This window comes from Archocentrus centrarchus, chromosome 14 (assembly GCF_007364275.1).
Source record: "Archocentrus centrarchus isolate MPI-CPG fArcCen1 chromosome 14, fArcCen1, whole genome shotgun sequence".
In the NCBI taxonomy this organism is placed as follows: domain Eukaryota; kingdom Metazoa; phylum Chordata; class Actinopteri; order Cichliformes; family Cichlidae; genus Archocentrus; species Archocentrus centrarchus.
Genome location: NC_044359.1, coordinates 24,348,051 through 24,492,229, shown reverse-complemented (window position 1 = coordinate 24,492,229; position 144,179 = coordinate 24,348,051). Strand labels below are relative to the sequence as shown.

General features: G+C 41.3%; 2 protein-coding genes across 7 annotated transcripts in view; both read right to left on the bottom strand.

Moving 5' to 3' along the window:
- arfip2b (ADP-ribosylation factor interacting protein 2b) overlaps window positions 1-6,590 on the bottom strand; it is a 13,323-nt gene extending 6,733 nt beyond the window's left edge. For all 6 annotated transcript variants that reach the window (XM_030746003.1, XM_030746004.1, XM_030746006.1 and 3 more), the window contains exons 1-2: window positions 6,313-6,590; window positions 3,056-3,166 (exon numbers count right to left, since the gene is read on the bottom strand). In XM_030746003.1, coding sequence (XP_030601863.1) covers window positions 3,056-3,154 — 99 coding nt within the window. In that variant the 5' untranslated portion in view covers window positions 3,155-3,166; window positions 6,313-6,590. The remainder of the gene's footprint in view (window positions 1-3,055; window positions 3,167-6,312) is intronic.
- A 35,002-nt stretch (window positions 6,591-41,592) lies between these two features.
- Window positions 41,593-127,225, bottom strand: dchs1b (dachsous cadherin-related 1b). Its single transcript, XM_030746793.1, has 29 exons — window positions 126,908-127,225; window positions 111,363-112,207; window positions 111,085-111,282; window positions 109,608-110,381; window positions 65,359-65,547; window positions 62,384-62,615; window positions 62,058-62,294; window positions 60,208-61,266; window positions 59,801-59,988; window positions 59,499-59,595; window positions 59,237-59,394; window positions 56,330-56,770; window positions 55,750-56,045; window positions 55,546-55,661; window positions 52,039-52,278; window positions 50,897-51,022; window positions 50,572-50,781; window positions 49,829-50,085; window positions 49,471-49,677; window positions 48,951-49,347; window positions 48,706-48,819; window positions 48,356-48,567; window positions 48,071-48,222; window positions 47,588-47,718; window positions 47,145-47,431; window positions 46,525-46,666; window positions 46,245-46,416; window positions 45,753-46,162; window positions 41,593-45,649 (listed from the first exon to the last, which is right to left on the bottom strand). The coding sequence occupies exons 2-29, from the start codon at window positions 112,188-112,190 to the stop codon at window positions 43,593-43,595; spliced, it is 9,927 nt and encodes a 3,308-aa protein (XP_030602653.1). The 5' UTR covers window positions 112,191-112,207; window positions 126,908-127,225; the 3' UTR covers window positions 41,593-43,592.
- Between the last annotated feature and the right edge of the window lie 16,954 nt (window positions 127,226-144,179).

The window sequence follows — 144,179 nt, the reverse complement described above, 5'->3', positions numbered from 1 at the left end:
AAAAGAAACAAACAGAAAAGGAAAGGAGACAAAAAAGAAAAAATCCATGACTGAATTATGAAACAAGATAGGAGGATGCAAACGAAATCTCAGAAAAACCACTGTAATGTCCACAGACGGCAGTGATGCAGGATGGAGAGCAGTGATGACTGATATCACAGCTTGTCAGGGTGCATCATTAGACCAGATTATGTTAACATTTTTAGTCTACTTGGCGAACATGTTTTGCTTTCAGTCTCCACTGTGGTACCATAGCTTTGCTGACTGTCACTGTGTGGAAAAAGAAAATACAGATTCTAATACAATAAAGCATACGTAAACCTATTCAATCAAGACATGGACATTAAAAGTGACAACATTAAGAAGGGTGAGGGGAGGAAAAAAAAAATCAAAAGAAGACTGAGTGCAGACACAAAAACAATCCACAAGAAAAGAAGCAAAATTTTGGTGCCCCAACTCCACATTTCACAACTTTGACAAGCAGGAAAAAAAAAAATCTTTATTTGGGCACTTGGTTTTGTTTTAGATAACATGTCACCTTCAATCCAAATGGAGTTTAATATAGCAACAATGCCAGTTCCAGGGTATCACACAGAGCTTGGCCAATTGGTTTAGCCAATTAACCTGCACTAATAGTTAATAAAGCCTTCCATAAACAGAACAGCGGTCAGTGGCTGCACAGGCTCAAGTCAAGTTAATGTAAAGTTTCCTCAGAACTTCTGCTTTACCTCTGACCCAAACTACAAAAAGACATCATCTAGGTAAAGGACACCTCCACATAAAAGCTCCACATAGCTACTTGAATATGTACACAACTTCCTATGTTCTATAAAACTGAACTAATTTGACTTGACAGGTAAATTCAACGGTTTTCTGCCTTTTTCCTGTTCCAAACAACATTTTTATTGGTTTAAAAAAATTCATACCAAGACCATTTAAAATGCCCATTTGCAAAAATGGACATTTTACCTACACAGATACTGAACTATGAGCAGAAAAAAAACAAAACACCATTTTGAATAAGAGGACAAAGCTTATTTTAGCTACAGTATGTTTTATTCAGTCACCTTATCTCTTTTTTCCAGATCTGCCTTGTGTTGTGACAGCTGTTTAATGTGGGAGAACGCTGACGCACACACTGATCCCTCCCTGAACGCTTTGTTTGCACAGCTTCAAACCACTTAGAAAGAAACTACTACAAGTCAAGCTATGCCATAAAAGATATAACTTTACAATTACACATGGGGACACTTATAGATTTATTTGCACAAATATTCACCTCTGAGAAACTGTGGATAACAATAAAAGCATCTTAAAATGCTGTACTCTAATAGACACCAGTGAGCTTTTGCCAAAGATGCTGCTGGCAGTCAATCGTGTCTCCATCAAGCTGCCAGTCACCATCCCTTTTCTGTCGTGCACACGATGTTACAACATCTGACGCCGGACCTGCTTTTCCTCTACCTGCCGTCCTCATCCCTGCGCGTGTGGGAGAACACAGACTTCTGCAGCTTTAAATCAAGTGCTGCACAGCAGATATCAATCTGATATCACAATGCTTCCACCCAAGGACAAAGCACTGCCACTTTCAGATTAATTGCAGAGTTGCTATGGCAACTGGTTAATATCCTGAACTAAACAGCGCAGCTGAACACTTTGCATACATAAACATATTAAACTGAGGTAGCCACACCAAATGGTGGAATACACACAACACAGTGTAAGCTCTCTGAGAGGGAAGGGTGTTTTTTTTTTGTTTTTTTTAAACTACGTGCGTGCTGAGCTACACACAGTTTGGTGAGCAAACACTCTAATGCAGTTACCTGCCAGTGCTTCCGGCAGGATCTCCAGTCTGTTTACCCAGAAAGGTGTGCCTTGAGATGGAAGAAAGCTAACAACCTGTTCTGAACTTCTCTGAGACTCCACTGCTATTTTATTTAATCCAGATCTAAGACAGAGAAAATGATGGTGCTCAGTCCTTCCTCTGGAGCACACGGCCTTTTACCTTCAAGTGTTAATTCATTCATTCTGCAGCAGTTCCCACCTGGACGCCATACATTGAACATGAGCTCAATATATGGTGTTACAGTAAATTAAATGCACCAGAGATGTGTGTATAACCCTTTACATGTTAGTGGGAACAACTGTTCTTAAACAGACAGCTGGACTCCCAACACCTGATTTCCCAGCGGGACTTATGTCCACAGTTCTTGGTAAGCAAGCTACACAACACAAGGATTTGTAGCATTGTATGGCAGGCAAACATCAACGCTGCGCAGAAAACTATCTTCATTTAAGTTTACAGTAAGATCTCTAATCCTGCTTCCGAGTGAACATTCGGTACATTAGGCCAAAGTGAGGGAAAAGTAAACAGTAGGTCATCAGCGCCATACAGTCTTTAAGACTCACATTATTTAAACTGCACTGTACATATAACCTGTACTTATTCACACTCTGCTCTGAATGGCATGAAAGGAACAAGCATACCTGGCTAATCTTGCGGTAGCTGAAAATAATACCCACAACTATTTTTATTATACCGAGCAAACACATTAACAAACCTAAAGTAACCAACAGTATCTAGGCTTCATTTTCTCTGTGTGCTTTATTGTGAAAGAGCACACAGAGAAAATGTCTTCGGGGTCAGCGCTCCATCACTGACTGACACATCAATGCCCCCCCCCCTCCAATTCCAATTCCTTCGGATAAAAACTAACACACTAAATCATCTGGGCGCCTGACAAAGCACAGGAAAGTCACTGTAACCTTGAAATAAAAGCACGAGCTGTTTACAAATAAAGGCAACCAACCAAACACCCCCCCCCTCCTCACACACAATTAATGCATTCTTGACATGCAAAAAAACAAAATAAATAAATGTGTATCATGTGTACTCTACTTGCAGCCATTTGATTTGAAAATGCAAATCATGTTTTGCTGCCAAAAAAAAGGAGTGTGTGTGTGTGTGTGTGTGTGTGTGGGGGGGGGGGGGGGGGGGGGGGGGTCTTAATATGTTGCACGCTGGAGACTGAGGTGATGAGGTAGCCAGACCTACCTGTTCAAGGCTGTCGTCTTCCGGTAGTGTCCCTGTGTCACCGTTACTGTTGATAGGAATCTCCATTGTGGCAGCTTTACTCATAATGCTGTCTGTCATAATGCACTGTGTCTGTGATGGGGGGGGGGAGAGAGAGAGAGAGAGAGAGAGAGCACGACAAAGTATGTAAACTAAAAAACACTGTGTGCAAATAAAGTAAAAAAAACAGCAGAGATAGAAAAACTGTGTGGTGTAAATGCTGCTTTGAAGGGAAGAGACCAAAGAGCTTAGTCTAAACAGCCCAGCCATTAAGCAGATGGGATTATAATTACCACAAACAAGCGAGGAGGTGGTTTTCAAAGAGCAAGGCTACCGCCAAGGATAAAAACGATACACCTATGAAAGCCTCCCACCCCACCCCTACACACACACACAGACACACGGACAAGAGCCGTCACTACAGTGAGCTGCTTCGGTTAAGTGGCCTCTCTACTCTAAAGCACAATTACACGACTCTATGTTACCAGCATCCACTCCCTAAAAACCCAGAGTGGAGAGAAACAGGCAAATATTTACATCAAAACGGTCTAGTCATTGAAATAGGTCAAACTGATTTGTCCTGCCACACATTCATGTAAAAATACAAAGGCATTTGCAAAAAGTGCTGAGCACGCAGTAACATAGCCATTATTTTTGACAGTAATGAATTCAGAGTTTAATAAATTCACTAATGAGTGGCCTGTGTGCACGCATGGCTGAGCCATAGATTGCAAAACTAAGGTCAATTTTAATACCTATAAATATGAGAGATCCTTATGAGCAATTTTTGACACTAACTTTTCCCGACATAACATGTTGGAGCTGTACTGGAAAATGCCAATGTCCAAATCGCTCAAGCAGGCCATTCAGTTGTCTTTAACCTGCCAGTTCCCCAGTAAAAAGCCTAATAGGCTAATCCGACTGAGCCCACATGAGAACAGAGCAGGTGATTGTCCAAAGAAGACAGCGAGTGAGATGGTGTTACGTGTCCAACCTCAGGCATGTAATACCCAGGCCCCTCCCCTAAGCAAATCCAAGTGAAGCATTTCCAGTAGTGAGAAAGCACCTGATGCTGAGAATCTCTTGCTGTGTGCTACATGTGTGCAACTTTAAACAAAGCCCAGACCTAATTCTCCTAACACTGTCTGAAGTTTATGCGTGAAATCAGCAATGGATTTCATATTGCTGAGTAGTGCATGAGGACGGGGCTTTTGCAGACCTACACTATACGGACAAAAGTATTGGACCACACAGTCTCTTAATCTTTGATTTCAGGTGTTTTTGGTCCTGGTGCCTCAGGTGTATAAAATCAAGCACTTAGCCATGCAGTCTGCCTTCACAAACAATAGTGAAAGACTGAGTCATTCTAAAGAGTTTACTGAATTCAAGTCAGTTTCTGAAATGACCACAATCAACTGAAAGTGGTGTTATTGCGAAGTGGAAGCAACTCAGCCGTGAAGTGGTAAACCACGTAAAGCTACAGAGCTGGGTGGCTGAGTTCTGAGGAGCAAAGCACCAAAAGTCTGCTGACTCAAACCTCCTCTGACATTAACATCAGCACAAAAACTGTGCATGAGGAACTTCGTAGCATGGGTTTCCATGGCCAAGATGCCCTTTTAAGTGTAATATGAAGGCAGCCTAGCACTTTTGTCCTTATTGAAAAAGTATTTTTGGAAGAATTTTTTTAAATCTCCGATTTTACACTGGTGACTCAAACGATAAAACAGTTGCTTTGATGCTGAAAAGATTGTGAAGCCTACGTCCCAGTCCCTGATCTACTGTTTCCAATTCCGCTAAAATATATTGTTCTTATTAGGGCAGAGTTTGATGTGACTATCTTAAGAGCAGAACAGAGTGTGTGCACGACTTTGGAGCAGCTCAATCCCTGACTTTAGGGAACTAAAGTAACTTTGAAGAGAGTCTGGCAGATGACAACTGAATGCACTGTGATGATGGAGAGCTTTACTGTCTGTCTCTGATTGGTGAACAGGTCATAAGTGACTAATCTAAAACAGTGTCCTTAAATAAGTAATATTTCATTTTCATGGATTGATAAATGATTAAATGATGACAAAAATGGTTAATAGACAATGACTACTTTATGCTACGCATCTATATAACTCAGCGTGTAACAAAATGGTCTGTGGTAAATATGCATTATTTTGATAAACTGAACAGTGCTTGCTAGACCTGCTACCAACTGGTTGACTGTAACTTCAACTCAACTACTGTATGCTGTAAATGTCACAGTTGTTTAAAGGCAGGTAGTACAGGTACTCCATGTTTACATTTGTTATAGCCTCTCCTAAGTAGGCTTTTCCAGTTATGAATGCACACTCGGCCATGCCCAAGTAATTCCTGTGGCATGACATCTTTGTTGACTTAATGCATTAGATGTAGAAGAAACAACATCCAAGCCAATAAAACCAGCTTATTGCAGGTGTCCCTGGAGTGGAAAACAAAATTGTTAAACATTTTCCTCATATCAATTTGTTATATTGATCCAAACTGACTTAACCTCCAGCGTCATATGCTGAATAAATGCTTATGAGACACACAGCAAAGCTAGAGTCTTCAATAACTGCCACATAGGCAGGCTAAATCCATGTCAAACCGGACATTATCTCAAATATTATTAGGAACTTGCAGCTTCGAAAATAACACACAGAGTACCAGAGAAGAACACTATTAATAAACACTAACGTAAAATAACTTCAGTAAGTTAACGGCTCACTTCACGGATGCAGCTGGCCAAAAATCATTTGCAAATTTAAGCGATCATAGTGAATATTTTTCTTTTAAGTACTAAAAATGTGAAGGCAAATAATGGAGAAGACTCAAACCCGAACACCACGGCTTAATACAAGCCTAACAGGTGCATCAGCACAGGTGTGCAGTTTTCTCCCTCGGGCAGGTAACGCTACATTCAGGTCGCTGATAAGTTCGGGCGAACAACGTGGATGCTTACGCGAATTGTAAATATAACATGTCGTAACCGGTGTATTTGAAGAAAATCTGCGTAACTAAGGCAGAAATGCATTTTCATGTCCAAAGCAGGCCCGCTTCCAGTTCACATACTGTATGCAGCTGTTAGGAAGAAACTGGGAAAATGGTAAACAAATCAGTGAGCTCATCAGGCAAAGAAAGCTGGTTCAGAGCTGCAGAAAAAAATAAATAAATAAAAATCGCATAACACAGATAAAAAGGTCATGTGGCAGTTTTCAGACAGCCTGACTTACGGTCTGCTTGGTCCCGTCGTAATAACGGAGCTGTTCGGAAAGCTAACGCGCAAGCTAGTAACAGGCTAGCGGCGGTGCATCCCAGTTCATGCGCGGCTCGGAGGAGGCTGCTGTGTCCGTGCCCGGTCCTCGAGGAACAACAGAATACTCTTCTTTAATGATATTTCAGTGACATTGCATGGAAAAGTCTTGTTCTGACTGCTCTGGTCTTTGGACTTTTCGTAAACAATTCTGTATCTTCTGTTTAATGAAGCCGGGGGGGGGGAAGCTTTACGGAACTGACGACACCGTGGATTTCATTTCGCAGACGCACTCCGACTCAAAGATCGCCTATAGATGAACAAGCGTGTCACTCGTCACGAATGGTGCTTTCCCGGCTTATTAGTGATAGTGTTACTTATGCTACGTTTAAAAAAAATGTGTATTTCTAAATGCGTGTATAAATACCTACTTGTTTATGTCAAAACTCAATTTATACACTAAATGATTTGCCTTCACATATATAATTCATGCATTGACAAATAAATAAATATGGCATGACTTAGTCAATAAAAATGTTACAAGTGAAAACGCAAAGGGCCTCTAATGATTACAAAGTATTATAATTAATTACTGATTATGTCTAAGTATTCGTTTAAACGGAATTGATGACTGATGATTTAAAGAAAAAATAATACACCACTCGCTGATCACAGCTCTGAATTGTACAGGGAAATTTGAACCAAGAGAGAGCTCCTACTTTTTTCTGCGCCTTCGATGTAACCCATCTTTGGGAGCATCTTGACAGGGTGTACGTGAACGTGTCAGAAAACTCTTGGTTGCTGAACACTGAACTCAGGTAGGTGTTTGTTCAAGGAGCTCGTAGGTGTTTGTTCTTTTAACTGCCCTGAGAAATGCTCAGGACCTCTGTGAATGTAAAAACGAGCTCTTTTAGTCTAAGAAACTCTGCCCCGATGTGGCTGCAACTGTAAACTCATTTTAGGTTGTATGAACGGGTCACCATGATATGAAGCTTTAAATTCTTATATGAAGCATAGATATGAATGTGAACGCTCCTTCAGACCCACACCCATACATCTATCTAACAAATACACACAAAGATTGGTATTACCATCTCTGAAGGGATGGGCTTAAGTGATATGATAGGGTCTTTTCTCTTTCCAGAGATTGAAAATTATAACAAAATATGATTTAAATATATGCAGTGAATTTTAGTGGCTCGTTTGGCATGAGTGTATTGTTCATCTTGATAGTTTTACTTTACATAAACTAAGCCTGAAGTAAAACACGGTGGAGGCTCTGAAGTATACATCAAGAATGTTTTGATGTACAGTAATGTGGAAAAATCTTTGTATTTTGTATTTTGCTTCCAAGGAGCCAGACTTTCTTGGATTTTTAAGTGGCACTGAGCAACAGTTCTCCAGGTTTTCTGAGGGTATTTCAAAGTTTTTCTTTGGACATTGGCTGCTTTTTACTCATTGCCAGTCCAGTCCTTGTAAATGTGCATTTTCAGAATATTTTGCTAAGCCACTTAGCATTGACTTATGAATCATCCAAGCATAAAAAGGCACTGAACTCAAGGGATGAACCAGTATTGTGTCTACAAATAAAAAACTGCAAAGAACCGATTCTAAATTGTATTTTTAGGCACTTTACTAGAAGCCTGGCCCAAAACACATCACTTGTTCCTATTTCTTTAGACGAATCTGTAAAAATACCAAAGATAACACAGTTTGTCAGACATAAAATAGTATTTTTGCACCATAAAGGTGTTTCCCAAAGAACTATTAACTGAAAACTTGGCATATTTCAGTAGTGTGTCGCTTAAAACAGTTGAGGAAACTGGAGAATTGGGAGTAGAAAAGAAGAAGTGCCTGGCCTAAAAAAAAAAAACTATCTTTAGCATATGAACAGTATCGGAGAGTCATACCTTTAAGAAATAGGAAAAATCTTGAGTGAGAAAAGACCTGACACGAGACCTGAGACATGGATCTGACCTTTAAGTTGATCCGTCTGCTGTTTGCTGAAGTCTCATCAGAAATGGTCTCAGTGGAGGGTGGCTGATAAGAAGGGTAACAGGGAGAAAAGGCTGAGGTAAATTACACAAGAAGTGGACTGAAAATCAGTTGCAACAAGTCTTATGACGTGATGGATCATAACTTGAAAAATTTGGTTCAAATTGTCATCAATATGTATGAAGGAAGTCAGAAAATATGTACAATAATGAGTGTCTACAGCCATCTGTAAAACAAGGCGGAGGCTCTGTCATGGTTTGGGGCTGCATTTCAGCCAGTGGTGTTGGGGATCTTGTCAAAATTGATAAAAATATGAATGCAGAAAAGTACCATCAGGTTTTTAGCTACCATGCAATACCATTGCAATGGCATATGATTGGCAGCTGCTTCATTTTTAAGCATGACACTGCCAATGCAGTAAAAGCATACCTGGATAGAAAAACGCACAATGGAACACTAGTAAAGAATGACAAGAAAACTGCCTAAGAGAGTTCAGGCTGTGTCGAAGAATAAAGGTGGTCACACCAAGTCTTGACTTTCGAGCTTGTTAGAATTGTTCAGGCTTTGCCTTGTATACAGTATTATGTGTACATTTCTCCAAGTTTTCAGTAAATGGCTGCACCTAGTTCCCATTTTCCTAGGAAAAATATACAGAAATGAGGGGTGGTTCAAGACTTTTGCACAGTCCTGTACTAAATTGTGAAATGAATAAAGCTATAGTCTCTGGAGCTTGAAAAAGGCGACTGGACTTCTTTTTGTTTCTTGAAGACGTTTCACCTCTCATCCGAAAGGCTTCTTCAGTTCTCAACCAAATGGTGGAGAGACCCAGGTATTTAAACCCCTGTGGGCGTAGTCCCCTGGAGGTGGTTATGACCCTCTATTGATCATGTGCTTGAACACATGTGCCCAGGTGTGAAGGGGGCGTGGGTCATATTTAATCAGTGGTTTCAGTTGAAACCAACTTAGGACTCCGCTCCATTGTTTCCTGTGGCCTATTGAGGTCACTGGAACAAAGGTGTGAATGGGGGTTGAGACGTCTGGGAAGGGAGCTCAGGACAGCACTGTAAGCGGGGGAAAGTTGGTGACGTAATCCACCTCCTCTGTTCAATGATGGTTGTTCACAGTGGACATAGATGGCTTCTTTCACTCCTCTTTCAAACCATCTGTTTTCCCTGTCCAAAATGTGGACATTGGCATCCTCAAAAGAGTGCCCTTTTTCCTTCAGATGCAGATGTACTGCTGAATCTTGTCCTGTCGAAGTGGCTCTTCTATGTTGTGCCATTCGTTTGTGAAGAGGCTGTTTGGTTTCACCAATGTAGAGGTCCGAGCACTCTTCACTGCACTGAACAGCATACACTACATCGCTGATCTTGTGTTTGGCGGGTTTGTCCTTGGGATGAACCAGTTTTTGTCTTAGGGTGTGACTTGGTTTGAAGTATACTGAGATGTCATGCTTGGAGAAAATTCTTCTGAGTTTCTCTGACAAGCCTGACACATATGGGATGACAATGTTGTTCCTCTTGTCCTTCCCATTCTCTGTAGTTTGTGTTTGGCCTTCATTCCTGTGCATCTTAGCTGATTTGATGAAGGCCCAGTTGGGGTAACCGCATGTTTTGAGGGCTTTCTTAATGTGTGTGTGTTCCTTATGCTTCCCTTCTGCCTTAGAGGGAACACTTTCCGCACGGTGTTGTAGGGTCCTGATCACCCCAAGTTTGTGTTCCAGAGGGTGGTGGGAGTCAAAGAGGAGATACTGGTCTGTGTGTGTGGGCTTCCGGTAAACTTCAATGTTGAGGCTTCCATCTTCCTCGATAAGCACCGCACAGTCCAGGAATGGTAACTTGTTATCTCTGGTGTCCTCCCTGGTAAAACGTATGTATTTATCCACTGAGTTAATGTGACGAGTGAAGGCTTCTACTTCTTGGGTTTTGATTTTGACCCAGGTGTCATCTACATATCTGTACCAGTGGCTAGGTGCCGTCCCTTTGAAAGAACCAAGAGCTTTACTTTCCACTTCCTCCATGTAAAGGTTGGCTACAATGGGAGACACGCTCCAGAGACTACTATGACCTGGATAACTGAGAATCTACACAGACGAATAAAGCTATAGTTTTTCCCACTCACAGATGGACAGTTAGTTCTTCAAAAAAGATTAAAGAATCATGTGAATGCCCTGCCATACACAGGATGCATTTCATTAGAGACTCAGCCAGCTTTATGGGGATGTGCAGAAACACACTTTAGCAGATCATTACTACTGTGACATTATATCATAGTAGTAATATTTAAAGAAGGCACGGGGGAACATGCAATCTCTGCACAGAAAGATTCAAACCCAGGATCTTCTTGCTGTAAGGCAGCAGTGCTAACCGCTGCACCGCTGTGTCACCCTTGTCAGGACATTTGGCACAGGATCCCAGCTGTGCTGGAAATGGGTTAGCTGCAGTTTTTCCTCATTGGTCTTTAATTTTACGTATCTTTAGTGAGTTTGGGGGCATTGAATTGCCATCTCATCTGTGTTGTAGGCTTCCTAATGTTGGTTGTCACTTCCAAACTTCAGGCTCTGTGTGAAGCTACAATTCTGCCCTCTGTGGGTGTGTTTTAGTATGTGATCTTATGAGAAAAAAAACATGCTGTGGGCCACTGCTGTCCTGTGTTTTCCTATTTTATTACTACTACATACTGGGGACTCATCCCAGAGAATGGTGCATTAACAATTGTTTCACAGAAGAAGACTAGTAGTAACAAAGTGCTCCAGTGATGCATGTGTGCCTTTGAGCATATTAATAGTCAGCCCACTCTACTCCCTCACAGGAACCTGCAGACCATCAGTGTATGATTGAGCCTCTTGTTGAAACTCGATGGCAGAAAGAAGTAAATGTGAGAGCGCGACGCAGACGTAGCATATTCTTGATGTGAATATACAGTACGCGTAGGTTATGAATGAAAGCCCCGTGATTAGTGATGGGCTGAGGAGGTTCAAACAGCCTCTGCAGTCATTCACAGTGTGAGGGAAGAGCCGGGAAGTGAAAGGAAAGGGAAAAAGTGAGTGTTTTATTAATGAACAGAAGGGAAGTTGAAAGAAGTGCGGAGCCAAAAGAAACTCTTGCAGGAGTTTTGGACGGGGGTGTGAAATATCATATTGGAACATTTTGCTAATGCAAGCGTGCTTGAATACAGTAAGAGTTTTTTTCAGCTGTTTGTGTGGGATTTTCTTTTCTTTCTTTCTTTCTATTTTTTTTTTAAGTCTTGTTTGTTTTTTAGGTGCCAGCCTCTGTCACTGCCTGCGCCACTGGACACGTGGCAGCTAGTCCTCTTCTCTTTTTTTATAAAAAACTTTAAAGCAATGAAAGTGTTTTACAGCTTGCAGACATGTTAACAGCATAATCACATACACCATAATTAGCTACAGCTGCTGCTACTGCAAATATGCGTGCACAGTACTGTCCACCCTGATTATAGCCTGCAGCTGTCATGGTCCCAACTGTGATTGGCCGGTTACCATCAGTTTCTTATAGTTTTGATAGTGTTTTGCTTGTATTATGGAGTGAATCTCGATTTATTTCACTGAGACAGTTTAACGCGGAGGATCCAAAATAAATGATAAATTTAGAGATGGTTGATAATATCTGAGGGGCAGTCGAGTATGAAAAAGTGTTTTATTTGATGCACGAAAGAAAAAAATTCTCTGCATACTAATACATACTCACGGCCATTTTATTAGTTACGCTTTACTAGTGCCAGGTTGGACCTCCTTTTGCTTTCAGAACAGTTCTTTTCTTCATGGCACAGAGTCAACCAGGCACATCAGAACATGTGTCTACTGTGGTGATAAAGGGATGGAGATGTTCACCAGCAATACTCAGGTAGGCTGAGTATTAAATGATCCTCAGTGGGTACTAATGGGACAAAGTGTGGATGGATCCTTGCGTTCATGTTATTTATGCCAGATTTTATCCCTGCCATCTGAATAAATCTGACTCAAAAGACCAGGCAACATTTTTCCAGTCTGCTCTTGTCTAATTTTGGTGACCCCGTACAAACTGTAGCCACAGTTTCCTGCACCTCTGTGATCTTCTGCTGCTTTTTATTCACCCAGGCTTACACCTAATAGGTGCTAATGATTTGCTTTGTTTTGCTGCTTTCACTGCCTTAAAGCGTTGACTTCTATGCTAAGCACACTGAATTTACATGTAATGAAATGTGCTATACAAAGCACATTTAGCCCATCTTCTTCAAGGTTCAACATGTTGAGCATTCAGAGATCTTCATCTGCATACCTTGCTTGTAACACATCTGGGAAAACACTGGAGATAGCGTGAGCATTGGTAGGGTGTATGACCACTCTTTCCTGCTATTGGAAATGAAGAATCAGCCCTGTGAAACACAAAGGTAAGAACGTATTTTTTTTTCTGTTGTAGAAAGTGACAGAGAAAGTTTTGATCTCTTGGTTAGTCAGCAACCACATGTGAGTGTGAGTCTGGCTGCAGAGCGACTATTTACTGGAATCAGGAGATGTTTTTTCCTTACTCAGTCATTATTGTGCAGACTCACCTGTTGAGTCACATACAGATTCACGCAAACTTAAAGTCTATCGCAGACACGACTTTTTCCTCTCACGCTGGACATAAAAACTAAGAAATCAGCACATTTGACATTTCTGACTTGTGAGAAGTTTTGAAATCTGTCATAAATACTCCACACGTTTATTATGCTGAATATCATCACTTCCTTGGCAAAATACTGAATATGTTTTAGTTCATTCAATACCTGATGTGGCCTCATGGTGGCACCAAATCGCAAACTTAACCAAGTTTTATGTTTCCACAGTGCCGCATCAGCCGCAACATTAAAACATCTGACCCATTAAATGTAGATTATTGATAATCTCATCAACACTGAATGTTCTTGGCTCGGGGGCAAACCATCCAATCCACTGACCTGCTTAATATCAAGCAGGTTTTAATCTTCCTGTAAAACCTCTGCAAGCTAACAAGATGCCTTTGCTGTCAAGACGCTCTTTAAAAGCTCCTCAAGTCTTCTTTGATATCGTCTCTTTTAAGAGATATGATGAGGCCACATGATAATAACCACGGCAGCTTTTATGTTAATTTAATGATCTAAAACCTGCTTGAAATCATCTGCTGACTCCATGTAGTCTCCTCTGCTTATTGCAAACAGGACCCGTAATGAACATGCCAGTCAGCACCAAGCCCTGAGCAAATGACACTGACTTATTTTCTTTGAGACCACAGAAGCCTTGATTGCTTTGTTCATCAGCTAATGAGAAATGCTGCTAATAGACTGATGTTCTCTTTGAAGTGTTTACATTGTAGATAGACACCCCACCCTCTTTTCAAACAGAGTGTTTGACCTCACAGGGATTGTTTTACACTCAAGCTGAGTGCACACCATTAAAAGATACTTGATTAATGCGTTTCCTGTGAAGCAGCCGCACAGACTCACAGCTGTCCATTTCTTGTACCCTTTTCAAGATCAGATGACTTTAATATTTTGATTAATCCCAAAGCTAGGCGGGATAGTTCAATCTTCAATTACAATGTCTTACTCAAAATAAATAAAGAAATTACAAAAAATAAATAAGAAGAAATGTTTGTTTGTTCTGAAACTAGGTAACCAAAAACTTTAGTTTCTGTACTCTGTATGCAATAGGCTCCATAGCAGTGACTGAGCCATTCAAGGGTCAGTTGAATAGGAATTATCCAGCAGTTGGCTGAGGCCTTTCTGTGTGGAGTTTGCATGCTCTCCTTTGCGTCTGTGTGGGTTCTCTCCAGATACTTCCTCCTACCACCTGATTCTAAATTGGCCATAGGTGTGAATGTGAGCGTGAATGGTTGCCTGCCTTTATGTGTTAGCCCTGCAGCAGACTGATGACCTGTCCAGGGTGTAAAATTTGCACAAGGGAGAAAGTCAGCAGAGAAAGAAGACACTTCTATTTAGACCCAACCCACAACTGGATGCCCTCAGTCTGTCATTGGAGCCCTCACCTAGAACACACAGAGCAAACTTAGCAGACACAGAATAGCATGTAATACTAGGCATAAATTTAGGATACCTATACCAAATGGTTATTTTTGAGCCTTCAGCTATTAATGAAGAAAAACACAATACTTAGATTTTCAAGCATTTGACCCCTACTTAAATTATTCTGTGGGTAACTTTCATTAATTGCCTGGCACAAACAACTGTTACCCCACAGCAGTAACAGCAGTCCAGACTCTTCTTTTTTTATTTCAACTTTAATATTTTACATTAGAACCTCGACTGGCAGTCTGATAATGCTTCTTCCAGCACTGCGTTCTACTTTTTGCTAAGTATTGCTTTAGATGCATGTGTAACACAGTATTAAAGCACTCTCCCACTGAAGAATTAGTAATTCCTTGTGAGGCTTTTGCAATGTTGGAAGCATTCAGCATCCCTCTGTATGCCAGAGATGTTATTAATGCTTCCTAAGTTTATTTAGCTTTTGAAATCAGCTACCTGCACTTGGCAGAACACACCATAGCCTGTTAAAAACCACACAAATATAAAATGTACACTCGCATAGTAGACACAGATGTGGTCAAATGAGAAACCTGTGGCCAGAAGTATTTGCCTTAGTTGCCAAGACTGGTGTTTTACAGCTGTATTTGTTCCCGAAGCTGCAGGTTTATAGTGCGCTCCACGCTACATCTAAACAGTGCCAGAGTAAAAAGGGGGCTAGCACATACCCCCTTCACCTCAACCATGCCACACACACAGGAGTAAGAGGCCTGCCCACACACACTTAGCACGAAACAGCCCACATCAAAGCAAACGCACTAATCCAGCCAGGAAGCTGTGGATCCATACATCTCATCATGAAAGGGGAGAAAAATGCAAATTACATAAAATAAAGAGCAATCTTCAAAATGTTTACACCAGCTGTTTTTAATCATTTTTTCATGTCTTTTCTTAAACTTTATTTATGCAAGTTTTAGGGTATTTTTCTTTAAAATGATTTGTCCAGTGGTACCCGAATTAGTGAGCACATGCCAGAATCACCTCCACAGACCTTTGAAATACAGGATGTCAAATTCAAAGCGTGAATACATTTCACCTCATGATAAATAAAATGTCATTTTTTCGTGTGCTATATGCAAGAAGACTAGTAAATGAAAAAAAAAAATATGAAAAACTCAGCAGAGGGTGATTGACCGTCTTCAAAAATTGGTTTAGTGTTTAGGGAGGTTGGAAGACCTCCAACCTATTGTATATTCTCAGGAGTTATTTATCTGTATGCCTTCTTCCCTGTTTTTTTTTTTTCTCTCTTTTGCCAGTCTGCCCCAAAAAGCCCCCAAACTAACCCCAGTTAGTTTAGGGGCTTTTTGAGTCCATTAGGACTGCAGTTAGTTCGGTTCACAGAGGAGAGCTGAGCAGCCACCTGGTGGGGCTGTGGGAGAGGGGAAATGGACTGTAATCAAACAAGCTGCCACAGAAAGACCAAGCATTCATGGTTTTAAGAAGCAGTCATATCCACCCAACCACTGAACAATGAAAAGAATAACACTTTTTATTTTAAACCCCACAGACATTCCACGCTGTTGTCTTCCAAAATGTGTTTTTAATGTCGGTGCTCTTTTATGAAGCTACAATAAAATTTTAGAATGACTTTTCCTCTCTCATTTGTGACATAAAGTGATAGGACCATATGAATTCAAGGGGATGAATGAGTTAAATGTGGCTTTGGGGCTACAGAAATTGTATGTCATCGTATGCAAAGCCAGGATGAGCTAAAACTGCTACACAGTTAATTTCTATGAATTATACACTTCTGTACACAGTTCCAACCAGCCTATTTCTGATGCAGTGCCTTCACAGTCAGACACTGGTTAGTCTTTTTAAATCTTTGCTCTGAGTTGCTTGCTGACATACATCATTTAAGCCTTACACTATAAGAACTATTAGAAAGACTGCACTGTGCATTGACTCCAGTCAGGCTTGGTATGGATCTTTCCATTGCACTGGTCAGCTGTTTAAAAAAAAAACAGATGAAGGAGGAGAGGCAGAAAATAGGACAGATGAGCAATGGGAAAGATAAGATTTTTAATACTTGGGTATGAGAACCTGAAATCCTGGGTAAATCTTATTCTGCAGGATTTGCCTGTCTTGTAGGTTTTAAATACCTCACCAACACTCAAAGCAGCTCTCACTGTAAATCCCAAAGTTGAATAACTAAATGGTAGAAATCTTTATTTGGCAAATGCAAAACCTAAATTCAGCATTATACACTGTGCAAGTAGTTAAAAGATGCACCTGTCAGCCACGACAATAAATCCATCCGTCTGATATTGTCTGATACGTAGCAGGGCGCTTTGTCCCACTGAAGGAGGCTGCTGACATCAGGGACTGCCCTTGTCATAAAGGGCTGTGCTTGCTATGCTTGGTATTTAGGTGGGTTGTACATTTTAAAGTAACATCTACATAAATCACAGGACCCAGAGTTTGCAAGCAGAGCACTGCATTATACTGTAAGTAACTGATCAATGCTGTTCTTTTCGTCAGTCATTGCCTGTAATGTTTTGGCTGATCCGTGTCTGCTCATTCACTGAGAGCACATTTAATGTCAAATCCAAATTTGTGTCAAGCAGTGTGCCCGAGATGCCAAGACATATTATTCCATTGCCTCATTTTTATGAGGCAATGGAATAATATGAACCTCAATGGACCATTCAGATAATAAATCTGATTATAATATCCAAATTTATGTCAAACAACCCACTGACAAGCCCGATGTGATTGCAAGCTTTAAAACTATTAACAAGCCAGAGATGCAGCTGCACAGATACGCATACGCATAAATAAAGACGAGGAATTCTACTTTTCTTCGGACAGACAGAATGAACCACATAATATGTGCAGCTAAATCTTCAAAAATTTATTAGCTCTTTAGAAAAGCCGCACCGAAAAAAACAAAAAAAAAAACAAGAAACCACAGAACAGATGACTCTGTAATGTGTAAGACCCTGTCTCTTGCGCCAGAATATAACATCTTACCCTCGCCTCACCTCCTCCACCCTGTTGCACCCCTCAGCCGTAACATAAGTGTAGTAATCCAGATGTGCAAGACAGGGAGGTGCAGAAAGAGTCAATCCAGCCCCCCCCCCCGAGAGATTCCCAGGTCTGTTTGGTCCTCATGTGCCAGGCTCTGCTGACAAACCTGGCAGACAGACCACTATCACTGGTCATGCTCAGTGGCAGCTAGTGTGAATGATTTAGAGGCTGATTCTGTTTTTGTTTTGTTTTTCTGCTATAATATATAACATATCTTGCGCCATGCCACATTCACCTGGAAACTCCCTTGGCAGGAGAGCTTACTATATCAGACTGAGCTGTGATATTAAACAGTAAAAATACGCAGTCAGCATATATTCAGTTTACATGCATTAAAATCACTTGCAGTTATAAAAGTAGCTGCATCAAACTAAACAGTCCTTGCACTCAGTCTGCTTGCATGAAACATTGTTCCAGACTGTGATGACGAGAAGATATTATCAACAAATATTTCTAAGGGCCAAGTACTGATTTTGTTTTGAGGTTTTATTAAACCTGAAAAATATATTCTCCTTAACTTCTGATGAGTGCATTAAAATGTAAACTGGTTCCGTGGGGCTAATAATATGGAGTAGATCCCAGTTTAATGTCAACAAAATGGAAATTCCATTGTAATGTTTACTTTAATGATGGTATTATTCCATGTGTGCTGGGGCATATCTGTTGAGAGTTTGTGCAATCAGTCACGGGACAGAATTGGTCCATTCCTCCTGGGCCACTCCCCCCTCCAAAAAGCACACAGAGAAAGATAGAGGCTTCCAGTCCTTTTAAGCCATTAAGAAGGTGAGTAAACATCCCCTCGAAACCCTTTAAAATGACAAAACCATCTTCCCCACTGCAAAAAAAAAAAAAAAAAGAAAGAAAAAAGAAGGGGGGGGGGCAAATAATCACACTCCTGGGCTCACCTTGTTTTCTTAATCCTTTGTCTATTCCTATTCTTCCTCCTATCATCAGAGTCTCAGAGATGGAAGGAAGCAAAAGCCAGTTGCTGACTGACTGATTGTTTCATTGAATGAAAAGAGATGAACTGACACAGGATGTTGTGTGTTTCAGCAAATCAACACTGAACCTACTGTGAACCTTCCAGTCACTATGGAAGGCACACGAGCTCAGCTGGAAATAAATTCCTCAAGGGGGTTAATTTATAGAGCTTTACAAGGATCTTGCTTTGCAGGAGGGAGCAGCCACCCAAATAGCCACTTCCTAAGCTTGTCTCCTTTGAGTAGGACAGCTCATCAAAATGAACTTACCCTTCAAATCTATTGAAATACGAGGCCAGCAAAGGGTCAGACTGAAAAACCAGCCCCTGCATTCCAGAGTACCTGCACATCCGAAATTCTCTCTGTATCAATAGTTATGTGAAAAATAAAGTTTTCACAGTACTCTTGATGATTTGGGATTCTTTTGCAGCCACAGCACCTGGGCACCTTACCATCAGTGAGTTGACCGTGACCTCCTCTGTATGCAAACGTATTCTTGAGTCAAATGTGAGCCATCTGTCCAACAGCTAAAGCTTGTTTTATGCTTGATGGGTAGCATGAAGGCAGTCACAGACTGCCCATCTGCCTACAGAGTGTTTGTTGTTGATGGAGGCAATGTCAAAACAAGACTGTGGGCTGCCCCTGTTTGTGTTGTTGTTGGTCCATCAGCCAGCTGCGGAGAAGAGCAAAGTTATCATATACAAAGTGCTGAAGTCAAACTGAGCATTGAAAGCAGTAAATGGGCTGGTTCTTATATAGCACTTTTCTACTCTACCTGAGCACTCAAAGCACTTTATACAACATGCCTCATTCACCCAGACCCTTTTTTCCTACACCTATATGCTTTCTGTCTAGCATTCACACTCCAACTTCAGGTTCAGTATCTTGCCCAAGGATACTTTGGCATGCAGACTGGAGCAGCCAGGAATTGAACCTGTTTAGTAGATGACCTGCTCTACCTTCTGAGCTACAGCCACCTCAAAAAACTGTTTACTGCAGTCACTGTCTGTACGTTTCATACTGTGTTTTTTGATCTTCAATGTTTTTTGGGTTTTTTTTTTCTGTTTTTCCCATTCCTGGTGAACTCTGCTGTCACTCAAACCAATCAGCATTTAGCCGACACATACGTCATCTGCATCTAGCAATGTAACAATGGGATTTTGGAGGGCTGCATGGGAGCACATTTCCAGTGGATGAAAACTCTCTCCACTCACCATCCAAATAGAAACACATACATGGACGGACACATCTGTGGTACCACAAAGTACCACAGATGTGTTGCTTAAAACTTGGGTCATGCAGCAGTACAGTGACCCAAAGCACACCAGGAAGTCTACAACAGAATGGCTGAAAAAGAAAAGAATCAAGGTGTTAGAACGCCCCAGTCAAAGTCCAGACCTCAACCCAATTAAAATGCTGCAGTAGGACCTTCAGAGAGCTGTGCATTTACAAATACCCACAAACTGAACAATGTTGTATAGAGGAGTGGGCCAAAATTCCTCCACAATGATGTGAGAGACTGATAAAGTCATACAGAAACCCATTACTTCAAGTTATTTCTGCTAAAGGTGGTTCTGGAAGCTATTGAATCATGGGGTGTGCTTAGTTTTTCACAGGACTGCACAGAGTGCTGTGAAAACTTTATTTTTCACATGATATCTAAGTAAGATCCTGGCCCTCACTTTTACATGAATTTCAGCATTAGCGCCAGGTTTAAGTGAATGAGGTTTTGCACAGTTGGCTAAAGTGAGTATTATGGTTCAGACAAGAGGCTCTTCCCACCTTTTTTTTTTTTTGTAGATTTTACACTTCTGAGATTTTTTTTTCTGTTCTTGTATTCACTCCATACCTACTCCACATTTTGTGTCTGAGCTCCAAATAACAGTTTACAGGATCCAGAAACACTTCTAGTGAGTGAGAAATTGTGCTTTTTTTTTTTTTAATTTACAGTCAGATGAACAGTGAAAATATAGCCCAGTGTCTGTTTGAGAAAGTGAGGCAAAATTGCAAATAGCAAATTAGAAGTTCATTTTTTATTTATGCAATGAAAGGTGTTATTTGGATTGTTTGGATATGAGAAATGCCAGCATCCAGCTCTGCATGGACACTGTCAGAAATTAGGTTAATGGCAAAAAGAGTACAATCGCAATATGTGGTCATTAAAAAGAAAACAACAAAACAAACACATCACAAAGATACTCAACGGCATATTTCATTGTATTAAATCTCAACACTTGTCTTAATTGTGTCAGGAAAACTATCCTCACTTTCCAAAAATATCCTTACTCTAAAAAAAACCTACAACATATAAAATCTCTCTCACTCTCACTCACACACACACCGAGGGCTGCATTTTGAGATGCTAGATCAGAGACGTGTTGTTGTCCTTATACGGTCATGGTCTAATTTTTCCTCACGGTGCTGCTGGCTGGACTAAACCTTGGTGTGTTTAGAGAATATAAAAACCTGTAAACCTGGGATAGCACTTGCAGGACTCAAGCAAGACTGAAGGGATGTTTTTATAGCCACTATGATGATTGCAAACCAGTGTTGATCTGTTTTTAAACTCATGGTGAGAGCCAACTTATGTCATAAATTTTAGTTGTTTTCGGTCCGTTTATCACAGATACCCATAATTAGAAAACCTCTCTTTGTGGTTTTATGATTTTTGGTCGCAGCTGCCGAATCTCAGCCCATCCAACCATTCTCTTCTACCTGCCACAGAGGTTTCACTGCGACCTGAATGGTGCTTGTTTATGTTCCACTTTATGGCGAGCGGTAAGCGAGTGCATTGGTTTTTACGTTCCCAGCAATTTCTGCCTTCTGAACATTCGCCGGATCAGCTGTAGAGATTAAACCAATCAAAACTTGGAGTAAAAGTAAAGCGATCCCCGCATTCTCTTACAAGTCCTGATCATCCTAAGGGGGGGGGGGGGTTCAAGAAAGCAGTGTTAACTTTATTCTGGGTGAGTGCAGCTTATAACACTGCCCATCATGGCTTCTCAAAGCCTTTCATTGTGGCTTACTGTTAAAGCTGCTCATGTTAACCCCACAATTGCTTCTGATAGCACTAAGACATACACCCTTTACGGTTGAGAAATATGCAGCACAGTGTTTATTGTGCTCCCCAGTCATCTCCACCTCACATAAGAGTACATGCAGCATATCTAGGGTAAGACAGAAAAGGGTTTTACCATTGTATATCTCTCTGTGGAAGCTTAGGAACCAGTTAAATACCGTTGGCCGCCTGAAGCTCAGCTAGGTTTAGACTGCCAGTTTAGAGAGTTTTTTTTTTTTTTTATCCTGAATTATAACTTAGATGTAGAAAGTAAACTTTATTATCTTCTTCTCAAAAAAAAAAAACAAAAAAAACGCACCTCTCTCTCACTTCCTCTACTTTCAAAAAGAGGCTGAAAGGCAAAAAAGGGAACATTTTGGATGTCCTATTCATGTGGAAAAGTATCAGATAAAAGCTTGCTGACTGCAAACTGCTGCGTTTCTTAGTCAATTCAACGACATATAATCCCTTCCACTAGTTCTTTTATGACATCATCCATCAGGTGATATTCGTTATCGTGCCTGTAAGCACTTTTTTTAGTGACAGAGAAGATTTGCAACGCATTGAAATCAGCCAGTGCAAATTTTTCTTTCCCATCTGACTCGATGTCATAAATTGTAAAAACAGCTCGTGGTTTGAGCCTTGTGAGTCACACCTGCCAAAGAATTTCCTCCCAAAATAGATACACATGTTTCCTCAGAGTCCTTTTTTTTTGTTGTTGTTGCCGCAAATGCACGTCGGGATGGGCAGATTTGTTTTCAGCTTACACTTGTGTCCACACGTGTGCGCACACACACACACACCCATACCACACACCAGAGGCATACTCTGAAGCTTTACTACAACCCTGATTTCCTGCCAAGTTTTTTTTTTTTTTTTTTTTTACTCGTTCTCAAAAGTGTTTTGCTGCAAATGTGTTTTGCTGTTAGTCATTAGATGCAGAATTGGATATGTCCAATGACGTGAGACCAGCAACTGTTTACACAAATAAAGTCACATAGCAACAAAACAAAATATGACACAAAAGGCAGCGTTATGTCAGCTAATATGAGTGTTTTTTCTCATTAAATGAACAGGCTGTAGATGGTTACAAAATCAACAACAGGTTGTTATTTTCTCATATGCTTGCTGAAAGACCTGGGTTCAAATATTTCTGCGGTAGCACATCTGACTTCACGCTCAAAACAACATTATGCAGAGAAGCCGCAGCATATGTGATGGGAAAAGTCAGGTGTGTGAGGCCTTTTCAGTCTCACTGCGCACCCCCCCCACCCCCCCTTTAAAGGTGATTATTGCTTGTCTGCCCCTTTTACATGAATTAGTTCCAAGAGGCGTCGGGTTACCGTTTTAATTTGTTTTCTTTTCTCTCATAGTCAATCATCCTTGAAGCCTTTCTCAGCGGTCTCAAGCACTTTGAATTTTGACCTTTGACCTCAAATCATGCAGATCATGTTCTTTGGGGGGGCTGGGCCAAGACTCGAGCTGAAAAATAAAACACGAAAGGACACCGCCTCAGTGAGCAAGTAGAACAAAAATAATTCAGCAAAGCATAAATATTTCGCCTTCTTCTTATCTCGCAATTACAGACTCATATTCATCATTTGTGACCTCATCTTACATGTCTTGATGTTTTGCAAAGGGGGATTTACTTGTCTTTTCCATTTGACTTAGTTGGCCAGAGCCGGGCTCACCGCAGCCAACTGAAAATCCTGCAGAGAAATCACCCTCCCTCACAGGGGGCTAACATACAAACGAGTAAATCAATAGATGAATAAATTGCCCTCTTCACCAGAAGAGGACCCAGAGGAAAAATAGAGGCAAGGCGAATAGAAGGGCAAAAGCACATCTTTTAAAAGAAAACTGGCCCTGAAGCATAGAAGACTAGTTTTGCTTTAATGAGGAGTCTTTCTTCTGAATATAAATAAGCAATAAGCAGAGAGAAAGAAGGGGATACCAATGAGAAAGTGAAGCATCACCTAAGATAAAAAGGTATCTGTACTTCATGACTTATTTATGTGCCCTGTGTGGCTGGTTAGAGTCCCATGGGAAGAATTACAGAGGTAGGAGACAGTGCACTCAGCCTCTTGGTATCACCAGGAGGTCACATTTGACCTCGCCAGTAGGCAAAAGGGTCTCTGAGGAGAGTTTGCCCTGCCTCGACTGTTCTACCCAGTCTGACTGAGGATCATCATCAGTAAGCAGAATCACCTCCCTCTGATTATATTTTATTCTAACCTTCTCAGCAGATGTTCAAAACTGTGCATCTCTCCATTTTAGGAATTATTTGTGTTGATGAATAAGTCTTTGCTCATTAACCAGCAGCTCAAATCACTCTTTTTATTGTGTTGTTTAAAACCCGAGACATAAAGGGCAGAAGTTTGTTAAGACAAACAAAAGCAGGGACTCCAGGGGCCGTAGCACATGCCTCTGTCGGTTTGACAGTCCAAACCATACCATGCAGACAGAAGCAGAGGAAGGCAGCATGCTGAAATAACATTAACTCTGAATACAGACACTTAAAAGCTGATCCAAATGGCTTTTGGTCTGCCTCCAGCAGCACTAGGTATTTTCTTTACTCACTGAGAATTTAATCACACTCAGAGTTGTGTTGACTCAGTTGGGTCACCTTGGTTTAGAGTGGTAACCATTCATTATGGCAGGACCCTTTGAGCACCCAACAATTCTTTGTTGCTGAATTGAGTTGGAACGTTTAATGCTGCTGTGCTACTCTGTGGCTTTTTGAACTGCTGGGAAGAGCACAAAGTACAAAACAAATATGCCTTTGAAAAATGTTTTCTTGTCCTCAGAGACAAGCCTTTTTAATGATGCAATCCCAGACTAAAGTGAAGAGCATTATACTTAATCAATTTATGATCTTCAAGGCACATAAATGAAAAGGATGGTAAATCATGCATTAGACTCATAAAAATTTCTTTTCTTTTTCAGTATGACTCAGACATCACAAACAAAAAAAGTATTCATTTATTCTTTTGACGTTTTCTTTTAGTGCTGTCTTTCTTATATTCATTTTTATCAATTACTCGGTAGGAGGAGAGACCTACCTCTGCCGCTGATGTTTTTAATAAGCAGGATGCCCATTCTTTAAATACAGATACCGATGGTAGCAATTAGGACACTTTTTACAGTGCGCCTTCCACGGTGCTCAAAGGCTTGTTACAGGAATTAAGATAAAACTGAGAGAACAACACAAAAGAACATGAATCACACAGTAAATGAAGTTCTGAAAAAGGTGAGATCTGAGTCATGATCTTAAACATAGATCGTGTTAGTGTCTGATGTGTTTATGGACAGAGGGAGGGTGCATCTATGGAGACTGCTCTGTCATCCAAATGTGCTAAAATATGATTTTTGTGCTGATTTAAGGTTATATGTAAAGCCAACTCCTGTGGTGTACTGGCAACACATTTGTTCCATCTGATAGAAGCACAGCTGAAATAAATATTTACAGTATAATTACACATTTCCATACCGCCTGTAGATTTAGCCAAAATAACTGCAAGAGGCATCTGCCATAAGGTCATTTGATACAGGCCAGTAACAACAAGAAGGCAGGCACCACATATGAGATGAAGAAGGTAAAGAAATCCAAGTGTTGCGTTTGAGATGGATCAGACCTGGCCTTTACCAGGAACATTTTAACTCATAGCACCAAGGGACAGTTTTATTCACAAGCAGAGAGAAGAGGAGTAAGAGTAACCTGCTCACATTCGAGTCAGCTCTCTAAAGCTCACACAAAGTAACAATAAAGCCAATCTGTCTTAGGGGTAGTAGATACAGGGAAAAGACTGGGACAGAAAGAAGGATGGATAGAAAGAGAAGGGCAATAAAAGTGTTCAGGAGGGATCTTTATTTAGTTTAGAGTCAGACTCTAAAGTGAAAGCAGATGGGACTTCAGTCTGGAATAGTTTCCACTTGAAGTCTTGGACTCTTGTTGTTCTGCTCGTTGTTTCTGACCTCATTCCAGTTTTCTTCAACCTGTGCTCTGGGCCTTCAACAAGAGGTTTTGAACCACAGATAGAAACACATATGCAAATTGAGCCTGCGCTTACAAGGATGTAGGTATGCATGTTTGTACACAGACGTTTGAGAACTGGCTTTAATGAGCGCACAGGCATGCATGAAACACATGCCTCACACTGAGTCAGGCTGTGTTGGGGTCAGCTGAGTGGTACTGAAGAGACCCTCCACAATGACAGGGTGAGAGTGAGCGAAACCCCCAAAAACAATAACTGTGAGATGTCTTGCTGAGCACTGCAGCTAAACAATGCTGAGTGAGGTTCATCACAGGTCAGCCGACAGTGTTGTTGAAGGCGCACAATACCTAACAGTAAGAGCTTACAATAGCGAGGCTGTTTATTTTGTCTTCTTCACAATAATGTTTGCAACATGTAACTGTAATGTGACCCTGAGAGGCAAATAACCAGCCATATTATTTATCCTCATATAAATACTCCATCTGCATTACTGTATACAAAGAGTGTGAACTGATTGCACTGTGCATCCTCCATGTGACACACAAGACAAACTGCCACCCAACAAGCCTGAGGTTGAAGAGTGTGTGACTGTTTAAAGTTTTGACTTGACTGTGAAAAGATGTGAACACACCTATGCATTTATATTTGACGCACACAGTAAGGTTGCATTGTGCTCTCCTAACATGCATGGGCTGCCATGAGCGATGGTCACTGTGTGAAACACATTTACTGTATGTGTTTTGTATAGCCAGGTGCACAGCGAGCACACATAAACGAGATCGTGATTAAGCTGTTTTCATCCCATCATCTCTAGCTGTACTCTCTGGAGAGTCTCTGCCTTGGTCACCTTCTCCATCACTTAGTGTTGTGCTTTTGCATGTTTTATTTTTAGCTGGTGATTAATGGCACCATTCCCTTTTGCGAACAATCTCCCACACACCCATTATTCAGTGAAACACAAGAGCATCCACACTGAAGTAATTCTTCCGTTGTGTTGTGTTGTAGGAGTCGCACTGAAGGACTGCTTTCACACACATTTCAGTTTGCAAGGCTGTCCAGGTTGACTGTAGTTTCGGCATCATCCTAAGGTGTGAGTGTTTGACAGCTGTCTGGAGGATCATAAAGTCCTCCAGTTGTTTCTAATCTGCGTCAAGGTCCAGAATTTAAAACTATACTGGAATTTAATTCCCGCTGTAGCTGTCCTCTGCAACCTTCGTCCATCTGACATACAAACAAGCTTCAAAGCTCATTGCAGGCCACAGAGTGTGCATGCTAACCTTGTGTAAGACTGTATTATTATAACACCCACAGTATCAAAGGCTATGAAGCTCCAGACTGTCTGTGGTTGCAACACCGTTACAATGGCCGACTTTGAACCTCTCTCACTGTGGAATACAGATCCACAACCAAACACTGTCCAAAACCTCTAAGTGTATGCCAGGCTTAAGGCATTTGAAGTAAATGTTCAGTTAGAAGGACACAGAACATTCACTGTAACTGATGTTGAAATCTTCAAAGTGGTCTGAAGAACAACAAATAGTAATAAGTCATGTCATGTAAGTTATTCCCTCAGCTACCTAGTAGCCTGTAATTCTTCTGTGCAATCTATGTAGTCTATGCAATCCACACCCAACACTGGGTTGTTCCAGCTATGCTCTATCAGTGGCACTTGATTAACATGCTGGAATCACCTGATGGTAAACCACAGCTGCTGATTTATATCCACACTTTCTGCAGATGTGTAAAAGAATTCATTTTAAACAGAGAATTCTTCGTGCCAAAAAATGTTTTACTCTGTTTGGCTTGTGTAATGAAATGGAATTCTCACCTCATCCATCTTATTCTAACACACGGTCTCTCGGGCTCTTTTTCTCCCCCCGCTCCTTCATTCATGGCTTGCTGGTCTTGACATCTTACTGTTTCTCCGAGTGACATGCCACGCTGCCAGGAATTCAGTTCATCTGAACTATGTACAACCACAAACCGTATCCTTTACAACCTGGAAGACTCACGCAGCGGGGGCTGGGAGAGACGTGAGAAGGACGGGGATGGAGGTTGCTGCATTAAGAGGGAGTGAACCAGCCAAAGCTAAACTTGTCAAAATTACCTTCTGTGATTCTTCTAAAACCTGAGAGGCAAGAGTGGTTTTTCTTTTGGTCTACAGATAGGAACTCGGTGCTGGTGTTTCTGTACTGTGAGACAGAGAAAGCTGGACAGAGGAGCAGGGGACACTTTCATTTTCCTTCCTGCAAACTATCCTCCCGCCTCCTACTTCATTAAAGACTAAGGTTTCAAATCTGTGCCCTTTAAACTAAGCAGCATAATCAGCTCTTTTTCTTCTAAAACCTATATTTTCACAATTTTGTGGAAACTTTTTTTTTTAAAGGATTATAATAATAAATCAACAACCTGGGAAAACCTTTAAATAAAAGACTGGGTGGGTCTTATAGGAAAAGAAATGAATAGTTTTTTTCTTTCTCAAGAGCAAGAATTAAGTTTGTCTACCGAGTATATTTAAGTATTGTTCCAATTTTCCCCATCTCTGCATGACCTACAATATGGTTTCATTTGGTATAAAATGGACCTCTGTGCTCTGTGTATACACTCCCCTGGCACTGAATCATGTCTGCGCTTTACTATGAATGTTTTAGCCAAGCCCACATCCAGATCTGTTTCTTTCCAGGGAAAAGACTTACTGTGCAGCCATCCTTCACACTGACACAGCTGGAATAGAAACCTTGAAACACCAAGTGGTGCCATGTTTCATTGTGCTAAGCTTTAAAAATAAAAAATGGCTGAGAAGGACCAAGCTGTGTCCAGTAATTTCACCAAATCAGGAGTAGATAACGGATCAAAACATCACCAGCAGCACAGTGACTTGCAAAAAAATTTTTCTTCTTGCTTGAGTTTTTTTTTTTTTTCCTCCTTCCCTGCCGCCAGCCCCTGCCAGCACTTGTTTTTCCTTAATCAGCAAGTGTTTAAGTCTGTGTTTTTCCACAGGAGATATAATTCAAAATGACAGTGCACTGTGTGATAGAAAAGGGCTTTGGAAAGGTGCAATACCCCAGTGTATCTATCTAAATCTCTATAACTATCATAGTTTAGGGAGGAGGGAGGTAAAGGGAGTTAACAGAAGAGGACACAGTAGAGGAGGTGACAGTGATGAGAGTGAACTCTTATGCCGAGGTTATGGGGGGAGTCTACTTACTGGACATGACAGGAAACATGGGAGCCATGGGGGACACTTCGAAGATATCCGCAGCGCCCCTGTAAATCTTCATCGCTCACAGCTCGCTCTGCCTGATATCTCTATTATGCAGTCGGCTGCTGTCGTCGTTTAAGAAGCCAAACCAATTCTTCCAAAGTCCAGCCATTCATTAAAAGAGAACATTCAGTGCAACTCATTCTATCTGCAGCTACACCACCCACTATGAAAGAAATAATCCATTTGGGTCTTTTGACCTTTAAAGCACACAAATGACTTCAGTATAAGCGTCCCACGGAAAAAAAAAAAAAAAAAAAAAAAGGTTTAACCCTGTAATAAATCCATGAAAATAATCCAGGTTTTTATTAGTCAGAAAACAGGATTTTTGGAAGTAGCCAAACCTTGTAAATTTATATGATTTCACATCTCTGCAGTACCACAGCTCTTCTCGCTTTCTAATTCCTTTCCGTGCAAGAGAGAAGAAATGTGGTTTCATTACTCATTTGGGCCAAAACAGATTGTCCTTGTTTTCCTGATTTTCTCCACAGAAACAAAGACTCCCTGGGAGCAATGTAGCGCCCATGCACACCAGGTTGTAATCAGACACAGGAGCCACAGTGTCCTGAGTCAGCTACTACTACTACTGACAGCTGTGATGACTCAGGCTTTTCAAAGAAATACTTAGATGTCATTTCCAGTAATGATTTATTATATATTGGGCATACTGGATTACTCAGTTTCCCTGCTGAGTTTTTAAAGTTGGAGCAACATTTCATCTTCATCAGATTTACCTGAATTAAGATTGCAATGACAGAAACTGTGTTATATAAACTGCAGGAAAGAAAGAAGGGAATCAAAATTTAAAAAGCACAATGCACAGTGCTCATGGTATACTGCTAGGTACTATTTACTATGCTAAAATAGTATGTGATTATTTAGCACAGATTCAGTCTGACCAACAGTGTCAGCTAAGGGCAAAAGACAATCTCTAGGGAGAATTTTTAAATACTTATTTTATAACACTAAAATCAAGGGGAACCCGTCCTGGCTGCCGTATTTAACAGAAAAGTTAAGGAGGAAAAATGGTTTCATTTTGCAAAAGGGACAGAACACACAGTCTAAGGCCAGCTGTGCTGCAGGTCCGACAAAACCTTCTGCCCGCAAGGGTTGTGTTCAAGCCCCCTGTCCCTGCGCTGTGTTCAAGCCCCCTGTCCCTGCGCTGTGTTCAAGCCCCTGTCCCTGCGCTGCATTGTGTCCTTGGGCAATACACTTAAACCACATTGCCTAACGGTAGCGCCTGTCTCTGGCTGCATGACCGCAGGTGCTCGTCTCTGGATGGGTGATCTGGAACGATCATTTTGTTGTGTGCACAATGATAGTGAGTTGAATCTAACATCTGTGGGTCACCCTAGCCTCAGCAAACCAACTCTGCATTCATGCTGCAGCCAACAGTAGACCCTGGTCTTTGTGATTTTACATTGACGAATACTATTCTGAACGTGTTCCACAGTTTGTGGATGTAGCTTTTTTTCTTTTTTCTTTTTTTGGAGATTGGTGAACCTCTGCCCATCTTTACTTCTCTCTAAGGTGCTCTTTTTATACTCAATCTTTTATTGACCTGTTGCCATTTAACCTAATATTAACCTCCTGAGACCCTGTGTCCACATATGGGGACATTACATTTTGGCTTTGCTGCACCTTATACTTCATTCTGCTCAATAGTGTTTTATACTTTAAGTCATGTTGTTTTTGTTGTTTTATGCTATAAAATAATCCCATTGCCCACATCTGAGGACATTTTTTTCCCAAAAAAGTATGTAACAACCATGTAACAAAATACAACTTCCTGTTCAAATATCTAGGAAAAATTAAAAATCCATCGCAAACAGAAGCTCAGGTCTCAGGAGCAGCACAGGACAACAAACTGGCACAAATATTCCACCATTCAATGCTGTTGAACACATCACTAGTGACAAAGGCAGAGGTGATCTAACAAGAACAGTATGTTGAACAAAAGTACACATATTCAGCTGATACTTGTATGTTGTCATGCCAGCTATCCCCACTTGTCACATCATTCTCTCTCTGAACTCTAAACTCAGTCATTTTGCAAAGGAACATGATGCTACTGTACATGTGTCTGTCATAATAAGTCCCGCTTGACTTGTAGTCAATTTATTTAAGTGCAAATGGTGTGGCTATAAGCCCTGCTGCTTAGCAATACTTTCTCCGTTCGACTTAATCTAAACAAAGTGTTGAGCAAGGTTTTCTGTGCCTAGAGTACTTAAGTGGTCCAGTGCTTTAAGCTGAAATGACAGGCAGTTGGCTTGTCTCAGTGATAAGTCTGATCCCCGTCTCTTCTTGGCCAAAAACCTCCATACAACTGATCTCCCCCTTCCTATATTTCTCCTTAATTCTCTGTTTTACTTCTCCACTTTGGACTGAATCCTCTAAAATGACGTCTTGCATTAAGTGAGGACAGAAAGATACGACAGATCTTCTCATTCATCCACAGAAAGTTTGCTGAGGTTCTCACTTATTTTGTTACATATACACGTTTCTGTTACAAGCACAGGAAGGATTTTTTTTTTTGTTCTTGTGGTAATATTTCATGTTTATACATAGATATTTTCTATTGATATTTTAGAAATTATTTTGTTTTGGAGAAAACAAAATACAATCACAAGTAACCCGTGTTCTGTGCATAGAAACTAAACAATAGTCTGGCTGTTTGTTTTTCATTGTACAAACATCACACCCCATACTGGCACTGAGTGGTGCCAATAAACATAAAAATGCTGCTGCAGGATATCTGCATATATATGCCATTAACAGAAGGCATGTTTTGAAGGAAAACAGGACATTTTGCTCTCACAGACAGACTAACTCACTTTTAAACTGAAAATAATTCAGATCATTATAAACAGCCCAAGTGTCAGTGAAGCCACGGCCCTGTGGCTGCTCACAGCGGTTCACTCTGTGAAGGATTAGCAAGTTTTTAAAAAAGAAAAATGTAAATAACAGTACACCATGCAACGATTTATTGACTTTTCATTATTTTCTGCCTAATTCACAATACAGTGTGTTATGATGGTTATTTATTACACTAATTAAATGTAAGTACAGGCTGAACTGCCGGCTCTGGTGATCTACCTTTTCACTGCTTCTATCTAATTTTAGTCATAAAGTTCCACTCTGATCAGTCTCCTAGAGAGTGTCTGCTGATGGGTGCGCGCCTGCCAAGCTGAAAATTTACATGCTCAGACGGACAGATGTTGTTTACAAATGCCAAGGAATAAATTTAAAATAATTAGAGGAGAGCCATAATAGAACAGAAGTTGCCACAAAAGAATTGTGAAGGCCAGTTCACTCACTTGAAACTAATTATTTAAGGCTTAAGTCTCTGAATAATTTTGTGTGAAATAATAGTCATGGGAAATTAGAAAGAAAAGGGAATTCATTCAAACGGGAACTTGCAGAGAACTCTGTGACTCTGGCAACAAAAAAAACAAAACAACACAAAAAGAACTTCTGCAATTGTTTGCGCTGCATATGGCCAAAATGCAAAAGAGTAAATGGCTGCAGTGAGATCTGCTGTCCCTACTGATTGGCTCTGCTCTAATTGAATCTATTATGAAGATTTATATGCATGAGATTTAGCTCAAGAGTTAGTATCTAGAGTTCCTAAAAAAGAAAAAAAAAAGCCTAAAAATAAAGCTAACTGTTATGGATTTTATTGGAAAAGTTTGAAGAGGATAATGCCTGACATTTCGTAGAAAGAAAGGGATCACTGACTTATACCTCCTTACAAAGTTTGGGATATCACAGAGCAGAATAAATATCAGGTGTTCACGTGATTTGCAAAGCTGCTGGGAACTGAACTGACAACTGTGATGTTTTAAAATGCTGAACATATTCAGTGCAGCAGTATAGATTGAATTTTTCCATCTAAGAAAAAGCTTGACCTGCAGTCTATCAATCTGTCAATCATAAATCAGCATAATAGCTTGTAATATGAAACATATTTTTGCTTCAACCACAATCACAGTCTTTCCCTTTTAAGGGTCTGCGCAGGCCCTTTTTTATTTGCGATACCAGAGAGAAGTGGTTTTGTTGTCCTCTTGCTTTCCCTCACTGCCTATGGTGTTGGTTTAACCTTCCTGATTGAGGGCCAAGAGTGTTTTCTTAAGTTCTGTATCTCTGTCAGACCTTTGGCTCACATCTTGCGCACAAAAAAGAAGGCAGAAAATAAATGAGGCTGTGAGAGAGAACAAGAAAGGAAGAAGGTAGTTTGGCAGTGGAATAGATAGAGGAGAAGTAGATGGAGCCTGCCACATGACTACAGACTGAATACAAGAAAAAAAAATGATGTAATTTTATATTGTTATATTTCTTGCACAGTATCTTAGCATTTCCTAGGACTGCACTCTTCTGGACAGAGATCTCCTATTTGCCACTCACCTATTTGGGGGTCACTGGCGTTTTTACCTTCCATATCCTTTCTCAGCCCTTGGTACTTGTCAAGCTTCTCGTATTCCTTCTTTTGCTACTTGTTGCTGTTCATCTTACATCCAAGCATGTCAAGGATCACTGATGCCACAGTATAGGGTTGTTTCTGGGGCTTGGTACCCAATCTCAGAGTGTGGGGATGATTATGTGTCTCTCCTGACCTGACGACCTGGCTCCCCTTTGTTGTAGCATTTGTGTTGCAACTCGTCAAGCTCTAGTTGTGAGAGCGGTTGCTTCTTCTTGATGTTGCAACACTGAGCTACTAGTGTTTTGATCTATGGCTAGATGTTGGTTTTCGAAGAATCCATAGGCCCCACATGCTCTTCATCTCTTTCACTGGGATTACATGTGTAGTAGCATTCCAACAGTTCACTATTCTCATTTCTTGTCCACTTGTGCTGTATCCTTGTTCCAGTAGCCCACATATCATCATTATGTCCTGGTTCCTCAACACCTGACGCAGACCTTGTTAATTCAGGCAACATCTGAGCCGATATGGCTTCTGTTATTGCTCTCTCTCTCATCTTAGTTAGGCTTGGTTAGCATGGGAGGGGGTGTCTAGCCTGGGACCCTTACTGTATGTATGTCCTTGCTGGGATTCAAACCCCAACCTATTGTTTCAAATACAGTATTGTTGCCACTATGTCTGTATGTGTGTGTAAACTCTACTCAAATGTGGATACAGAATAAGCTGCTGCTGATATTCTGAAAGCCATAATGGGCTGACAGGCCTGTTAGCAGAAGAGTTAATACCAGTACCAGCTCTCCTGCTACAGTTAGGTGCTTTGGAAATATGCGGTCAGGGAGAGACTGAAGAGACAAGGTAGAGCGAGGTACGAAGCCCATTAGGACTTGCGAGGGAATAATCCAGGCAATCACTCAACGAACCTCCCTCCCTTTTCCTCCATGCTTTCCAACTGGAACCCATCCACATTACCTTTGAACCCAGTCTTAGTAACTGTGGCCGTTAATTCATGCAAATAAAGAACTACTATCCAAAAATGCACTCCACCCTATAATGTCTTGGCCAGTGACACAAAACCCTACCCATGTTTGAGTGTCCCATTCTTGCTCAGAGCATGAGATCATGAATAAATGCACTTTATTCTTCATAATCAGTAAAAGCAGACTGTTAGCTCCAGTAAAGTGTCAAAGGATGAGTATATTTGAGGTTCTGCTGTCTGGTGAGTGCCTTATTCAACTAACATCACACCTATAGTGGGAAAACCCCAGCAAAACTGGTAAACTTTAAGTCATAATACTACAGGTCAAGAAGATTAATAAAAGCATGGTTATCATAGTCAAACAGTGGATTCAAACCCAGGACCTTCTTGCTGTGAGACAACAGAGCTCTGGTGAAGCTGTAGAAGTACAGATTCTTGTGTTAAAAAGTACACAGGTAAAAGCTGAAGTGCTCAACTTCTTTACTCAAGTAAAAGTGAAAAAGTACTCTGAAATGTAAGAAATTAAAAGTAGCTCAATGATGGATGTTTCTACCAGCAAGTTTTGTGTAAAGCTAACTGAACCTGCTATATTAATATAATAAAATGGTATAAACTGAGAATACAAACATTATTCCAACCTAAATTCTAATGAATTTACTCAGTTTGAATCTGTTATCTACATTGTAGAGGGTGACTCTGCCTCCACACATAAGCATAGCTTTACTGTAAATACAGTACAGCAAACTAACATACTGCACTAAACTGCAGTATTTTCATGCAATCTTTGAATAACACAAAGTTGGTATACTTCAGTTTGTTCAAAGTACGTTTCACAATATGATAAAAACATAACTTCACATCCTGTGTAGGCTTTAAATTGATAGTTTATCTTATGTTGACCTGTACAGGGTGTACCCCACCTCTCGCCCTATGACAGCTGGGATAGGCTCCAATGCCACACCCTAAACAGGATAAGCGAAGAGAATGGATGGCTCTTAAGTCTCTGAGCAGTCCTTACCTTTAAATCTAACCTCTCTGCTTCCTCTTTCTTCCATTTTTCTCCATCTCTGAGTGAACCTCTCTCTCACTCTGGGAAATACAGCAGCTGGACCTTTAGCTATCAGACACACTGTATGACAAACTGCGCACAGTTTGTGTGTTTGCTGATATTTATTGAGCTGATAGAAATGTTGCATTTGAAATTACCTGCCACGACATGTTACTCCATTTGTGCTCACTCCTCTTCTGTAGCCCTAGCTAGAAGTACTGCGACCACAACTTATGGACATCTGCACTAGTGGTGTGTGATACTGCAAGATTTGGTATCGATCCGATACCAAGTAAATACAGGGCCAGTATAGCCGATACTGACACCAATACCATACTGACACCAATACCGATACTCTTTAATAATTATGAAGAATTTTCATGAAGTTTAAGTGTTTTGTGATTTTTTTTTCTTAGAATCATTAATTAGTTAAAACCCAGGATAGAATTGGGCAGAGTTTATAGGTAAATAGAAAATACTTTATGGCTTCTCTTCATTGGCTCCCTGTTAAATCTAGAATAGAATTTAAAATCCTTCTCCTCATACACAAGGTTTTGAATAATCAGGCCCCATCTTATCTTAAAGACCTTATATCACCCCAATGGAGCACTTTGCTCCCAGACTGCTGGCTTATTTGTGGTTCCTAGGATACTTAAGACTAGAATGGGAGGCAGAGCCTTCAGCTTTCAGGCCCCTCTTCTGTGCTCCTAGCTCCCAGCTTGGTTTCGGGAGACAGACACCCTCTTTTTAAGATTAGGCTTAAAACTTTCCTTTTTGATTAAGCTTATAGTTAGGGCTGGATCAGGTGACCCTGAACCATCCCTTAGTTATGGTGTAATAGGCCTAGGCTGCTGGGGGGTTCTGATAATGTACGGTTTCTTTTTCACCTTTTTTACTCTGTTTACACTTCACTCTGTATTTAATCATTATTAATCTCTGTCTCTCTCTTCCACAGCTTGTCTTTTGTTCTGTCTCTCTCCCCTCAGCCCCAACCGGTCACAGCAGATGACTGCCCCTCCCTGAGCCTGGTTCTGCTGGAGGTTTCTTCCTGTTAAAAGGGAGTTTTTCCTTCCCACTGTCGCCAATTGCTTGCTCATAGGGGGTCGTTGTAATGTCTGGATTTCTTTTTCTTAAATGAAGTGTACAAAATGATCACTCAAGAACAACTTAAAACTTTTTTTTTCAGGTAGAGTTTTCAGAAACTATAATACAAAAATGTAATAAAAATATTTCTTCATTCACTAATTTTCTGGATTTTTTCTTAAACAAACAAGCTGTACAAAATTATCACTCCACAACATTATAAAACCTTTAAGGCAATTTTTTCCCAAGTAAAATATGTTACTGGAGATCCACGTCTGATTGCTCTGAAGGAGGCTGAGAAACTTTGTGAAAGGAGTCCAATGTGAGTCAGTGAGTCAGTAGAACCTCAGTAGAACCTCAGCACCTTACTTCTGTCCTATGACAGCGATACTGAGGTGAGTTAAGAATATCCTAAACTTCTCTTTCAGTAAGCCTAAAATTAGCTGGCATAATATTAGCTGATAACCAGCTACTGTTGTTTAGCTAGCTTGTTGTCAACTGTCTGGGTCGCATGTTGCATGCCTAATCTGCCGGTCTCTAGCTATATACATAAAACACAATTAGACGACGCAGCCATCTTGACCACTGTATTCAAGACGGCGGGGCAACACTGGTTAGCATTTTTGTATGTATTTTAAATTCATTAATTTTAAGTTTATAAGAATGCATCAGTTTGTTGGAAGATGTAATTGCACAGTAATCTATGTGTATTTATGGATACAATATTCTTTTTTCTATTACATACCCTCAAAAAATGACTGACTGTACCTTTAGTAATACAATACTACTATTTTACTCTTTACAAATAAAATTTTAGACATTAGAGAAAAAATTATTCAAAACCATCTCAAAGACTTATCTTCATGTTCAGCTGCTTTCAGCACTGCTGGTATTTGTTTAGACTCTCTCGCTCCAGTTGAGCTTTCGGAGTTAACTTCAATAGTTACTTCCTCTAAACCAGCAACATGTTTATTAGATGCCATTCATACTAGGCTGTTCAAAGAAGTCTTTCCAATTATTATTGTAGGGTCTTTACCCACAATAAAAAGCACTTTGAGGCGATTGTTTGTTGTGATTTGTTGCTATATAAATAAAATTGAATTAAATTGAATTGACTCTTCCTCTTTTAAAGGGAATCTCGGTGTCTGAAACCTTTACTACCAAAAAAAACATCTTTGCTCAAGTAAAGCAGGGTCTTGATTGCTACAGTTATGATGGCTTATGCTGTCATGTGACAGACATGGTCAATGTGATCACTTCATGACAGCATTTTAGTGTCTCACAGAAAAAAAAAGACATGCAAATGCATTCAATACAAGTGTAGTGGAATTAAAATTGGTGGTAAATGTGTTGTATCTCAGTAGAAACAAATGCTGCAAAGTGGTTTTGTTTTTCTTTGAGAATGATAATCTTGGCTTAAATGTCTATCCTCCCATAAGTGAGATCTATTCTTGCCATGATTCTTGGTTAAAAAAAAATGTGTGAAAGTGCAACAGTGTTTCTGGAACCTGTGAACACACAAATGATTTTTTGTATGCTTGCACATTATGCAAGAAAATAACATAATGTTAGGTTGTACAGCATCGCCACATAAATTTAACCAACATTTGTAAAGATTTCCTGGAACAGTTTGGCATAGTTCATATATCACGTCTTGCTCAAAGTGGTTTTAGTCTTTTGAAAGCCAACAGATTGAATTACTGACCATAAAGGAAATGTTTGGAGCCTCACCAGAATGTTTGACACCTGCACACTTTCACAAGGAAACATTCAGTTGAGGAGTTGGGGTGAAATTAGCTTTTTTTTTTTTCCAGAACCACATTGCATTTTTCAAACTTTAATACTTTGCAGACTGATTGCGCTACACTGCAATCTAGAGAAGAGTTTATTTTTTCAGCATTTAAAATTGATTATTGCTGCCATTTTAACAATGTACAAACAGCGTGCATTAAACACTCACTCAAAAATGTATTTAGAAAGGCTCAAACTGAACCCAACTCTCTGTGGAATCATTCCCCTCAATTTCTCGCTAATTAACAGAGTAGCAGAGTTCAATCACTGGCTTGTTATTTTGGCTCTGGAGCACAAACTTAAATTCATTTTTTTATGACCAAACAGGTATTGTGAGTTTTTCCTCAACACTCTCCCTCGTCATGTCCACAGTGCCCTCTCCTCCCCTCTACCTCACCCTCCTTTTTTCCTGCAGTGTGAAGTGTGAGTGACACTAGTGAGGGAGTCTTGTAACACAAGGTCAGCACAAATGAGAACCAGGCTCATACTGACTCAGCTGGCTCATTTCTTCTGTCATTTTTCCTCTGCTTGACACCACAGAAAAAAAAAAGTTGAAACTCACTATAAATAGCAATTTGGAGGCCAGGAGCCAAATAGCCTCAGCGACTGTTTTTCCTCCATCCCATTGGTCTTGAAAGTGGCACGACATAAATAGGAGGCAGAAATGAACTATGAATAGGCAACAGAAATGAGGTAAATGTTGGTCATTTTGCAGCTCACGTTTTGCACTCAAAGTTTCGAGAATTCTGCAACTCTTTGTGGCTAATGAAAACCAGGCGAATCACAGCAACTGCTCACAAACAGGGCTGTTTTTCAAAAGCTGGTATTTGGAAGCTGATCACATGACAATGTGCAAAGAGATGAGAAACTGGAAGACGAACGTCACAACCTCTCAACACACGTGTGTGTAGAATGCATATACACACGGCTCCGTCACAGCAATAAGTGATGAACAGCATGAAACTGGATCTTGGAACCAAAGGAGCTCCTGTGAGTCTGCAAGTCACGAAATGCAGGGATGTACGTGTTCGTGGAAATTTCTTCAGGTCTGCCTGACCTTGGAGTAAAAGCTGATTTAGCCAACTTCAACAAGTCCACTTTGTAGTTCTGGGACTCTGTTCAAAGAGATTTCTGGTTAGATTGGACAGAATCAATTGAGTTACTCTTATAAATCCTTACATGGGACGATCAAATTGTTGACTCCAGTGATGTAAAATGGAAAATGATGAGCTAATATTATTCTGAATGCAGCTCTTTCAGTTCTAAAAGTTTTACAAAGATTTAAAAAAAAAAAAAAAAAGGCCAATTCACTGAGGAGGAGGAGAAGCTGGAATATGGTGACTTTAAGTTCCCAGTTTGGATCAAGCAGCAATAACCTTTCCCATAATGCTCTTCTTAAATAAATACCGGAGGTGTGAAGTTTGCTTCTTTCAAACCCCACGATTACATTTTATATTCTGTAAATTTGCGCTGCTAAATTGGCCGAGCAGAAATAATAAAATATTTGGCATTAAAAAGCACAACATTACTCTTTCAGACCCATGGAAGAAATCACACCTATACAAATGTTTTCACATCCCGTCTCTTCTCACTGGACTTCATGTGAAAAATCGGTGCTGTGCCCCTTAAAATATTTGATCACCAAATATTTGGGATGACTAATATAATAGGAAAATACAGTAGTTCATTTACCAAAAGGTTTTCTTAACTTGCACTCATTTCTGAGCACAGGGCAAAATCAATAACTTCTTTCTCCTTTAGGCTTTTTTTTTTGTGTTTGTTTGTTTTTTACATGATATAAAATACACTATATTGCTACAGTACACTTGAGCAACAGATGCCTCATTTTGGTCTTAATTTTCGTGAATATGGCCTTACAGGATTTGAAATCTTTCTTTGGCGAATCACAGTTACTGTAAATCCCTGCAGGAACTCGAGCTTAGTTAAAAGTTGCAATAAACATTGTTACTTTCAGAGCTCTTATTTCCGTCCTTCGCTTTTGCTCTCTTTCCCTCTGCACTGACCTACATTCAAGAGTACTGCACCAACTGATTAAGTACATTTATATACAGGATACAGTACTTCATGCTTAACAGCAGCGTGCATATCTTACTTTGAGGTAGGTGTACATTTAGGTACATGTACTGATTCATCATTCAATGAAACTGAACTGATCAAAGTGAAAACAAAAGAGCACCTGGATTTTAACTACAGCGTGGGCCAACTCTGATATGATGTTTACAGGCTTAATTCCCAGAGAGCGCAGCTGCGTATTACCCAGACCCACTGGAAGGAAAACAAAGTCTTTAACAGTGTGTGCTTTCTTGGAATGTAATGACTGGAGAGAATAAGATTTATCAAAGTGCCTGTTTGCCAAAGCTTCCAAACACTTGGGATGGCTTTTCTGGCAATTACAATTCTTTTTCAAAAGCGGTCCAAATTTTGCTAAAACTTTTAAGCTTAAACCATTTAGTTAGTGTCATCTTTCACATGTTGAATCTCAGAAGAATGTTTTAGGCAAGATTATCTTTATAGACCATTTATAATGTAACAACTCACAGTGTGTCCAGCGTTCGGATGAATATATGTTTTGAGGGGCTTTAAATCAATTTGAAGAGCAAAATGTTAAGGAGGAAGTGAAGTGGCTGTCAATGATAATTTTGTGCATCTTTTATTTTCACAAGCTAGTATTTCAGTTTTGAAACTTCAGTTCATTTCTTGGGCTAAAGGGGTTTAAAACATCTTTAAAAGCTGAATGTTATTACTTACGCCACTAGAATAGATTATAACAATATTTTATGACACAATAGCACTGTACATGGATTTCAAATTAGGCTTACATGTTGTCTTCCACACAGATTTCTCCCAGACTTTGCAGCTGAAAAACCGGCCAAGTATGTGCCTGTAGGAGCTGGATCTGAGCCAGTATCAGCTGAGGGCAGATTGTTTTGGGCCATGCGTGTCACTGTGTAGTAGCCTCTAAGTACATGTGTGCTTGTGATTATTTGAAGTTGTGTGGGGGGTTAGTGGAGGAGTCTTGGGAGAGCAGGCTGTACACACAGCTGTGTGTGTGGAAGTGAACATGCACGCTGGGACAGCAAGCCCTTTCCTTTTTCAGGCTAGACTATAGTTTCATTTGCAAAGTAGCCAGATGAGTTGTCTGCATATCATCAAATGAATGCATGCATCCATGAGTAACTGTCCCTGTGATATGTACAGCTGATCATCAGCTGAATGATTAGCTGTTTGTGCAATTCATCATCACCTCTCTCTAGAAGTCTTGCATTTCTCTCTTACACCACACGAGCTTCTGTCTCTGGCTCTTTCTCTTGAGCCCTGTCATAATCCATGTCTAGCTCCTTCTGTACATAACAATAACAAAGAAATGTTGCGAGGCTGTGTGTGATGACCAAATGAGGGAGAAATCCCTAGCAGCTATCCAAACATGTCTATGCTTCATATGAAATAAACATTTTGCAATTATTCATTTATATCAGTTGCTTCTCAGTTCTCCTCTTGCAGTCTTGAATTCTGAAAAAACATGAAGTATGACTCCAATTTGTCAAAAGAGATCAGTAGGAATTTATTATTTGCTTCAAAAAGAAATACAGCTCCTTTTATTATTTTTTTTCTTTCTTTCATTGCTCCACTGATCAGTCACAGGCAGTCTTCTCAAACTGAACTCCAAAGTGAGGTTCTCAGCAAAGAAATGTTTCTGAGACAGAGCGTGTAGTGCTGGAGCCCGGGCTCATGGCATGAGTAACTTTTAGCTGGACCAGTGCCAGCTTTGCATGATGGAGATTTGCGAGGCTGAACACAAAACAGAGGTAGAAACCTTTTCTTGAAAACAACAGGTCATCCAATTATTGCAATTAAAACGCTAAAAACAAGCCAGGATGATGAATACGCATAAAAGACTGGAAAAGAAAAACACCGTTAAAGCCTTTTGACTGTTGCGGCATTTAAATTTTGAGATTGCTATAACTGAGTGTGAACCATGTGGAAAATAAAAGAAAGTAGGTGTTAAACAGTTAAACACGTGGAACCTGAAAACACCTCATCACGTCTCCGACAACCTTGATGTATAAATCACAGATATAAAACACAGCACTGGTGGCTAAATCCTCGTACATTCACGCATTCAGCCTTTTGGTTGCCACTCGTCTGGCTCACGTGCTACATTTCTCCAGGTTACAGTATGCCACTTGAGAATCTCAGCCTGGTCATTGTTGTTTTCATTGTACTGAGATGAGCGACTTCACAGTAAAATGCATTCAGGTGAATGACTGATGTAACTGAGTTTAGGAAGCACTTTCTTTAAAAGACACAGAGGTGAACAGCAAACTGAGTTGTCCCTGAATAACAAAGGGAATCTTTTGTTGTGGCGTGCGTACATGCACGCCGCAACGGAGTGCTGAACAGCTGGCAGAGTGGAAAGTCAGACAGATCACAGATTTTTCTCATTGGAGTTAATGTATTTGATTTGGGATGATCAGCAATTTGACAAAAAAAAAAATACATCGTAAGGTAACAACACAGCATAAAGTGAGCTGTGCGTGGTTTCCTAATGTCAACTTGTGGCAGAAAGTCCTCTTTTCTTATAAATAATGCTGAAAACACAAAGGCCTCCCTTCACTCAAATCTGAACAATCACAAGTCTCTATAAACCTAGAAGACACTTACAGTACATAATGTAGCCCGCATACATACAAATACACATGTATCCAAATACTCAAAAACAATAACCTCTTCATATGAAATAATGGATCTGAAATCATAAATTTATATAAAAATATAAAATAAAGGTTAAATCAAAACAAGTGTCATCTGAAAAGGTGAGAAAAATAATAATCTCAATTGTTCTTTCACTATGTGATGCACTGGCAAAACGGTGAATCGGTGTCTCTGTGAACACACACACTGTTTCGCTGTCCATGTGTCCACAGATGTGTCCAGAGGCCATTTTCAAAGCAGCCACTAGATGGGTTTTAATACTGGAGTGTAAAAAAACAAAAAAAAAAAAAGTCCACAGACACAAAGAGAGGGACGAGGTCCTTAGCTCTCTGGCCAGCCAGCGAGGTAACATGAAAACTACACATTTATCTATCTACACACTAAGGGATCTCTGACTGCAGGGCATGGTAAGTGCACATTTTCCATGAATAGGCCGTTTGGCTCTTAACCCTGATCAGTTCGTGGAGACCTGCGTCACTGTTTGAAGTGGAAGGATGAGCTGTGACTGTCAAACACCATCACATGTTCCTCTTCCTGAAAAGCTGCCGACACAGCAGCAATTATTCTACTAGGAGACGCCAAGTATTTTTTTTGTGGGTGCGTTTGTTGCCCACCAAATGTCTCTAGCTCAGAATTTGGGAAACCTTGATTTTTATGATAAAAAGACAATTGTTTTTGAGAATGACAGTACAGCTGACGCCATCACTGCTTTGTTTTCTTTTGATCCGTGCAAAAGAACATCCAAAAGGAAGGTCAGTCATGCTTCGTTCAGGCCGTCTGTCTTAAAGTTTCTTCTTAAATAGTAATATCATGTTTCAGATGTTTCAATTATATTCTCATCTCATGATCGGGACTCTGGTCCAGTGAGGGCTCCCTGGTGCTGATCATGGATGCTGAGGGCCCTTGGTTAACTCCAAATGGAGAAACAGCTGGCGATCGAGCAGCCAAAGGGGACAGAGATGGGGAGAAGCTTGGTGACATTGCTGCTGATGAAATAGATCCCTCATGACTGATGGGGGACCTGCGGAGTGAAGCCAAGTGGGGGAAAGTCCGCCCAATTACAGGGACTTTGGGAGGAACCGACATGGCCCCTGGGTGGGCTACTGATGTGATGAGAGGAGGAGGGTCAATTCTAGGTTTGGGATCCATTTTGGGCTTGGGCTGGAAGGGCTGGCGGGGGTTCTGACTCTGTTGAGCAGTTTCATCTTTCAGCCTGGCAATCTCTGTGAAGACATTAGCAAGAGGCTGGAACTGAGGGCACCAGTTGAGTAGATAATCCCAGTTATAGCTTCCACGAAGCTCCTCATCACTGGCAACAATAGCTGTGAGGGAACCGTCTACGGAAGGTTTACCATCCTCGGGAAAGGCATAATCCTTCGGGAGGGAAATATTGAGACCACGCCCCACTCCCAGGTAACCACCTCCCTCATCCCTATAGACTGGGAGCTGTCCAGATAGCAAGGTCCCACTGAGGCTGCCTCCTAGTTTCTTTCCTTTGAACCAGGTGCTGCCCTCCAAAGCTGCAGGCTCGCAGGAAATATCAGAAAGCTGGTCAGCATCCTGCTGGATTCCAGAGTCTGGTCCTCTGGCAGAGATGTGCTCCTGCATGGATGAGGTGATGGAGGCGACGCGGGGATACTCATTTATCATTCTGATCTCATCATCCTCTGCTGCTTCAGCTGATCCTCTACCACTAGAGTGAGAAGGATCCAAAGACCCCCCTCTAGTGTAGGGACCACCACCAGCACCACCTTGGTCACCAGCATAGCCTGGCAAGGCCTGGTGGTAGATCCTTTCTCCCCCTGGCCCAGGGCTGCAATCATCCAGTTTTTGTAAGGCAGTTCCTGAGGCAACAGTTCTGTTTCCTGTATCCTGGCCTTTCTTTCTCCTGCGTGATTTCACCAGGAACACAACCACTGCCATGACCACAAGCAATATGATAAAACCAAGAGATGCAGCAATTATGCTAATTACCAGGATGTTGACATCGGCGGCCAGGCCAAAGTTGGTGTTTGTTACATCAATGGAGACCTGGGCTGTAGTAGTGCGAGATGTGTCTAGAGGACTGTGAGCTTGCACATCTAAAGTCATAACTCTGGTGTCCCGTTTAGACCGACCCGACCCACTGCTGCTGCTGCTGCTGCTGCTGCCTGAACTGTCCAGCTTGAGAAAGATCACCCCTGTGGTTTTGTTTACATCAAAATATGGAGAGCTGGCAGTAAGAGAATAGAGAACGATACCATCCACCCCTTCATCCTCATCACTGGCTTGCACCTGGCCAATGCTTTGGCCTTTCTTGGCTCCCTCTGGTACTTCAAAGGAAAAATCTAAGGAAGTGAAGAGCGGGTCATACTCATCCTCACCCGTGACAAATACCTGTACGGTCACAGTGGCTGAGTGGTTCCCTGAATCCACTGCCACGGCTACAAAATTGAAGGTGTTGACCTTCTCAAAGTCAAATGGAGTTTTGCTTCTGATTTCTCCTGAATTCTGATCCACAGCAAAGCTGTCTTTTCCTGCCCCAGACCGCTCCAACATGTAATACTTCAGCAGGCCAAAAACCCCTGTATCATGGTCTATTGCATGCAGAACAGTCACAGCTGAGTTGGCCGGCTGGTTTTCTCTGATACTGGCTGTCAGGACATCCACGGGGAAGAACGGATGATTATCGTTTACATCTTTGACTTCAACAATAACTGGAGCTAGGGCGAAGTGACCCTGTCCATCCGTGGCTTGAACAATGACAACATGTGTGGGCTGGTGCTCACGATCAAGTGGCCGCTGAAGCTTTAAGGCTCCACTCCACTGGTCCACAGTAAATAAGTTCACCTCATTCCCAGAGCTGATAGAATACTGGATTTCAGCATTAGGAGTTGAGTCTGGGTCTGTTAAAAAACAACAACAAAAGAGTTCAACTATATAACTGAGAGACCAAACAAGACAGGGAGAGACATTTAGAGGTGACTGGATAAAAGAAGGCATGCCCACCTGTAGCAGACAGTCGTATGATCTCAGTCCCAGCGGTAGCTCCCTCACTCAGTGACACGGTATATTCTGCTCTGGTGAACGCTGGAGGGTTATCGTTCACGTCACCAATCGTTATCACTGCAGCAACACTGGAACTCCTTTGTGGCACACCACGGTCGGACACTACCACGGTGAGGTTGTAGAGTGACTTCATTTCAAAGTCGACTCCCTCAGCCAACAGCAGAGTCCCAACTGTCTGAAAGCCCCGTCCCTCCAGGAAGCGTACGCTGCTTTCGATCTGGAATGCATTTCCTTCATTCCCGCTAGCAATAGCAAAGTCGAAGCCGCAATTTTCTCGAGAGAGGTCGCTGTCAAAGGCTTCAAAAGTCAGAACCGTCGACCCTGGGATACTGTCTTCAGAAACCGTAGCCCTGCAAACCAAACATCATTATGTAACGACAGCTGTTCAGGTTACACCAGAATACATCCAGATTCTAATGAGCACAGACTGACCTGTACTCGGACTGGTGGAACACAGGAGCATTGTCATTGACGTCAGATATTTGAACTTGGACTGTCGTAAGAGAGGAGAGCGATGGCGAGCCTCCATCGCGAGCTTCAATAACGATGCTGACTGACGGGCGTTCGGGGTCAAACTCAACTCTGTGATTGATGAACAGGGTTCCTGAATACAGAAGGAAATGAGATGGACTTACTCATTCTACTGAAAATGTTACTAGAAATTGGTGCAGGGAGCTAAAACACAGCAGGAAGTCGACAAGCTTATCATTACCATTGCTTGGGTCAATGTAGAAACCCTCCTTGGTTGATGACATCACTTTGTAGGTTATCCTGCCATTCTCTCCAGAGTCTCTGTCAGTCGCTGTTACTGTGATAACTGCACTTCCGGGTGGCGTGTGCTCAGGAAGACTAATCTGAGAGAAAAAAAGACACTGATTATAACATCTCGATACAGGAAACAAACAACCCGGCTTTGGATGATATAACTCCAGACTCTTGGTGTGGAGGATAACCGGCACCACCCTCACAGAGGGGAAAAATGCTTTTTATAATATAGTTCCTTTTTCCTGTGTGTGTTGTATATTGAGGTCATTTCCTAAGACATAGTACATTTTTATAGGCTCATCTCCACAGTGGTTCCCCAGTTAATATTAGGCACTTAAATTTTACTGCACCCCCTTTGTGCAAGTTAGAAATGTACATGTGTGTATTTTACATTGTGTGTTCACAAGTGCAAGCAATGTAGTCTACTAGAAATAAACTGTTTCTGAAAATAATTTACTTTTTGCTTTCAGACCTTATAACTCTAGATATAAGAATGAATGTCAAGCAACTGTGCCTGCAGGAATTATTAGGAAAACACAAAAAAATGTAATAAAAATAGTGGCATACCTGATAGAGATCATGGGTGAATGCTGGTGCATTGTCATTAATATCTTCCACCAGTATCGTAATGTTAGCCTCAGTTTGGTGCTGGCTGTCAGTGGCTCTGACAGTCAGGGTGTACCACGTCTTCTCCTCAAAGTCTAGAGGGGCCGTGAGTGACACGCCTCCACTATAGCGGTGAATCCCAAACTTGCCTAATGCTGTTGGGTCTAGCTGTAAGGAGTAGGAGAGAGCAGGACTGGAGTCGACATCGTTACCCGTCACGAGAGTGATCTCTGTGCCTATCAGTGTGTCTGACAGAGGAAGAAAGCAAAAATAAACTTATTAGTTGCATTCAAACACTATATATTGCACAGCCATGATGCACAACTATACATCATCATGTAGAGCACTGGCTGCAAAGTGCATAATCAGAAACCCAACAATACCTTTAAACTAAACAAACTTACTTTCTGGGATGCGGATTTCCTGGTGGATGGGAATAGTGGGACTGTTGTCATTCTGGTCAACAATAATCACCGTCAGTGTGGCTGAACCTGCCAGTCGTGGACTTCCTCTATCAGTTGCTGTAACTACCAGCCTGTGGGTGAGCAGAGAAAGAGTTAAGCCAAACCATCCTCTCTTTTTATTTGAATTTTAAAGTTGTGATCATTCAAAAAGAACCGAAAATTATGTTTCAGATTTGTTACATTTTGGTTATAAAAGCAATGAGTGAGTCAAAGTTGAAAATGCAGCTTTGATGCATAGTGCATGTAGACCGTTTCCTCACCAACTAAAATATACTCCACGATGCACTAAGTCTATTTCTTTTCTTCTATATTATATATTGTGTGTACCCATTATGGATTTTTTTTCTTTAAGTGATTGTGCACTCATTGTGCATAATATGCACAATGAATGGTTCTTTATTTAACCCCAAATACTGTTCTTACTTGGTCTGAGTAAAGATCTCACGGTCCATGATGGCTGCTGTGGTAATGCTTCCTGTCACAGGGTCAATCTTGAACAGGCCGCTCATGCTTGATGACTGGATGGAGTAGGTCACCTGTCCATTTTGGCCCTGATCCACATCCTCAGCAACCACCTGGAAAAAGAGGAGGGAAAGGGAAACAAAGAGGAGGAAATTTATTTCTACCCTTTGCAGAACTCCAGTAGACAGAATATCTGTATACCTGTATCTGTATTATTTAGCTTTTTCTTTTTACATTTGTGAGCACCTGTATGATTGGCATTTCATATCCTTGTGCTTCTTTCATGTAGGCGACATAATTCTGCAGCTGGAAGCGAGGAAGGTTGTCATTGACATCCTGCAGATTCAAGTTAAAAGCCATGAAGGATGTGGAGGACACAGTTTCAGCTTTCACCACAAGACGGAGTCTTGGGGCGTCTTCAAAGTCTAGTTCCTTGGATCTCTGCACCCTTATTTCACCTGCAGAACATAAAGATATAGGAAGATGTGATTGAAAAATGAAGACCACAATATCCTCATAGTAATTAACCATCTTGATTTACACTGCATTTGACACATGGTATTACTTTAAGAAACACTTTCAAGTGTGAGTGTTACCTGTCGAAGAGCTGATACTGAAGGTCTGCTTTCTGTTCCCACTGAACAGGCTGTAGCTGATACCATTACGAGAGCCATCTGGGTATTGAGCTTGAGCCTGAGCCACAGTGGTACCTGAATTTTTTAAGTGCAGTAGAGAAAAAAGTCCTTACTTGTGAAAGCAGATTTTTTTTAAAAATGATACAGTGAAATAAAAAACTGATACACTACTTGCTATTCCTAATAATACTATAATACTACCCAACCTTTTGCTGCATTCTCCTGTATGCTGACGTCTCTAGCATTCCTGGTAAAGCGAATTCCGCTGTATTCCACCTCCTTCACATAAATTATCACAACACCCTGTGTAGACTGAGCTGGGCTGCCTTGGTCCATGGCCTCCACTATCAGGGTCCTTTGTGCTTGGGTGAGATCTGCCAGTGGCTCAGTGGCCTGTATCTCACCAGTTAGGGAGTTGATACTGAAGCCCTTCACTGGCGTGGCGAAACGGTAGAACACAGAACCATTTGCTCCAAAGTCCTTGTCCTCTGCCTTCATAGTGGCTAAAACCCGCTGGGATCGTCTGGTGGACACTTCAATGATCAACGGATCTTGGATGAAGAAGGGGATGTTGTCGTTGACATCTAGGACAGTGACTGTCACCTGTAAGGCAGAGGTCATTTCATTGACATGACGATAAGTATGAAAAAATAATGAAAACTCTCTTAAATCAGATCCTAGACCAAAAATTCAATGAACACCTTTAAAAACTAACCCCTCATTTACCTGAGCAGATGTGTTCCTGGGTGCAGCAGGTGAAAGGTCAACAGCAAAAACCTGGAAGCTGTATGATGCCAATTTTTCCCGATCCAGAGGGGCTGATGTGGTGATACGACCACTGTTCTCATCTATAGTGAATGCACCGTGTGCCTCTCGACTGAGGAAATACAGAACCTTCCCATTTAGGTCATCATCAGCATCTGCAGCTGAAACCTGGATACATGCAAATAAATAAATGAATTTATATATATATATATATATATATATATATATATATATATATATATATATATATATATATATATATATATTTTTTTTTTTTTTTTTTTTTTTTTTTTTTAATATATATTTCATTTCAGCCTACCTCCAGAACTTTGGATCCCTCTGCAACATCCTCTGACACTTCCACCGAGTAGCTACTTCTGCTAAAGACGGGGTTGTTGTCATTGACGTCAAGCACTTTGACTTCCACTGTAACAGTAGCACTGAGAGCAGGGCTGCCTCGGTCCGTGGCCACCACCTCCAGAGTGTACTTTGTACGTGTCTCCCGGTCAAGCTCGCGAGACGTAGACAGGGCTCCTGTGCTGGCGTGGAGTTGAAAATCTCCATCAGGGTCCCCAGCTAGAGGAAGTGGATTAAAAAAAAGCAAAATTGAATTCAATGGTGAAAGATGGTGAGGAATAGAGGCATCTGTGCCAGCTCTGCACTTAGGTCAAATTTCTTGCTCTAGAGAGGCAGAACAGTGCTGTTGATAAGACTATATCAAGAGCAAACATTTGGCAACTCTCTGCAGGTTTTATTGGAGAAAGGGGAGAACGAGGCCTCGTAAAACACAATAGGTTACATTAGTTCAAAATGTATATACAGCCCATCTATTCTAGTTAACATTAAACTCTCATCCCTGTTAGTACAATATCAGCAGAAATCAGTCCAGGTGTCGATTTTAGTTACATATAAAAATCTCTAAATTTAAACTTGGCCACAACAAAAATGACAAAAATGTAATGTTTCTCCCAGTAAACAGTAATTACAGCAATTGTGGTGGCCTAAATCACTCTTTAAAATCTAATAAAATACTTGGGTTAAACACACAATGCTGTTTCTCACCACCAATTCTGTAGGCCAGCTCTCCACCAGGACCCGAGTCAGGGTCTGTGGCCTTGAGGATGCAAAGCTCTACAGGGGCCTGGTTCTCTGGCACTTCAAGTCCATACCACGACTTCGCAAAGGCTGGAGCATTGTCATTCACATCCTGCACCTCCACTCGGACTACAGCCTTGGCAAAGTTAGGAGGCAGTCCTCCATCCCTGGCATACACTGGTAAGGATTAAGGAGGTGAAGGGTTAGATCCTTTACAAATTTTTAAAATAATTGTGTGTGTGTTTAAGCATATAACATATAGAGTTACCTAGAAGAATGTATATTCTAATACCTGTGAGCGTGTAGTGATCCTGCAGCTCGGTGTCCAGTTCCTTTGTGGTGGTGATGGCTCCTGTCACAGGGTTGATAATGAAGCCTTCCTCTGACACACCTCCATATGTTATTTGTCCATTAGAACCTTGAAAATAACAGGACACGAATATAAAATAAAGGCACACAATGAACTTGGCTACATTAAATGTAATGAGGCTGTAATTTCAAGGAATTACAGCTGCAAGTGTCGGCGCAGTAAACATGTAAGGTTCTGGATAAAGACTGTAACCACACATTTTCATTAGCATCTGCATGTGATTGATTTAAAAAGATTTGGTTTCTCAAAACCATTTTTTGTGTGCGGTTTAGTTCTGTGGTTTCTGGGGCTGATCAACTCTTCCTTCTTACTCATTAAACCAGTTCTGAAACTTGGAAGCTTTTCCTCCTTCAATTTATGCTTTTGTAGCTTGACTTTCTTGGCATTATCATTTTGGCCAAAAATAACAACTGTGTTAATTTGTATAATTTTTCTCTTCCCAGACTAAAAGAGAAGATGTTTATTAGTGATGGTCGAAAAGACTCATTTTTGGGACATGTTTCATTTGATTTTACCTTAACTCCCTACAACATATAAAGCAATTTGCTCATCTCAAAGTTTAGGAGAGTTAAAATCAATACCAGCCCGCTTTTTGCAGCTGCCATTGCGACATGTCGCCAAATTTCACTGACATTCCTACTAGTCTCCACATCACCGCTGCTCTCTTCCTGTGTCTCTACCCCATTCAAATAGTTTCTCTTTTCACTTGCTGGTGAAACAGCAGTTAAAACTGTGTTAAGCGCTGAGATAAATGTCACCCATCAGTCACGTGACTGAGGTGCGGTTAGCCTATTTGAATCTCTTGCACACCAACTTGCTCACTTCTTCTGCTCTGGGGCGTCTCAACTTCCAGCTCTCAGCTCAGCAGTTATGACTGAGATTAAGCTGATTCTCTCCTTCACTGATTCACCAACTCAGTGACTCCTTTGGCTGTCTCTTCAACTCTCTTCATTTGTCAAACAAAACATCTCTCCACACATCCTCCCTGCCCTGTTCCTGCTCATTTCTGCTCAATGACTGCGCTTATTCTAAACTGCAAATTGTAATGAAACATTTAAACCGACCTTGGTCCCGGTCAGTGGCTGTTACTGTCAACACTGTGGTTCCTGGTCCTTGGTTTTCCATCACCTGTGCCTCAAACTCTGCTCGCAGGAACACTGGCGTTTCATCATTCACGTCAATCACCTGCACACACAGCACCTGAGAGGTGGAAAGCTGAGGTATTCCATGATCTTCTGCTACAATTGTTAGATTGAAGACTTCTTGCGCTTCCCGATCTAGGGCTTTGAGGATGGAGAGAGAGCCTATGAGAGAAAAAAAAGAAGAATCAGAGAGCAGTGCATTACAACTTTCTAAAACTTTCCCAAGAATACTTAAATTGAAACCACTCTGACACAGATTTTTTTTTTTTTTTTTTGGTCTTTTACTGTGTATCTTGCTGTTTTTGTGCCTAAGTGTGTGTTTGGATTATTTTTGCAAACGTGCAATTTTCTGTACCTGTGATTTTCTGTACCTTGCACGCCTGGAGGAATGGTAAAAGCAAAAACCTTTAAAACTTTGCTTTATGAGAGTTTCCACTGAAAGCCCAGAAAGTACAGCTACTTCATACCAGCTATTCAATTCTGGCACTTTGAACATGCATTGAAACGTGCATCCATGTATTATCACTTAACGGGTATGATTACTGTAAACATTGTGAAACAGACACACAGGTAAACACACACTTCTGTTTGAGCTAACCCAAATCAACCAATGGCCTTGGCTTACTGTACGTTACTGTGCTTTTTTTGTGCAACACTACCATATCTGTTTCCATTTAAATCTGCAAGCCATTAACTGATATGTGTATATGGGTCATTTATGTAAATCATGCCAGTTCATATAGGGTCTGTGAATCAGACACTGACTGTTACTGTCTTACCAACATGTCACAGCCCTGTCATCACCCCAGCCGAAGTAAGAGGCTACATAAAGTGTGTGTGTGTGTGTGTGTGTGTGTGTGTGTGTGTGTGTGTGTGTGTGTGTGTGTGTGTGTGTGTGTGTGTGTGTGTATATACTGTTCACAGAAGTCTACAAGTTTAGCTGGCATGCAGGGCCTGAGCGATGTGCGTAATTTATAAATTTCACAGCATGCCAAACATACATTTTGTGTTGAATATTTTGTGAGGCTGAGGCTCTGATGTTTCTGTGAGGTCTTGCTAGCTGCCCATTTTAGCTAAAAGAAAACAGATGCACACCATCTAGTGAACTATTGCATTACCCTCTTGAGCCAGCTTTGTTTTACTGATGGAGTATCAACCATATGATAAAGGTGGTGTTAGCCTTTATCATCAAATGCCATAGTAAATCACAAGAAAATGTGCATTATGGAAAACGCACTCAAGATACGGTACTGTGCAAAAGTCTTGAGCCATCCCTCTTTTTTTTTTTTTTTGTTAGGAAAATGGGGAATAGGTGCAGGGATTTCATGAAACGTGCATGCATGAAATACAGGATATAAAGCAAAAATTGTTAATACAACTCTAACAAGCTTGATATGACCACCTTTACTCTTCAACAAAGCCTGAATCACAGTGGCCCTGAGAGATCAAACTTAAGAAAACACCAGCAAACAGACAAACACTGCAAAAGCACACAAAACACAGTGGAAGTTGAATAAAACACAAAGGAAGCAGAACAAAAGCTCATAAAGCACAATGGAAGTGATTTAGGGGAGACATTAACGTGACGGAACAGCTGCAAAAACCGAAATATGCAAACGACCGCACCGAAAGACACTGAAAGAAGCAGAGATTTCCTCAGTGTTGTGAGGCAGAGAAAGATGCAGTTAATGTGTGCTCTAATCGCATGAAAATACTGCAGATATATGTTTGCTGTTAGTTGTTTACAGAAGCTGTTCCATCACGTTATTGTCTCCCCTAAATCACTTGGTGGTGTGTTTGGAATGATTGTTATTTGACAAAATCTCCAACACAATTGGCTGAAATGCAGCCCCAAACCATGACAGAGCCTCCACCCTGTTTTTAAGATGGCTGCAGACACTCACTGTCACCCACTGGCCTTCAGTAGATGGACCAACTGAAGGGCCAGTAGCCTCTCTCAGGTCCTGTGTCAGGATTTTGACATATTGTTTTCTATTTCCTAAAGATATGACTTTCAGATACTGTTCACTTAATGTTGATAGTTTTTAGGCCTGCCACTTAGGTCATCATCCAGTTTCCACATTTTTTTTTTAAGAAGTCCCTGCACAGCAGGAGAAATGCCAGATTTTTGGCTAATAGCTTTTTGGGAATCACCTTGTTGGTGCAGCAATGTTACGCCTGTCAAATTGTGTTATCTTTGGAATTCTTTTTTGGAGAGTCAACAAAAGAAACAACAAAGAACAAATGATGTGTTTTTGGGATACAATTTAGAATCAGTTCTTCACTAAGTTGTCCTTTATGTGTAGACATAACACTGGTTTATCATTGACTTACAATCTTTTTTGTGGCTTAACCAAAAAAAAAAACTTTCCTCTGAAAACAGTCAGGTACAATTAACTGGACTGAAAACGAGTGGGGAAATAAAGCAGCCACACATGAACTTTGAAAGCCCTTCAGAAAGCCTGGAGAACTATTGCTCAAGACCACTTTAAAAACTTCCAGGAAAGTCTGGCTCCTTGGAAGCATAATATCAAGAAATGAGAGGTGGCTCAAGACTTTTGCCCAGTACTGTATAATGAAAATTAAATCCATGCTGAGTAAATGATACCCAGGATTTGAGCATATTACTTAAATGACGCCCTAAGCAATGAGACAGAGAACCGTATAAAGTGTAGTTCATAAAAGTAAAGTAAAATAAAAAAGCTGGAAGAGCAGATATTTAATTTATAAGCAATAATAAATCTATTGATAACCACCATATTAGCCAGGTCGTTTTCCTATATGTCTTCACAATACACACTAATGTGCTATTACAGCTATTAATAACCAAAAGCTTAACACCACACACCCTGAGAAACAAACCAGAAGTGAAATCACTCCCTGTTAAGGAGCCAGACACTTGACAGTAATGGCGTAAAGACTTTCTTCCATCTGGAGGCTACATTAAGTGTCTCTGTCATAGTTGTTAATCTCATCCCAGAAAGAGCTCAGCACGCCTACACCACCACGCTCCAACAATGAAGAGATCACATATGAACAGAAAATATCAAGTGCGATCCACATCTCTAGCCCAAATAAAGAATGGTTCCCATGAACAAATCCATCAAGAAAAGGACACCAAGTATGATTCAAATAAAATATTACACAGCAGCACTTCAGCGTCTCATTATGATCTTTTGGAAAGTTTTGTTCATCCAAGCAGCCTCCATCAATTATTAAACCCCAAAGAAAAAGGCCACATCTTAGTCCTGCTGTGTTAAATCACTTAAACCAGGATTATAAACACAAGAAACTATGTGGTGTATATAACTCAAGTTACTCTTTGATAGAGTGTACACTGGATATTTAAAGAAAAGTCCATCTATTGAGATATAAATTTGACATTACAATATTTTCAAGTGGTATGTCCCACCCTCAGAAGAAGCTCACCAGTGTCAGGGTTCAGACTGAAGCGTCCAGCACTGTTGCCTGCCTGGATTCTGTATGATACTCTGCCATTTTCTCCTTCATCTAAATCTCGAGCCATCACGTACAAAATCACAAACCTGTCAACGAAGCCACAAACAAAAAGTCCTTACCGAAATGCATTCAAAGATTCCAAAAGAAGGGTAACAACAGTGGCGTGGCACTCACCCTACAGGCTGATCCTCCATGACGCTGACAGCAGATGGAGAGCTGAAGACGGGAGCGTTGTCGTTTTCGTCTGTCACGAACACTCGGGCGGTGACCGAACTCCAGCGTCTCTGAGAGATATCCACTGCCTGGTCTGTGGCTCGCACCACAAGGTAAAGGGAGGATGTGGACTCATGATCTAACTTCTGCCCCAGGGTGAGGACTCCGCTGGAGGGGTCGAGGATCAGGAAGTCAGGGGTTTCAGGCCAGAAGTGCTCGATGGAATAGCGCAGCTCACTGTTGGGCCCGCTGCCATCCTATAAAAAAAAAGGAAAACAGATAAATTAGACAGGGAGTGGCTATATTCTTCTTCTTCTTTTCTTCTTCTGCAGGAAATGTATCTACAACAATATTGATAATGAACTGATATAGTTGTGAACTGAATATCTCAGATGATGTCACCTTTGTTAGGCTCTGGGAAAAACAGATCAATTTACTGATATTTTAGGATGAAATAATAATCCAAAAAAAATTATAATTATAATGCTGAAAATAACAACAGTAACGTGTTTTAATGAAAACCCCATACACCCGTTCCCACCTGATCCACAGCTTGGAAGGTATATATGGAAGTCCCTGGCTCGATGTTCTCATGGATCACAATGGTAATGGGGTCTTCTGTGAACTGGGGTGCATGGTCATTGCTGTCCTGCACGTTGATATCTAGTTTCACCAGGTGGCTGCTGGGAAATGCCTGAGAGAAGTCAGACACCTCGATGTCCAGTGTGTATCTCGAGCCCTTCTCATAGTCCAGCTCCCGGACCACGTACACATCCCCCTTTAAATGGTCCACCATAAAGGTCCCATCCCGGTCTGTCCCACCCACAACCAGGTAGGTCACCTGGCTTTCCAGTACAGCAGAATCATGCTGGTCAGGTGAACGGACTGAACCAATGACAGAGCCTGGAACTGCCCCTTCGACTGTGTTCAGGGTCATAGAGAGGACGTTGGGCTTGGGGCTGGACCTGGAGGAGCTGAGAACCTGAAGAAAAGGAAACTAGCGTCAAACAGACCAATTTTCTGAGTATTTGTTGTAAAGTCCTTCCAATAATAACTGTGATTAAGATCGCAGTTACAATGTTATTCGTCCATGGATTTGCCCCAAAACAGAGTGAAACAACCCTTTTTCGGTAACAGGAGGAAAGCATCAAGGCATTTGCTTCACTTTATACGTATATTAAAGCATCTGATTTCTTTTGATATTCTGCAGACAATGCATCTATATGGCGCTCACCCCAACCCATCCCTAAGCATAGCCTTGGGCTCTAGTCTGTTTCTGTTTTGTTGTTAATACTATAATAACCTTCACAGGCACTCTCACTGTGCGTGAAGGCATTATGTGTAATCCTTCCAGTAAATATCTTGACACTGCAGCATTCTGGCTTCAACTTGAGAGTCAGGCTTTGTGACCTGTGACAAAATAATGAAGGGTGTGATAGCAGGGAAAACTGTAAGTGTTCCAGTTCAAATAATTCAGAGCAATAAGCAACCTCCACATATGCTACAGTCTGGTCTAATGGGAAACAAATACGAGCCAGAGGGGCTTTGACACTGTGAACCGCCTCAGGGTTCAACGCTGTTCTGGGACAGATCAAAGAGCTCTAAGGAAATATAAGCAAGTTTTCTGGTTCCATCATCAAGTAGTACACACGCAGACACACCTACACATACTTTTGTTTTTGTTCTCAATATCTGTAGCAATCTATTTCTGGGGCCTTTACTATTACTAAAACTAAAAGAGGAGGGGCGTGATGTGGTTAGGATCAAGCCTCTCATCACAAATATTTGCAGTTGAAGCAGCCTGCAAACAACACGTCATCGAGGCCCATTTGTTACTACCTGATTTCTCAGGTGTTTCAACACCTGCTCACTCACACCTCGACCCACATGACCTTCATAACCCACACAATGACATGGTGGGGCAGTGTCTCACAAAGGATTCACACCTTGGTTCATGTGATGTGACCCTTAATTACTAACATGATTGGGGCAGATGGGGTAACAACTCTCTCTCTGGACCTACTCCATGGGAACAGCTCCAGTGGGGTTAAATACCTGGGACTCTCCATCAGTTTTTAGAGCTGAGGAATCCTCTCAGATGAGAGGTGAAATGTCCCTGATCCAACACACCTGAGTCAAATGGCTGAATTACCTCCTCAGTATGCAGACAAGTTCTCCAGAGTCCTGCTAATGACTTCTATATTTGACTCAGGGACACATCTAAAACCTGCAGGACACCGGACCTCGAGGCCTGGATTTGAGGATCCCTGACCTAGGACTACCTGACCAATTTTGACCATTTTTTATTCAAGAAAGCAGAAAATAAAATGATGTTGCAGTTTATCCTCTGTGCTTCACTGTATTGCGGGAGCAAACAATAACTGATTGCACTGAACTTGTAATTTTGTGTTCTGGGCTCAAGCTCCAAATGGGTGACTACAGCTGGTGAAAGCCTGTTTTTTAAGCAATTTGTTCAAATGCATTTCCTCAAATCACATAATTTAATGAGCTGGCAGCACTAACAAATGTGCTGCACTGCACTACTTATACTTTTTCGCCTCATTTGCCTTTTCTCTTTGCGAGCTAACTATCATGTGTACTGTAGTACACGTGGTGTACAACGGTATCCGTCTGATTTTACGCACAGCTAAGTGAAACGTTATCTCAAAATCATTAACTGGAAACGTTACCTCATGCAAGTGTTTGAATGTGTCATTACAGTGAGCGTGTCTCTCTGCGTGCATGTATCACTGCCTGCTACTGTACAGCGGTGTATTCCCTTTCTCTCCATGTGATTTGATGCAGCTGGCTTTCATCAAATCTCATCTGGGAGCATTTGATTCCAAGGTGCCTGTTTCCCCTCTGTCTAATCTCAGAGCCGCACAAACAGCGCACAGGCGAAATCTAAGGCAAGCGCTCCCACTGTAATTAGCATCCTTTTCCTTTCCGAAATCACATCACACAAAAACACTGAACTCCAACCTTTTTTTTTTTCCCACCGCTGTTAAATTCCTGATATTGTATGTTGATATGGAGGACTGACCCTGCTGCAGAAAGTTCAGAGCATTAGCTCAGTCCACAGCTCAGTGTTTCTCACCACGGGTTTTGGTTACCTCTCTAACCTTTTGAATCAGGAAACACCCACTAGATTGGATAGAGCTCTTTGTTTATAAAGGCACACGTTCAGTTTCTCTCTCTTTCTCATATTTACGTCTTTTTCAAATTCCTTTGACAGTCAAACTGCTCACTGTTTTCCTCAGATTGAGGAAATTACAGCTTGTGTTACAGAAAAAAATGCAGAAGGACTGAAGTGAAGTGCAGATGTTTAGGCTCGGTCACCAGACTTTGTGTCCAGTCACTAGGTGCCACAGAATGTTTTGGAAATTCAGCACATATGAAAGTGTGAGGCGGCTGGATGAGGATATGAAAATGGACAGATTGTGTTTACTTGTATCCGTAGCTGGCAGGTGGAGCTGAGGGTTGGTGTGCCGTGGTCAGCAGCAGTCACAGTGAAGGCATACTCGGCTCGCTCTGCCGATCTCAGAGGGGAAGCGGTTCTAAGCTCACCAGTGGTTGGATTGATGGAGAAACGCTCTGCTCTGGAGCCTGACGTAAATGAAACAAACATTATCAGTGTATGGTTATGTGAATGCTATGGCAGGTGGAAAAATCTGTAAATTTGTGGCTCAAAGATGAATTATGAGGCTCACCTGATAAAGAGTAGTATATGGTGCCATTCTCTCCCTCGTCTGGATCTTTAGCTGCCACTGTCCCTATGACTGTTCCAGATGAAAGCCCCTCAGTCACCTACAATGAAGTATTGTTACTCACTGGGAATGAAGACACTTAAACGTTTTACTGCTGTCTCATGAAATCCTCACTTTTAGTATAGCTTGGTAGGATAGCACCTCTCTATGGGCTAATATCACACCCCACTAATAAAACTCCAGTGTGCACAGAGGAAAATTATATTCATGGCTATATAATATATCTAACCTCCCTTCCTTCTCACCTGAAGTACCAGCTCCCTGTCGGGCCTGGCATTTATGAAATTGGGGGCGTGGTCATTTTCGTCCAGCACAGTGATATGAGCGGTCCCAGTGGCACTGCGAGGGGGCGTACCCCCATCCTGCACGACCACAATAAGCTGATAGCTGGACTGTTGCTCTCTGTCCAGGGCAACGCGAGTACTAATCTCACCTAAAGCAAAAAGGAACACAAGGGAAGCTGGTGAGTAATTACCAAGTAATTTAATTTAATTGAGCACGAGCAAATCATCAATTCCTCGAGGGAAATTATGCTGGTATTATCAGTGCTTATGAAGTAACTACATTTCATGCCGTGCAGCACAGTTAAAATAAGCTGCTCTGCATTTACCATTACTCCTACTTGTGTTATGGTTATAATGTTTATCATTACCTGTTTGTGAGTTGATCTGAAAATGCCTGTCTGCGTGCAGCAGCCTGTAGGTGAGTCGAGCATTTAATCCTGCATCTCTGTCTGTTGCGGACACCCTGCCAAAGCCTGTTCCTGCAAGGACGTTTTCTCTGACAGCCAGAAACACCCTTTCCTGGCTCAGTCGTGGGGAGTTGTCATTCTCATCTGTCACTGTTACCCTGACAGTTGCACTGCCAGTTCTCCCTGCACCTCCTGGCCCCGAGGTGGCAAGAACAGTCAACAGGAACATGTCTTTGACTTCCCGGTCTAAAGAGCTCCGAACAAACAACCAACCACTATCTGGCATGATGCCAAAACCGGCAGCATCACCATCAGGCCTGAGGCGGTAGGAAATAGAGGAGGAAGATGAGGAGGAGGAGCTTCCCCCATTTCCAGAAGCCTCCCTGTTGAGCGCTCGAACCTGAAGGAAACGTGTGTTTAGTGGTGTGTTTTCCCGTAGCTCCACGCGGTAGGTGAGGGTATCAAAGTTTGGGCCTTGTGCGTCTTGTGCTTGGATGTGGACCACAAGTGTGAAGGTGGAGCTAAGCTGAGGTGCTCCACCATCCTTGGCAACCACCTGCAGGTCATAGCGAGGGACACTTTCATATGACAGACTGCCAATCAGACGTACCTCCCCACTGCCCCTGTCAACACCAAATGTCCTCTGGCCACTGCTGCCTGCAGCCCCAGCAGAGACGAGATCGAAGCTGAGCTGACCATTATGACCGGAGTCTTTGTCGGTGGCCTGAATACGGTAGATAACCGTCCCCATTTTGGTGATCTCAGGTAAAAGGAGGGACTCTGATGAGGAGGGGAGGAAGGTAGGGGCATTGTCATTGATGTCTGCAATAGTTATGTGTACCCGGCTGGTTCCATATGCGGGAGGAGAGCCAGATCGTGCCTGGATCTCTAGGTCAAGACTGGGGCAGGTCTCATGGTCCAGAGGAAGGGCTGTGCGAATGGTACCAGAGGCACTGTCCACTGTAAAGTGACCATCAGGGTCTCCAGATGAAATAGTGTAGAAAATATCCCTAGAGGCACCTGATAGAAGACAGAAGGAAAACCAGACCATGGGATTGGTGCAAAAAAAAGTAAGGAAATAGTGATAAAATCATGGCACAATTTCCATGAGGAAAACATCTTCAAAATGCTTGATTTTCAAATTAAAATAAACTGAAACAGAAAACAACTTAGAGGTTGAAATATTCTGTATTTACCAAAAAATAATAACATGAAAACCAAGAAGCCCAACACATAAAAACCCGAACATGTAAAAAAAGAAATCAGACAGCAGATCCATAGACAGCTTTAGGAGACACCGATGTGGTGTGTTTACTCAGCTGAAATCTAATCCAAGTGTCAATAAATGGCTGGATTAACTCAAAGTGCATGAGGGTCCCGATACACTGAGAGCCTTGTATACTACCGCAACCATCTGTCCACTACACCACTGATATTTTGACTCAAAATTACATCCCGATCTAAATCCATCATTAACAGTGAGAGAAACTATGAGTAGGAGTAGGGCTGCACGAAAATAAAGCCTGTGCCGTGTGATGGATGTGATTTCTTAATGGAGTGTATATGGTTGTTGCTTGGTTATTTCTACAACTACTGGAGTGAGCGATAAGGCATTGTGCACTCGCCAGCCCATTAGTGCATTTCTGTCCTGGTACTTGTCAGAAAGATGGAAAAGGTTAAGTTAGAAGTAAGAACTGGTTCTCTCTGGTGAGGTATCTAAGTTTTAAAAGCAAGCCTGAAATGACCAAAGTTAGAACAGACACACGGATACAATAAAGAGCACATTAGCGTGAGAGTACAAAGGCCCTCACCTGTCTTGGTAGAAGCACGGACCGCTCCCACTGCCGTCCCCCTGAGAACATCCTCCAACACAGTAAAGAAATACTGCGCCTGCTCAAACACCGGAGATGCCACTGCGCCTCCCACCACGCTCACGTTCACTCTGGCATTTACCGGTGCTGTAAGACCGCCGCCATCCTCGGCCGATATGACCATGGAGATAACCGTGTTGGCTTTGCCATGGAGTGAGCGAGAAAGAGAGATCACACCTGCAATGGGGGGAAAAAAAGGATATGGCATAAAGTCATAGCAAACATACACAATTGTGTCCCCTATGCCATAGTAGCCCACTACACACCTGTGTCCTTGTTAAGGGTAAAGAAAGAGGAGCCTCCTCCAGGTACAGTGCGGTATGTTACTCTCCCATTTTCTCCTACATCAGGGTCATTGGCTGTTACCTTGACAACAGATGTTCCTGGGGCACTGTGGGTACTGAGACTGACTGTGTACAGGACTGGATAGAAGGTGGGACGGTTGTCATTGATGTCCACCACCGAGACTCTCACACGGGCTACTGAGCTTAGACCACCCTGTAAAGGAAATATTAAAAAAATTGTTTGATGTAGGCCTAGTTTATTTGAATACAGAAAAACCTAAACTATCAACAGGCTAAACCTTTTTAAATGAGGAGGCACGGGGAAGAAACTTTCCAAAAAAATTAAAGGATACTGGTAGACTGGATCAGCCGGAGCAATGCTGTATTGTAGTGTGTATTCTGCTTTTTCAAACTCCTTTGCTGCTACCAACAGACCAAAGCTCAAAATGTTCACAATTAACATTGGAAAAAAACAAACACAGTGATGGCGTAACTTTGAGACTATTTTCTGGTCTTTCATATTTCAAAACACTCCTTTCAGGAAGTGCTGAAACCGACTGTGGTTTCAGTTAAGCGTTTGTTGAAAGTTATTTAGTCTATCAGCAGCAAAGCACTTAATGAAACCATTAAAAATGCAACTAAAAATTCACAGTAGAATAGTTTCCCTACAGCTGATCCAATCTAGCAACAAACCCTTCAAAACATTAATCCACACACCAGTTGGTGATGTCACAGTGGCTACATCCATGTTTTATATGGAGTCTATAGCAGAAACCACGACTCTTATGATGTAATAGAGCTTTGCTATTGACAGTTAAATGGATGCTAAACTATAAGCACAGCTGTTTAAGTTGAACCACATCTGACATCCATTCCAGAACAGTATATCAAAGAAAACCAAATTCACTTTGTGCATTATCTCCTTGTGAAAAGTGACAATGCAGGACTTTTAAGTTATTAAACTGTAAGAACAGTTTTATGTCCATAACCATTATATGCATTAGTCAACGAGTAAAGAGTCTGCACTCAAGACCATTAAAAACAGCGGTAGCTGAGACAAAGGGAGCACACACCAGCTGGATAGAGCTGGAAATGTGCAGGTAACACGACACAGCTCCTGTGACTAATAATAATATATTTACAACAATTGCTTCATTTTTATTACTTCATGTAAGCCAGCAATACACAAGAGACTGAATGCTTTATTGCATCTTATTTAAAGTTTCCATTCCTATTTAAGTTCATCCTTTGGAATAACTGATAGTTTACCCTTGTCCCTCTCTGCTTTTCCTCCGATTGTTTTGCCCAGCTGCTGAGGAACATGTTAGTGTCTTCATTTAATATGTCCTGTCATTTTGATCAGCTTTATTCAAGTGCCGCTCTAGTCTTCACCATTACAGTTTGATCAGAAGGAATATTTCATATACAGTAGGCAACGTGTTTTGTGATGAAGCAACATCAATTAGCTGAAATATCCCTCATCCAGCTACAGAACTAATGCTGTGGCTTTAGTTTAAGTCTAAGCCGTAGACGTTTTGATCTCCTTCAGAAGTTTATTTCAGTTACAAATAATTGAGTTTTGACTGCAAAAATATGCAAAGCATTAGGGAATATTTCAACATTTATTTTGTATTTACTTTGATTTAAAAAGTCAGCTAAAATGCCCTGTATATAATTGTTGCTGGTTAACTTAGCTCAGAACATAGAAAGCTCAATTTACCTTCTCTGAGCTCAGTAATTAACACATTAGATGTCACAAAGTTTTTCTCACACAGTAATTCTCACGTCAGGACCGTCATTCTCACCTCTCTTAATGCAGTTCTCAAAACACAGACTTCTTTTTTTTTCAGCTGCTTCCCTTAGGGGTCACCACAGCAGATGCCTCCATCTCACCCTATCCTTAGCATCCTCCTCTGTCACACCCTCCTTCACTACATCCATGATTCTTCTCTTGATCTTCCTCTTTTCCTCCTGGCTGGCAGCTCTTTATTCAACTCCCTTTTTCCCAGTATATCCACTATGCCTCCTCTGCACATGTCCAAACCGTCTCAGTCTTGCCTCCCTAACTTTGTTTCCAAACCATTCAACCTGAGCTGTCCCTCTCATATACTCATTTCTGAGTGTCACCCTATCCAAACCATACAACACTGCAGGTCTCACTGCTGTCTAGTAAATTTTATATTTTGTTGACAATAATCTTGATAATGTATGCATCAGAAAACAGACAAAGAAAATATAACATAGCACCAACAACTGTATAGTACAATAAAGTCACAATACATATACACCAGTCAAGCATAACATTATGACCACCTGCCTAATATTGTATTAGTATAAAGCGCTTTGAGCGCTCAAAGTAGAGTAGAAAACATAAGAGCCGGTCCATTTAGTCCCCACAGACTTTTCAGAAATCTGAGAAAATCCATATTTGTGTCTTTCCTTGAAATTTGCTGGCAAAAACTGAAAAGGTTATTCACCCGTCCTTTCGTGGACAACCACCAAAGATCGTTTAACCTTAGAACGTAGGTATTGTTGTAAAATGTGCATGCACAACCAACCTATGAGGCCATTTTTTAAAGGAGGACAGCCTCAGAAAGGGTAATGTAGGCTGTTTTGAAAACTGCATTAAAGGTGCTGAGAAAGACATTCCTCATGTGAGAACTGCATTAAAGCAAGTGAGAAAAACTGTAGTATATCCAAATACAAGAATTACATACTGTAGTTTTACAGGATGGTGCTATTTTCCTATATTATCAGTCTTTATGCTGAGCTAAGTTGGTAGTCAGTTGCTGGTGCTTTGTGCTTTGCAGTTATCATACAGAAGGGCTTCAATCCTGTCTCCTAACTCTTTGTAAGAAATTAAGCATATTTCCCAAATATCAGTCTAATGCTTTGAGGAGTATTGTGGTAAAATATATCATTTACAGAGATTACAACAACTATCTGTAGTTACTTACTCCATCGGTTGCTGTGACAGTGAGGTCAAACTTGTCCAGTCCCTCATCCCTGTCCAGAGCTGTGCTGGTGCAAAGCTGGCCAGTCTCCTTGTCTATGGTAAACTGGGTTGGTAATATGCTTCCAGAGCTTGAACCCAGGGTGTAGCTTATAGCACCAAAAGAGCCACGGTCCTCATCTGTGGCCGACACCTGAGGGAAAAAAGACATGAGGTAAGACAGATGCACACTGGTGCCAACTAGCCAGAGACACATAAGCATCGTCCCATCATCACATCCAGCAGGTCACACAATCTGTATGAAATAAATCATACATGTGTCATGATTATTATATATGAGCTAAGGGCCTTTATGTTATCACAATAATGTCCCATAACAGAGTCACCTCACAGGCCCACAGATCTGCTCTTGTCCAAATATCACACACCATAGCAATACTTATGATTTCCAGACTACTATAAAAACGAGCATCTGTGAGAGCAATCCTTTTTTATATACCACAGATATGTGGTATGTAAAAAAAAAAAAAGAGATCTCCCCAATGGTGTGTTTGAAAAGCTGGCAAAAGAAACCATGGATATAGAGGGTGAAAAGTGAGAAGAGCAAGAAGAGTATGTGGATGTTTATGGAGACCAGCAAGGCACTAATGGATGGCAAAAGGTCAAGTGGCAAATGGCTTTCATATCACATTTAACTATTATTAACACACACACACACACACACACACACACACACACACACACACACACACACACACACACACACACACACACACACATACACACAATGACCGGGGAGCCACTTAAATACGCACTTCAGAATTTGATCCATACTAAATTTCTTTCTTCTGCAAATGACTGTCCTGACCCAACCTCAGACCCACTTGGTCTTATTTACTTAACATCCTTTTTCTACCAGACAAACTGAAAATCACCCACCACATAAATATACATTAAGTTGTATGTGCTGACAAATTCTGTTAAAACATTTATAATACCGCAAAGATTTCCTTGCAAAACACAAAAAGGAAACGGCCCGTGTCCTCTGGGGTGCTGCCTCTGACTGAAGTTTTGCACGGCTCCATAACTTTGTTTGGTGGCATTTATGGTGCTTGTTAAAAGTAACATTCCTGCTCAGATGTCCGAGCCTTGAAGGCGGGCCAGGATCCAGGAGGCCTCGTGACATCACTCCCTCTAAGTAATACAATCACTTCTCTTACAGTAAATCAACAACAGTAACATACAACATCTGAAATCTTTGCTTTGGGTTTTGATGTAAATATAGTTACATTTTTTTGTCCAAAAAAGGATGCTTGTCTAAATGACAGTAGCATAAAAACTCAGTTTTTATTGTCAGATTTAGAGAATGTCATAATATGAGATTTAAGTTAGAAATGTTTATATTTTTTTAAAAAAAGAAAAGAAATATGCGGTAATTTTTAAAGAAAACATTTGGGAAGTCACAGCCCAAACAAACACCTAACAGATCAAACAGGACTCAGTGTAACCAGCAGATGATCCTGTTCTAGTCATTATTTACAGGTGAGGACAAATTGTAAAAAGCTAAAAGAAAAGGCTAAATCATGGTCAGATGACAGGTGATGATTTCAATATGTAATTATGGCAGACGCGATCCTTCCTTTGCTCTCCACACAGATGCAAGCAAATCCAGAAGTCAGACTACACGACGACTACAAGCAGAAAATAAAAATATTATCACACGTGATCAATACAATTTTGTTTTCTTATTCCTATTTAGCATTTTCTAGTAACATAATTATGTATTTTAACATACAGTATATACAGTCTCCTGTATACATATTGGAGTCCTCTATACTGTAAATCTTCAGGTGAGCACACCTCAGTGTTGTTCCTCCAAGCTGGCTTCTCAAAAGTAATTCAAAACTGAAAAAGATGGAACTAAACGACATATTCCTCATGTCTGTGCTTGTTGTTTAATGATTTTGTCACACATCTGAATCCTGCATTTGGACTGGCTCTGGCCCGGAACCCCACAGAGGACAGGACCACCATAGCAGACATCCGGCTCGTCTTCTTTCCGTCCCACCAACACATGTCTTCATCATTACACTTACCTATTAGCTACAGATGAACAGAAACACTACCACCTTGACTCATACTGTTGCTCCTATAGGAAATTAAAACATGGTAATTTTAGTAGAGCTCCTTTACGGTTTTTCCTTGCTGCATTACCGTGGCTAGACAGTTGTGGTTTTGAGAGGCCATGCTGCACCTCTTTCTCTGGACAGTGTTTACACCTGGGGGATTTAGATCATTGCTGGGACTTCCTATAGAGTACAGTGTTGAGACTAATGCTATCTTCGGGATCTTGGTTCATGTCTGAATGTTCATCATATCTTCCTGGCTGTCTATGATGATGGATTAGCCACCTGTGGGCTCGATAACTGGACCATTGTACACATGCTTACATATATGATGACCCCATCCTTTTCACTAAATATAATTAAAGGGATTTGAACACCCATGACCGCCCACTCGGATATAGGGTGACGGCATCGTCACCTCTATTTTTACTCCAAAAGGTATGCATCCATAAAAACAAGGCAGAGGGTGTTCCACAACGCAACAGAGGTGTAATTAAATTTGCTAGGATTAAATGAAATCCAAGCGTTACAATATTGAAAGCACTTGTGTTTTTTGTTTTTTAAGACTTGGACTGGAAAAGACCTTGTGCACAGGGAGGCTGGGAACACGAAGAAGAGCAGGATATTGACTCTCCACACACTAAAATTTTAAAACCCAAGCAGTATGGTATGGATTCTTCACGCTGGAAAAATATGCGAGACAAATACAAGGTTGTAGGAGAAAATAGCTCAAAAGCTCACTTTCATGTAAACCGTGGGAGCCATAAAACAAAGACGAGATGATGTGTGCTTTTATGCTGTTACAAACTGTATACAGTACTGTGGCTGTGTTGTTCAAATGCCAAAGCAAAGGAGTTAAAAAAAAATGCAGAGCTAAAACTTCAAGGCTGGAGTACATGAGAATATTGTTAAAGCACCACATTTTGAGATGTGTAGCATAAAATCAACAGGAGCAGGGTCATCTCTATCATCAGTCATTTTTCCTGTGTCAATCCATCTGACAGCATGGCACCAGCATTTAGTTTAGACTACACAGGCCGGCAGGATGGATGACATAAAATATTAAAAATTCCCTCTCCAATTTGTTGCTGTAACCTACAGCTCTTATCTCAACTTGCAAAAAGTAGCACGGTTTTAAAGCCAAAATGGTAATCTTGTAAACACGCATACTCGACATGTCTTCATAAATCAAGGGGTCTGGTGGGCCAGACATGGGCGTCCGCCAGGGAGGAATCGCTCCAGCAAGGGAGCCTGCTCTGAGCTCCATGAACAGGCATGCCTCGGCTATGTTTAACTATTCCTTATTGTACGTCCTGGAGGTAAACACACACGTACAAGATAACACAAAAACAGACATCAGCCCGTACCTTTCGACATCTCAGTCTCTCCGTGGGTTTGTGTATATTTACAGGCAGGGTGGTCAAGAACTCCTGATTTGTAAATGGAAAGTCCAGATTTGTTTCCTTTTTTGTGTGACGCTCTACAGCCAGACACTCAATTAAGAAACAAATATATGCTATGGTGCTCTATATTATATTACAGGACAATAATAGCAGTTTTGAAAGTTCATTTTTTTTATTTTTTGGAGCAAAGAGAAACTAATGGCTGCCTGGAAGGTGGTAAATGCCTGAACTGTGGTTCACTTTGGCAGTAATGCTAAGTATACACAATTTGCAGTTAATGGGCTAAATCTTGCAAAACCACTAATGTGGTTACTTTCTTTGGGAACTCTGATATCACACCTGACGTATGGAAATGCATTAGTTTTCAGAGAAAAGATTAGAAAAATAAGTCAGGAATTTACTGATAAGAGCCGGTTAAGATAACAAAAATCAACTATTAGTACAAGGAACGTCATATCTACTGAGTAAAACATGCAGGCCAAGAATGTTAAAAAAATGTTGCCTGCATTTTGTTACAACTAACCTTCAGATCATGTATATAAAGTCCAGAATCCTTTCTAATATGCATTATCTGAGATTCCAGATGTACAGCTTCTTTTTTGGATATGAAGATATGCACTAAAAAAGTCTATCAGAACATTTAGCAGTAGAAAAGAAAATTGCTGAAACAAACAAAAGAAAAATGGCTTTAAAGAAAAACAATGCTCCGCTTTAGCATCTGAATTTGAAATGCATGAAATATTGTTACACATGAAAACACAGTTTTGATTCGCCTATGGTGTAGTGCATTGACTGACTATATATCTGTTAAAAGACATCGCTGAAGTCTCTCAAAGAAAAAGTCAACCTGCCGAGGACGATGTGAAAAACAGTTGCAAAGAGTGTGCCGAGTATCAGATTCACCCAGGACTGAGGCTGGGAGCTTTTTGTCCATGGAGAGCCATTCATCCTTGGCTGGGACAGTAGAAGAGCGATCACTCACCAGAGCATTAGCAAAGAGCCAGACCTCATCATTCATTTCCCTCACTCTTCTTCACAACTGTTCCCTTTTTAAGTGTCCCCTGTCTTTCTACCTTTTCCACTTCGCTTTACTTTTATGCTCCTGCTGGCACTCTCAGTCTCTTTGAGAAAGAGTGGATGTCTCACCAAGGGCCCCCTCAGATGTCAGGTACACACCCCCACACTCTCCCCTCTGCCATTCAGTACGTGTCACGTGTCAAGTCTTATTTCATGATGCAGAGAAGGAGCGGTCTCCTGTCTGGAGTGTGGTGTCAGTTACCAGGTAATGTTTAATGATACTGGTGAGTCGAAACCTTTTCCTTTTGAATCGCCCACACTTTTTCACACATCAAGAGATACAAGCATTACATCAGCTGACCCGTTCCAAGTTTTATATGCACTTACTTCTGTACTAGATCATGCTTTTCATCTTTTCACCTTATTTTATGACCTTACTTCATTATACTCACGACTTTATCCCTTTCGCCATGGTCTTTTTTTTTTTTTTTTTTGCTCACTTTTCCACCCATCTATTTTCATCTTCTCCAGATGTGGGCGCAGGTCCAGATAGATCCTGCTGCTCTCTGCAGTTTGTCTCTGTAAAACATCAGCTAGTGTCAGAGGGAGCTTGCGCGCAGCTTCTCGGACACAGCTGCGGTTCTGCTGCAGCTCAGGTTCTTTTACAGCTTCTCATGAGAGCTTCTATAGGCTTTGATACTAAAAACCTGTAAAACACAGAGTTGCCCCAATCTAATCTACTTTTCTTCCTTTTGACTGGTGCCAGGTCCGAATGTTTATAAAGCCATCGTCATTGCTTGAGTCAAACAGGCCAAGAAGAAGCCTAATATTAATGCAAATGTTTTCACTAAGGTTTAACTTATTAGCTTTGGCCACCATCTCTGTTGGCCACTGTACTGTGGCATTTAGTCCTGTTTACTTATTCACTGACTACTTTTGTTGATTTCTTTTTCTAACCTTCATTTTTGTTCTACTTTGGCAATTTCATAAATTCATTATTTTTTTTAAATTGGTTGACTGTTTACCATGACATGCTAGCTTCTTTCCCTATTTTAGGGATGTCACTGCATTCCCAGATCGCAAAATTAACTTAATGAGCGTGAGCGTATTATAGTCACTTTATGGTCTCCTCTAAAATTATACCCACGCTTAATGAAGTGAAATTCTTCTTTACATGAACAGCAGTGACCATAAAAGAGCATACTGGATCTGGCGCTCGTGAGCAGAGTTGTTGGATAATTGCACATACGCTAAAGTTGTTTGATTTAAAAGTTATTTAAAGGTTACACAGTGTCAGATGGAGAGAAAGCATTCATTTAACTTTTGTTGCTCTTTTTTCCACTCGTACATTCTTTCGCTCTCTAGTGAGCTGCATTCCTCATATTAGGCATTCTCAAGTCTCAGAATCAATCTCTGACTCAACTCACTGTTGCCAATGAGCTGAGGCACTATGGGTACAATTAAGATATATGGGAGGGAAGGAGAGCAGGGAGGGGAAGGTGGGAGAGGGAATGAAGGAGGGGAAATATTCTGGCAGAAGAACAAAAGGCAGGGCTAATGATAACATGAGACCTTGAAATGGGAACGAGGAGGACTGAGGCCTCATCTCCCTTCTCATTCAATCTCTATTCCTCCCTTGACCTTTCCTTTTCTTTTTTTACTGTCTCACCTCTTTCCTGCCCTCTCTCTCTCTCTCCCTCTCTCTCTCTCTCTCACTCGTTCTTTCAGCACCCTATTACGGCAAGTGCTTGTTGTCTTTCATGTGGAGTTCACGGCTGGAAATGATTAGGAACATCAAACCTCTGAAAGAAAGGGAAGGGGAGGGAGGTGAAAGAGACCGAGCAAGAGAGAGAGATTGATTTCTATATTTGGAAGAAAGAATGCTATTGCTATTAATGAACATAATAAGGGGCGATGGTCACCAAAAACTCTGTTTTTCCTCTGTCTTCCACAAATGTGCATACATACTTGTATACACGCACACAGCGAGGCACATTTGTAAGATGTTCCACACTCAAAGCTTTACAGTGAAGTATATCGTAGGTAGAGCTTTAGCCCGTGGAGTTTAACATGCAAACATGTGGTGTTTGTTAGGAAGTTTATCTTTGGGCTGCATCTCATGTTAAAGGACACCAGAAATGGTTTACCCACATTGGTTTACCAACATGCTGTCACTCCCTGCTCATATTTAAAGCTTAGCAGCAGATGGGCCATAGGAGGAATCTGTTAGTATGAATGATAACAGCTTGCTTCAGCACTTCAAAACAACACAACGGTGATATGAGCGGCCATTTGGCTTTACAGGAATAACATTACACATCAGTTAAAAAAAAAAAAAAGTCCATCAAATCTGAATTAAGATTAAACATATAATCAACAAACAGTTTGTGGACTACTTTTTCAACACCAACCAACCAACTCTTTTCTGAAAACAGGAAGAGAGAGGTTAAAAGTGAGGTCAGCGGGAGATAAAACGGCGTTTACAGGGATGGACAGCAATAGTGGAGCACAATGTGGGATGACATCACTTTACTGGATTCCGTGGAGTGATAAGAGACGCAGGAGATTTAGATGGTAGCGATCCTATCTTGTGCAAAGCCCTGCAATCTGGCTACTCTTGTGCAATTTTATGTGCATTGCGTATGTGTGTCTGTGTCTCCCTGTCCCCACTTTTCAAAGTGAATTCTCTGGGCTCTGACTGACAGCTGGCTTTATCAGACCTATTTTTTACTTATTGTTAAATATTTATAGCTATTTAAACCCCCATCTCAGGCCTCAGTGAACTGACTGACTGGTGCAGCAGCTGCTAGCAACAAACCTGCATACCAGGCATTTTATTGTGGCTAACTGCTAACAAGGAAGCTAATGAGGGATCAAGTTCAGGTATTAAGATCAAAGGAGGAATGTTGTGTGAGCATCTAGAGGAAAAAATACTTTAAATTAGGTTGCAGGGATGTCACCATGGTACCATGGAAAGTATAAAAGATGGACATAGCTACCATGACCTCAGCCACTGGTTATGAAGTCCTGTTTTTAAGCCTCAAGATGAGTGCTTCCATTGCCATCTTGGTTGCACAGGTCTGATGAGGAGGCTAACAACCTGTGATTGACAAATCATTAGCCAATGAATATGCGGTTTTATATGACAGAGAATCCTTGATTTTGAAACAATTTATGACAAAGATTTATAAAACATCCATCCATCCATCCAATCCTGTCCAGGGTTGCCGTCATAGGGTGTGAGGATGGGTACACCCTGTACAGGTCACCAGCCTGTCACAGGGCTAACACAGAGAGACAGACAACCATTCACACCTATGGGCAATTTAGAATCACCAATTAACCTAACCCCAGTAACTGCCTGTCTTCAGACTGTGGGAGCAAACTCGAGTACCCAGAGGAAACCCACGCAAACATGGGGAGAACATGCAAACTACACAGAAAGGCTCGGGCCAAATTGGATTCGAACCCAGACCTTCTAGCTGTGAGGTAACAGTGCTAAACACCACACAATATACATATTTTTTTTTAATTCAATATTACCCAAAATGAGTGACTGAGCCCATAAACTCAGGAGGAAAGTGCTTAGAGGTCATGAGAGAAAGCCACTTTCCCATAGACTTCTATAGGAAAGGAAATATTTTTACAACCAGAGCTATCGCCATCTGGTGGCCTTCAGATAGACTGCAGGTTTAAGGCACTTCTGCATTGGCTTCATTTTTTTGACCCGGAAGCTACGTCCTTGTTTTTTACTGTCTGCGGCCGGTATCGATACCAGTAGAATTACTTGATTCTCAAAACCCAATTTGAAACAAAAAAGAACAAAAAGTTTTTTCTATGTACTTAAACATAAAACTCCTTTAAAAAAAAAAAAAAAAAGTAGTGGTCGTACTTAGTAGTAGTTGTAGTAGTTGCTGTTCTTCTTCAAGATGTTAACATTATATATTGTTTACAGCATGAAATGTTAGGGGGAAAATGCAAATGTGTATTTCAGGATAACAACTCACAGCTTTTCCATCTCCGACTGCCTTTCTTATCAATGAGTTGGGGCGGAGCTATCACAGGGGCTGCACTAGTTGGTTGCCATCTTCCACGTGCAGTTTTTGCTGTGCTTGTGCTACCACCACTGCAGCCTCTGTATTTACACTGCCTATGGTACCTAAGGTACTAAAAAAAACAAAACAAGTAGTGTCAAGTTTTCAGAATTTTGGCATCGAAGGTACTGTATGGGTTCTGGTGACAACCCTATTAACTTGTGGTCATTAAAGTGGGATTATTATGCTTTTCCTTTTTTATGTCATGTTTACATAGTTAAAACAGTGGATGCTCATTAAACTGGGACAATATTTCAAACAAAGAGGCCAGCATATGCAAATAATCCCTGTGAGCCAGCAGTTTAGGCTTCACATAGATCTTTCTTTTTACTCTGATGATGTCAAAAAGAGGGCAGATCCTTAATATGGTCATCTTAGGCACACAACGCTGACCGTGAGCACAAAAGTTTCACCAAACTGACCTCTCTTTGCAAGCTGTAGCCAATCAGACGAAAGCTGGCTTAAAGGGAGAGAAACTCAGCAATTTGTTTTGTATGGTGAAATGAGGAGCTGCACCAGTGCCGAGTATAAAGAAAAAATAAGGATCATTGTGAATTATGAATCATGCAACGCTACTCTAGTGGAGACCATGAATAAAACCATGGAGCTTGAAATAATAGGCCCAATTTAAATGGTCTTAAGCCTATGTCCAATAGAAGCTGTATGGTCTGTAATTATCAAACATTTTCAATATCATAGCTGCTTTTAAGCATAATTAAGGAAATCAATATTGCACTTTTGTAAATGATCCTTATTCCGCAATCAAACTCGGACATTTGTGAACTTAATGAGGCTGAGCGCTGTTATGCTGATGATCAGCGGTGTAACGGTTCTGTTTTATCTCAAACTTATCAAACTACTGCAGGAGTAAAATGCAATGCATGAAAGTACGTGCTTAAGGCTACCATCTTTGATTTAAGCAGTAAGGTCTGTAATATGAAGCAATCAAGGATGATCACTTATTGTCTTTCAGCTGCAATTTTGCTTCAAAAATGAGAAGAAAACAGTAATTTAGAAGTAGAGCACAAAGACGGACAGGAGCTGGACCAGCTTAGATGGGGGAGCTGCTGTCTGAGACTGTCTGAGCTGTTGGGTTTTTGGATGAATGAGAGGACGAATGATTGAGAGCGAGTGGCTCACAGTTGCCTCAGGGACACCACTCCGGTTAATTTTAAATCCTCCAACTATCAAAAACAGCAGTATGTGTTTAAGAGGATGCATCTGTGTTTCTGCTCCAGCATTTCTCCCAGAATGGGAGCAGACTTGTGTGTATATATAAATTTTGGGCATTTCAGTGGTTTATGCAATAAAAACATGACAAAGAGAAAGCTCTTGGAATCTGTTTTTTTTTTTTTTTCCCTGAACTGGCACACCACAGGATTTTATTTTCTCGGGTGCTGAAGCGGGTGCCTGGAATTTGAGGGTTAGCATCTTGTTGTTGATTACTGTTTCCAATTTGTATTTTATGTTTATAGCAGTGCATCTGCAAAGAAACAGAGAAACGTACAGAGGCACAGCAATAACATTTGGACCTAGTTACCCACATACATAACTATACATGACCCCCTTCTTACTTTTTTATGACATCCTCTGTCACATCAAAGTATATATACAGCCAAAAGTAAAATGTATTATAAGGTGGAATTACAGAATAAAACAAAAACAGTGTGAGGGCCCTAAAGTTGCTGGATCCTGATATCCACTATTATCTCCCTACAACACTTCTGGAAAGGGAGAGAAAAAAAAAACCCCATTCATTAAAAATTATAAGAATAGAATCCACTGTCTATTCTGCGTGTGTGTGTGTGTGCGTGTGTGTGTGTGGAAAGAAACAGTGAGCAGTTCTGATTAAGGCTATTGATTAGTCCACCTGTGACAGCAAAAAAGAAAAAAAAAAAGCACAGAAACGAGGAGATCAATCGGTGTGATTTGATCGATCTATCATGAAGGCAGCTGCTGAGACAGAAGAAAAAGACGATTTAAACCTTCTCCGGAGATCCAAAATTCTCTAAATCAGATTCTGTCATCGGCAATATGAAGACAAAATGTTTTTTTAAAAAAATGTTTTCTCTAAGCTTTAAAGTGGTACTAAGTCAGACATGTTCTCCTGGGACGCCCGTCTCAATGTTTACGTACTCTGGGTGAGCTTTCTCTGATAAAGCTGATGTTTTACAGACCTAAAATAAACATCTTTACCACCATCTTTTCATTAGTCTCAGATGTTTAGACAAACTTTTCTAATCTTGGGCCAGCAGGAAAACTCCTGCCCTTTCAATAATATGGTTCAAGTTCATTCACAAATAGATAGACACAATGACCTCTAAACACGCGACACAACGGTTCAGGCTTATCCCCGCTGATTGCACAGCTTCGCTCCACTTAACCAAAATAGTGTCTATAAGCCTCTGCAACCCTCCGCCGATTTAGTCCAGCTTCCTGGATGTGATCCCTATGGCCACTGGACAGCTCCATCTTGGTCTCATCAGTCACGTGTCAACAGTGTGCTGCAACACTAATAACAATGGAAGTAAATTAATATAGACCAGATGGCAGCCAATTAATGCACAGTTTTGGTTATGGCTACTATATTTTAACCACAAGAGTGCATAACCATCAATATTTATCTATCCTAATTAGGGCTGGGCACTGATTCAACAGTGTCTTAATGAATACAATTATTTTCTGGGGTTTTTTTTACACACTGCAGAGCTTTGTCTGATGACAAACAGTACAGCAGAGTTCTTTGGTTATTTAAAACTGCACAGGATTTTGCATACATTTGACTGATTCTGAGATAAAATATTTGTAAAAAAAAATTTTTTTAAATATGGCAGTTTTCTACCACAGTGCCACAAACTTGTGCTATGTGTGTCTGTCTGTGATTTATTTTGAAAATGTAACAGTCTGTTAAGATATTAGAGCAACTTGGGAATTTCTGGATGTATCAACTGACTGTGACCACAAGACAAAAAAGAAAATATTGTCTTGTGAGCTTTTGTTTGAAACGAGAACCCAAACATGACTCACTGAAACACCACGCACGTTTTTCCACAACTCCCCACTCACCAAAAATCTCCAAACAAGCGGATAAAAACGGCTGGCCTCAAACAGCCGCAGAGGTAAACTCCAAAAGTCATTTGTCACTGCCACAGTGATTCCTTGTGTCGCACGCCCACTGTGCCGCCTCGGTAAGTGCGTTGTTGTACGTTGCCCAGATGGAAGCCTTTAACACAAAGGCTTACTATGTTATTTATCTATCACTATCTCTGCCCATGGGCTAGGAATAGCATCAATCTAGCCAAACTTGAGTTAAAGGATTCTATACTGACATGTTTCCAATTCAAACTAAATTGCGGGTGTGTAAAATAAATCTGATTGGACCCGAGTCTCCCTCAGTGGAGCAGCAGGCTTCGAAGCTAGCTGAAGCCTGATTTTCTTCATATAAACATTTACGTTTCAGCATCATTTTATTTCTCAATCTGTAAACCAACGCGCTGCTATGTGGGAGGTTCACGCTAATAAAGCGGAGTGTGTTTATCATTATAAGTGAGCTGGGCTTTATTGGGGACAGACTAAACCACCTCTGTCTGCCCTCCAGGAACGGTCGCATATAGAGCCAATATTCATTTGGCAATATTAGTTTCAGGGACCAGGGTCATTACAAACTGTGCGTCTGCGTGCATGTGTGTGTGTGTGTGCTATGTGTGTCTGTCTGTGATCAAATCAGTGTGCATCTTAAGGGTCAAAGGTGAGCCAGATTTCCAGCTGCGGCTCTCTTTTTCTAACCTCCAGAGACCAGTGCGTGAGACCATTGTTTGTGTGTGTGTGTGTGTGTGTGTGTGTGTGTGTGTGTGTGTGTGTGTGTGTGTGTGTGTGTGTGTGTGTGTGTGTGTGTGTGTGTGTGTGTGTGTGTCTGTGTATAACAGGTCACCCATAATGCAACTTGAATGCGTCACTGACAAAACAGGGGAGAGTACCACCTGTTATCTTTGTCCAAAAGAATAAAAATGAAGATTTGATTATAGGGAATCAAATTGTATTTTTTTTTTCATAAGGAAAATGGAAACAAAAGGTCTGTAATCAAAAACATGCGTGATGTAATTCTGTACAGCTAATCGCCCTCTTGTTTTTCACTACTTTTCTTTTTTACAAATCAGATCCACACAAATCAGACAGCAGTGTGCATGCGCATTAACTTTCCCTGAACCCCTCGTCTACGTCTGTACTTTCTCCGTGTCGCTTCGTGTTTCCCTTCTTCCTCCTGAGGTCAGGCGGTTAGTGACCTCCACCTCAGGGAGGTGATAACAGTAAAAGATAGCAGGAGCACCCCCTGAGCTTTGAGCTTACATCTGGTATTGGGTTTCTCTGATAGTTGTTGACAGCAGAGAGAGAAATAGAGAGAGAAAATCAGAGGGTCCGTGTATTTGCTGTTGTGTGTTTTTATACACAAAAAGCCTGGATATTTCAGACATTTATGTCGAAATCACAACAGTAAGGATGTGGAAAAGTGTCTGTGCACCAGTGATGTCACATAACTGGGGACAATAAACACTTAATATTATACAAGCAGCATTTAAACAAAGGTGAAACCCAGGCCAGACATCCACTAACACTCCTGTACGTGACAGCCACTGTAAAAGCTCACTCTCGCTTTTCCTGCCTCTCTCACATACACACACAAAAACACACGCACGGGGTGTGTGTATACGCATGTGCGGCCACGGGCATAAATTAATACAAATACTCTTTTTTTTTTTTCCATGTTCAAATCAAATTAAGTCCTGCATGCCATGTAAAAAGAGTAAAAAGTACCATTTATAAACCTTTTATAACACTTGTAGTTACACACTACTAAAATATAAGCAGTGTTCTCAGGTCCCATAAAGGGAATCTTGGAAACAACCAACAATAAGACTTTTGGGGGACCTTGAAATACAACCAGATGTTCTGTAGTTGACAACATTAGTCACACATTTTACTGCGCAGTATAAACCTTGATGTATTTTTTTCCTATTTGGACTTTTTCTGGCCACCTGGACCTGAAAACTACAAGTATTACTTCAGTTTTACTGCAATTCATCACTGCTTCTCGGGCCTCAAACAAAAATCACCACACTGTTGATTCCTTACCGCGGCCGCTTGCCTAAAAATGTTTGTATTCTGAGGTAATGCAGACATCTGTTACTTGAGAGATGATATGCAAAGAGGATGAGAACTTCACAAACTAACAGTAAAATTTGTGTATCTCATGTGCATTCGTGCATATCCAACTGTTTCTACAGCTAGACATCATCTTGACCTCGTGCGGCTCCTGCAGCCGTTTGCACCATGCGTGTCAAACAATGCGCAGCGAAGGTCAACGAGTGCTAATGCTGGAGCTGGGACTGACAATGGAGCTAAGTTGATTGTGCAGTTAGAAGTAACAGACAGCTATGATAACTGGATTAGTTTGTCACTGCCAGAGAAAGAGACGGGTCACTTACAGGTTACTGTTGAGGGAAACATAGACGTTCTTCTATCGTCTTAATGCTCATCAGCATCTGAAACGAATCACAATCTGCAAATTTAATATTGAGAAGGGTACACTATTTGATCCTATGCAAGACTCCAAGGGTCATGATCTCTAACTACAACAGATGGTGCATGTTGGTAATTTAAAAAGTTAGACACACCATGCACCCATACTAACACACAAACTGCTGGACCTAGCAGTCCAAGCTATTACATCTTAATGAATTCTATTGATTAGCTTTTTTCTGCTGAAGGTTCACAGACACACACACACAAATAGTTCTGCTTAATTGACCCGCAGAGACACAAGAAACCTGCATGTGTATGAGTGAGCGGAGTATTAGACACCACGTTTACAAATTCATACACAGCCTGAGGGGGGGTGAAAAACAAGATTATCCTTGTTAAATTAATTTCCTGACTCTGCACATGTGAGGTGAATATAAGGAAGCGGTGAGGAACATAGCCGTGATTCCTAAAGCACCTGTTAAACCGCAGTTCGTGCAGGACTGAAGCCTGATCCACAGAATTTTGGCCGTGCTTCGACGAGGCAGCCAAGTTACTCTTGGGATAAACTGTTCTGTCCAAAGGTATTTCAGCTGCTTAAATCTTCCTCGTCTTTGTGTTGTTTTTCCCTTGATTCAGTCCTCGTGCTTTTCATCTGTTCTCATCAGTTTCGTGAGACAGGATTAAAGTTAATTGTTCCTTTGTGTCGGCAACTTTCTCTCTCATTTCTTTCTCTGTCCCTCTGATACTGGCGCTGACCAAAGGCAGTCACTGTTGACACTGACGACTGAGCCAAACAGCAGGGAGCTGAGCAGACTGGAGCAAGCACTGGAGGACTTGGAATACTAAAACACACTCTGTAAACCAGGTTGTCAGTGATGTAGAGCATCTATCAAAGACACATTCATCTGCACAGAGGTACACAAACATACATGTGGACGCTGTTCCCCACAGTTATCATCCCATCCTCCACGGTCCGCTCGGCCAAGTCGAATTTCCAAGAAAAACAGGTTGGCTATGCATGATGCAGCTCTGGGGTCAGAGATGCAGCCAGCTCATGCTGGGAGCAAATCAGGCAAGAAAAATGGGGGGGGTTGGGGGTGTAAGGGGTGAGTACAGTACAGTAAAGGGGGTTAGCGCTGCAAACCTACAGACGTGCGGAAAGAAGACTTAAATCAGCTGCCATCCACACTTCATCAATCAGCTCACTGGGAAATAACTTCTCAACACAAAGTCAGACCTGAGGCACAATGCAGCAAAGTAGCAGCTTCAAACAAAAACATTGCGGACAAGAACCGGGGAGACTGAGTCTGAGCCACAGATTATTCCATTGTCTCCAATAAAACACTATAAAAGCACACCACAGGTATTCAAAGGAATGCTGAATGTGTAGACAGTTACTTTATCTGAGTGTTGGGAAACTGGAAATCTTAATTGCTTGAACAGAAGCGCAGAAGCAAAGATAAGGCGGAATAAAGATTCATTTAAAGCTGAATAGAGACACTTTGGCTTCAAACAAAGAAATAATAAGACTGATAAATTGAGGGGCTTTGTCTATCTTCATCGCTCCATCTTTCCTATTATTTGTATCTCGGCTGCTTTCATTCACGGCACTAAATCATTTTCACGCCATCTCTGACATCATTATAGAAAAAAAAATGAAACTTTGTTGATTACCTCATGTCTCATGCTGAAAGTTTTAGCTAATTTACCCACACAGGAGATAGAAAGCGACTTCTTCTCACCCCACAAAAAAAAAAGTTGGATAGTGCACAGTGACTCTGACTCCATAAGTACTATTCACTCTTAAAAGGACAGTTGATCACAGATCAAAAATAAACATATGATTTTTTTTTAATAGAGGAAAAAAGTTCTTGGAAAAAAAACTGTGAACATAGCTTCTATGGACACAGGCAGCTGTGCTTACCAGGCCTCACCTCCACTAATTGCACTTCTTCACTGTCTTTGTCCTGGTCCTAATACTAATATGAGATGCAGTGTGGTACAGACTAGAGCTCAACCAATATAGCACTTTTAAGACCAATACTGATATTTGGGAATTAAAAAAAAAGGCCAATATCTATTCCTGTTTTGTCACACAAAACAGGAATAGATTCCCTACCATTTGTTATGTGTACAGTAGGTATTTATGAGTCCTTAAGAAGAAAATATGACAATGCTGTTTTGAAATAATCTGTGATTTATTGTGACGAGACGTTGTGGATTACTCGTTTACACTGTGCCTGACTCTCCTCGGATCAGCTGGTTGTGCTTGTTCGTTGCCATTATATTGCATGAAACTGGGCAACTCACACCATAATAAATAAACGGCACTAAAGGTCAGAAAAACATGTGAACTGTCCCTTTGCGACTGTATAGAAAATGGTTTACATGTCTCATGGGTCAGGAAGGAGGGCTTTCCGACGCAGGATTTTGCTTAGCACCCCAGGGAGGTCAGAACTGGCTGTAATGAAGTCCAAACAGAAATGTTGGACACGATCAGTTGCACTATGCCTTTAAATTATAATGCACCCTTTACTGCAGTCCAAGCTAGGTAGAAAGAAGGAGTTGTAAACAGAAGTCAGTCAGGAGTTAAAGGGATGGAAGAGCGATTACATTAATGTGTATGATGCTGAGAGATGAGGTGATGATGTGCAGTGAAAGTGTTGGTGTCAGGATATGTTTGGAAGAGTGGAAATTGTTACAATAAGTGTGCGTGAGGAAAGGTACATAGGAAGGGAGGGAGAGAGAGAGCTGAACTAATGTGGTGTTTTGAGGATATGAGACAAGGGGAAGAAAGACAAAACAGAAGGGAAAGAGCAGAAAGTCAAAAGAAACAGAGGGCGAGAGTTTGCCTAAGGAAAATGATGTTCGAATAAATTGTTATCACTGTGTGCAGTTTTATTTGAAATGTGCATATTCAATGGTAAGACTTAACTCTTTCAGTTGTCCATTTTGGCTTCATGTTCACCCACAAAGGGGGCGATGAAGACTGAGAGGTTTAGCTAAGAGTTAGAGGGGGGATTAACTTCAAGTCACGGGGTAAACAGACCTCCAACACAGTGAGTCAAGACGTTCAACGTAGGAGGCGCTGACTAAGACGCACTAAGCCACACAATAATGGGAAATGACTGGGTCCCAGCTATCACATGCCTGGTCACACTAAAGCTGCCTGGGAGTGGGATGAGAGGGGGCGGCGGAGTTGGGGTGGTAGAGATTATTACCCAGATCAAAGCAAAGTTAGAGCAGATTTGGGTTTCAGAAATGGGAAAACAGAGGCAGACTCTGAGATGAAGGGAGGGTGAGGATGTAAAGATACAGCAAACACGATTTTTAAAGAGGTCAAAGTAGTCTTGCTAAATCATAACGACCTCCAGTCATTGCTCACCTCAAACCCATACTTTTCGGTAAAAAAAAAAAAAAAAAATAGGTTTACACAGAAAACATGCATCTGCTATGACAGATTTGCATCCCACTGCTGCCCACTTTCCCAACCCCCGCTTTACCGTACTCCTGCCAAAAACAGCTTCTGCTCATGCTTCCTCTCTGTTAGCTCCCCCTTAAGTGTATTTACTTGACCTCCAAAAGGTATCAACATGATGATATTTTTCTCACCCCTAAACTCCTCCTCCCCCTCCACCCCCCGAGCCCCCTACACGGCTCAGATAGCAGTATCGCACCTTAGCCAGCAAAGCCTACCCTCACCAGGGTCACATTTAGCTCAGCTCAGCACTTATGAAGGAGAATGACAGAGGGACAACTGATACAACTGCAGAAGAGAAACTGTGATAAAAGCAGGATTAGACAAAACAGCAGAAACGAAAAAATACAGGGATGGAGAGATGAAACATACAGTAGGCTAGCTTGGTGAGGGGAAAGGAAAAAAAAGAGGCCCCCGTTGTCTTTAAAGGCTTATTGCTTTTCTCCTTTATTACAGTGCCTGCCCCCCCATGTATTAGCTACAACACCTTGACCAACACATCCAAACAGAAGGAAGCACCAAGCACTGGCACGTGCAACTCTTTTTGGTGTCTTGCGTAGCAGTTACGTGTACATGAGATGTTCTACTCAGCAGCAAAAGTCCAGCATGCAGCTTTACGCCTCCATGTGACAAAAGGCCGTCTCTTATAGGTATCAATGAAGCATGAAAGGAGGCTAATTTCAGTGACGGAAACGACGGCAGCTGCTTGAACGATGTAGAAACAACATGCCACTGTAAATTTCCATCTCAAACACATTGCTCCCAAAGGGGCCAGTCAAAACAGGCCTGTCAAACCCAGTTAGCAAGCCGCTATAGACACACAATGGCGCCTTGTGTGGGGGGCCAACCAAAACTTCTCCCAGGTTCCCCCCTTTCTTGCCCATCTCTTCACTGACAGGGTATTCACCTTTTAAGCTGCTTCCTTTTATACCTCACGTTCCCCCAGCGTTATATCCTGCTCTCCTGCTCAAGTCCTTTTTTCAGTCCTCATCACCTCAGTCTTACTTTCACGGCCTCTGTGTGTCTTTACTGAGGCCGTCTTCTGGCTCGCTTTTATTGACAACTTGTCTTCACGAGTGTGAGCTCTAAAGGCAATGTGTGCAATATTCTTTGCTGAGAACACAACCCAGAAAGCCAGGGCAATTGGCTGCTAAACTACAAAACTGCTTTCTTTTCCTTCATCCAATCTTATTTAAATTGACTGCAATCATCTCTATTTTCAAATCTTTATATTTCTGTCAAAGTCATCTTCATTCTAGCGTTTCAGTTTTTAACATTTTTTTAATGTGCATTTTTTTAAATTCTGTTTTCAGTTTTGGTTATGGTGACAGGGTGTGTCACGTTCATTTTTGGATGTTTTTTTGCTGCAGTCCACTCTCATTTTGGTTTTGTCTAAGGAAGAGAACCCAAAAATATTTCTGGTTGATTTTTATTTTATTTTCAGGGTGCACTGTGTTTCCTCTGCTGTACATTCACTCAGCGAGTGCGCCGCACTGCAGGAGAAAGTCAGCCGAGCTGTAAGAAAATCTGACAGATAAGATACTGATCATCATCGCTGTCCTCCTGGAAACGCAGTGCTTTGTTATTTTCTGTAGTTAAAGCTTAATAAACCTTTAAGCTTAATCTGTTTCTGAATGACAACAAACTCTGAAAGTGAAAATGGGATTGACACGTGTGTGGACCACAAGCTAAATGGACCACAAGCTAAAATTCACCCCAACTCCTGCTGTTCCAAAAGACAGCACATACTGTCGCTACCACACACACACACACACACACACACACACACACACACACACACACACACACACACACACACATACACACTATAAACCATGTTTGTGATGAACAGATGGGGATGTTCAGTTTCTGTGTTGTCTACACAATTCTGCCACAAAATATTAGTTAGAAAAAAGCTACAGCTACTTCAGAGAAAAACATTGAAACATTTAAATTGTTTAACCATTGGAGACTTAGTATTTAACTCTCATGATGACACTGATATTATCTTTCAATCTATGTGACATTAACAAGGCTGTGAAAAGTCTAAGATTTAGCTTTTCTGACGCACACAACTCTGCACCGATGCCAACACTAATATGAATATTTGCACGCGACATCATCTGGCCCTAACAGACAAAAGAACTGCCAAAAACCCTTAAAAGCAGGAAAAACCCATTAAAGCCTTCATTTCTTCCTCAGTCCTAACCCTGCCAGCTCTTTTTATCCCCAGTAGTTATAATCTTTGTTTTTTCTTTTTCCGTCTTTTGCTTCCCACTTCCCTCCTCCTCATTTTCTGCATACTCCAGTCAGTGCCAGCCTCTGCTCTCTTTGTTCTCTGCTAGGTGTGGCTGATGACAGAAGGCTAGGGGGCAGTACGCTCAGGCATTGCTCTAACACTGCTTCACTGAATTTCTGCTTTGATGCTGTCACTAATCTCCAGTACTCACTGTGGCACACACTGGCACAGACATATACAGGCTGTGAGGACATGCATGCATGCAGGCCTGCAAACGTCTCCGTGAGGAACGGATGCGACGAGATTTAGGCTGCAGTGCACACAACAAGAGTAAACACAGAGTTCTAAAGTAGACATCTGGAAAATTAAATCTGCAGGTGCACAATTAGGACTCATAGTTAGGATCACAACGACTTCCATCAAAGAAATGGCCCCATCATTGTGTTTCCCTGGCTCTGTGTTTTAGCAGAACAGCAAAGTGAGCAGCGTCTGGTTCGGAAAACAAAGAAGGAAGAAAGGCTGAGTGGAGTCACACACACCTGGACACAGCTGATTACTTCACTTAAAGTTATTCATCATTAACAGTGTCTCTGATCTGCCTATCTAATAATAAAGCACACAAATGAGGCATAATAGCTACAGAGGTGACTTTTCTCCTAAAACTCCCACAATAAACTTACAAAGTTACAAAGTTTTATCACATTGAGATTTCAGCCATTTAAAAATGTTTTCTGACAAAGTTATGAGTAAAAATGTGAAGACTGGAAAAACTCTTTTACTGGAATACGAGCAGAATTTACCACAGCCAAAAGCAAAATTTGCCTTTCTGAAATCGAAACCATGAGCACCCTATGAGTCACTGCTTCAGTATCCTTGGACACAAAAAGCGTTGCCTCGTGGCATTCTCACTTCAAGACTTGATGCTCTGATTTGCTCGTTGGCAAACAGCTGCTGTAGATATCTGTCTGTAATCACTGCAGCTGCAGAATAGAAACCCTGTTTTTGGCTGTTTCTGTCTATAATGACAGAAATAGACACATTCAATCAAATTCATCCATATTTATCCGTGTGTCATATACAGAGCTATTTTGGTATCAGATCTTTGACTCTGATGAACCCATTCACAGTCAAGTCAACTGTCGCATTTAGAGTGAAGTAATTCTACATTCACGCTATGCCAGACTTTTTGATTATATATGATAGGAGCTAAAATGAGCCAGAAAAGTTGCACTCAATCAGTGCATCATTGCTACATGGCACTGCACAGATTTTTCCATTAGATAAGTTGCACAGGCTACATGAAATGTATGACAAAAACAAAGTTCAGCACAACAATGAGCCATTCCAGTGTAACATGAAAGCCCTTGATTCAGTTACCTCCATATCCCTGGCATGGGATTGAGTGAGTGTTGCATGAAGTAAAGGACTATATTAACTTGTCACTGATGTGAAAGCAAGTTCTGACTTCCCTTCATCATGTCCCACAGCACAAAGTCTGCAGCCTTCTTCCCAGACTGCAGCTGGTGTAAACAAGGCTCTTGGCCAGGTGTATCAGGTGACTTCACAGTCAAACCCTACAGAGGAATACAGCCATACTGGCATGATTTAATTCAACAATAGCAAAATGCAGCTAAGTGGAGTGTGATGGTTTTGTCATTGTTGCACATTCCCGCTTGCATAAGATGGGCTTTTAAATAAACCCGCAAATGAGGGAGAGAATCCAGTGGTTAAGAGTTGTACTAAAGGATTATTTCATTTTTCTTGAAATGTCAGACCACCCACACACAAGCAAACGCAACACAGAAGAGAGACCTTTCCTAATCCTGTGATAACTGTTAAAGCTGGTATTAAAATTTTATATCAATCACTCAGATGAGATAAGGTATTATGGCATATATACTGATTCTACACTTTGTATAGGGTTAGTATATTTGATATGTCATAAAACCACATAATTTAGTTCCATTTCTTTAGTTGAATCTGCAAAAAAATGACAAAGATAACACAGTTTGTCAGTCATAAAGTAGTATTTTTGCATCAACAAGATGATTCCCAAATAGCTTTTTGCCAAAAAAAAAAAAAAAAGTGGCCAGCCTAAAAAAACTATCTACAGCAGATAAACAATATCTCAAAATAATTTCCTTAAGAAAAAGGAAAAAAATGCAGCAAAGACCTGACACAGGACCTGAGAGATGCATCTGGCCCTAAGGTTGAGCCATCTACTGTTCACTGAAGCCTCATCGGAAATGGTCTCAGTGGAAGGATGGCTGTCAAGGAGCCATTCTTAAGGAAGAGAAACAGGGTGAACTGGACTGAAAATTAGCAGCAACAGGTCTTCTGATGAATCCAAATTTGAAATTTCTGGCAGAGAACAGAAGAAAACACAGCCAACATCCAAAAAAAGAGCTTTGAATGTCTTTCAAGAAGCCTGGAGAACTATTCCTGCAGACTGCTTTATGTTTGCACATGTTTCAATAAAATATTGCATCACCTATTTTGCATTTTCCCTACAAAAAAAGAAGAAAAAGAAATGAGGGGTGGGACAAGACCTTTGCACAGTACTGTGCTGAATTCTTGCTACATTTGATTTAAATGTGAGATACAGAGAGACTCAGTGCAGAATAAGTGCAACAATTGAATTCTGTGGTAAATTAATACCATGAAGATAACTAGATATGTTGACTGTGCTGAATATAATGAGAACAAGGATAAAGAATTCATGTTTTCATGCAGGTTATCAGGGGGGGGTGATTTTTTTTTGGTGAATAAAATCATAACTCAGAAAGTTAGATTAGCTTTCAATGACCTTTCAGCATTTACCCTGGCCTTGATTCCTTGCTTGTGGTAACTGTGGATTTCCAGTTTCTTGGCCCGGATGCTGCGGTGTGAGACTGTCTTAGAACTGAGACAGGAAATGATGTGATAACTCAGGAACCTGCCACTATTGTTAGGACCAAAATCCGGAAGCTCTGCTCAGGACGATAGGCTCAAGAACTGGACGTCTGTGCAGAAATCACACAAGAAGCACATGCACATGGAAGCACCACACAAAAGGAACAGACACACACCCTCAAATATTATTTGTGAACATAAAGACATGCTTTTGATACTATTTCCTCAAAAAAAAAGAAAAAAACTAGAATAAATAAAAAAAAATAAATCTAAAAAAGTCTGCACATTTGGCCAATGAAAAGATGAAAAGTTCTGATGCCGCTGAGCTATTAATTCATGACATCCATCATGATTTGTAAAACAAGCTTAAGCTCTGAGTAAAGCACAAAAAGATTAAAAACAAAAAAATGCTTTGTGGAGAGTTAGATAAGGTCTGTGATCTCTGGTTAATCAATAGCCCATGACAGAACTATTAAAAACATTTTTTTAAATCTGGCCAAGACCAGAGCGAAGCTAACTGTTGCTCGTTTCATGGACGTAGCTTTGCACATAAGAAAGGAACAAGTCTTTTGCCAAACTGGCTTTTGCACGTTCTCCACGCCACATACGTGCAGGGCGTTGTTCCTTCTTCTGAACCTCCTGATTGAAGATCAGTTTTGACCCCAGCAGACTGACTCAACAATTGCAGTTTGCTGACATGCATTTCACACCTCTCCTGCACAGAATCAATTAAACCCTCTTACTGTATCGCCTCAGGAGAAACGCGCACATCCCTCTACTCTGATTCACAACACACCCCTCCTTCTCTCATCCCTTCTGTTACACACACATAATACGATTTCCAGTGTCCAAGTCTCTGTGTTGCGCAGCATTGGTTCACACATCTAAGCTACACATAAACTCTTTATCAACATCCCAAATTTTCTCATGCCAACCGAGCAACAGACATGCAGGAAACGGAATTGGCATGCACGGCACACAGCCTTGAAATGGCCTCAAGGAAGCCGATGCTTAGCTGCGTTGAACGCATTCTCTTTGTGTATCTTTCTTTTAGCTCTAACAGATCTGCCATCTCCATTCACAAGGCGAGCCTCATTACAAACAAGAACAAAAAGATGCATGTCAGTCAGAACATGATGAAAAAATGCAATTACTTCATGCTACCCACAGCTACAGAGACATCACGCTCATACGTGCGTGAGCATATAAATGTGTGAACATAATTGAGCACCCAGCAGTGACGGCGGGACTATATTAGGCGTTAGGGATTACATGCAAAAACCAATCTTGACCAGCCATGACCAATGCTCTGTAAAATAATAAGGAATCAAAGCCTTGCAGACAGAAGCTGAGGTGAAATGAACCTGTCACTGGTTCATTATGGGAGCAGACACAGGAAGACACATCTGGATTCTTCATGCAGTCATATCAAACAGCTAATGCTGGGAATGACTTGTTAGGATGATCAGGGGGGGGGTTATGTGTCTCTGAGAGTGTTTGCACTCTTCTGTTTGCATCTTGTTTGCAGTTTGTGTGTCAAAATCCATAATTTAAAAAATGGTGACAATCAACTGAGAGACAAACTTAGAATGGCCTTGATGTGACATCAAGAATAATATTTTTATAATATTATTAGCATTTAATATACTGCCTTCCCATTGTTTGAAATCATCCATCCATCTCAATTAATGCAGCTGTTTTTCTATCCCCTGTTCCATCTTGGTCTTGTTATCCAAGTAAACAGTGGCAACAGCAGATAATATAAACCAAACGTATTGTTTGCTTGCATCCATATCCCCATTGCGAAATGATTTGATTGCTCCCTTGATAAGCTAAAGCATAATATACAACATCTTGTCACTGTATGTGATATTCTCAGGCTCTCCAGTTATTTATTCAAAGGCTGTAGGAGGACTGATTAGCCACAGCTTTGAAAGGTTAAAATAAAAGAGCCTTGATCAGCATGTTGCTCGCATATGATGGCATGAGACAGAAAACAGAAAGACAACTTTGATTTGATTCTGAAATATAAAGACCAGGTGAAGACTATGCTCTGTTCCTGTCCAATCAGTATAACATCTAAAGTGTACCGCCTTCTGTCAGCTCAGGGAATGCACAGTCTGGAAGAAGTGAATGAGTTGTCTTGACATTAGAGTTTAGGAAGGGGAAAAAAGTCTTTGAAGGAATTCAATTCCAGGAAATAATTTTCAGCGTGGTAGGGTTCAGAAAGAGGGGGAATAATCCTGGTACTTGACTTACTGTACCAAAGTTAGAGCTAGACTTATGCTGATGTACATAAACTCTGAACAACACAGACATACTTTACAGCAAGCAGACATATAGTATAAACATCTAGCGCTGGAGCTTTGATGCATTCTGTCTGGTTTTGGGAGAGTGTTCTTCTAAACAGCACCTTCATACCGGCGCATGATCAATAGGCCTGTAAATGTTTTAGCACTGGTGCTACATGTGGCATAAAATATTGAAGCGACAGAGTGAAACACAACCTCCCGGGATATAGCGGGAAGTGGGAGGGAGCAACCCAAGAGAGCCAGGCAGCGTTATAAACTACCCGCAGTTACTCTACACCAGTGTTTGAGTGCAGAGACAAAGACAGACAGAGAACAGAGCCTGAGACTCTATCTCGATGATCTGTCTGATCGATCTTTAATTCTGCAGGTGATTGGTTCCCTGATAAGAAAAGGTTTCATTTTCATCACGTCATCAATAACACTCGTGTCTGTCACAAGCAATTGTTGGTAAAAAAAAATTATCTGTCCTCACATGAGAAATACACATAAACAGACTCAAGGAGATTATGTGTAATTTGTTTACATATAAACCATTACATAGCTCAAACTCTGGCTTCCCATTCAACAACTGCTGACATGACAAATTACCTTTAACCACTCTGCTTCCACTCACCCGCACACTTACAAACACTCCTCTCAACCCAGGCTCCACATGATTTACTTGCATGTATATACACCAAATGAAGTCAAACCCAGCACGCGCTGCATGCACCTCACATCTAGAGTGTAAACTTCAGGTGACTTTAAATGCAGCTAATTGTGCAGTAGCGGAGCTGACCTCAGGTTACTGTGGGTGTTGAATGACAACTAGGCATGAACGAGTGAAAGTTAGGTCTGGATGTGAGTCCAACTTTACGACACGAGTAACATGATAGGCTGTATTTATGACAAAGGAAGCTGACCTCTGCTCAGTAGGAAGTTGGGCTGAGGGGGAGGAGGCAATTCAAGTTCTAGCTTATTACAACTATAATCTTGTTTTTTGTACTTACGTACCGTGATGCAACAAATGATTCTCAAACTTTTTAATGGGTAGAGAAGAGACAACGTGACAAGCCAGTGTGCAACCCCTCTTGCTGCACATGTTCAAGTCGAACTTACACCTTTCATGATCTATGGACTTTAGAAGTACTCTTTAGAAGTACTCCTTGTGCAGAATCTCCAGCAGGGACACAGAAACACAAGCATGTTCAAGGGGATAGTCACCAGTGCAGCATTCAGTACTGCCAGTTCATCCCACTAAAAGTCAAAATCTTGTGTCTAAGGCAAATTTCACAGATGCCAATGCATGATGTTCAACAAAAGAAGTTAAAGCATGCCATCAAAGCCAATTTAATAGTACATTTTAGCATTGTGTAACAGGAGTTTTGTCTCAAGGCTTGAGTTAGTTTCCCTCTGTCTTTGTGGACATTGTGTGAGAGAGATGGGGCTGACAGATGGCTTAAGGTTCCAACTCACCACCTTACATGAGAAACAGGCCCCAGACCCAGCTCTTACCCCCGTTTTTTGTCAGTCACCAGCCCCTCGTCTTAATCCAATCAGGAAGATGCATAAACCAGACACGTATATGTGGGTATTTACATACAACTGCTACATCTATCCCAAAGGGTAAAACAGACTGAGAGAATGAGGGACAGGTGATAAGACAGACATTAGCGGTGTAACAGACAAAGAGACAGAGACAAAGATAGTAAAGCACTCCAGTTTTCTACCATCCCTTAGCCTGGTCAGTCTTCCTTGTCCCTTCTTTTATCCTCCCAAGCCACTGCCATTTCAAATTCAGATCAGCAATTAGACTAATTTCCTCACAGCTGACTCACCCTGGAGGAGGTCAGCATTAAACTGTATGCCAGATGGAGAATACACTGCTACAGTGCTGAGATCATTGTCGATAATTCACTTTTTCCCACCGTTCAATATATGAGCGGCAACATAAGGCGATGAAACATGTGGGAGTGTTCGTGTGGCTGTGATTACTTCCAAGTGTGTGAGTTTAAAAAAAAAAAAGGAAGAGATGGCAGAAGTCAGAAATTTGTTTTCAGTTAAAGAAAAAAAAATTAATCCCCTGATGTGCAGAAAATGATTTTAATTCAAAGTGTGACAAGTGGAAAATGGATGCTTTGTATAGAAATAACAAACAGAAAAGCGAAAAACCATCATTATAAAACCAGCACACTGCAGACAGGCAGCACCCATACTTGATATGCAGTCCATGTTAGACTATATTTCTGCCCAGGTCCTTCATCACAGAAATATTAGGCAAGCAACTGCGCTTTACCATGACTAAAACGATTTAGGCAATGAGGTGAGAAGGGAACATAGTGGAGCTGAGGAAAGGGGGTGCCTCGTGCATAGCTGTAAATGATCAGTACTCTGGAGTGAGACTGGGAGGGGGCTGAAGTTAAAAACTGGGAGGGGTGGGTTACATGAGATTCTGACCTTAACCTCTGAGACCCTTAGGGGAAATACGAGAGAAACCCATTTGTGTACACGCATAGACTCTGAGGTTTATTGAATATATAAACACACCACATTCTGTACTCTATATGGTGGTTTAAGTACTAAACTCCTCCGTGTGTGCGTCTGGCTCACTTCACAAGTACAAAAAGACAAAGTGAAGAAGAGCAAAAAGAGGAAAAAGAGCAGAGCCAAAGACGCAGGCAGAGAGCGTGGACTATTTGAGAGCTGTCCACAGTAAATCACAGTAATAGTTCTCTTTGAAAATTCCCATAAGGGCAGACCAGCGGAGCGACGCCACTGGCCAACTTAATAGCGCAGATTAAATCTCTATAGCTGGACTATAAAATGACTTTTCTCTGTTTCCATAGGTCTTCTATAGTCTGCATCTCACATTACCTCTGTCCTGACTCTGTGGTCTGCTGACTAACCAAATCTGACTCCTTACTCCCAAAACCTGACTCCTGTCTCTCAGGTGTCATTAAGCCTTTGAGCAGTGGTTTCCAAACTGGGGAACAGGCACCATAAGGTAAGGCTTGAGGGGCCGCTAAGGGATCTAAAGTAATATAAAAATAGTCTACCACTCAGGTGCTGGAAATCATATTTAAAGACTCAATATGTCTACAAGGATTGCTTTTTCAATGAGTTTTGAGTTTACCTGCGGTTATCTATCCATCTGATTCCCAGCTTTTACATTCAAATCCATGGAAAACTGGCCTGGAAAAACTTTCTGGGTGAAATCATGAACGAATAGCTGTAAAAATGTAAGCAATTTGAATATTAAATATTAATATTTGAATTTTTTTTTTTTTTAAAAACCAATAGGTTACCTCTTGCACACAGAAGGAGCTGAACTGATTTTAGTGCCAGAAGCGAGTGTTCTCCATAGTCTTCCAGACAATTTGTTAAAAGTAGTGCTTTCAGGAGAAGCACTGAACTGTGCCAATATATATAGCCACGTTAGAGAATTAAATACTCTGTATTCCCTCCCATATTTCTTTTGACAAATACTGCAGAGCGCTCCTGTTTGTCCAACATGAATATGAATTTGGGTGGAAGTTGCGGCTAAGCCCCAACACCTGAGAAACCCTACAATATCTGACATGTTCATCCTGTTTTGCCCAGCTGAGCCTAACCCACTGCTTAGTGTAGCACACAGGGAGAACCCAGCATCTCTTCTACTGTGGTTTCCAAAAAAAAAAAAAGGAGGGGGGGGGACTGATGGCTAAACCAGGGAGCGCCTTTACATCTCTGATTCAGGTCTGTGATACCTAGTCTTCCATTGTTCCACCCAACAGTGGAATCCAGACGTGTCTGCCGTGGGCTGGGGACAACCCAGACACACGAAGGAGACTGCACTGTGGAATTTCGGTGTCATAGTTACTGTAAGTCACTTCATAAACCAGCTGTCTGCCATGAAATAAGTGTGTGTTTTTGTTTTACGTCCACACACTCTAGCCAAGGTGACCTCTGAATGAGTGTGATTACACAAGCCTCTACATTTGTGAGACTGTGTGCGCACATGTGCGTCTGTATATGTGTAAATGTGTTTGTACAGGTCAGCAGTGACCGGCTAGGGGAGAGGGTGCACAGTGAGAGCACACATACAAAATGAGTGAATGACTGATTTATTAGGTGTATAATTGCCACAGCTCTCCTCTATCTTGGCTGCAGCTCTCTGCTCGATGTCCAGTTTGTGTGTGCGCGTACTTGTGTGTGTTTGTGTGTGTGTGTGCTGGAGCGGGCAATGTGAGCTGAATTAATGGAACACTCACCACGCTAACTCCATGCAGACCACCAGCATGGTGTTAACCTCATATACCAAGATACTGAGACAGAAAGGCCATGAAATTGTGTGCGTAGCTGAATCTGAGCCTGTTTGCCCCTCGACCTGCATGCCTGTCCATCCCATTTTCATCTCACAGCTTCTGCTATAGAAATGTGGTCTTTTTAATCCTGGTTTAAGATTTTAAATCCTCAAAAGTTAGATTTTCTCCTTGAGGTGGAGCAAGATTCCAGCATCAATTCAGCATCTTCATCTTATACTACTCACGAAGAGACCGGGACATAATTTTATCTGTAACACTGGTGACTCAGTGGATCTCATTTAGGATTTCAGCCAAATGCACTCTGGTGTATATCATGCCTCAGCAATGTAAGTCAAGAGAGCGAGAGAAGAAAAGCTCATACGCATGCACTCTTAGATGCCCAAAAAGCTGTGCCAGATGAAGTCTTATTCATCAAATCTGACCTTGTGAAAAAGAAGACCTGAGTGGAGTTCTCTAAATCACAGGGATGAAATGGCCGGGGGAAGAAGCCAAATCACTTTATTACACAGTGCACAGGCTGGTTTGTATTCTAGCCATGCCTGAAACCAAAAGAGATGATGTGAAGAAAAAAAAAAAAAAAAGGGTGGTTAGGAAAAACGTTCCTCCAAAAATAGGAAAACCTGTTTTGCTTTTGGAATAAATATAGATCTAACCAAGGGATACGGATTTCTCATTTACAAATTCTTTGTTGGATACTATGATTATTTGTCTGTTTAAACCCCAAATTCTCCTTAAAGCCCTGCAAAATACTCCCAGTAGGCACTACCTACGCCTTCATTCAGCAATACTGAATGAGCCACTGATTGGATTTCAAGGCAAGGTTCAAGTCCTCGCTCTTTTGAATGATAAACAACTAAAAAAAGCATCTGAATTCTAAGCTTTAATTATGTGTCTTCAGGGCTGTGCAGCAGGGGGACATTAATTAAGCTAAATGATCCTTCCTCTACAAAACACTTTGCAGCATTCATGATGGAACAAGGAGCAGAACTGCTCCTGCAGCGTGAAATATAGGTGTGCTTTGTATGGAGCTGTGGGCAGCTCCATGGGGTTCACATCCACTCCTCTGTGAAAGAGAAGCAGCTGAAGAAAGGCCAGGCTAATTTGTAAAATGGAGGATGTGTGGCTGGTCTGAGGACGGGATGTCTGCTGGGCAAATGAAATAATACTACAAAACGATCACCCATAAAAAAAAAAAAAGGATAACAGAGAAAGAGTCCACTCTATTCCAGGTTTCGGTTTTCCCGGTTTGGAAACCCCTCCCTCCTTGCTCCGCCTTCATATTTCCCAGACACGGCTGGGATGGATGAAGCTCTTTAGTGGCACGCTGGGATTAGGCGCACACATATAAACACGTAAAGACACGCATACACATGCATGTCCTAAAATGTTTGCAAGTGCTACACATGCTCACACACACGCACAGGAAAGATACTGGAGGCAGCCTGTGAGGTGATTGTTACCAGATGAGGGGGGCTGTCCATCCACTCTCACTCAGAGATAGACAAAAGATTACGCTGACTTTTCCTCATCCTCACCTCATTGTGCGTGTGTGTGTGTGTGTGTGTGTGTGTGTGTGTGTGTGTGTGTGTGTGTGTGTGTGTGTGTGTGTGTGTGTGTGTGTGTGTGTGTGTGTGTGTGAGAGAGAGAGAGAGAGAGAGAGAGAAAGAAAGCGAGAATTTTCAAGCATCTTCAAGTTGTTTTTGGGGGGGAAGGGGCCTTGTACCTTTAATGAATAAGAGCTAAACCCCCTCCTTTTTCTATTGGACGAGCTGGCAGCTGGCATATGTATGTCCCATTCGAATAGAGTCACAGGTTTAATTTGACAATTAAGAAAACAAAGGAATCCATTTAGACACACAGTTGTAACACAGTTTGAGGCTGAGTATACTGCATGTGTGTGAGTGTGTGTGTGTGTGTGTGTGTCTGCCCATCATCAATTCTTTACAGAACTGAAAAAGACAGAAGGGGAAGTATTATGGATGCAGAAGCCTAAAAAGCTGCAGTAAACCTGGACTGTCAGTTTAGATAAGCAGGAAAAGGAAAGAAGCCATGAGTACAAGCAGACAAGAACAAAACATGAATTTATTTTTCTAATTCGAACCACTGGGCCTAAGCTACTGCTGCAGCCACTCAATGCGGCGCATGCACGGAGCATTTAGTGTTGTGGAAAGCAAGGTGCTCATTACCTCAGTTTACCTCAAAGCAGCAGCAGACCACAGGGAAAGGTGATGTAAATAACTCGGGCCGCGCTGTGTTTCTTTACAGCTGGATGAGAATCGTTAACCTCGCATTATGTCACACTTCAGGTGCTGAAGTCTTGTGTGAGTAGTTTCCTACGAGCTAAAAAAAAGAAGACTTTGCTTTTTTCTGAAACTGCCCCAGTTAACTGCATGTAAAAGTTTAAGCACATGTTTTTGCAGATTCATAGATAAGAAGACCTGCTAACTAATCTGAAGCGGTTCCCTTTATTGTCTTTATGTGTTACAAATAACCCAACCTTTTCCTGTTGCTTTAAATTTCTTAACTCTTCTTTTGCTGACACAATTTGAAGCGAGTGTTCGTGAGGTCGCTGGTGATTTAGATTTTTAATTTATACTACATGTACTTCAATTTGTCATGTGGCCAGAAAAACCAAACCGCTTCTATTTGTCTCCCCCATTTTGGCTCGACGAGGCCCAAATTTCCACCACCGCTTATCACAAGATACAGACGTCTACCCCATTCCCCGTAATTCCTTCCATCACTCCCTCTTTCTCCCTTTCCCCTGCCACCTCCTCTTTTTCTTCCCTGTGGTCCTGAGAGTCCCGTTACCATGGTTACGGCTGAACGATGGCTCCAACTCTTTGAAAACGCTTCCCCCCACCACCACACACATGCACATGCTATCTGTGTAAAGTAATGGCAATCATCCTTCATGTGGCTGAGTGTTCACATGAAGTCCGTCTGCCTGCTCCTCTCTGTGCCCAGTTACAACAACATGACCCCACTCTCCCCCTGACAGAGATGAAAAATATCACCGGGTGGAAGATTCCACCCTAAATACACACACACACACACACACGTACGTGCACAAGAGAGTTTAAGTTGTGGTCACTCTCAGCTAGTTGTTCTAATTTGCAAAGAGAGAGTCTTCTGCAGCTATTATCCTTTAACAATAGCATCTCATGCAGCCTTGTGGCATTTTTTTTATCCCATTCTCAGTTTAGAAGTGTAGTGTAGAAGATAATGAAGTGAGCGACAGTCTAGTTGGACATGAACAAGACTGAGATTGAAATATTTGTCTTCTACTCTCGCTGCATGGCTGGTATACCCACTAGTAGTCTGCTCCACACCCAACTCTCCACTGCACTGCTCTACTTCTTGATAAATAAGTGCTTAAACGTGTCTGCAAGGAAGGTAGACCACTGACAAATAGGCTCCTTCAAGGGCGTACTCAGACAGATAGAGGTGAAATCTTGCACGCGCGCGCACACACACACACACACACACAGGGGTAATGGTGATGAATTGGTTTGGCCCCACCTCCCCTGTCCTTTTTCTACTTCTCTCATTGTCATGGTAACCATCAGCACCTCTGCTGCATCCTGTATTCATGCGTTCACACCAGCCATCCCTTTCACCAGTTTTTTTTTATTGTATCCTCACTCCCTGTCTAAAATCTGCTGAGCTGTGTTCTTTTTTCTTTAAGTGTTTTATTTGTTCACTATGAATCATATATATATTCAGCACCTCCAGCTCTTCATTAGCTGTTTACAAAACCCCGACTAAATTCTTTGTATGTTTCATATAACACCATTCAGGAAACACGATGCACGTCTCCTGCAGCATCAATCGGCACCAAAGGTAGATGAGCTGAGATTGTGACATGACCTCTTATTTCTGTTCCTCCCTAATTTGCTTCATCACATTCGCATCGCAATCCAGGGCCATTAGGCTTGCATTAGGCACTATAGTAACATATAATCAACTCTCATTCTCAGGACATCAAATAGCTCAATTTTGACAAAAGTCACTGGCATCTCACAGACAGGAACACGGTGGCTATGCAGTGATGCACCAGGCTATGCGACGGTAAGATGGGCCTCCCTCCAAACTTGTCACATATGGGTGTTTGAAAAAGACCCCTCAGCGTCATATCTATACTGTGTTACATGTTATTGGCAAACTAAACAGCATCACCTGCGCTGCACTTCCTGTGATCTTAGATTCTCCATCTGCGAGACTTGAAAGAACTGTTCTTTAGATAAGAAACAAAGGCTTGAGAGAAGAAAATATCCTTTCAATGGATTCACATTAGCCCTAGTATCCGGTATTAGAGCAGCAGATCTGGCACTCTGAGATACTTGCAATCAAGCAGCTCCTCTGTAATCGTCCCCTGGAGCAGGGCACAAAATACTCCTTACAGCCTGCCAGCGGTGTGGGTGTTGACCAGAATGCACATGACTGTGGGGAAGCATGTATGCATGGGTATACATGAAAGTGTGTGAGTCTGTATGTAGTATGTGTATGTGAACACCACTTGACAGCATCAGAAATCACTTCCAGCTTTCTGAATTGATATTCCCCTACAGAGAGCTGGACGCTGACCAAGACACCAGCATCCCTGGCTGCTAGAGACAGAGAGACTGCATCACCAACAGGAACAGGCTCCCTCATTTACCAGTCTATACTGGAAAGAAATGGCTTTTATAATCATATATAACTACAACTACAGGCTTTCTACATTTTCACAGTTTGTATGTTCTGCAAACCATGTGAATTAAAATATTTGGCTTGCCAGCAGACCATGATTCAGTCCTTGGATTCAAAAATAAAATAATATTTAAGAAGGCCTTTAAAATGTTTCTTTTTGCACATTTTTTTTTTTAAAGAGATGAACACTATTTCTGACATCTGTCTCTTTCATGGCTACAAACCAAAGCCGTTTTTCTTCCTTTCTGTGTGAAAATGAATGAGCGGGATATCGGATTCAATAAAGCTATATCCCTTTTCATCTTCCAACCATCCAACTGCTGCAGCCTGCCACAACAGTCCCGCTCTGCTGAGCCGTGATTTGAAAACATTAAGCTGTAGTGAGTGACAGCAGCTAAGGCACCAGATGTTGACATCTAAAGACGACCGGTGCAGCTCCTTGCTACTTTTCCTTTTGTCCGTTCCTTTGATCCCTTTCGTAGGATCAGAGCAACATCTTTATGATTGATTTTTTTTTTTTTGGCAGAAATGCACCGCTTTTATAAGTGTGACTGAAGTGCTCTTCTGTTTACAGTAATACACATCTTCTCTACCATTTTTTTTAATATACAATTTGGCTTGAAAACTTCAACCAGAGGCACTTTTACTGCTAAATGCCACATTATGGACATGTTATTTGAAAACACGGGGGGTTATTCCAAGTATTTTTAAGAATATATTAAGCCCACAATGCATACCAGGGTGTGTTAGGCCAGAATAAATCTGATCCAAAACCACAGAACTGTATTTGGGCTGCATGCATCAGAAATTTTGGTTATCCTAAATTGACATTAAATCTAACACATCCTTACTTTAAAAGTTAAATCACTTACAGCAGCAAGACAAAACTTGGGCCAAAGCAGAAGATTTACCTTAGCTCAGCCAACACCTATCACCCAAGCCAAATGCCTGTAAATGTACTCGGTGTGAGGTTAAAACATCACATAGCGACTACTGTTTCTTGTCAGAAAGATTCATCTCAGAGTCTGTACACGATTCCAACACTAACACCTTATGCGTCATCTAATTTCTGTCATGGACTTTGTAATTGCTTAGACTTTGTATAAATTGCAACATGGGAATACTGACAGGCAAAATGACAGGAGAGATGAAGAAACAATAGGCCACCCCAAAGCAGCTGAAACGTGAGTAAAAACTAAGTTGTGAAATGTGGCTTGTAGAAGATGTTTAAAGTTTGTAGAGAATTTTTTTTTTAAAATCTTCCCGAGACCCTGGAGACATTACATGTTGGCTTTTCTGCACCTTAACAGCATTTCATACTTTTTTAAACAATGTAGACTTTTTGTGATATTCTATAAAATAAAGGCTTGTTTTAAAGTATGTAATAACTATGTAACAAAGTTCAAAGAGGTTTCCTTGTGTACACACACACACATATATACACTTATCAAGTCCTACTAATCACAAATAGCTAGGAGAAATTAAAAAGGCAACCCGAACAAGAGCTCCGGAGTCAGGGGGTTAGACAAATTTTGTAATTTGTTCACATCTGAAGTTTTTTCTTAAGTATTCCGGGGAGTGCTTATTCAAAAAAATTATAAGACCACCATCAAAGAGGGCTCAATTTTCATAGAAAGGATATACAAGACTGACGTAAGCACACTGATCACTTTGAAACTGTTTAATTCATGCAGCAGTAGTTTTTCATTTAAAAGTAAAAACAATAGGGAGCATTATTCCTCATCTTAAGGCTGCGTTTTGAATCGAGGGTCTGCTAGTCCTACATTGGTGGGTTCACAGAGTACACGAGGCTACGGTGCAGAAAATCCTCACCAACTCTGAACTCTGAAGCTTGGACTTCTCCTGCTGATGAAGGAAAATTAATCATCAAACTCCATAAATCAATTTTTCTTGTGTTTACTGATTTTCTGTTCCAGCCTTTCTTACCATCCCTCATTGAACCATTAGTCGTCATCACTCTTTCACTCATTCCTGTCCATTCGCGCTCGCAATTGAAGATTTGCACAGTTAATCTAAACAGATCGCAGCAGTTGCCCATACAAACAGTAAAGCTATTTCCACTCCTGTAGTGCTTCCAGCCCTGTCTGACGGACCGCAGCCAGCGACCACAAACACTATGCATGTTCACATGTACAGAGGCCGACAGTGGAAATAACTCTTCCACTCACTGAGGTTTCTATCCTTAGAGCCCATGCTTTATGGTTTCATCATATGCTCCTTTTCATTTTTTTGTACGTGCATTTTTCAATTAAAAAAAAAAATTATTAGGCCTCAATTAGTCACAACTATACGAATGCAGCACAGAGTATGTGCACAGTGAAGTACATCACTTCGGTACAGCTCAGCAACACCAGATAGAAGTCAAAAAAGAGGGAGAAAAAGGCAGTGATGGAGGTTAGTGTGGGCAGGTGAGAAATAGTAAAAGATCTCTTGTAAAAGATTCCACTATAGGCAAGTGGAAACGTTTTTCCAGCTTTCTGGTGTTGTTCAAACCTTTAATAGTCATCTCATGGTGAGACCTAACCTTATAAAAGTGGAAGTCCAAAGAAAAGACGATATAAGGTGCATGCATGACAGTAATGCACGGAGATGTAAAGACATGATGTGGACCATACTGAATATAAAACACATTTTACTGGTGACTGACAGATTAGGCAAAAACAGCCACATTGTTTAATGCTGGTTTTACGTACCACCAAAAAGATTACTAATGTTCCCCTCTACTCTGAGCATCTCTCCACCTCCACCTCAGCTCTTGAGGTGAGAAGGAAATAGAAGTGGATAAGAGAGATGATTAAATGGAGAAAACAAATGTGTGTAGTTGCTGCGTATTCGAACTCCGAGAGGAAAATAAATGGCATGGAGTGAGCTGGGACACAGACACAACACCAAAGGAGCACAGTGATCCAGATAACAGCTCTAGCCCACCAATATACTGCACACACACACACACACACACACACACAAACTTCCCAACTAGTGTAAAAAAGACAACAAAGCCAATTGAATTACACAAATTCAATCATCCATATCAGGATATGACACAAACTGCAGCGCTCAGAGAGAAAACTCGTGGCCACACCTAACTGTGACTTCAATCTACAATCTATCCCTCTGTAAAGCCGACAGAAACTGATACACTGGGAAACAAGCACTTATACTGCCCTTCACCCCTAACTTATTGACCACCTGCTGTCCCAAACTGTGAAACCCCCTCCCAAAGCAAATACAACATAAAGAAACACAGGAAGCATGCTAATTTACACCAACTTTACTCAGTGTGTCATAAAATTAGATTAGTGTGACCTAATGAACTTTAGCGAGCCTGTGGATCACCTGCTGCTCATGTGTGTTTGTGCCCTTAAAGTGTGCGCGACTGTCATTTTCATGTATGGCTGGATTTATTCCCATCTATTCTGAAATTCCACTATCAGGTAGAGAAAAGGAAGGTTCAAGCAATAAGAGATGTGACAAAAATGGATGCTCAGAGTCAGAGAGGACGTATGGACAGAAAATACACCAGAACGGAAACACAAAGCAAAGTTGCTCAGGAGAGCTGGAATAAGGCGATAGTCCTGAGAGAGATAAAGAAATCGTGCATGTGTGTGAGCATGGCTACAGTTTTGTCTGCGTTCTGTATGGAGAATCCTGTGCCTGCAGCTGTTTGATATCGGGCTGTTTCACAGATGAGGGGAGCTATCTCTACTGTTTCCTTGCTAAAGCTGAATGCGTCCACCTTGCCTGTTTCAGACTGCTGATAGAAACCCTCTGCACTAAAGATAAGCTTCACATTTTACCATTGTATCATTTATGCCCCTTTATCCATTGCCGAGGCGATAAAACGGCATACGTTTAAGAACCTGGACTGCCGTTTGAAAATAGTGAAACGATTCTTGAACTATTTTAAGCATCAGACAACATCACGACAATCAGTTGCCAATGTGACAAGAGTTGCCCTTTCTCACACGTAGCACACAGCAGGCGATAGTCTGCTTTAATCACGTTCTCACTACCCTGGAAAATACTGGTTGATTTAGGCTGGGAGCTGCCGAGATAGAGTGTGCAGGAGGCAGCACACAACATCCGGTCACTCACTGGGGAGGCACCAGAGATATACCTGAGCTGTTCTCACACGGGCACAACTGGACCTCAGACAGATTTTGTACTGGAAGCAGGCAGATTAAAAACCATTTAATGTCCCAGCTGACTGATTTAGACATTCATGCCCTCGCATGCACCTCTTTTGGGCGATACCTAGAAAAGTCACTGGCAGCACTGTGGAAAAAACAGCTTTGGTTAGATCCACAGTAGCTGGAAGAAAAAAAAATGTAAAATTAATAATGTCAAAACAAAAAGAAAAGAGAAGGGAAAGTACTCACTACCAGATGAGATGACTAAAAGAAAGAGAAAGCAGACTGGAGAGAGACAGAAAAAAAAGGGAGTGAAAGAAGAAAAGCCCTCACTGCCATATGGTACAGAGTATTCAGCTTAATGAGGCGTGAGGCCATCCCCTGCACAGAGGCATCGGCCAGTCAGATCACACATGAATGAACACTCTGATAGGTTTAAAACACAGCATATGCCAACAACTTGTGATATGGAATCAAACTAATGCTTGTATTTTAAAAAAGAGAGAACACCACAGAGCTGAAAAATGAAAGCTTTCTGATAAGAGTTTAACATTTTCAATCTGATTACTGCTGAAAATGTTCTAGCAGAAAGAGAGATACCGTCGAGAGCAGAGGAAAATCTAGGCTCTGAAGTTGTGCCACCATCAAAGAAAGAAACACTTTAAATGGTCGGGGTTTGCATTATTAATTTATATAGTTTAAGTCTTGTTATATGCATCACCTGCACTTCCTCTATGTAACAGCAAGTGTGTTTTATGTATACAGCTTCTGAAGTTCTCAGGGGGGTTGCGGTTGTTTGTATTGAACCCTAGGAGCAGCACATGTGCACTGTGGGGCCTCTCAGTTATAAATGCAACAGGAGAGCACCTATCCGTGCTCAGTCAACTGAAAATAAGGCATTAACAACTTCTCTAACTCACAGATTTGCTTCTCCAAGTAGTCCACTGAATATATGCATTAACAGAGGTTAAACTGGACTGGACCTTCTATTCTTCAAAAAGCCAAGCAACAGACTGACACCATCATCCTTATAATAATAATGCTCCAGGCATGACTGAAAATGGGCCTTGGTATTTAAAAAAAAAAAAAGCCTCAGGGGTAACACACGACATTTACAAAACAAAAAACAACTCCCCTGAGTTAAGACCTTAGATAGTTAATACAACAATAATTTTAAGAAGTAAAGCCCACCTCTTTAAGCAAGCAGTTTACAGGCACAAGCAAAAACCAAAATCGGATTATCTTCATGGTATCTGAGCCTCCAGTAGCAAACAGGTGATGAATTCCGAGTGAGTGTTGATGGATGTTATGAGAATAGCTCACATAGCAGACACACCATCCTGAGCCCTCGTCACACACATCCTGTCAACAACGCCAGCAGCTGAGGGATGTGTGACTTAGAGAGCCGGAGAAAGAGGCAGAAATACTGCACCAGACAGAAAGCATATGAGAACAGGGGCCAGCTGTTAACAGCGTGAGACGATTCACCAAATTTTCAGTCTTGCTCGTGTCTTTGTGCGAAACCAAGCATTTGTTGTTGGTTATCACCTGTTAGATGCAACTGAGGCATGTGATGACAGTGAGTGCTGAAACCTCTCGTCTTTCTTCGCTCGTCTATTGATCCAAGTAAATTAATCACACTGACAGACTAATCAAAACACAGGCAGGAGTTTCATCAAACCAGGGCTTATTAAGGCCCCGCTGCCACTGTACAAGAATGAGCGTCACGGAAGACATCAGACAGACAATAAATTTCATCTTCCTCACACTTTTTCAAGCTAAATTAAAACTATAGTCTGTTGTGAGTCTGGGCTGCTTCCACTTGGAGTGGGCTCCAAGTGGAAGCTGTGGTTTGTTCTGGCTCTGGTTTCTGTGGGGGTCAGATTCAGCACAACACCAGCAGGAGTCTGGGAGGCTGGTTTGGTGTTACAGGAAGCTTAAGCTGAATATCTTCCTGCATTCAGTGAGTCACCATATGTCTCTGGTGCTATTGCTATTGGTTTATCAAATGTGATTAGTCTCAGTGTGTATGTGTGTGTATGTTTTAAGTATTCCTTATAGAGGGTGAATAGAATTTAGCCGTGAGATTTCACACCAAAAAGGCTGATTGCTCTGACAGATAGACACACTGCGTTTGCATAAGTGGTTTTGTGGTAGGTTCAGAAAGACTAACTCCACCTGTTAAAAGAAACATCTCCATCCTATATGTTTTTCACTCAGTTTCGGTTACCTTCAAAGCCATGCCACCATGTATTTGTGTGAGATACTAAAACAGCACAGAAATGTGGCATAAGCACTGGAAAGAAAGGCTCCAATCAGCCAGTGGATTTGAACCCAGGACCTTCTTGCTGTTAGACAACAGTGCAACCACTGTACCACTATGCCACTCTCAAAAATCAATATGTGTCCAATTGGGAGTGAGAATGTCTTGGACTGGTGCAAGTGATGTAAAATCACAGCTCATGTTATCAGGTGCCCGATGACATGAGCTATAATTTCACAGCTCTTTTTTAATAAGGAGATTTGAGCTCCTCAGAGAATAAACCATTTGTAATTTGAAAGTGCTTGGCTCACTCTTGCACAATCCTCGGGTCAAAATGTCTTTTGGACGCTACAATATCCTAATCTGCAGAACCTTAATGAACTTGTGAGGATGTGTGACTCCTTTCTATTAGCACCACCCACACGAGAAACTCTTAAATCATAGCAAGGATGCGTGCAGAAAACTGGAGCATAAAGAAATCTGTATCCTGTATAAGCAGCCAGCATGGCTGTAATAATCATGTTTCAACTTACTTCCCCCTCTTATCTCTTTTTGATTATCAAAATTACTTTTAAAGCCAAATAACTCTACCCTGCCAACAGGCTGTTGTACTGCAGCGTTGCCAACAATGCCATTTCCCATCTTTTCAAATAGTACATTTCCCACATGAGCACATCTGCGTGTCTGTCTGGATGAGTGTTTTTCAACAGGCCTGACCAGGAAACCACATGCTGAACATCACAGGGGAGATCACCTGCTGAAACTGAAGTCACATACACATACACAGACATACTGTATGACATACAGGCATGCATGTACCCATATATGTATGCATTAAAAATATGCCTTTGACTTTGATCTTTTGCTCTTAACTATCTTAACTAATTACCTTTTTGTTAAACTCATGTTATATCATTTCACTTTTATTTTACCTAGATTAAATTTGCTTTATTCTTTAATCAAAGCTTCTTCTGACTCACAGCTCATTTATTGATGTCCGCTGGAGTGTGCGTGCTACTGCTTGTGAGATTAACAGTGCCTTTCCAGCAGTCAGGTTATGCTGGAACTCAGCATGTCATTGGATTTGACAGAGACTCTGCAAGGCACAACCCACACAGATGGGAAAACTGTTTTAACTCTGGAAAACACAAATTATAACCAAGAGAGCAAGGGGTCTGAAAGTAATCATATGCACTCAATAGAAGTAGCAGTCATTCAGAAAGAATGATGACATGAGATCAGATGATTTCAGCGACCTTCACGTGCAAATGATGCAATGAGTTTTTAAGGACTAGCTATCCTTGCGTTTCACCACCAGCTACAATCTCCAATGTTCTCATGACCTTTACCTTCTCAGGTTTTGAACCTGATTCCGGTGAATGTGAATGCCAAACACTCGTACATGCTGACACACACGCAGCCACTTTTTCACCTCTCCTGCCTGGGAAACACTTTAAGGAAGTGGGAGAAGAGGAAAGCAAGGAAACCGAGAAATAAATAACCCCTTTGTGCTGTGGCTATATAAACAGTGCAGCACATTACAGATTACTAAAGTGGGCAAACTGATAAGAAGCTTCCTACACACTGCATGTACTACATATGTGTGTAAGAGTGAGAGAAAGCAAAATAGAGCTATTGTGAAAGACATGAAGCAGCAGAAATGAGGCAATAACAGTGAGAAGAGAAAAAAAAATAAAGATAAGACAAAAAGAAAATTCTGGGAGTCAGGAAAGACTGAAAGAGAAGCTGCATTTAGTATGCCCTTCATACATGTCTCCTGATAACACATTTCCTTGTTTAGATATTAAACATTAGTCGATTTTCCCCATTTTTAAGTGTCCAAAATCCAAACTTCAGCAGTCAGCCGGGCCAGCATAGTAATTCCAAAATCCAAACAGTGATTGCTATATATTGCAAATATTTGTATAATTCTGAGAACATTCTGCCTTTGTCCTGACTCTCTGTGGAGCGTGACAAATCTCACAACTGGCTGATCTGTGCCAAATAACGTCACAAAAAAATATGTAAACTGAATCCTAGCGGCCCAGCTGACCCAAATCTCCAATTTCCCACTAACTGACAGTGTAAAGAGACTGATGCTAGTGAATCACAATAATCAAACGATCAGTACAGAACAAATCTGGAACAAAGTCCAATAAGCTATGATGTCAAGTCTAAGATTACTGTGTGTGCCTGTGTGTCCATGTTGCACTGGCCAAGAAAAAAGTTAACACCAGCTTCCATTATACTGCAAATTGCAACCCTTGTGGGGAGACTCTCGCCTGGAGAGTCTCGGCACAGATGAAGCAAGCCTTGAGGAACGTGCCGGAATGAGTAAATCAAACCTTATTCAATCTCTCTGGCACACTGGAAAACTACCCGTGATGTCTGGCATGAGATTAGCCTGCACCTAGTGCCAGAATAACTGCCGGCTAGGATTAGAAAAAAATGAGTAACAGTTTATTACAACAGTTGCAACAACTGGAATGGAGGTCCAGAGGGTTCATTTAGTTGTTTGAGGGATATAATAATCCAAAAGGGCAGGCTAACTGAGGACAAAATACAGGGTTCAGACAACAACACAGGGTGGATCTGATTGTGAACACATTTAAAGCTTCCATCTGTTCATTTCTCGTGCCATCTACATATCAGTCCCTCTCTCCTCCACTGTTTTACTTCATTTACAGCGTATATGCCTACTGCTCATTAAGTTCTGTCACGTCTCGTGTCTTCTCTAAGGCGTCAGCCCATACGCCAGCTTTTCCAAATGCATGATACGTGAGAAACTCGACTATTTTTCTTCTCCTGCTTTGGTTGGTATTAATACAGCTCCAGAGCCTTTCATTAGAATCGCACTGGTGTTTTAGGCCTAATAATGAGCTTTCTTAAAAATTCTGAGAACGAGGTGTTTTTTTTTTGTTTTTTTTTTATTGCTTTGCTTTCCCCCGCCTCACGGCAAAGAGTTAAAACAAGCCTGTTGGTCTGATCTCTGCACGCTGCCATTTTAAGACCTTTCTTGAAGACCCGCCAGTCATTCTTTTTCATTTCTCAGGAGAGGTCTACATTATATATAAAAGCTGCTGGAATCATGATGAAAACAAGACAGTCGAGTTGAAGCAAGGTACTGCGCCGATACCAGGGGCTCACCCCGCATTTCTGGCTAAGTTACCATGGCAATCCTACGAGGTGAGAGAGAGGACACACGAGAGGAGAGTAAATCTCCTCAAACGGGCTTCAGGAATTCAGGTGAAGACTCACTCCCTGCTTTTCTTTTTTTTTTTTTCTCTCTCTTACTGTTAAATATAGTTTCCCCCTAAATGAGATCATTGAAGAGCCCAGACTTTATGAATCACATCACAATGTGTCAGTGCTTCCAAGTGCCCCATCCACTGTGAAACAGAACTTTGAGACTGCTTTTCACTTCAGACGTGACTTTGATTTCCAGACCACTTTATACTGATGTATAAATCAGGCTTTTGCCAGGGGAGTAATCACAGTGGGTTTAAGGGGAGAGTGTTTGTGAAACGAGAGAGAGAGAATAAAGAGATGAGAGGACTAGGGAGACAGTGAATACTAGGTTTTGGCTGTGTAAGTAGGACACTAGTTATGTGGCCAACGCACAGCAAGACTGAGCACCGTATGAATTAAGAATGTCAGTTCCTCTACGAAATGAAGACAAGCAGAGTGAAAACTGTGAGAAAAAAAAAAAGATAAAAGAAATATGAGTGAGAAAGAGGAGCAATAAGCTAGACAGAAAACTTTCTTTGTCAGGGTTTCTCCTACCTCTAAGAAGCAAGTCCCAGCTGGGGTGTTTTCCTTGATGGAGGCATTGTAGAAGTTGCTGGAGAATACAGGTGTGTTATCATTAACATCCTGCAGCACAATGTCCACTTTGGCTGTTGATGACAGCGGCGGGCGCCCGCTATCCATCGCAACAACAGTCACACTAGGTGCTGGCTCTGATTCAAAATCCAGAGCAGTTGCCGTGGTAATGATCCCAGTAACTGGATCTATCGAAAACCAATCAGAGTGGGAGTTTTTGCCCTTTAGCAGGCTATATCGTACATCCCCATTTGGGCCCTGGTCTTTGTCCCTGGCAGTAACCTGAAGAACAAAGGATCCAGGATACACAACCTCAGGGATGGTTTGTCTGTAGGCCTGTTGGTCAAACAGAGGGGGGTTGTCATTGACATCAGTCACCTGGATGGTGAAAGAGGACTCTGCTCTGAGGGGAGGTGTGCCAGAATCTGTGGCCATCACCCTCAGGTCGTACGAATCCCGCTCTTCTCTGTCCAAGACCTGGTCAACATATATGAGGTAAATGATGCTGTCCTTGGTTGTAAGGGCAAACTTCCCATCACCGCCCTCAAGGGACACATTAACATTGGCATACTCTCCATAGTCTGGGTCGGTGACAGATATCCGAGCTACATATTGGCCTGGCTGGGCTCCTTCTGAGATTCTTGGAGAACCATCCTCACTGAGGAAGATGATGGTCATAGTAGGCTGGTTGTCATTGTAGTCACGAACATGAATAGTCACAAATGCATTGGTCACCTGTGAAAACAAGTTATGCCATTTAGACTATTCTTTTATTGGTAATTTATCAGTGCAATAGTAAAGTTTCTTTACATTCACTGTACTAGTTTGCTGTGTTGACATGCTTATGTTGATTAATTAACACAAAATACAATAGCACTCAGGGATACAGGGTAGGAGTTTCTGGCACAACATCACCTACTTCCAGGTAGGTTGAAGCTCCAGCAACACTTCATCACTTTATCATGTGATGACCCTGACAAAAACTCTAGGCTGAAATGCACTGGTCAAGCAACAAACTGTTGCTAGAGCTTCAACCACTCTCATAAACTAAAGTACAAGAAAAAAATTGACCCGATGAGGGTGCTAGAGGAAATTCAGGGGACCACCAATGTGAAAAGAAAAATTCCTGAAACAGACTGGATAGCAAAGCCATGCAATATTTGTCTCAAAACTGAAAAAAAAGTGAAACTAACAGTGGCATAAAAAAGGCCCTAAAGTGATTAGGATCTATTGTCTGGGAATCACAAAGCTAAGAGAAAATTTGGACCTTCTTGTGTAGGAAAACATCAGGGCATTACCAGAATCAATAGGGTTCATTCTCTTGGCAGCTCATTTGCACTTTCTATCTAATATAAGTATATAACACCATATGTTACCAACCATTAAAATCACTGCACAGCTTTGAATGCTCTATAATGAATGGCCACAGTGCAGTTACCTCTGGGTGGCTGGCATTATCCCTGGCCTGGACTACCAGTTCATGAACCCTCTTAAGCTCATAGTCCAGGGGTTTATTCAGAGTGATGACCCCAGTCTTTACATCAATGACAAAATAGCGTTCAGGGTCACTCTGACGTCGGTTGATTTCATAAAGCACCAGACCATTATCGCCTTCATCCTCATCTGTGGCAAACACCTGCAAAGATACAAAAATTCCCTGATGAATATGGAGTCAAAAACATTATTTTAGTAATAAGTTACAGCACAAAAACTAACCTGCAGGATACTGCTTCCTTGTGGGAGACTTTCAGAGATAATAGTGTGGTATCTGCTTTGATTGAAAACTGGTGCGTGATCATTGATGTCGGTCACAGTCACTTCCAGGGTCATAGATCCCATCATTCTAGGTGAGCCCCCATCAAAAGCCTCTATTACCAGGGTGTACGACGAGCGTTTCTCCCTGTCCAGCAGTCCATTGACTACCAGGTCTAGATATAGCACCTTGTTAGCAGCTCTCTTAGTCTCGAGTTTGAATGTCTGCCCTACATTGCCCTCTCGAATAGCATAGCCTTGGGTGGTCAGCTGGTCCTTGTCTGCATCAGTCGCAGGCTCCAAAGAAAACCTTGTCCCCACAGCTGTGTGCTCAGGGATCTTAAGAACAGCTTTCTTTCTGGGGAACACAGGTGCGTGGTCATTGATGTCATTGACTGTGATTGACACTTCAATAGTGACCCCTGTCATTGTCACAGCAATGAAGCTATAGTGGTCCCTCTGTTCACGATCCAGACGGCGTGCAGTGGTAATAATGCCTGTGGTCTCGTCAATATTGAGGTCATTGCTGACACCTGTTCCCTCGTGGTCCGAGATGAAGTAAAGATTTGCAGTTTCACCAGGTGGTAACCCAGCACTGATGTCACCAACAATGGTCCCTGCCGGTTGCTCTTCATCCAGTTGGAGTTCTAGTGATCCGAGAACAGCTGTTGTCTGGACCAGGATGAGGATGATGCAGAAATAAAAACATGGTTTTTGATGCCAAACACGTGAACGCACACAGGGTTCACTGACCCAAGACCTCCCCCTCGACCCTTTACTTGTTATCGGCATGGCTGGTTCTACTGCCCCTGGAAGAAAAGAAGAGAGGGAAAGAAAATTACTAGCCAGAAAAAAGACTTAAAAGTAAAAAAAGTACAGGTATATTCCATGAAATTGAGCAATTGAACAGTGCTTTTCATTTTCTGTTTGAAACCCCCTTGAAAATTCTCTGTAGATGTCTTTGCATAAAATGAAAACAAAATGTTCATTTTTTTTTCATTTTCTTAGAGAGTATGCATCTTAAATCCCTGCATGATAATGTGCTAACACATTTATAGTGGTATAGAACAGCTATTAAAGATGCTGCCTGATGAATTTCAGCTTTATAACATTTTAGGCAGAACTCTCCAGCTGGATCTGGAAGCTTTGAAAGAGCATGACAGTGGACGTCTGAGTCTGTCCAGGATCCACACTGGCTTGGACCGAACTGAGGACAGAGTCATAAACTATATTTATCCCGAGGATAACAAGTTTTATCCACCGAGTGACAACATCTTAAAGTGGGCAGAACAACACTCCATGAATTCCCAAGGAAAAGGGTATGAAGACAGCAAAATGGGAATTAAGATCACAGCACAAAATGCTTACACGCATAGAGGCACAAACACAGGGAATGCATGGGAAAGTATGTCTATAGCTTAGCCTTTTAGCCTCTCTGCTCATCAAACTTTAAATCATGCATCTTTAAATCATCCACAAAGTATCCTCCGCATGCTAATGCCAGATCAGTGGATATAATGATGAACAACTGTCCACAAAGTCCTCGAGTCACACACTTCTTGCCAACAATTGTTTATGGTCAGCCTGTTGTGCCAGAAGATAGTAAGGCAGGTATGTGCCAACATATGACACGCTGATAACCGAAAAGTAATCACAAGATTTAAAGGCTAACTAAAACTCACCTGACAGTGTTTTAGTTAACCTGCGGAACAGCCACCATCTGGAACTTCCAGCAAGTTAAAGCAAACACCAATAATTACTGCCAAATGGAAACTGACCCAGTTTTGACACACATACTTCTGCACACTACCATAAAATTCTGGAAATACACTCATAAATGTTCTGGCAAGTTTAACCGAACAAGTTTAACTGAACTCTCACGAGATAGATGCACGTTTTACCCCTTGGCGAAGTCTACAAATATTTAGATTACTTTCAAAATGAGACCAATTGTTTATGCACGTTCCACTCGTATTTATAAGGGAAGATTTATTGAGCATATAACTCTTCAAAACATCCTGCAATGAGGAGAACCATCCAGCCCTGACACAACTCATTCATCACACTTTGAGACCAGAGAGATGCTGCTATAACAATATTCTGCATTAATCTGAACATTAATGCCTAAACTCTCTGGAATGTGAATGATTCCTGCCCTTGTTGCTGTTAAATGATCAAAACTATAAATGTGCAATGGAAGCAAAAGGCCAGTGGCAGACTGGAGAGAAGCTTTCAGTGGCGGGCGTTGGTCCTTGCTGGCCAGCCATATTCACCGAAAAATCACTCCCACAGTGCATGTATAATCTGGACAGTTAACTTTAGGAATGTCTTTCACCTCTAGAGAAAAAGCCAGCCTGCTGCCGGCTGCAGTATTTGCACATACATTAAACTGAGGAATTCATAGTCTCACATACAAAAAGACCATAGACTCATCTTCTTGCAAGCCAATGGATCGACCGACTGCCATCTCATATGCAATAATAGGATCGAAATTAGTTTTGTGTTGATGGTTTAGATTTACAATGCTCCTTATAGACTTTTTTAAGGCTGCATAAGACACAAAGAAAATACAAAAACATTATTTTATGTAATGCATCCTCCTGCTATCATCCACTTTAACAGTCCTTCTACTGACTCTGACCTCCTGGGGTCATTTATGAGGCCTCTGAGGAGAAAAGCTTAATGAAGGCTATAGCTCCACCGGGACAGGGAAAGAGACACTGATACCGGCCCCTCCGATACGATCACTGACCCCTACATCTGGTCCAGACGGCTGCTCTGGACAGTTGCTGCACTCCTACACAAAGAGGGAGATCAGAGCAAAGGCTGAGCACATGTCTGCACACAAACCCTTCTTTTGTTGTCTTTTCTGTGTTTCAAAGTTGTTGTCAGTGTTTGTGTCTGTCTGGAACAAGAGGAAAAGAGAGAAGAGAGAAAAGTTGAAAGAGGTCTGGGAGACAATTAGGGGTGTGATGATAAAACAAAGCCTTTTAACTGCAGAGAGGGAAACTCAGAGTCAGAGCTTGGGCCTTTTGAGACATCACGCTGATGAAATTAACTCACAGTTCCATAACGCGGCCATTGAGAAGACCAAGGAGAACAGCATAAAAAAAGAACAAAGCAGAGAAGTGGAACGAGTGGATTTGGAACACAATAGAAAAAGTAACATTCATTACAGTTTGCTTTGGCTTGACAGCCCTGTTGCCTTTAGAGACGTCTGAGTTGTGCGGGCAGAACCTATGATGTCAGAAAGGGTGTATTCCAAAATCTTTTTAAGTCTTCTCTCCCTCACTGCTTCAGCTGAGTGTCAGTGAAAGGTAATATTGATGAACAGATCGCATGGCTGCAATCTGTCACTGCCAGTGAACACTCTGTCCATGACATCATCCCCACCTTTGTCATGTGCTGTAATACACTTGTGTTTGCTTTGGATTACACAAGCTGATGAGGGATGAAGAGTGCACGGGGCTAAAATAGAGCTCATGCTGAAAAGACACTGGCGCTAACAAATGGTCAATGAAGTAAAAGATAATCACCTGATTCACTCCCTCTAGTGGCACTCTTTAAAATTCTGATAAATTATGTAAGAGTGTTTCATTTCTCCTAAAAGCAAATAAACAAATTATGCTTAAGCTGGTTCAGGTAGAACAAACAATTTTCAACCTGTCTGTGGGCTTTCATGTGTTCATGACATGTGCATGCAAGCAGTGACATCATCTCTGTGCGACCACACTGAAAGACAGGGCAGACCCTGAGGGCTCCACGCAGTCTCAGCCACATTATATCTGGCATTGCACCCCCATAATCTCCTTCTGCTGTGTGCAACCCTCAAAGCCTCAAATGCATGGGCCTCCGCTCTTAAGTGCTGTAGCCAAATAATAGAAAACCATAGCATTTTCTATATGTGACCATTTAAAGCAGTACGGTATGTATGCAAGGATGTGTGTAAATGTGTTTATACTATCGAAACTCAGTCGTCAGGAATAGCTTTTCCTCATGCAGTGCCATCTCCCAATCCCTTGCATGTTCTACGCCTCCTCCTTCCCTCTGTCCGTCCCCTCTAATGTATTTAGCAGATCTGGCTGGGCACGCCATAGTTACACTCAGCCAAGCTAAACAGGACTCAAAGTCACGAAGTTCCAAGTAAAAACTGGCCACTCAGTACCACCGGTATCTATGCCATCTTGGTTGTGCTTTGATGGAACAGAAAATGGTTGCATTAAGCTGGCTTCTCAGTGGTTAAAGAGTCTGGCTTTGCCTGTAGATACTTGTCAACCACTCATTCAGTCTCGCATCTGCTTCCATGTCACCCAGAACACCGGCCAAACTTTGTGATTGGCAGTAAAGTCAGAAAGAAAAGAGAATAAAGGGAAAAGTTTCATGCTGTGTCAAAAGTCAACATTAAAATATGCCACAAAGACACAGACTGGATACAATTTCCCTTTGCATTTTCAAAACCCCATCTGTAGAAATCTAACTTATTAACAATGAAGCGCCTTATCATCAGTCACAATACATACAGTGGCTTGCAAAAGTGTTCATACCCCTTGAACTTTTCCATAGTTTTTCACATTACAACCACAAATATAAATATATTGCACTGGAATTTAATGTGAAAGACCAACACAAAGTGGTATGCAATTGTGAAGTGGAAAGAAAATTATACATGCTTCAAATCATTTTTTACAAATAAAAAACTGAAAAGTGCGGTGTGCAAAAGTATTCAGCCCCCTGAGTCAATACTTTGTGGAACCACCTTTTGCTGCAATTACAGCTGCAAGTCTTTTAGGGTATGTCTCCACCAGCTTTGCACATCTAGTGACTGAAATTTTTGCCCATTCTTCTTTGCAAAACAGCTCAAGCTCAGTCAGATTAGATGGAGAGTGTTTGTGAATAGCAGTTTTCTGGTCTTGCCACAAATTTTCGATTGGGTTTAGGTCTGGACTCTGACTGGGCCATTCTAACACATGAATATGTTTGGTTTGAAACCATTCCATTGTAGCCCTGGCTTTATGTGTAGCGTCATTGTCCTGCTGGAAGGTGAACCTCCGCCCCAGTCTCAAGTCTTTTGCAGACTCCAACAGGTTTTCTTCCAAGGTTGCCCTGTATTTGGCTCCATCCATCTTCCCATCAACTCTGACCAACTTCCCTGTCCCTGCTGAAGAGAAGCAGCCCCAGAGCATGATGCTGCCACCACCATTTTGACAGTGGGGATGGTGTGTTCAGAGTGATGTGCAGTGTTAATTCTCCGCCACACATAGCGTTTTGCACTTTGGCCAAAAAGTTCAATTTTGGTCTCATGTGACCAAAGCACCTTGTTCCACATGTTTGCTGTGTCCCCAACATGGCTTCTGGCAAAATGCAAACGGGACTTTTTATGGTTTTCTTTTAACAATGGCTTTCTTCTTGCCACTCTTCCATAAAGACCACATTTGTGCAGTGCACGACTAATAGTTGTCCTGTGGACAGATCCCCCACCTGAGCTGTGGATCTCTGCATTTCATCCAGAGTCACCATGGGCCTCTTGGCTGCATCTCTGATCAGTGCTCTCCTTGTTCGGCCTGTAAGTTTAGGTGGACGGCCTTGTCTTGGTAGGTTTACAGTTGTGCCATACTCTTTCCATTTCTGGATAATGGATTGAACAGCGCTCTGTGAGATGTTCAAAGCTTGGGAAATCTTTTTATAGCCTAAGCCTGCTTTAAACTTCTCCACAACCTTATTCCTGACCTGTCCGCTGTGTTCTTTGGACTTCATGATGCTGTTTACTCCCCAATATTCTCTTAATCAACCTCTGAGGCCGTCACAGAGCAGCTGTAATTGTACTGAGATTAGATTACACACAGGTGGACTCTCTGTAGTCAATAGCAGTCATCAGGCAATGTCTGAATGCAATTGGTTGCACTCAGAGAAAAGGGGGCTGAATACTTTTGCACACCGCACTTTTCAGTTTTTTATTTGTAAAAAATGTTTTGAATCATGTATAATTTTCTTTCCACTTCACAATTGTATACCACTTTGTGTTGGTCTTTCACATTAAATTCCAGTGAAATATATTTATGTTTGTGGTTGTAATGTGACAAAATATAAAAAAGTTCAAAGGGGTATGAATACTTTTGCAAGCCACTGTACATAACATGTTTGATGACCCTAACATGGCAACGCTTTGCTTTTTAAGAGTGTGGAAGAGGTGTTTCTATGCAAGTTTCCAGCTACATTTAAATGACTGAGAATAAAAGGTTAGGTCTGTTTGTGGTGAAGCAGGCTGCAGCAGTCTGCAGTGCCAAAAAATCTTTGTGAGAAGAGGGAAGGAGGGCTGAGTCTTGTGGGGGGTATAGGCTGGAGGAAAGCTTTGTTCTTCAGTCTTCATGCCACTCGGGTGTGTGTGTGTGTGTGTGTGTGTGTGTGTGTGTGTGTGTGTGTGTGTGTGTGTGTGTGTGTGTGTGTGTGTGCGTGTGTGTGTGTGTGTTTAGGAACACAATAACAGTGACTGCTGTGTCCCCCTGAGTTGCCTTTCCCCACATATCTGGATATAGATGTCCTATTTCTAACCCCAGCTGTCACCAGCATTTGGCACATTTCAGTGTGCACCGTCTGTTTGTCTTTGTACATATTATGTGTAATTCCTGCTCTCCACTTTTTCTCAATTTAAGAATTAACACTAAATATCAACTTCATTTCATTTCCACAACTGAATCAACCCCCATCCAGTGATTCTGAAGTATAACAGCACCAGCCTCTCAGACAGCCAGACGACCACTGTCTAGAAAGTTGCACACACACTAAAATATACATGCATGTGCTACACCAAAGCACAATCAATATTAATACTACTACTCATAGAGAGAGCTCATGACTGTGTCGTATGACTGGGGTGCATCACCCGAGGGGCGCTTGTAACCATAAAAGCGCTCACAACCAGTGAAACACAGCCTAATTCCTGAGTGAAGACTAGTAAGCCCTTAGTAAGTATATTTGAATTAATTATGATGAAGTAAGAACCAGTTCTTTGGCAGTCGTCTGCTTTAAACGTCCTAATCCATCCACAGCCAGATAGTGTAAAGAAATATGCTAAAATTGGTTGGATGTCAGTCTCCTGTGGTCGGTGTCTTGATCGAAATGCTCAATTACAAACTCTAGTAGAAAGGAACCATTTATTTATTTTTAATTTTTTTTAATTTCAACTCTGTGAAAACCTTTGTTTTCAATTCTGTCCATGAAATGTTGCTCTGGCGTTTGATTTTATCGCTTTTTTTCCCCCTTATGTCCAGTGACATGAGCATGGCTGCAGAGGGTGGGCAAGGGGAAGTCAGTTCACAGTGAGAGCAGCAGTCTGTGCCAGGAACCCACTGAGAATGAGAATCAAGTCCATAATGTGTTTTCATTTGTGGTTTTCATGCCAAATAGAATAGAAAGGGGGGAAAAAATCAGACAATGGGCTTTCTGATTGAGGATGTAAATACTGACTGTAAGCGAGAAAAAAAAAGTCTAATCCAAAGGTATTTGGAAAGTCTGATATTTTCCTATGATTTGCCTCCACACGCTTGTTTGGATATAAAACCAAATAATAATTTTAAAACAGATTTTAAAAAAAGAAGAAGAAAAAAGAAAAAGCAACTAATGTTATTGACAGAATGTGAAGATTTAACAGCTACAAAGTTATGACAAAGATGTAAAGATGTACAGTGCTGCAGAACTATCTGCTGAAGTTAGCATGTCAACCAGCTACTGCTGACCTACCCACTCTGTAAGTCAAGGTGGGATAATGAGTCTGTATAGCATCCGGTCTGCCATCAGTCTAAAACGAGTGAAAGGAGCACCTCCCAGAGATCAAAGTTCCCTTTTTTATTATAGGAATGTATAAAAAGAGGTTGCACATGACTCAAAAAGGAAGAATTTCTCTTTAGTTTTGACAGTTTGAGTTTCTTTTTTATCTCTCACAGCGTACAGCCTCCATTCGGGTTTAGAAAGCAGCAGAACAATGCACGTGTACACGCAGCTCTATGCACAGGTGATACTGGTGAATCTTCTTCAACTCAATGAACAGAGCAGACAAACAGAAGTACTTAAAAAAAAAGGTTGCTAAAGAGTTTATTTTCTTTAAAAAATAGTAATAATGTATCCAAATCCCAAAACTGAAAACCAAATTTCCAGTAGTTATGGAACAATGGGGGCAACTCAGGTTCCAACTAGTTTGGCTTTGATCATTTGGGTCTCTACAAATGTCTATTTCCATTTTGCTTTGTTGTCAATGTAATACACACACACGCACGTGCGCACACATTTTTCTGTGAGCTAACACAAAATAAAACCAAGAACATCTCCTAACTGCTCTTGGGAATCACTGCATATCTAAATATTCTGAGCATTACTTAAGCCTATTTATCTGTAATTGCACTAAATTCCTGCAACTCATTACTGGCTAAAGTCACCAGTCCATCTCAATTTACTACACTACTCCAAAAAAATAGACAAGTTCCACTTTAATCTTTGCATCTCACCACTCAGGTTCATACTTGATTCAATGGAAATATCAGCTGAAGAAAAGAATGACTGCAGAAGACTCATAACTCTGCAGCGGCAGGATGACAATTCAAAGCTGGTGTGATGACTCAGATTTGTTTATTTACTCTCACAGAGGCTGTCAAACCAGAATGCAGACACACACAGTTACAAACTGCACCAGGTCCCCCGTGACAAAACGTCCTAGATTTTACCAGCTGACAGAGAACAGTACTGTGTAGCTGGAAAGTGCAGAGGAAGAAATGAAACTGGAGATGCAGATGAAAAGTTTGATTCTGAATAAGATTTCTTTAAAGAAAAGAAAACAAAAAGTTAGTGTGAGCGAGTGCACAAATGCAGACTGACATGCACACACATAAATATTGTACCCTGTGGACCATCTGTGAAGCCGTGGAGCAAGTGAAAACACAGCCGGAGCTGCTTCACTCACCTCTTAACCTTCAAGGCCAAGTGAATGTGCAGTGAGCTTAGCTCTTCTGATGAATATATGTGTGTGTGTGTGTGTGTGTGTGTGTGTGTGTGTGTGTGTGTGTGTGTGTGTGTGTGTGTGTGTGTGTGTGTGTGTGTGTGTGTGTGTGTGTGTGAGTGTTTTTTTTCTCAATGATTGTATGGCCATTTTCTTTTTAAAAAATATTATGAAAAAGATCGACATAAAGAGTTAAAGATAAAAAAAAAAACAGAAGTTAGAAGACTAGCAGAGGAAAAAAAAACAGATTATGTGGTGAAATGTCCAAAAAAGTGAAGCAGCAGCTGCCACCCACATCACTCGTTGCCCCTCACCATCAGAGCATGTTTAATATCCCATATGGGCAAGCTGTCGAGCTGAACCACATCCATGACTATGTCAAACAATATTACACCGCAGGTAAAGCGGAGAAAACAAAATACCATTACAGGAGATCATGCACAGGATTTTTTTTTTTTTCCTATTCATTGTTTGTGTTTTGAGTTCTGTACGTGAGAAGAACGCCTACTGCGTCCACTGCGGTGAAAAGCAAAACACTGGAAGCAATTAAACATCAGGAAATATTCTTGAATGTGGAAGGCATTAAAATGTAACAACTACTTAATGAGTCCATTTGGTTGCATAATGCTCTACACATAGTACACAGTTATAGAAATACTGTTAAACTGGAGGTTTTATTTATAACTTGTATGTATTCATGAATCCAATGCTTCTAACTACCAATCACTCTACACTCTGCTATATTGCAATTAAAATTTGAACAGCAATTTCACAGAAATTCCATTCTTGATTTTTGTATATCTCTGTGTATCACTAACACCCATAAATACTTGTAAGAACACTTCATTGACTTCCTTTAATTCCCTCGAGGCTTATCCTAACCTTAAATGCCTAACCCCGACCTTTACCCCCTCCTCAACCAGTCGTAATTCTCAACTTTAAACTTTAAAATGAATGGTAGCTCTTCTGAGGATTAAACTTAGACTCATAAGGGAGGTATGTCCATGTATGGGGCAGACTTTTGTCCCAACAAGTGATGCACAAAGCACAAGCACACAATGTTTTATCAGAAGACTCACATAATTAGTTAATGAAGTAAGAGAGGAAAAGTTCAAAGACAAAACACTGAGCTGGTAGCCAAAACAGGGCTACGAGAAGGGGAACCACAGATCCATCTTGCAACTTAAATGCACACAATCAGACACACAAGCAAGTGCACACTTTAATCCCCTTCTGTATTCCATCCAATGAAATAATCAGCGACATGGCCTCGCAGCAAGCCAGGCACAAAGTCGTATCAGGTCATGTTATTGTTTGAGAAAACACATAAATATTAATCATAGTGATAAAAATGTTTTGTTGAAAAGCTTGCCAGCTATCAGAGCAATTTCATAGGGTAAAAAAAAGGTCAGTATCTCTGTAAAAGAAATGCTACAGAGAGACACAACTTTAGTTCTTGTCTGGCAACTTTTCTGGGAAGCTATCAAACTGTGTAATTACTCATGTGTACCTCAGAACAGTGACTTGGCCTATAAGTTATTAATTTCTCTATCAACTCTGGGGCTAGTGGCGCGCCGACAGCTGTTCTCCAAGAAAATGCCTTTGTATCACGTTTCTCCATTATATTTCTGGTGGTAAGCCTGGGAATTAAAACTGTCTGTCTTTGTTCTAATTTGTTCAACACAATTGAACAGACATCCAAACGCATCAGTTCATATGACAAAATAAAACACTGACAAAAAAAAGTGATGTGATAGATGGGTTTGAGAGAGAAAGCTTAACGCCTGAACTGAGCAATAGTAGCTCACTCTTTGACATGAAAATGAACAACAGACTAGAGTAGCCAGGGATCAAACCACCAACCTTCTAATTGGTAGACAACCCATGCTACCTCCTGAGCCACAGCCACCCCTATATGTCCTCTACCCAGGAACCATTGGCTGATGGCTCCTGGGTAGAATGGGTGATTTCTGTTCAGACTGTAGCTCACAAATGAATAGTGTGTAAGTTATCTAGAACCCCATAACTTTTTTCTAGCCAACTTTTTTCTTCCCTTCGTTTTCTTCCACACCGCCCACACACATCCAGCCTATGAATCCCTTAGCTTACATAACACATTGCTTCACCTGAGCTGCGATGCCCTACACAGCTCTCAGCTCGGTGCAAGTGTTTGAAGTTACCAGAAGCTCAGATCATCTCACTTACTTCATTAAAAACACATGAGACACTACACAGAAAGCCGCTCTCTTCTTACCGCTCGGCGTGCTTGACTCTGAGACACTCCTTATCCATAAAGCGCTCACATGGGCAGGAGCCAGTTACCACATCTCATTCATCTTTGTTCAGAGCCACTGCTAAATTCATCCCTTCATGTGTCTAATGAAATGAATACATCACTTCATTCAAACACATGTGAGCATAAGTGGAGCGTTTGCCTGTACTAATCATCTCCTTACTGAGAAAGAATCAATAAAGCAATCTCGGCAGAAATCTTTCTGCTATTATCCGAGGATACAGTGCTGCAAAGATAACAAATTATTTCATTGCTGCTGTTAAGATGTTCAACAAGCAAAAAATGCAGATTAATAGTGTTTTATGCATTTGTACACAAACCAAGTTTGAGTTTTGGATTGTTGAGTATTACAGTATAGAAAATTATAGAAGTATTTTTTTTCCTAGTTTTTGACAGATTAAATGGCTACTGCGTTAGTTGCTAATGCAAATAGTGATTAGTTGCTCTCCTAATGAGAGAGCTCAGCTAAGGCCACACACTTGCTTCCATGCACACATGCATGCATTTACCCATTCATCTGCTACAACAACAAGACACCCAGATTTCCTATGGTCCGGCCACACTTCTGGAAGTCAGTGTCACACCAACTTGAAACCCGAGACAACATAAAGCTTTAGAGGTTTCCATCTGCAGCTTCACTCAGGAATATAACAGCCCATTCACAGCAGTCAGTATTCTAGAGCTTAATCAGGCCAAAAGCCTGATCTGCAGCCATGCATTTTGGAATAATGTCTGATGCTGAATTTTAAGATGAGACTGTAGCAAGTCGATGCATTTCAAGCTTGGTGTTTTGGTGGAGCAGCGAAAGTAGTCCAAAAGCCATGCAGACAGTCTGTTCTGTAAAGATATATATTTTTTCCATTTGTCTGTAATCTTTAATGTCCAGTTTATCGTTACAGTCGGATCCCTACTGTCAGGACAAAGACCATGAATAATGGAGACAGCAGTTACATCAAAACACAGGTCTCAGAACAAACAAAAAGCTCCAGCTAGTCAATCACTCAGCATCTGACAGGAGAGTCCGGCCAGCTCCTTTGAATGGTTGAGACAGTCTTGCAGTAATATCTTCTCCAGTGCCACAGATAAATGGGTTTTCATTGCATACATTGAAAGGTAACATCTGTATTTCCCAAGGAGAAAGACAAGAGAGAACTTTAAGAAAATAGGTTTCACCTTAAAAATGAGGCATGACTTTGGATGACTGATTAACGGGGTTTGATTAATTTTGCTAACAAATTCCTATGACCACACAGTGGGAAAAATGATTTTGTACTTCATAACTCAAAAGTTATCTTCCAAAGTTGTAGCAGCAAGAATGTAGCTGCTCTACATTGGACTGTGATTTTCATTTAGGGTACTGCTTTCCCTGGTGTAAGCACATGCGCATGACTCAGGATTTAAAGTGGAGTAATTCCACAATCCTAATCATAGCGAGATGAATGGCTTAGTGATTGTTAACCAAGACATGGCAACATAACATAAAATAACTAAGGAGCACTGAGAAGATGGAACTTCAGATCAACAGGAAAAAAAGAAAAAAAAAGATCAACAGGAATCTTGTTTCTAACTCTACTAGTAAAGCTATTAATAACAGTCTGGCCTTCCTGCAGATGGTGATGCAAACAAGAAGTGACTTTCCAGGAAAACAGAGCTTCTCTCTCACACAGCGGTGCAGCCTAACACTGGTTATGGTCTGCATGCTGTGTAATAAATTAAGATGGCATTAAATTCCCACAATATTGAATCTTTGGCTTATGTTATGTCTACAATGGCAGACTGAGGGGTAAATAAAAACACCGACAAAGACCTGAGGCATCAGCAGCATGCAGTGAGTAAAAGATGGAGGGTAAATATTTAAAACACTAGCTACTCATGGAGCCAGAGAGGAGGGAAACAACCTTTGCTGCTTGTGTTTGTGTTTGTGTTTTGTTGGCTGGTATTGACTGCAGTGCGTGCATGTCTGTATTTAATTTTTTTTTTCAATCTCTAACTTAGCATTTATCACATGCATTAGGAGTTGAGTGTTTGGGAAAGTGTTACTGTGTGTGTGTGTGTGTGTGTGTGTGTGTGTGTGTGTGTGTGTGTGTGTGTGTGTGTGTGTGTGTGTGTGCGCGTGTGTGCGTGCACGTGTGCGCACGAGAGGGAGAGAGAGATGGAGAGGAGTCAGTGAGTCACTTTCCGATATTTGTGCTCAGAGACTGATTTCACGTGCCTGAGAAACAAAACCCAGGAAAAAACAGTTCTGGGATACAATTAGGTAGATTTTTTTTTTATTTATTTTGAGCTGCATCTCTTGGATGGGGAAGATATTTTCAGTTTTCTCACTTCCCTCTAACTCATTCTCTGCTTGGCAGCGCTCGGTGGTTTGAGATGATGAGCCGAAACACAAAAGGCTTTACTCGTTACAGTTTTATGTATAGTGTTTTCGTATTCTTAATTTAAAAAATCCAACGTTGAGAAAGGGGTTATGGGATTAAATTATGCACCTAATGAAACCTGACTGGAAAAGAGTTATTTTTCTTCTTATGTGGGTTTTGTGGGAGTTGCAAAGAGGACAATGGTGTATACAGTACTAGCAGAATTTCAATGTCAATGTGGGTGGTAAACGCGCAATTTGATTACACTGTGTATCACAGAGTTTAAAGTAAACTCCCAAGACTGCTTGAGATTTGTGAAAAAAGAATAAAGCTACAGCTTGGACATTCCCTAAAGTAAGACCATTGGAATAGACAAAAAAAAAATACCCCTAAAGTCTGTTGGGGGGAAAAAAAGATGAAGAAATTGAAGACAGCTCAAAAACAGAAATGTAACAATATTTGCCTGCATGTCAGCATGATTCAGATGTAGGATTTCAAGATTCAAGAAACAGAATGAACCCCACCCAGGGCCAAATTAAAATCAAATCCAGTCTCCAAATATTCTACTCTTGCATCACGTGCATGAATTTACCAGGACGTGCTAAAACCATCTGTGAAAATAACCTGGGTTGTTTAAAATCCCACTCCTGTGAAGAGGGATCTGTTCTCCTAAGCAGCTGATGTGAATAATTATAAGTTGAGGCTCTACTCAGTTGTAGCTACTAGTGCCACTAGATATGCATATGGTTCCTGTTAGAAAACGTCTTGCTGCACGCCTCATCACTCTGCAAGAAACCAAACTCTTGCTGTTTTTGTATGCAGACCAGAGGCTGACGCTGGGGTCAGTATACTGCAAAGCTGGAGCACATGGGACGATGTAAGTGGATAGTGTAATAATGCAAACATCAGTATCCCTACATACAGCAAAAAAACAAGTGCTGTGGATCACAGTGGACACCAGATATGACTGGAATATGTATTGTGGTTAGGAGTTTAAATATGCCCCTGGGTTCCCATTTTTAGCTTTTGGCCACATAAACATATACAGTCAGAAATGGCTGAAATAACAACGCTTTATGTTGGGGGGGTGGGGGGTTTGAGTCCAAATCTATTTGCTGGATAACAAAACTGCCATGTGCAGTCCAAACTAAACTTAACAGGCCGTGTCTACTGAGATAGTCCCCCTCCAATCTGAGGTTCTGTTTTCATAATCAGAAAGGCAGAAATGAGGAGCTACACCAACATTCGCAGAGCAGACCCTGTGTGTGCCTTGCTCAGTGGTACACAGCAGTACTTAAAATTCTCTCCACTAGTGATGCCTTGCAGGCATTTTTCATTGTCACACCAGTTGGTCTCCCTGAGAAATACTTAAACAAATGCTGACCCACTTTGTACACTTCATGGTGTTTCCCATTAAGTGGTTCTGTCGTCCCTCCAAAACAAAAAGTGTAGCTACTCAAAGCTGCCAACACTGTGGAAGAAACCACTGACTTACTGTTGTTAAAGAGCTCCATAAAGCATAATTAGCTGATGTGGTAGACTGGCCCCTTTTTCGTTTCATATGGGTATGAATCACTCTTTTTCTCCATCCTGTCTGACTGGGAATCAGTAATCAATATTACGTTATACTGCATGTGTATGATGAACGGATCTCTACGCTACTTTTAAGTCTCTCTAGCTTTGGCTTCCACATCACAGCACAACGAGCAACTGCCAGCCCCTGCATGCAAGGTGCAGATGCAGGGTGCATACCCCTCTGCATGGAAAACCTGAAGCCTCCTCCCAGTAAGAGACTGTCCCCTGCATTTATTCCGTACTTGTTACATGTATCAGAGATTACAGGTTAGATAAGAATTAAAAAGCGGTCACTTACACTCATCGGACTCCCGCTGCTCTGGATGTGTACCCTGGATATCCCCTTCACAACCTGATTAGTATGCAAACGGGTTTCCAATCCCTCCCAAACGACAGACAATCCACTAGGACAAAATCTTGAATGGAGCCTTGCTGGCCAGCTGGACTAGGATTTTTAATTTGACATAATATCCACAAAAAAATGCCAGTAGTGCTAATTCCACAGATGCTCTGATCCCGCTGACCGGCAGGTTGGGTATTCCACAGGGAAGGGGGTTTTATGCGTCTCCGTCCCCGAGTCAGGTGAGCGCGTTTGGATCAGCTGGGAAGCCGCACGGCTTCTTTGACTGTCTGCAGCAGAAAGGAGACGCTTGTGGTCCTCTGCACAGCCTCTCGTTGATCTCAAATGTTTCACTTTTCTCTTCCCTCCCTCTCTCAGCATCCAGTCATTCAGACACGGTGTGTGTGCTGAGACAGAGTCGCTTCAGGGTACCGTGCACCTCACCAACTGAAAGCCGACTCGTCCACCACAAGGCCCAGCCCCCTACTCTGCTCCATACCCTCCTCCACCTCTTCCTCCCTCCTTCACTTACTTGGATTGCTAATTTATTCGGGTAGCTACACAAAAGGGGGGACAGAGGAGAGGGAGGCTGTGGAATACAGTAGGGAGAAAGACTGGAGAGCAGACTTTGGTGCCCCCCAGCTCCGTTCAATGGAAGTAGCCAAGTCTTTGAGACAAAGGAGCGCACCATGCGCCATCAAAGCACCAGTCATGATTCCAGGTCCCTCTTAACATTTCAGGAATTTTGAATTTTAGCCTGTCTGATCATTTTAATAGTGAAGAATCCTAAAAAAAATTAGAATAATAGCCCGTGTGTTGGAAGTGTGGTGTCCTCATGAACATGTCTTTATACTAATATTCAAATTCCAAGTTAAAATGATAATGATAAAACAATAAGCAATTATATAAAATTACTAATTATATATATTAATGCAATTAACTGGAACTATCACACTTGACAACAAAAACGCCCTAAAACATTTTTTACATATGAGATTCAATACTGTTACATATTTAAGTACATTGTTGGTGTTGTGTTCAAGGTAACTGGTTTGGTTTTAAATACCTTGAAGCTTATGAATATAACCTGAGGCAGGAACCAGCAGATCAGGCTGGGATGAGGTTCAGACGCACATAGATCCCACAAACACGCGCACACTCGTGCACGCGCACTTCTAGAATCAGCAAGATGAGAGTCATTCATCACCCCAGATTTTAGGTCAAGCCTGTACCTGCATCACTGAAGCAGAGCGATGGAGGATGTGTAGATGAGAGAGAGTTGGGTGGAGGCAGAATGTGTGAACTGGGGGCTGGTGGGAGTGGGTGGCGTCAAGGACAGCAATAAGTCTGTCCCCCTCTCGGTCTGGGAGTCCACCAGAGATACATGTGTTGTTGCAGTCGGTATAGGGCAAGTGGTACATTAACATTTTTAACACTGTTATATTTAACCACAGTGACTGTAACACAATGGTCAGACACCATGGACTCAAACCCACTGGACTCATGCAGCAGAACCAATTTACACTAAAAACTGTTTGGATGATGGTTGAAGCAGGCAGCAATGATTTATGAATCACAAACCAGCACAATCTCCCCCATATTATGTTTTTCACTTAGGAATTGAGTCATAAGTCATGAGAGTAGTGCCGCGTACTAACACTGAAGTATTAACTTGTATCAGAGAGAAGAATAAGACAAGAGCATGAGCAATTTACATATCATTTTATTTTGTTGTTTGAGTTTTAGATAAGAGTGTCAGTTGATCCCATGTGAATTTTTTTTTTCTTGCCTCCCGACTGAATCCAAGACCACAAAATCACTTGAACTGGATATGGCACAGGATATAAAAATATGAAAAAACAGGCACAGTTTCTATAATTGCCTGTTACCTGCGAGTTAGGAAGTCAGTAATTTGCACGCTGGGTTTGAAAAGCACTACTTGACAGCACAGCTCTCATAGTTTAAAAGGCACAAAGTCCTGATCAGTTCAGACACAGCTGTGCTTTTAAGAAAAAGAAACAGTGTGAATTTGAACATTGCTCTTTTTATATTTGGACAATGTTTTGTGTCACAAGAATGGAGTCAGAGCCATATCTGCTGGACAAACTATGCGATCAAATTGTATCATTTTCTGCGTTCTGTTATGAACATCGTACTGGTGGCTACTGGGCAACATGTGCGCAGACACAAATATGTGCGTGATAAGCCACTATCGGCCAACCAGTATATTGGTCCGACTCTAGTGTAACTGTATTCTAGGTGTTTGCGAGTGTATTCATTTAGCATTGATTCTGCTGTGTGAATGCTTGCCACAGACTAACAATTACACAGCTTTAACCAAGAGCAGATGGTTTGGGTGTGACACTTTTGGTGGGGCTCCCCACCGATAGAGGAGACCACTGCAAGATTTACATCATTGCCACACACATTCATAAATGCAATATCTCAGTCGAATACTGACACCCATGTACACACAGACACATACTCTTACATACAAACATGCATCATGGCCATGGAATATCGTGAAAAGATTTATTTGGCTCCTGCGTTTATCCTGTTTATAATTTCCTCCCTCTAACCTCACAATTAACATCCTGACCATGATAACCCCCAGTCAGCTGGGATTTATCAGTTTGGGGGTCATCAATTTATATAATGTTAAGTCTTAGATAAGCTTTGCCTTTATTCCAAGTCCATACATCCGTAGCGAAACTGATTAAGCCAGCAACCACAGTGGAAACTCACAGTAAGCTTTTAGGAATAAATTCATTTTTCTGTTATGTCCACTAATTTTAATTATCTGGGAATAAAAAGGCTCCCATCTATAAACACAATATAGAAATAAATGTAATATGGTGGTTAGCTTATAACTACTTACTGGCTGTGAGGTCTTGCATCGTTAGGAGCCAATGGAGGAGCCTGTCTATATTGGCTGTTCAACTGGGCTCATTGGCAGGGTACCTCCATCCTATACAAACACACACACACACACACACACAGTTGACTGCAGCTCAGTTAGACCTATTTAAAACTTACTGGAACAAGTTCATGCTGTCAGTAAGTGAGGAATAACCTAAATTTAACAACTTCAACACTATAAAATTAAGATTATTTACCTTTTGGTTTAAGGTGTGGGGTTAATGTGTCTGTTTCCATTTTGTCTTATTTCCTCTTTTACACACATCCAAGAGTCTCTCAGTCATACAGTTTCACTCTGTGTCTCTGCAGGTGTTAACCCCAGCTATCTGATCCACCTTTCCTGTGCAACAGGATGAGATGAGGTCACAGCGTCACTCTGTTACTCCATGCCAAAAGAGGAAAGAGCAGTGCTTTAGTCAGACCTTCCTTTCCCATGGTCAAAATATCACTGATGCCCTTAATGGGGGACTTTGTTCAAAAAGACTTCAGGATTTCTGGGATCCCATAGGACCAATTTAAGAGACACTAATGTTTAAATCATTTACATTGTAAAGATACTTGGCATCCCTAATGGCAAACAACTTTATGTGGCTTTGTTAGGGCCAACTGATGTTTTTTAGGATGAATTTTAGATATCAGTGCCTAGATATAAAACCTCTTACAGCTCAGTAAGAGTCAAACAAATGTACCTCCTACTCCCCTCAGAGTAGCATTTGATAAAGTCTGGTACCCAGTTGTTTTCAAAAATGAAAAACCAAAACACAAAAATGTCTTAGAATAAATCAGCTTGTATTTATCGACCGTTTGAAAAAATACAGACCGATGCCAGTGTTATCCTTCATAATCCTTAAATAGCTGTAGAGCAAACTTTAGCTCCACTTTTAAAATCCTGGCCATCACAAAATTTGACTGAATCAGTGCCCTTTATTTTAGGCTTCTTACCACAAAAACACTAATAATGCTACTTCCCTAATATTGTCTTTCTTCTGTTTTTTCAAGTACACCAAATAAAGTTGTCTTCCTCCACATCTGTGCCGCTAGGGTATTCTTAGAGAGATTTTTATAGCTTACTTTACTTTGAGGCCGTTCTCCAAACCATGCAACCACACTCTAGCCCAGTGGATTTTACTCTTCCTTCAAAGCTTCCACATTGTCCTTTTGTGCCGATGCCACTAAAACGGAACTAAATGTTGAAGTGAATATAAATTTAGTGGAGATGTTCTGCCGCCAGAAAAAAAAAAAAAAAAGTTTTGCTTTGTCGTTTTGTTGGGTGTTGGCATCACATTTCCTGCTGGTTATGTGTAGTTTCCTCTAGACTTTTTTTTAGGTTTTCACTGATTTTTACTAGTGCATTGTTTAGGTGAATTTTCCTCATGGACATGTGCAGCTTCAGTACTATTTTAGGGAGAGACTGAGGTTAAATAGAATGACAAATGACAGAGCAGGAAAAGGGCATTGTTACTAGGAACTGGGAGAGATGGAGCTCCCCAGAACTAAATCACATATAATGTCTCCCATCCAAAAGGAAATTATGTCTGAAATAAAATGTTTTGACTTGAGATATCATCGTGGCAGCTACTTACCCCTGAAATATCTCCTATATTTAGCACTGTGCTTTCCAAAATCCATCATTAAATCCTCTTTTCACTCAGTGGAGATTTCCACTAATTCTAAGCTTCATATTTTAGCCTTATCTCGAACTACGTCATCTCCATAATGTGCTTACAGTTTGAAGAAATATAAAAACTTTATCATTCCGTGTCTGAACTGTGGAGGCTCTGCTTCAGAGGCTGGCCTCTTTCCACTTGGCAAGTCTCACTTTAACAAGACCTCCCAGCATTAGCTGAACATTACCTTCCGCATTCAAGCATGCTGATCATAACATTTTTTATTAATATTTTTTGTATTCCTGACATAAGGAGTGAAAACAGGAAAGTGGCAGTTCAACTTTTATGTCACAGTTGCAGTGCCGCTAACACTTTGCATATCTTTACGTGCAGGCTGATATCAGAGCAGTTCCTCTGACGAGCTTCCAGGTTTTGTTCAGTGAAGAAAATGAATTGGGTGCAATCTATCTGAAGCTCTCGCACGCTGTTGGGAAGATCATCGGAATCACTTCTCTCATATCACTCTTGAGCACTTCTCCTTTTCCCTCATTATATTCTGTTGTAGCCATTATCTCAATCACCTTCTTTGCACGACTTGGACACCACATCAACACAATACCTGCGCACTGCATCCTCCTCTCCTTCAGACTTGCCTCCCCCTCCTCATTAATTTATCTCTCCATGACACCTCCCTTCCTCCTTCTTCCTCCCACTAACAGAATGTTTTATTGTTACCAATCAAATGTACAAAGCAGGCTGATACAGTAAATTACAACAGCCTCAATTTAAGACCTAAAATTGTTTAGGTTTTGAGGAAACTATTTAGCCTCTGGCTGACAGACATGCCATAAAACCTTGCTGACCGTAAAACATGGACTTAACAGTTTTATTATTGTTATGCTGATGAACATTAAACTTGCACGTACAATAACAACAGTTGATTGGCTGCACAGTGTCATGTGGTCATAGGAAACTGTTCAGTTAGAGTAACTCAAGACACATTCCATAGGAATAAAAAGAGCAGAGGTTTTACTAAAAATATTTAATGTGTGCATAACATAGAGACTCAACTACTGCTGCAGGAACAGTTGTTTCTACCATTCTCATAATGGTTTGAAAAGCTGCTGAAAAGCTTCTCTACCACACAATGTGCTTCTAATACAAGCGACTAGCAAACAGGAAGTAGCCAAAGCTGAGAACTTCCTGTATAGGCCCATCTATGGGCCAACTTCTGTACTATGGGCAGAGGAGGTTCAGTGTGTGTGTGTGTGTGTGTGTGTGTGTGTGTGTGTGTGTGTGTGTGTGTGTGTGTGTGTGTGTGTGTGTGTGTGTGTGTGCCATTCAGTATTCCATCTCCTCTGCTTCCTTCCCCCCACTCCAGCCTGCTGATGCACAGCATCGTGGGAAAGAGCAAGTCGTACCTCCACACACCAAGCTGGCTCACTCACCACACACATAAAACAGCAGAGACGGGGGCAGATTTAGTGGGTGTTGTGTGCCAGATGTGATGCTATGTTGCACCGTAGTGACATTTTGCTGTGAATATGCCGCCATGAGTCTACTGTATATATAGCGTGAATGACAGACAAGTCTGTGTGGTGGAAACTGAAAAAAGGTGCTACTTTACCCAAAGCTCATTTGTTACATTGTGCATTTACACTTACTGTAGCAAGGCCTTCTTTGCTTGGTGGAGGAGAATGTTCTGGATTGGATTTACACCCCCAGAACAATAATGGCACACAGAGACACACAATCCCCTTCCTTTGTTCTCTCATCCCTAGTTTCCTAAAAAGAAATTTGCAGCTTTATGTGACAGCAGTAACTGCTTTGTTTATGTATGTACGTCTGTTGTGCACGTGTTATGGGACATGTGAACTTCGGCCTGGCCTGCAAAAGTGTGTGCTGGACACTTCAGAGGAAGAGGAAGATGAAAAGGTCAAGTGTGTCGGGGAGATAAGTTGTCACTCACATCGGCCTTCGGGATCAGCCGCTTCCTGTTTGTTGCAGCACTGACGTGTTGTTCTACGAGGCTTTGGACTTTGACTCCACAATAACAGAAGCACATCCTGCACTGAACAACCATACTGTTCAGTGCCCCGTCACACCTCATCACATGAGCATTCTGCCATCCACACACATTTAGACTGCTTGTGAGTGATTTGTTTTGTTTGTTATTTTGCTTTGCTTTGCTTTGCTTTGCTTTGCTTTGCTTTGGTTTGCTTGGTTGGTTGGTTGGTTGGTTGGTTGGTTGGTTGGTTGGTTGAAGCTGAATGTGTACGTTTACCTTGAGATGGTGAAGTTGATAGATTATATTCACAACTTTGCCTGTGAATATAATGCCTGTACAGCTGTACCCACATCCACCCCTCGAACACCATCATCAAGTTCACCATCAACACCATGGTGGTTAGCCTGATCACAGGGGGTGATTAAACAGCCTACAGGGAGGAAATAAAGGAGCAGGCAGGGTGGTGCATCAAAAAAATACCTGGAGCTGACTGAACACCTCTAAGACCAAAGAGATGGTCATAGACTTCAGAAACCAGAGAGGGCATCACATTCTACTTTGCATCAACGGAGCGTGTGTAGAGTGGCCTCTTTTGAGTTCCTGGGGACCAACATCTCCAAGGACCTCACCTGGACTGCCAACACAGCAGTACTGGTTTAAAAAAAAAAAAAAAAAAAAAAAGGCCCAGCAGAGACTCCACTTCCTCCGAGTGCTGTCAAGGAACCATCTGGAGGAGAAACTGCAGGTGTCCTTCCACCGGGCCACCACAGAGCCAGTGGTGATGTACTGTGCAACTGTCTTCCCACAGAGAACATTGCCAGTTCCCACTGCATTAGTAGAGCAAAGACAGTCTTGGCAGACACCTCTCACCCTGGTCAGCACCTGTTCAACATGTTGCATTCAGGGAAGCGATGCAGGTCCCACACAAGCAGCACAAACAGGCTGAGGGATAGTATTTACCCCTGGGCCATCAGACTCCTGAACGTTACAGTGAAACACTATAATGAAAAAAATGTTACACACAACATTTTTTCACTGCTCACTTCTTCTGTCTACCTCACTGGTCACAGCACCCTGTTCTCTGTTTGACCACTCACAGACTACTGTTTACCTGTGAATATCTGGTATATTTATTTACTTATTTCCCTCAACCCTGTGCAATATTGTGCAATAACCTGTGTCTGTGCTGGTATATTTAATACATTTGTTATATTTATTTCCATGTAACCCCTCGTTTTCTATTTTCTATTTCTATTTTTATATACATACTGGTTTTCCTCATCTTTCTTGTTTTTTGTTTTCACAAAGAAAATGCACTGAAAATGCAGCTGCTATTTTTTCAACATGCTCCATGTTTGATGACAATAAAAGCTTTCTATTCTATTCTATTCTATTCTATTCTATTCTAATCTGAATCAAACACCAGAAACCTAAGGCCACTTAGGTTGTCTGGAAGTTGGTCAAGAAGAAGTCCAAAATCAGCTCTGTAACTCTCACAGCTGTCTGTGACTGGAGCCAGGGCAGGAGCTTGAGAATTTTTCACATCTTTCCTTGAGTGTGATTTATATGTCCAGTCCGATCTTCTCCTGCTGTTCCAGCTTTCTTTGATTGTTTGTTTCTTTGGAAGAGTTTGGATTTCTTTTCCAAAAAAAAAAAAAAATTGCTCTTTGACAATAATCAAGATAAGGGAATGGCGGTTTCCCAACCAGTGCCACACACAGTCCAGGCCACAATATGTTTACATTATGAACTGCTGTCTGAGCTTTTAGAGGGATTAGGTCCAGGAGATGGAACAGCTCCAGCAAAGTTCACATTTGTTCATAAGGATACTGGGGCTGGTCTGGCATGATGACAGAACTGTACAGAGGCTTGGAGAAAGATGGAGAGCAATACTGAAGGTATGTAGAGGCTCCAGTTAAAAGACACACACACACATGTGCACATCACTGCACACACACACACACACAGGCATGGGACAAACCAAAGCAGCTCAAGTTCTGCATATGGTAAGAAACGTAAGGAAGCTAAATGATATAGTTCAAAAGTTTATTTTATATCTTCTAAGTTGCTGTCATAGAAAGGAGACTCTGCTGGACACTTTTAGCTGCTGCAGCCATTAACAGAGCTTGCGTGAGGATGTGGAAGTAAAGGGACTAAATAAAATCCAGTTCAAATAACAAGCTGAGACTGATTTACTTGTAGTTCTTAAATCCTTTGCAGCACCGCAGAACTTTTCTATTAGATCTACTCTGGAGCATTCGGGGAATGTCAGCTTCTACACAGAGGGGGTTATTCATATCATCAAGTGCATCTTTACTGATGTGGAGATGTGACCTTAGCGAGTCCCTCAATGTGTAATCTGGACTATGTAGTCTGCATCTTTCACAGGCTTCTTCTTCTTCTTCAAAAAGTGGTTTTTGAAAGCCATGCCTAGAGAAAAACAGACAAACATATTTTTTAAAATAAATTTAGGCAGTAAAGAGTAAATATGGTAAACAAAGTTAAGTCTAGACTGCACACTGATAAGAGCTGGAGACAGGCACAAGGGTTACGGATGATGTGGTATGTCTCAGAGTTTCTTATGACTGCAGTGCTTCTTCCCAAAACTACCCCGGTAACGAAACCTAATTTTAAGGTAAGTGGTCATGTCTCCTGACTTTTTCTTTTATTACTCATTTACAAATGATCAAAGAAAGTCTTGTAATGCACACTCAAAAAGTAGGTTCCCTTCTAAAATGTATCATAGTTTAAGGATTAGAAGTTACCATTAATAAATAATTGGGATTAACTTTGTGATATCATGCCAATTAATATGCCAATTAGCACCCAGCTCATGCTGTGTTTTGACCTGTGAGATAGTCCTTGGTTTTTAACTCTCTCCTCCAATGGCAGCTGGGCAGTCTGTGAGACCCAAATATTTACAGCGCCTTGTCTGTCATCTAAACACCCTTTTTACATGACATATTTATTCAATTATGCTTCATTTCACAGAGACAAAACGAGGCCCGGCCAAGTTGTGAGTATTTTTCCACCAACAACTGTGTAGTCCCAATGGCTTTGATTCAAAACAGGCCGAGAGAACTTTTGGACCAAGGTATGACATTTGTTAAATCCTCTCTGTAAACCATGTTGACTGGTGAGGAAATCATAAACACTACTTTTGCGCGATTCGAGGGCCAGGTACACCGCTTGGAGCCCTCAATATGGTGAGGTGTTTTTTGGAATGAGGCCCGTGACTTTACAAAGAGCACTGTATGAGCTACCAGTGATTACCTACCACAAGGGAGGTATTCTCCAATTTACAGCCGTATTTCTCTGTTATTGAAATTTTTTTTTTTTTTTTTTTTTTACCAGGCATACATTTTTAAAGTTCAAGCCACAAGTACTGAGCACTCTACCCTGCAGCATAAAAATGTCCAGATGTGCCAAAATATTTATTTACAACCCTGGAACAGGCCCACCAATTATTGCAGCAGCTATTGGGTTTTACACCTCTTTTAAATACAGACAATTACGGTCCAAAGAGATCCAACACTGGAAACTGATTTTTCTTTCAGCCCTAGCACCCTTTAATCAAACAGTGCAGTAAGATAATTATAGTCATTTTAGGGCCATCTCTTTGCATATATTATCTGTTTATGTCACAGTAATGAAAGCTAACACTATTTGCACTGTTTAGAGTTACTGGAAGGTTCTCCATAGTGTTGCACAGTGACTATTGTGAACAATGGGATGGAGTTGCCAGCTCTGATGTTGGATGTTAGAAGCAGATTTTTTGTATTAATTTTACAAAACAGAATCCTCTCAGGCTCTGAAGAATTTATCCCCCCCACCCCCTTTGTGTCTTCCTGCATGATTTCTATAATGCTTACTAGATGAAACAACTACTATATTCTGTTTATTTCGAGTGCTTTGGGAGAAATCCAGACATTTTCAAGCCCTTCCATGAAACATAATGAGGGAGACTTCGCTTCCCTGTTTTCTGTATTGTAATAATGTTGCCTATCAGGCAGACAGTGAGCTGCCAGGGACCTTTTAGAACTACGTTGACATCATAATGATTTCATTTTGCCTGCTCTCTGGTTTCCAAAGTCCGTCAAAGAGGTCCGTAAACCTGGATGCTCAAGGGTGCTGACATTTCTTATACGATCCAGTCTCAGCTGGCAAACTTCTCTTTTTGTTTCTCTCTCAGTCATTCTCCTCTTTTCTCAACCTAATTGCTGCTTTTCTTTTTGAGTTTTCCTCAAAGGCAAAATTTTATACTTTCTTCTGAAATGTCCGTGTGTCTTGCAGAGGTTGGTTGTTTCATGTTGATGGAGTGTGTCGGGTGCTGGGTGCAGGGATTTGGGGATATTGAGGTTGTGGTAAGGGGGGGGTGTGCTTGTCACTCTTCCAGGCAACCACTGTTTTATTCCTAAATTTTCCATGCATTAGGCTGTTATTGTTTTACTGCTTCAAGCATCCTACACTTACACTCTATACACATGCACATGCCATACAGGCAGGTCTCAACATGGGGACCAAATGGCCACTGTGTTTCCCATCATTTTGTGTGCACAGATAGCCCTAAATTGAAAAGCAAGGTGGTGGTGGTGTGTGTGTGTGTGTGTGTGTGTGTGTGCGCGCGCACGCAGCCACAACCAGAAAATCTGCTACTCTGCTTAAGATGCCCATGGGCTGTCCACATCACAGTGACCACAGATTTTTGAGCTTTGTAATCATGATACACGGGACTATTTTAGTGCAATCTGACTATGGATTAGACAGCAATTTGCCAGGGATAGTGAATGTTTCCATGGAGAGGGTAGTAGTTGCTTGTAAGAAATAATAAACAGAGATTCAAAATGGACTTGACCATCTGAGAGCAGCGGCAGCTGAGAAGAGCATTTATTCAAAGGCATAAAAAAAGAGAATGACGAGGTTTTATATGGGAGGCAACATTAGAAAACAGAAAGAAAAGAAATAGTATTTCAGTTTTATGCTTAATCACCTCCATTTCTGCATGTCTAACTTATGTCTTCTTCTTTATACACTATTAATCAGCTGGGTGTAATGACAAGCTGACATGGCCATAAACGTTTCTACTCTGTTAAGCTTACACATATGTGTCGAAGGCCCACAAACTTGTCACAAGCCTTCTCAAAGCCAAATTCATTACAGAGTTTGTGGTTCCAACTGTCAAGGAAGTCAGCCGGACCCAACAATTATCCCCTTTAATGAATAAAAATCGAAAAACTCTGTCAGAATCCCTCCAGTCTTAAACACTCAATCATGTTGCTGAGAGGCCAGAGAGGCGCAACTCAGCTGCACATGCAAACATGGCCTCTATAGAGGGCATCGGATAATCACAAAAATAAAATATAAAACACGATTAGACAAAAAACTGAATGAAGATCTGAACTAGAAACATCAACATGGATTCTTTTCACATTGCCACATCTCCTCACTGTTGTTTCCCATTGACCAAAAAACAGCCACGGGAACAATTGAAGAAGACACACATCTTTTTCTACTTTTGCGTGGAATTTGTTTCTAAAGTGGTGATGAAATTTTGCACCATTTCACTCTCAGCTTCATATAAAGGGATGTCAAAACTTTATTTATGAGGCAAAGAATCCAGAACGCTGGTAGAAAATGCGTGGAAAACACGTATGCAGATGGTATGTAAATTGTGGATGAATCTGCAATGGCTCCATCAGTGTTAGTGGTGTTAATCGCTAAAGTTATAACATCACTGAGCAATGGATCATCACAGCAGCAGCAGTGCTGAAAGAGTCGATACATTAAGTTTCTCTCATGAGGTCATCCAGAGAGTTTGTTTTTGTTACTTATCAGTGTCCAAAAAACCCACAAAGAAACCATTTTATCAAATGAAATACCAAAGTTCATTCTTCCTTTATTAAGTGTTGGAAATGTCATTTCTTTGTCTTTTGCTTCCAAGGAGCCAAACGTTCTTGTAATTTTTCTAACTTCTCCAGGCTTTCTGAAAGTCTTTGGATATTTTCTTTTTGATATTTGGCGGCTTTTTCTCTCATTTTCATGCAGTCCTCGTAACCAACCATTTTCAAAAGAATGCTTTTTTTTTTTGTTAACCCACTTAACAGTGACCTATGAACCATTCAAACATAAAAAAAAAAAAGCACTGAACTCAAGGGATGTCCCAGTGTTGTATCTACACTGGCAAAGAACCAACAGTATTTTTGCACCAACAAGGTGATTCCAAAATAGCCATTAGCTGAAAACTTGGCATATCTTGGAATGGTGTGCAGATTGCCCTTAAAAATTGGAGAAGACTGGACAAGTGGAGGACAAAAGAAGAAGTGGGAGGCCTAAAAACCTATCTACACCAGTATCTCCTTAAGAAATAGGAACCAATGCACCACATCTACTGTTTGCTGAAACCTCATTAGAAATGGTCTCAGTGGAAAGGTGGCAGTAAAGAAGCCGTTCTTAAGGAAGGGGAACAGGGAGAAAAGGCTGACATTTGCCAAATTATGCAAGAACTGGACTGAGAATCAGTGGCAACAGGTCTGATGGAGCGATGAATCCAAATTTGAAAGTTTTGGTACAAATCATCATCGCTATACAGTATAGAAAGGAGATGAGGAGAGAGATACAACAGTGAGTGTCTACAGTTATATGTAAAACATGGCAGAGACTCTGTCATTGTTTGGGGCTGCATTTCAGCCAGCGGTGTTGGGAATCTTGTCAAAATTGATGGAATTATGAATGCAGAAAAGTACTCTCAGATTTTGATCCATGCATCTGGAAAGCATCTGATTGACAACAGCTTCATTTTGCAGCATGACAATGACCTCAAACACACTGCCAGTGCAGTAAAAGCATACCTGGATAGAAAAACACACAATGGAACACGATCAGTCGTCAGAGCTCAGACCTCAACATTACTGAAACAAGAAGGCATGCCTAAGAGAGTTCAGGCTGTGTTGAAGAAAAAAGGTGGTCACACCAAATATTGACTTTCAAGATTGTTAGAATTGTACAAACTCTGTTTTTGCCTTATATGCTGAACTTCCAAGCATGCTTGTCTCAATAAAACACTTCACCTATGTCCCATTTTCTTAGCAAAATATAAAGAAATGAGGGGCGGCTTGAGACTTTTGCACAGTACTATACATGTTAATAATTATGACAACTGCCTTAGGTGAGTGATGAGTGTTTCTTTTAGTTTTTAATCACCTTAACCAACAACCAGCTTGGCCTCTAATCATTTCTAAAGCCCGAGCAGCACACTCTCACCTGCACTCCAAATGGTTAATTTCCTGAACATCAGAGAGAGTTGGCAACAAAGACAGGAAAGAGTCTGAAAAACTGGGGCCTTTGATAGTTACGAGGTTATTGTGCTTTGCTAAGCACTCTTTCTGCGTGTGTGCATCTGAAATATGGGTGCCATGTGGGGTTGAAGGTGTGAGAGGAAGCCTAGCAGGCCTTCTCATTAGATCCACTGGCACACACTGCTTTGATGACTGTTTGTGAACTTCACAGTGAGTTCCAGGTGTTCGGTGTGACCATAAAAGACACTGAATACAGTAGTGCTTGTTCACACCACAAGAACAATGAAACAATATTTCATTTTTTGCATTATTTCAATTAGTCCCACAGATTCCCTGTGAAGATTTTCCAGGCAACTATTTATTTGCACAGTTGCTATGATGATTGCATTTCAGGGAGCTGTGATTTTTATGAGAGCCTTCATATGGCCTGTGGCTCCTCTTGTTCTTTCTTTCATTCCGTCCATCTTTCAACATGCTGCACATGCCAGCATTGTTCAGTTCTGGATTACAGTAAAGGCTGGCGCCCACTGATGTGGGAGTTGAGTGATGAGATCTGGGCTGGTGGAGCAAGCAAGATTTCAGATTGTTCTTGGTAGGAGGAAAGTAAACAATAACAGAACTTTAAGGGATTTTGTCAAAAAATGTATACCAATACACAGGATAATTCTCGTGTTCTTCTCGTGCTGCTGTCGTGTGAATGTTAATAAACAGCAGTTCGACTTAGGCACGGTTTCTGATTTCTGTTGTGTATCTATTTCTGTTAGTGTGAGAGAGCCTAATTGGAAGCTGATTCCTTCAAGTAAATATAATTCACTCTGGGGACACTGTGATCAGTCACAAGGCTACAGGGAAGATTTCGGGTTTCTTCAGTGATCCTCATTTGCAGGTGGTTTTCATTTAAGTGACAGTATCATCTTTAGATTCTTGTCCTCTTTAGCTGTTTTCACTTTGTCCCACCCTCTTTTTCTGTGTTACTTAACTCTTGTGTCCCCACTTGACCTCGCTCAACTTTTTTTTTTTTTAATCCATTTTTGCAAGTCTCTCCCTAAGTCTCTGGCACCGCAGTAAAAGAAGACAGCACTCTTTAGAAGGCACTCGTGAGTCATCCCGAATAAAAAAGACATTCAAGAGCTTTGTCACCTAATTGATGCCAAATGTACCATTTTTACACAAGATTAATTTTTAAATGCTTTTATAATTACTGTAATTATAATTACACTGTAATTACCTTCGTCTTGCTGCTGAGATACTGGCAGCATATATCAGTCTGCAAAATCTGACTGAGTGTAGCTTGTTAACCCTCAGACTGTGCTGGCACCCTGTGGGGTACAAGTCTTCAAAACTAATCTAAAAAAACAAACTGGGAACAATTAAAAAACTTAATTTTCCTTTTTTTTTCCAGCATGATCCATGCTGTGGGCTGATACCCTTGTTTGTCTTCCTTCTACCTTGCCTTTTTCCTTCTTTTGTATCCAGTTGATCTGGAAAGGCTCTTCCTCTGTCCAGGTACAGTACATGCATAGAGATTTGTTAATTAAAACACAATAAAATGAATATGATCATCCCTAACACCAGTGTATGCAAGAGAATTATTAGAGCAGGAAGGCAGTTTGTGAAGCTAGCCATATAAGACTTCTCTGTTATTGGTTCAAGGACCTCTTATCTCATTCAGAGCTCCACTTTTAAGCCAGATATCGAGGAGATTTTTGTGTAATTGGCTTTTGATTTTTTTGGTGGTTTGTGCATCTGCACAGATTAGACACATTTGGTGAAAACAGCAGAAAGAACCTTGAGGAAATCTAACAACTGATGGGAGTGGGCCTTTTTTCATTTGTGAGTCCCAGAGTCAAACTTTCCATTAAAATGTAATGTGTAAGGAATTTTAATTTGCAGCTTTTTCCGATGCCACTGATTACCAACACATCAAGATCATAGTAGCATTTAGCTGCTCCAGATGTATCTGCCATCTTTAAACACCACCATCATCCTTTGAATGATATCAGCAGGATATTATATAGCAGCACTGATGATCTCAGTGAACCTCAGTCCACTTCACATGTAGTCTGTGTGTGTGTGTGTGTGTGTGTGTGGCAGTGGACAGGCGTGTGTGTGCCTGCTATCCATTACACTGCATCAGAGAAAGTGTTAGCTTTTTAAAGCGCTCCAAGCACAGGCTGTAATTTACAAAATCTGTCTTTAGGATGTGTGCTTGAAACTGGCTCTGTGCATGTGCTGGTAGACTGTTTGGCGCACAGTGTCACAGAGCTGAAGCAGACCTCATCAAAGCTGGTCTACTGGTTAAAACTCTTGCTGCCTACTTAAGTGTTTCAAAGGTCACGTACAACTTTTGGACACAGCTAAACCAGGCTCCCATCTGGTTAAAGCATAAATATCGCAGTACTGATCTACCCATTTAACTTTGGCTGAATAAGTATATTTTCATCATGTTAAAAAACAAATTTGCTCTGTAATGTTAGAGATGTCTAACACCGATTAGTAAAAGTTCAGGCCCAGAGAGAGAGAGGTCACTCCAGCCTGGTCAGTAAGTGGAAGGAAATATTTCTGTTGACATTTTGTCCATAAATCAGAGAGAACAATAGCATAGAGGACCCTCTGTAGATCTGGCTTGGAGACCAGAAGGTACGTGGCTCCAAATATTTCATGGGTTTTTCTTTGTAAAGATTAAGAGTGCTGATTTTAGGAAACTGTAACCATTGTGGAGAAAAGGGAATGGAAAAACCAGTAGCATAAAACACTTTTCTTTTCTATTGCTAAACTGAACTTCCCTTCCCTTATAAAGGTTTTGGCACAACAAGGAGATCAAATGATTAAAACGGGCTGGTCAGTGTTTCACATGGCATTTAATAGCACTTTTTTTTCCCCTAATCAAAAATTCCTCCCCTCTTAAATCTGCCTTACGCTTTGCTGAAATGTCAGCATTCATTTTGCTACAATTCTCCGCTGCAAACTAAAACTAAACAATAGACATGAGGAAGAGATAATCAATAAGGTCAAAAGAGGGTTAACCACCACTCTCTGCCTCATTTACTAAACATCACAGTCAGCACCATGCAAGCTGTATCACAAAAACTGCATCTGGTACTGGTAAGATGATGGAGCCCACAGCCAGATAATATGGGTCACACAAGTTCGCATATCAAAATGGCACCACGTGTAAAGTCTAAAGCTGACAAGTAGCCAGTTTTTTGTCAAGCAAAATATTTCATGGGGAATGGAGGAAAACAAACAAAACATATGCTAATAAAGGTGATATCCTGTGTATGTAACATATTTATTTAAGAACTTTTTAAGTATGGTTTCTGATTAATGTCTGTTAACTTTATTGGGTGGGGTAGTTTCCATTTTTAATGAGACTGGTTAAAAAGACCATTATCAAATTG

Coding starts and splice junctions, on each gene's coding strand:
- dchs1b (XM_030746793.1), bottom strand. CDS start 112,190: ATGCCGATAACAAGTAAAGGGTCGAGGGGGAGGTCTTGGGTCAGTGAA. Junction 56,771..59,236: donor CCTGCCAGCTACGGATACAA/GTAAACACAATC, acceptor CCTTTTCTTCAG/GTTCTCAGCTCCTCCAGGTC. Junction 46,667..47,144: donor TCACCCATGATCTCTATCAG/GTATGCCACTAT, acceptor TTTTTCTCTCAG/ATTAGTCTTCCTGAGCACAC.